The 144179-nt window shown below is 38.6% G+C and overlaps 1 protein-coding gene across 1 annotated transcript; it reads right to left on the reverse strand.

Annotated features, from left to right (window-relative positions):
- Positions 1-8678: 8678 nt before the first annotated feature.
- Positions 8679-114267, reverse strand: sobp.L (sine oculis binding protein homolog L homeolog). Its single transcript, XM_018263335.2, has 7 exons — positions 113802-114267; positions 91682-91820; positions 84191-84367; positions 76451-76602; positions 43182-43277; positions 20717-22650; positions 8679-9908 (listed from the first exon to the last, which is right to left on the reverse strand). The coding sequence occupies exons 1-6, from the start codon at positions 113895-113897 to the stop codon at positions 20719-20721; spliced, it is 2592 nt and encodes an 863-aa protein (XP_018118824.1). The 5' UTR covers positions 113898-114267; the 3' UTR covers positions 8679-9908; positions 20717-20718.
- Positions 114268-144179: the final 29912 nt, after the last annotated feature.

Here is a 144179-nt window from a genome sequence, read left to right on the forward strand (position 1 = left end):
TAGATGAACCTTGATAACATTCGTAAATGCAAAGGTTCTGGTGTGATATCCTAAGATTTGCAACTATTACCTTTTAGCAGTAAAAGATCTCCTAGTCTTTGTCTACTCGATATTTCCATTAACCTTTCTATCAAATGATATGCAAAACAACGTTCCTTGTAGCTGTCCTACTATGCTATAAAAAATATTATTAGGAATGGAAAATCAACTTTATCTCCACTATTAAACTTTAAAAAAGCCAATAACTGCCTTATTAGGCCAAAGGCTGCCCAGAGAGATTTGAGGTTGTGTGGGGAACATGGCTGTTCCTACAAGAAATGCATTGTCTGTTTTAATATAAATTTTCAAAGAAGGTAATGGGAGCTCTCCATGGCTAAAAGTAAAGTATAAATGAAGTGCAACTGACCTGTCTATATTTGCTTTAGATATGTTTGCCAAGTCATAGTAACATGTCAAGGTGATCCCCATATTATGGTTATGTTGTACAGGTATGGGATCCATTATCCTGAAACCCATTATCCACAAACCTACGAATTACGGGAAGGAAGTCTCCAATTGACTGTATTTTATCCAAATTATTCACATTTCTTTTAAAATGATCTCCTTTTTCTCTGTAATAAGAAAACAGTACCTTGTACTTGATTCAAAATAATTAATCCTCATTTGAAGCAAATCCAGCCTCTTGGGTTTATTTAACGTTTACATTATTTTTTTTTAGTAAAAGATGAATATCCAAACTGTGGAAAGATATGCTATCTGCAAAACGCCAGGTCCCATACCTGTACTACCTATTTAACTCCAATCAAGTTTTTCATGGGCTAGCACCTCCCTACAAGAATGCTAGGAGATGTGAAAGTGCACCCCTATAGTGCAGCACTCAAGTTGGTGCTCTGGCTGTGCTCTGCACCTCATACTGGTTGAAAAATTAGATGTGAGGTATAGAGTCCTCAGGTACAAGACAGTCCATCCAGTAAGTACAGGGCCCTGTTGCAGCCTGCAACCACCAGCGCGCCCTAACTTACATGTGTGAATGACAGACAGGGCTGTATTTATCCTACAGGCACTTAAGGCCTCTGCCTACAGTGGCAGCTATAGGAGGGTGTCCCTTTGCGAAATAGGGGGGTGTCCCTTTTGCAAAATATAGACTTTTGCAAAAAAAGGGATGTGGGTACCTGGCTAATCCATGCACATGTGTTGATTGAGTGCAGTGAGATGTGGTGTATTGGGCAAACAGTTAGAAGATGGAAGGGGGGGACACCTAAATGTCTTCCCCCTCCCACCCCTGGTGAATATAACAATGCAGAACACAGGTAGTGCTGTATGCATCAGGTGAACACAGATCTCATGCTCTGTTTCTGCAGACAGAGACCTGTGAGAAGTCTACTGTGCAGGACACAGCACCAGGTGATAAAAACATGGATTGGGCCTATTTGGTGTACATTGCACCTCACCTTGCACACAGTAAATAACCCCTAAAATGTATGATTAATTAACAATTCCTTTTGGAAAACTGCTTTAGTGTGATTTCTCAGATTATTTTATTTTGGAGACACAATTTGGCTTCTGCACTTGATGACACGACAAAGAATGATGCAAAGTTGTCTCATGAATACAAATTAATAATAGCCTTTTTGAGATGAGTTAATTCCTTTGTCATCATAGCCCCCATCTAATAACTATTTCATGCATAGGTTTCAAGGCTAAAGAGGTTGCAGCCCTAGAAACTGGGCTCAATTTTAGTACTCCCTTCTAAATAGTTAAAGGCTGATAAAGAAAAAGAAACCTTTGGACCCGCATATCCACTTTTTATAGCCTTCTCTGCATGCAGTGTCGACTGGACCACCGGGTTACCAGGAAAACTCCCGGTGGGCCCAGGTGTCAGTGGGCCCCCCTGCTTCTAAACATTTAGCCTATTTCATGCCCATTCCCTATTTCTAGGCTAAATTTTAAAGAAAAGGCTAAAAAGATGGAATAATAGATTATAGTATGTAAAGAAAAGAGACTAGGAGAATAGAGGCTGAGCGAAGAAAGGAAGAAAAATAGTTCTGAGAGTGGGCCCATGGTCTAAGGTTTTTGGGTGGGCCCCTGGTGTCCCAGTCCGACGCTGTCTGCATGATCTGTTTATAGTTTTCTTCACTCTGTCTTTCAATCAGATTGTAACCATGTAAATAAAGATCTCCCTTAATTTATAAAGAAACTTCTATGTGGCAACTTATCAAAGCTTTGCACAGTCTCCAAAAACCACACTGACCGCACTACTAATGTCTAAATTATAACTTGCATTTATAAACAGCGAGTAGATACGTTTGTCCTCCTCCAACTGAAACCACACGGATTCCTACTACTGCAAGTTGGCTTGCTTGATATCAGGAAAAATATTCTTTTTACAGTGGACTAGATTTGTTAAAGTATTACCTCTGAATAGAAGATGCTTGTAGATGGCATTTTTATCACATTAAAACACAAACATTCATAAAAATGTATTCAAATACTGCTTTCAGTTTCAAGTAAAGTATAGAAGCTGTATGTTGACATGAAAAAATACTGAAAATGTGAAAATACATATACGTATATATGATACATTAGATAGCTTTAAGAAGGGGTTAATGGCTTTTTAGCAGGTGAGGGAATACAGGGTTATGGGAGATAGCTCATAGTACAAGTTGATCCAGGGACTAGTCCAATTGTCATTTTGGAGTCCGAATGGAATTTTTCCCCTCTGAGGCAAATTGGAGAGACTTCAAATTGAGTTTTTTTGCCTTCCTCTGGATTAACTAGCAGTTAGGCAGGTTACAATAGAGCTAAAAAGGTAAATCTTGATGAACGTGTGTCTTTTTTTACTATGTAAGGACAGTGCTTTACTCATGCATATTTTGTACTTGCTGATTCAATAGACACTTGCCTGCAGTACCTTATATTGCAATGTTCTGCGCCTTGCTCATAAATGATCCCTATTATCTGTTTGTTTTCTTTGTAAGGTGTTTATTGGATCCCATGAAAATGAATTGCAACCTTTCTCTCTTAAAGAAAGTTTAAAGGTAAACTCACAGGTAACATCATGTAATAGTGTCTGTTTAATATAGTGAATAAAGTACCCCCTCTTGTAAAATATAAGGATATTATTAGTTACCGAGGAGTTTCATGACCATATAAAAACACGAGGCTGAAGGCCGAGTGTTTTTATACAGGTCATGGAACTCCGAGGTAACTTCTAATATCCTCATATTTTACAACTGGGGGTACTTTATTTATTATAATACACAAATTTTAGTGAGTCATGTGACAGAAATGACATCACTACTCACCGTTTATAACTGATGACATCACTACTCACCGTTTATAAGGATATAATTTACAGGATATTCATGGCTTTTGTGTATTATATGGTAATATATAAAGAATAAATATGTGTTACTTGCCTTCAGGTTCTATAAGGCCAAGAAACTTTAGTTTTCAGTCCCACCAGGGCTTGATGCAGCTGACCACAAACTCCTCCTAGACATTCTGTACTCAGCTGGCATTCGTAACACTGCTCTTTCATGGTTACAAGCATATCTTTCTGACTTGCTTTCTGTAACTCTACATCTACTATGTTCCATCTCTCTGTTGGAGTTCCTCAAGGCTCTGTCTTGGGACTTTTGCTGTTGTCACTCTATACTACTCTGCTAAGAAAACTTAATTCAGTCGTTTGGACTTCAGTACCACCTTTATGCTGATGACACCCAACTCTACTTATCTACTCTTGATCTCACTCCTTCTGCCCTTTCAGCTGCTCCCCTATGGATATCCCTTTACTTGCTTTCCAATCTCCTCTAGAATTTAATTCAAATTACTAACACTCACATTCAAGGCCCTGAACAATGAAGCCCCTCCCTATATTTAATATATTCTGTTCTCAAAATACACTCCTTCGCGTAACCTTCGCTCTGCTTCTGACCTTTGCCTCTCTTTTCCTCTCATCACTTCAGCTGATTCTCATCTACAAGACTTCTCTTGGACTTCTGCTTTTCTCTGTAACCCTTTGCCTCGAGCTGTCAGACTTTCATCTTCCTTCCAAACATTCAAACTCTCCCTAAAGACCAACCTGTTTAGGGAAGCTTATTAAACGTTTGTCAATTAATCAGTCATATTATAAATCACAAATTTGATTCTAAAATCCTTATGTCTCAGTTGTACCCTAACCCTTTAGTTTGTAAACTCTCACAAGTAGGGCTCTCTAATTCTATTGTACTCTGTAAACCCTTGTTTGTTATTTACTGTTTGCTCCCTGTTCATTATCTAATGTAAAGCACTGTGTAACTTGTTGGTGCTATATAAAAAAAAGAGTATGATGATGATGAATTCTTTTTTTAAAGTGTAATGCCATATGTCATGTTGCGTTATGTGAATTTGGGTCATTTCACCATTCCTGTTGCTGAAAGGCATGTGGTTACATCTGCCTCAAACCCGCAGTATAGTGTTACACTCATATTTAGCTATACTACTCTGCAATGTAATTCTGGACTAGACTGACAATCACTGATCGTGATACTGTCTTTTCATTTTGGGATTTTGCTGATCCATCTGTGGTGCACGTTTCATGCCTTTGGCCAAGACAGAAATCCACGTATTATGTCCCCATGAAGTTCTCAGGAGATATCCTACCATTCATCAGTTCAGGACATCCACATTTCTATCCCTCTTACAGATCCTTCCTATTGTATCCTGTGAGTACAGCTGAAGTATGCGAGCCCATGTAACGCTTGTATGTAAGTTATATATAAAAAAAACAAATGTAGGAGTCACAAATAACGTGATTTTCATGGGAGAACAAGAATGTTTAAACAACACTTTAAAATATTGTTTAAACAACACTTTTGTATTGTCGTGTAGGCACAAATAAAATATTTTAATTTGAGTGTAATGCCACTTTATACTGAAATCCAGCAGGATCAAGCAGTATTCCTTTCTTTAAAGCATCAAAATCAATTCCATGTCCGGTAACACTAATAGAACTTGATTTATGCTCAAATCTAGGATGCACTGAATCCAGAATTTGGTTTGGTATTTGGCCAGGATTTGGCCAAATCCTCGTGCCAGGCTGAACCGAATCTGAATCCTTAAAATCATGTGACTTTTTGTCACAAAACAAGGAAGTAAAAACATTTTCAACTGCACACTGCGCAATTGGTTCTCTTTTTCCCTCCCGTCCCTGATTTCCAGATTTGGTTTGGAATTTGCCAAACCTTCAGGGTTCGGCTGAATCCAAAATAGTGGATTTGGTGCATACCAGCTCAGCACAATGACATTCTATAATCTGGGGGCTCCTAACTGACTGTCCTTAGTCTTCATCTAAACTAAGAATGAGCGCTGGCCGCAAAGTCTTTGGGTGCCAGTGCAATTCTTGCTTTATAGTACAGGTATAGGAACAGTTTTCTGAAAACCAATTATCCAGAAAGCAATGAATTATGAATGAGTTCCCACCTGTTCGGTTTTGACCCGAACAGTTCGGTTTTTGTAAGGCCTGTTCGGTTCTGAACTTTCTGTTCGGTTTTTCTGTTCTTATGAAACCTGAACAATAATCTGACCTTTCTTATTATCACAGATACAAAAAAAAGCAAATGAATCAAAAATAATTGTTTTTTTCTAAATTAGCATTGCTGTATTTCAGAGCTTTCTGGATAACTGATGTCTGTATAATAGATCTCTTACCTGTAATTAAAGGATTGAGCTTAATCATCAAGCAGAATATCGCTAGAGATAGGGTTGCCACCTATGTAGTTTTGAACTGGGCTTCAACACTTTAAAACATTGGATAGAAATCCAGCCAGTTGCATCTAAGTGATGCAATGACCTTGCCCTGGTGTCATCATAACTCCATCAACATCATTGTGCCCTCCTCTGATGTCATCATGCCTGTTCCTACATCACTGCCCCACCCCCAATGTTATCTGCCCACCCCTGTGTTCGGGTTTAGCCATCAGCAAAGGTGGCAACCCTAGTCGTCTCCCATAGACATCATTATAATTAAATAATCCATTTTACTCTGTAAGAACAAAGCAGTACTTTGTACTTGATCGCAACTAACATATAATTAATCGTTATTGGTGGGAAAACAATTCTGTTGGGTTTATTTAATGTTTAAATGATTTTTAGCAGACTTAGGGACAGATTTATGTGAGTTTAGAATTTAAAAAATAAAAACTCACTCAAGTTCTATTCATTCCTCTGGGATTTTTAGAAATGTATTTATCAAATGGAGTTCTAACTTTTACCCATAGATAAATACAATTCCTAAAATCACATAGGAATAAATAGAACATGGGTGAGTTTTTTTTTATTAAGCTCTAAACTCAACTTTTGATAAATTTGATAAACTTAAGGTATGAAGTTTCAAATTACGAAAAGATCCATTCTGGGTAACAGGTCCCATACCTATACTTTATAGGGCTTATACAGTATATGATGATGCAGCAGTATTTTGCAGATTTCCAGGGTAATTGTAAATGATGTAACATGCATTCGATACACTAATGTGAATGGTTAATGGTGTGTTTGCATTGCATCATTGCGGGTGTAAATTATGTCAGTTATAGCTCAGCAACAAATGGTGTTATCATCAGGTTCATCAGTGCAAAACAGTTGTATATATACAGTAAGTTCAGCATCCAAGCAACCCTTGTAATACTGTATGTTTTCAAGGCAGGTGTCTATTTTAGGACTCCCTTTCATTTGTGTACTCTACCTTTCACTTCAGAGGAACAGTTACCTGTATTTTGGTGCAAGATTCAAATATCATATCTATATTCAAAATATAATATCAGACATGGGGCTAGACATATTGTCAATTTCCCAGCTGCCCCAAATCATGTGACTTATGCTCTGATAAACTTCAATCACTCTTTACTGCTGTACTGCAAGTTGGAGTGATATCAACCCCTCCCTTCCCCCCCCCCCAGCAGCCAAACAAAAGAACAATGGGAAGGTAACCAGATAACAGCTCCCTAACACAAGATAACAGCTGCAGGGGTGCTTCGCCAATGAGGCGAGTTGAGGCTGTCGCCTCAGGCTGCAGCGCCCCCACTAGGTACCAGGGGCAGCAAAAATGCTGCTCCTGGTATCTTAAGCTGCTGCCCCAGGCAGCGGAGGGGCCAGGATCGCCCCTGAACAGCTGCCTGGTAGATCTAAGAACAACACTCAATAGACACATTCAGTTACATTGAGAAAGAAAAACAGCAGCCTGCCAGAAAGCATTTCTCTCCTAAAGTGCAGGCACAAGTCACATGACCAGGGGCAGCTGGGAAATTGACAAAATGTCTAGCCCCATGTCAGATTTCAAAAATGAATATAAAAAAAATCTGTTTACTCTTTTGAGAAATGGATTTCAGTGCAGAATTCTGCTGGAGTAACACTTTTAACTGATGCGTTTTGAAAAAAACATGTTTTCCGAAGACAGGATCCCTTTAAGGAAATCTACCCCCTTTCCAAATTCATTCAAATATGTACAAGACAACAATATGGTTCTGGTGACTTTTAGGCTACGGACACACAGAGGCAGAAAACCGCTGGCCGATTTCTGCCCTACCACAGGCAGTCGCCGCCTCTCTCTTCAGCCAGGACCAGAAGATGGCGGATCACCGCTCCTCGTCTGTCTGCATCCAGAAGCATTGTTTATTGCTTATTTCAGCGCCAAAACATTACTTTTTGCATTTTGCACCGAAATCCGCCCTGAGCCTTCAGAACAAGGGGAGCAGCAGGGGCAGTGGATTCTCTGCCTGTGTAGAATCCGTATTCACAAAGTGTCATCTGGCCCTAGCCTTCCTCATTGAATCTGCTTGACGCAAACAAACTTTGGCAGATTTCAGCTCAAAATGCAGAGGTTTCGCGGCTCTTTGCCAAAAACCACAGAGTCTGTTTGCACCAAGCCGATTCAATGAGGAAGAGGGAAGAACAAGCTACTGTTCGCAGTAGGGCAGAAATCAGCTAGCGGGTTTCTGCTAGGGGTTTTCTGCCCCCGTGTGGCACTAGCCTTAACCTCCAAATGACCAGAGAAAACGGATTTTCCTAGCACTGGAAGCATCATGTGACCACACTAGCACTGAAGTGGTTAATCACTTTCCATGCACACCATGGCACCTTTCAGACTGTGGGCTTATTGTCAATAAATGCAATTCAGGATATTTTCTGCAGAATCATGGGTTATCTTTTAATTCTGGAAACATTTTGGATATATCTTCTGTTCCCAGCAGGATCAACATTACAACTTTGGAAACATGAAACATGAAAGAAAGATACTGTCATTTGATATAACAAGCCATGAAATCATAGTTGAAATCATGTTAATAAATAAAGAATAATTTCTAAACAGTAGCTTAAACTGTTAAGTGAATTTTTTTTTTTACAAAGGAAGCTATAGAAATACAGTATGTACAATAGTAATAACAGTACACATACACTAGAAAAGCTTTTATGCCCAAATTCTTCCTGCACAGAATGCCGTTACGTTGAATTCACGTCTTTTATAAAATACGTGTCTGCTTCAAACAGCAGACACTGTGCAGAATTATGTGAGCACATGCTTTATTAGAATTAGTAAACATTTACACTGGATCACAATGTGATTTTTTTTTTTTTTTTAATGAGACTTCTGAAAACCTGTATCTAAAAATAAAAAAGTACATTACATCAGCTCCGCTTGGTTTTTTTTTTTCATTTTCTTTATGTTTTTTTAATGTTCAGTGCCAGCATACATGCTCTAAACTAGTGTAATTTTGGACTCTTGGCTACATCTGTACAAGTGCACACAAGTTACTGTGAATTCTACCCTGTTATCCTTTGACCAGTGACTGAGGATTGAATTGCACATTTCTCTTAATCGAGACAGAAGTAAGCAAACACTGAAACAGAATACTCAGCAGGAAAAGCAAGTGGGTTGTACTACACACAGGGGTGTCTGGGGAAAAAAAATCCACTTTGTCCCCCATTCCGTCACTGGCATGCCCATACTATTCCAATTACTATGAAAAGGGCTCTGTATATGTGGAGAGATTGTATTGCTGGCTTCCTGGATCACTGAAAACTATCAGGGGTGAAATTTCATCCATATCTACTATGACGCTCTGCAAATATCTCCTCCCTTCCCCCTTGGATTATTTTACACCTTAAGGGAATTTTGGTCTTTAGCTTAATGCTTTTTCCTCTGTTCCTGATTGGGGTGCCATTTAGGGGGAGTTCACTTAAAGAAAGTGGAGGAGAATAAACATTTGCAGATCTCCTTTTGCCATCTAGCCTGTACAAAAAAACCACAATATAAACTATTCATTCTGCTCTGTACTCAGGATTCAAATACATACAGCCTAATACTGAAAATATGGCATTAGATTTAAAGGTGGCCTTTCTTTAAAAAAAAACAAAAAAACATTAGCCAATAAAATGGTTAAAATTCTTTGATTAAAAGTGCATTTTGGGTAAGAAAGAGATGACTTTGAAGTCTTGCTACTCCAGTACAAAACCTTTTACCCTTTTAAACAGTTCTATTAACTAACGCAAAGTACAATTTTCATTGTAGCAGCAAAACCATAACAGTCTTAAAAAAAAAGCTGAAGTTCACTTTACTTCCAGTCGTAGGTTTAGAAAACAATGGCATTGGGAGGGTGAGTACTGTGTTGGTCCATATGCTTGAGAAAACACACCGGGTAAAATAAAGGCAGGCTCACTTGCTGGGTAGTATAAAGTGAGGAATGATCATCATCCTATGAATCCAGATTGAAAGGTTTTTCTTGCAAAATCAGGTGATAGGCAAAAGCTGCAGAAAACTTTCTTAGCCTGGGCAGAAGGTAAGATGGTATGGACCAGCTGGTGACATTTGGTGGAGATATATAGTTACACTGCTCCCTTTCTGTATGCAAGATACTCTGTCATTCAGCATCCTAAAAGACACAGACAAGTACAGATTAGCAAAAAGCATTTCTTAAAATATATATATTATTATGTGAATGGGAAGTTTTACTTGTTATAATATCACTAAGACTAAGTATATACTTATACTGTAAGCACTAAAAGTGACTGTGTAGCCATATATTTAGGTTTTCCACCTTTGTTTCTTGGAAGGTCTGGACAGGGGACAGCAATGATGTTATTATTATTAACATGTATTTTTAGAGCGCCAACATATTGCGCAGAGCTGTGTAAGGGGGGGAGTTGATTACACCAGGGGCGGGGTGGCAATGATGTTAGGGGTGGAGCTGATTACACCAGGGGCGGGGCCAGGGGCAGCAGCCAGTGATTGGCTGAATCAGAGCAGAGCCTAAGTTTCAGATCTCTTGAAAAACAGACAAGCAAGCCTACATATATTGTACAGCTCACTCGACTGATTCAAATAATGGATGTGCCATGTAGTTGAACTGCTACTGAGAAAGGTCACAACAATTATTGGTACTGCTATTTTTCTCCTGCTCTGGGTTGCGAAGCACTTGCACACAATTCAACCAAAACACTGCTGTTTGAAATGCAAAATCAATTTAAGGAAATGATCATTATAATTGGCTTAAAAAATTATTGCTTGTGACCAGTGACATAATTATAGAGAAAGCAGACTCCTCAGTAATGGGGGGAGGGAGGCTGGGGAACAGGTGGGGCGCAACTCCTCTTTATTTACCAGTCAGCTTCCTTTATAGCTGTAGAAATCCCCCCTCCTCAGCCGCTCTACTAGCCGGATGGGTAGTGCAGAGGGTGGTCACTGTACTCCATAGATTTTTTGGCAGGGGGCCCCATGTGGGGTAGTTACACCACTGCTTGTGACCGATACCACAGCTTACATTTAACTAAAAACTACCACTGCAGTTAGAGTTAAGGCCTAAGGATTATTACCAACATAACAAGACAGGAATCATACACATTATTAATGCAATTCCAGGAAGGTTCATCATAATGTGATCAGACAGACACTGAACACAATCTTGATTGCCTATGCATTTTTATGGAGCAGCATGGATCCATGCACACTATGCAGTTTATCTTGGTGTTTTGGTGGATGAGTAAGCAGTTGTGTGCAAAACTTAATATAGTGCTGGCTAGTGCAATGCACTCAATCAATTTAACACTTTAGTGCATTATCCATATCTTACTGTGGTATTATTGGTATGTCTAGGGTTAAATCCAGTACATATGTCAATGTAAAAAATATATGGCTTGATTTAATGCAATGGGCAGAAAGTCCATTTCCTATATTGATATTACAAGTGTGACATTGTTCTTTATTTCTAACAGTATTGCTGGCATGTGTGGGGTTACACCATATTGCCAACGTGTCTGGGGTTTATATCATGCACAAAACACTTCTCCTGCCATTTAATCTTGATCTGTATGTGGTATCCTGAATACTTAAACTGTCTGTCCAGAGCCCGCATTCTAATTGTGGATAACAGTAGTTTTTTTTAAAAAAAATTCCCCCCCCCAGTGCTAGGCTTCCCGCAGCCACTTCCTGTCACTCTAATGAGCATAATGAAAAGCTGCCCCGACTGGACCGTGAGCTGCCGGGTAGCCTAGCGCTGGTAGGGGGGGCATTTTTTTTATCCGTGCTAGCCCACAAATTTGGTTGGGGATAACATTTTTACCCAACAGGTGCCATTTAAACTGCTAAAAATAGAAAATGAATGGAAAGTGCTCAGAGTAGTACACCAAGTAAGTTTACACTCATTTTTTTTGTTTAGATCCACTGTAAAGGGGGGAGTACACATATTAAGTTTAAGAATGATATAGTCAGTAATTTTTTTGAGTTGCAAAAAAATCTAATTAGTCCTAATATTTGTATCTAGGGTTGCCACTTTTTCTTTTGGCCAACACTGACCAATGCTATATGGGCTGGGTCTGTGAGAGCTGTAACATCACAGGGAGGAGTTGTGACACAGTAGGAACAGAGTCATGACATTACAGGAGCTGGGCTAAATTAGCAAGGGTTTGGGGGGGAATATAGGGGGAGGGAAGAGAGACAATTGGGGTGGTTTGAAGGTGGCCCATGGCCCAACAACTAGGGATTACAATTTACCTGCACTTGTTAAATTTGTAATACTGGCCTTGGCTGGCATTTTACTAACCCAATTGGTATCACTTTTTGCTTGGACCAACTCCTATGCATCTTCCTGTCTACCATTTAATCAACTACCTGGTTGTTAATGTAAGTGGGATCCTAGCAACTAAAACATTTTAAATTCCAAATTGGAAAGCTGCAGAACATACTGTAACATGCAATCAAATAAAAAGCACAAGGAACAAAAAAAAAGACCAAATAAAAATTGTCTTTGAATAACCTCCTTCATCATACTAAGTAAAAATGCCCTATAAATGAAATGCTAAACTTCAGGTCAGTTCATCAAAGTGAATGCATCTGCTATTCTGTGACATTATACTATAAAACAGATGTCCCCTAGAATGCATTTATTGACACTTTTCTGTGTTCACCTGTAATATTTACAAATCTTTCAAGACCATCATTTATAAACAGTCATAAGACCAATGTCTAGAAGTGAAATCAGTCAAGTCTGCTCAGTACAGGTTTGCAAACTGCATATACTATACTGTATTACATATATTAGTCTGAAAAATGTTGTATGTTTGGTACAGCAGTGCCAACAATAATATGGGACAGTCAAGCTCTGCAGGTTCTGGAAAACTCTTGGAATAGAAGGGCTACATAAATGTTATGTTTGAAAAATGAGGTATGTTTGAAATGATCTGCAAACGGTTTTAATAAGAGAGAAAAACTTCATAAAAATGTATAATTTAAAATGAAAAGAGAACTTAAATATGATAGGCAAGGGCAGTAATTTAAGTGCTTTAATACATCTCACCAACCTTTTAATGTACTTAATAATACTTTTAATACATGCAATGCTGTATATATCGCTAAGATTGCCAGCGTTAACGTTTTCAGTGACTTCGCTGATTTACTAACGGGCGTAGGCCTTACTTCCCTAGCAAAGGAGACAGACTTTGCACTCTATTGCCAGGCGAATTTTCGCTCTGGCAAATGGACGTTACTCTGCAAATTCCCTAAGATGCGGCTTTTACTGAACGTTACCTGATTCGCCAGACTTGCCTTCGCCAGCTCAGACCAGGCAAAGTACACTGGAGTGCATAGATCTTCCTCATTCTTCTGTTACTTACATCATATTTTTTAGTGGAAAAAGCTCCTAAATCCAAAAAACACTGGTGTCTTTTCCTTTTTTCAGAGTGATAGCCTGCAAAAGTCCTTAAATTTTCTTTTGGGTAACCGGGTTCCCCCATACATTTCTAACAAATGTAACATAAACTAGTGTGCTCATGTGTACAGGCCTGGATTTGTGGAAAGGCCCAGGCCTGGGGTGGCAGGATTTTAGGGGGGCGGCATGCTGTCCAACCACACCCACATTGGTTCAAAAACACTGGGGCTGTGCTGGAGATACAATCGTTTTTTAAATTTCCCGTGCGCAAATCCCAATTGCTCCTGTCCAGATGATGAAAATTTTCATGAATAAAGGGGAGGGTACAGGAACGACGAACGGCAGTGGGCCTAGGGGCGCTCACTATGTAAATCCGGCCCTGCATGTGTAGGGCATTATAACAACTCTATTTTCTTTATTAAGGTTCCCTGGACTTGTGTAATATAATGTATTTGCTGCAACATATACGTCCATTCAACTTTAAATTTCCCGCCGTATGCAAATTAACCTGAGTGAAGACCTCTTACGAAGTTGCACGAGGCATAAGTGAACATTAGTGCATCTTCAATTTGCTCGCATTGCCGAAGTAACGCTAGAGAAAATTTGCCAGTGTTCGGCACCTTGGATGCATTTCGCATTTTAGTAAATTAGCGTTGTCTGAGCGAATTTTTGCCTGGCGAAGTGTTTCGATGGCTGCGAAGCTGTTGCTGCGAATTTTCACCTCTTAGTAAATTTACCATGTTGATGGAATGCTACTAGTGTGACTTTACTCTTGAGTAAAACAATCAATTAAGTTTAGTTATTAAGACTCAAAATCTGATGGGTTAGGTTTAGGATACTTCTCTAGTCTAATATTTACACAAATGTTACAAATCTGCCCAGAGATGTAACCTTCGGGGCCCAGGACCCCCCGTATTGAAATTTCCCTAGCCCCCCACATGGGTTGAGGCAGAAGCAACCCCTGCGGTATGCATGTGCATAGAGCTAGCTTGTTCCATTATATTACTAATATTAAATTAGTTGACGTCTTTCCGTGAGGTAATAAAACTAAATAGAAAATCAGTAAAGGCAATTAAGCTTCTCTCTGCTTGTGTCAACTGGACATTAGCTCATCACAACCCTACTGTACATCCCTGAAATGTCATTCTAATCTGCTTCCTGGTCATAACAGGAAATGGATCCCCCCACTCACCTAGCAAAAAAAACCATTTTAAGATACATTTTCACAGACGTGATTTTGATTTAAAGCAGATTCTCTCTACTACAGAAAGTTAGTCAGTGGTATTTCAAAATGATTGTTATCCAGAAACAATGCTTTGCTGTTCGCCAGGCTGGCACAATGTCTTTAAATAGATGCTAATTAGCTTTAATTGCTTCATTATGTGTATAACTGGAAAGCAACATTGTATAATGCTGTAAACAACAGCAGTGTATAATTGCTGCTATTTTTTTAAATAAGTAGTGACAATGCATTGCCTATTATTACAGAGTGCTTTGTATAAATACATGCAAATGATAGACCAGATTATTGCTTCCAGTAGATTCACCCTACTCCAAAAATTATATATATGTTCTAAGGAACTTGGATGCAATAAACAAATGCTGATTTCCTTGTTTTCACCTTTAATCCAAGGATAATATTAACAGCAAACAAAAGTATTAAGTTATGTTAAACTATGACAAATTGACATAAGCAAATGCCATGTGTGATCCTATCTTTTAAAATGTACAAATACATTTTAGATTTTTAGATTTTGATTTTATAGACTAACTGCTCACTCTGCGGCGGCTAAAATGAAAAAACGCCAGCGCTAATCACATGCGGCGATTCATTTTCCGAAGTTTCCTCGTGAGGCAACTTCGGAAACGAACCGCAGCGTGTGATTGGCGCCAGAGTTTTTTTATTTTAGCTGGCGCAGAGTGAGGGAAGACGTTTGGGGAGATTGGTCGCCACAAAGACGATGCGATTAGTCGCCAGGCAACCAAATCTCCCCAAACGCCCAGTGTGGCCTTACCCTTAGGCCGTTGGTGGGGGAAATGGAGGGAGGGGTGATATCACTCCAACTTGTAAGCAGTAAAGAGTGACTGAAATTTATCAGAGCACAAGTCACATGACAGGGGGCAGCTGGGAAATTTACAGTGTATCTAGCGCCAATTCAGATTTCAAAATTAAATATAAAAAAATCTGTTTGCTCTTTTGCAAAAGTCTGCTGCAGCAGCTCTATTAACTGATGCATTTTGAAAAAAAAAAGTTCCTATGACAGTATCCCTTTAACTTCTATAAAAAATTAGCATAGTTATCTTAGCTTTTTCACGGCACTTGCACAGCTGACACTGATAAACAGTCGCCTATCTACAAAGCTCCAAACAAGGGCATTCTGCCAATAAAGTATCACAGACGGCACAAAGAAGTTGATTTATTTCTCCTTTGTAAAATGTCTGCAAAAGGAGAGCAATAGATTTGTCAAAGAGAAATGTCCCGTTGTTCTCAATCTGTGCAGTCGATTGCAATGGGATTGTAGCCAGTCGTCCTCACTGAAAATGAAATCATTTGCCATATTATTGAAAGAATGACATGCTTTCTGTGTTTTGGTACAAACAGAACTACATTTTAAGACCTTTGTGGGTTGTCTCATCAGGTAAACTAATGTTAAAGCCACTAAAAGAGTGGTTGGTAGAGCATGGTGACTGACACACCAACAGTGACTGACATACACCGCACATATTGCTTATAGCACTTTTGTCCCTTCTTGTAAAGTTACATTAATTGGATTATTACTGACCACCTATGCATAAAATGCTACTTAAGCTCCATTTTACCTATGAAAAGTAGAATGGTTTTGCAAGATCCACCTATTAAGGAGGATACTCAGTGGATTCTGCTGGTGTGTGTGTGTGCTGAGGGCCCAGGTTCTTTTTTTTTTTCTCTAATTCCTTATTTAACCTTATCCAGAATGCTTTAACTTACATGAAAATCATCTCCGGTAGAGTCCATTTCAATCAAATTAACATTTTAAAAAAGAGTTTATTTTTCTCTTTAATAATAAAACAGTACATTGCACTTGATCCTAACAAAGATATAATTCATCCTTATTGGAGGCAAAACAATCCTAGATGGTTTATTATCTATTTAAATGATTTTTTAGTAGACTTAAAGCCTGATGATCTAAATAATGGAAAGATCACTTATTGAGAAAACCCCAGATACTGAGCATTCTGGATAACAGGTCCCCTACCTGTACATTGTTTGTGATCTTGCATATTCCCCCCAGACTCTTAGACATAATATGATGTACTAGATGATACTGTTTGGTGTCTCTGTGCACTTATTGCACACACTGTGTTTTGTTCGTCACTGTACCTAAAATAAAAACAAACATATTCACAACATATTCCTTGTGGATATGTCTAATGGAGTGCCTGCATATTATTAAACTTTTCTTTTCCTTTTTGAAGGTTTTACTGGCTTGTAATGTCAGCCTTACCTAAGCTGCCATTGTTTTTCTAGCTGGCTGGCTACAAGCTTTCTTATCACAGGATGCCAGAAGGAAGAACAGCAAGCTCAAGTGCCTGCAGAACATCACAGGGAGCACGACTAGCCAGACCTGTTCTTCACAGCGTAAATAGAGTGCTACATCAGATATACTGTATGCCTACACACTGTAGGAAGGAAATTGTCAGTGAATAATAGCCTTATAAAGTGAAATGTTTGAAAAGTTAAAAAGACCGATTATAGACATGTTCCACTGAACAGCAACTGTTCTAATGTGAAAATCAACATTGTTACATTCCATGGAAGGAAGCCAAAAGAAGGTCCAATAAAGACTGTAACGTATTCAAAATTTTGTGGAAATTCCCTGTAAAATCAGGTGACTGAAGAAAACTGCAAGGCCAGACCATAACAAAAGTTAGATCATACTGGTGTACTTACAGTATATATACAGTATATAAGTAGGAAGCAGACTCCTGCAGTTGCAGGGGGACTGTTAAACAATTTTAGTGATGTCTTACTGTATATTTTGCTTGTGGCATGAAAATACACTACTTTATTGTGCTTGCACTCACTCACTTGCTCTGCTTAATACTTGTTTTGTGGCTGCAAGTGGGATAGGGGCAAACCATGGGCTAGATGAATACTATCAAATGATGGACTTCCTACCTTCTCTGGCTGGGCCCTCCCTCCTCCCCACTGCTGCGTTGCTGTATAGACTAATGATGCGTGTCCTTAGCAACAGGTGGTGGATAGTGATGGGCAGCGAAAATTTGTCTAAATGCACTGAAGTCTGGATGACAACATTTTATTGCATCGCAACAATTTTTTTCACCCATTGGAGTCATTTTCGTGGAAAAACTGGTTTCTTATTTAAGAAAAAACTTCAATGGACAAACTCGATTCTGCAAGTTCAGTGTTGAGTTTTCAGAGAAAAAACTTGAATCGCTAGAATTGTTACATTTTTCGGCCAAAACCCTCCGAAAAAAAAACTTCTACATGACCTTGACAGGTTTTAGATGGTGTATTTTTGGGTCCGAGCTATTTCCAGGGCCGGGGTATAATACATCTTGAAGATATGATTTTTGACCAAAAAATCACCTTAAAAACTTGAATTTTTGTGGAGAACACAACTCGATTCTTAATTAATTGGCCCCTGAATGTGGCAAATATATTCCTTCATGGGGCCCTCCCCTTCCAATTGTTAGGTGGTGTGGCTTCAGGAGTGAACTGGCATTTGAGTGCCCTATTGCTGGGGGGGGCATATATTTTTTTGCAGGGGGGCCCTGTGACTCGTTACGCCATTGACTATTCTACAAAGAGACCCAAAGCACCCCAGAAACTTTAAGAAACCTAGGGTGCAGAAAGTATGCTAGGATTCCAAGGAACTAGGGAGTGCTTTTTTTTGAATGTTTCAAGCCACTGGCAAGTAGAAACAGCTTGAGAACAGTGAAATGTGTGGGTTAACTGAGCACACAGTACTATATCTCAGTACTCCATGTACTCCATGTAATCAGGGTTGAATCCTTAATGCAATATTGCTTGATTAAACTGTTTTCCCAGCTCTCCCATTCAATACAAACTCCACCTGATCTGTGTTAATTGGGCTCCATGTTCCTTTGTTTCTATAACAGGATTTTTACCATTTCATAACAACTAAGCAACACTGGGAGTCAGCACTGAGCAAGTTTTCAGCCGAGCGGTAACTCAGCTGAAGATAGAACAATGAGTACAAACATTTGATAGGTTGCCATGTTTAACAGACCATGTGTAAATTTGCCCAGTGTTGATAAATGAGATCCATTATGTCCTCTCCATATTTGATTTTTGGACTATAACAAAGCCAAAATCACATAATAATCCGCATATGTAACAGCAAGATGACTGATATAGAGCAGGTAATCATTCTCACTGGTGAATTATAATGTATCTACAATTATATTTTATTATCACTGGTGAATTTTCATTGTATGTGTAATTAATTTTTGGTATTTTCTATAGAAAATTAGGCGACACAGTGGGACAGGTTTATTTGATGGGGTTTGATCCCCTTTAAGTTACTGGCTAGAGGGCACAGTGGGATGGGCTATGGTTTGGGTTCCCCTTTGTTGAAGCCTTCCAGCTGATGTTAAAAATACATATGAATATAAAAGTACCAGCAACTCAACCAGCCTAAGTAAGGAGAAGTAATCCTAATTCAGTATTGGATAATATTTGTCTCATACCATGGAATGCCACATTTTGGATATTGGGTATTTATTTTTAATAAGTCATGATGGACCCATGATTATATTGCATAAGCCACATTATTTGCATGAAGACGCATATTATTTTGCTAATTCAAATTAAATTCTAAAAAGGATACAGAGTTTATCACTGTGTTAATTTTGAGCAGTATAATGCCCTAACAGGTTTGTAGGTATCTACAGGTTTGCAAAAAAGAATACAGTTGATTAGTATTTGCATGTATGCATAGTTTCCCACACATATAGGGGTATATTTATCAAAGAGTGAAGTTAGAGATCTCCACAGTCCGCAGAGTGAAATACAGCCACTTTCCATTCATTTCTATGGGATTTTAAAGGCGTATTTATCAAAGGGTGATAGTGAAAGTTCACAATTTGATAAATATGCCTTTAAAAATCCCATAGAAATTAATGGAGAGAGGTGGTATTTCACTCTGCGGGCTGCGGAGATCTCTAACTTCACTCTTTGATAAATGCTGTATACCCCATAGCCTCTGGAAAAAAATATTTATTCCAGGTTATTGTGATCTGTTTGATTGCTATGTCACACTAAACACAATGGCACAAACAGGGCCAGATTTACATAGTGGGTGCCCCTATGCCTGCTGCTGTTTGTCACCCCCATCCCATCCCCTCCCCTTCATTCGCACAAATTTTCATAAATGGGACCAGAACAATGGGGATTGGTAAACAGGAAATTTTAAAAACTATTATATCTCCTGCAGATCCCCAGTGTTTGTGAACCAATGTGGGTGTGGTTGGGCCACATGTCGCCCCCTAAAACTCTGCCGCCCTAGGCCCGTCCTTGTTGGCCTTTACACAAATCTGGGCCTGGGCACAAACGCTTTTTGCTAATACCCGGTTCAGCCTGTGTTATAGTCTAGGACCCTGATAACATTATCAGTTAGATCTTCAGTACAAAACCTGTAGCATCAATACCTATCAATGCAGCCCTACTTCCTAACATAGGCAATGACTAAAGGGGCAAGGGAGAGCACTTAAAGGCAGTCTTAATTGCAAATAGCTGTTTATTTTAAGGTGCCATATGCAAAATATTTCAGGCTCTTCAAATGTTGTTTATCAAGTGATAAAGGTAAACTGAGGGGCCCAAAATACGACACTTTCAAGTATAAGTAAACCTTTAAAATAAGTGAATGTAAAATTGATAAGGGTGCTATTCTAAGAACATTTGCTATTTACATTTATTAATTTTCTTTTAATTCCAAGATATTAAGGGATACATGTGCTGTTATACATATACATCCACAACGCCTTCTTCTGGTCAGTTTCCCACCATTCTGAACACCAAATAGTCAAGGAAGTTTCAGGAGAAAAAATGAGGCTGCTCTGATGTTCTTCTGCTTAGGAATAAAATTAGAAACCTTTCTCAAATCTTTCCTAAGCATTAGAATATCAGAACAGCCTCTTTCTTTCTCCTGACAACTTCCTTGACTACTTGGTGGTCAGATTGGTGGGAAAATTACCAGCAGATGGTGCTGTTGTAACAAAATTCATTCATGTTCATAACAGTAAATATATCCTTTAATATCTTGGAATTAAAATAAAATAAATGATGACTGTAGATTGCAAAAATTCTTACAATAGCACCCTCGTCAATTTTACATTCACTTATTTTAAAGGTTTACTTTCAGCTATATGCAATTAAGACTACTTGCCTTGCTGATTTTCAGATGTGACATTGTTATCTGTGCAACACACTGGAAGCACCAATGCACAGCTCCTAAAAACTATTGAAGAACCATGAAAAATTAAGATAGGAATATATTATTATCTCCACAAACCTTTACTTATTTTGATTTCGAATACGGAGACACCTCCTTTTCAATGGCGGCTCCAAATCCTCTGTCCCTGTACTGAGAATTGGTGTAGAGACTACGCGTGGAGCCATTCCTGTCTTTTCGGCTGGTTTTGGCACAGGCTGGATAACACAACCTGTTTTAGGCAACATTCGCAAAGCATAAGCATGGTCCTCATCTGCAGGATTATTAAGGTTGGGGTCTTGCTTGTCCCCAGTTGTGAGGGACTCTTCCACAAGACTCTTCTTGCTGGCATCAATTTCTAAATGACAGTTTGAACTACAATTGTTTTCTTTAACAGATTCCAGCTCACTTACAGCTGGTTCCTTGTCTAGTAGTGTCTTTTTTTGCTCATGATTTTTTTCATAGTTCTTAGTACCTTCTGCGCTCTTTGTACCATTTACAATGACATTACAAACGTTTGCACTGGTTTCATGCCCAGGAGTGCTGGAGGCAACTGAAATAGGGCCACAAAAAGGATCACTAGACGGAAATGTTTTTGTTTCTCCTGGGCTACAACTGTCCCTGCAGTCACTACAGTTGTTTTTATCTACTTTTCCAAAGGCCAGGTTTACAACACTGCTAGGTTCACGTTCAAGTTTTAAGTGAGTATTAAGGGCTCTATGAATTACATTATGAAGTCTAGATCTGTGTGCCACGGTTAAGTCTATAACTCCATCCTGGGGTACCTGAAGTATATTAGGGATGCTAAGCTTGTTTTCTGGGCTTGCTGTCCTCGTTGTCAAATCCACTACTTCAGTTTTAGTGTGCTCTTGAAGCACAGGGGCCTGGTGAGAAGATTGCCCTGAACCACCAGGAGAGGAATCAGAACTCTTCAAAGACCTCTGCTTAGAATCCCTTGAAGGCAAAGATGTATCCTGTGGCTTTGCCCCAGGAGTGTCACAAGATGAACTTGGAATGATGCTTTCACCATTACTGGAGAAGTCGTTAGGGGGTTTGGAATCAACTACATGAGGAATGGGAATAGGAATAGGTATTGGAACAGGTAAAGGAACAATGACAGGGTATGGCACTAAAAGGGTTGGTGGTGGCACTAATGGAGCAAGTGATGGCAAACCAAAATTTACCATCTGTGGCATATGCATAGGGCCATTTGGCATCATGCCCATTGGGGGGAAAGGAAGACTGGGTAAATGACCTCCAGGTGGATGTGGTGGAAGCAACCCTGGGGGGTTTCCAGGAATTGTAGGTGTGGTAGCTGGATGGATATGAGGTGATAACATTGGTCTATGCATAGGACTAGAAGTGGGGCCCAAAACTCTGGGACCACCTGGTGGCGGCCCCATCCCAGGAATCATTGGATTGGGTAAAGGGCTGTTAGGATTTGAGCCATGGGGACCCCTAAGAAAAGGGGGGCGAATTTGCTGCATAATTTGCTGCTCCATGAAAATAGGCAAAGGAACCGGTCCTCGATTTGTCATTATCATCGGAGGACTTCTGGGTGGCAGGCCCATGGGAGGCACAATACTGGCAGGTGATGGAACAATAACTGGACTCTCGTTCATAGGAATGGATTTAGGAACTGGCGTAGGGATTTTAGTAACACAGTTATTGGCAGTTTCAGATGGGGAGGCAGTGGCAGACGCTGATGATCCAGGTCCTTGAATTTGGCCTGTTGCAGACACTGGGGAGGGAACAGTTCTGCGTACATCTGTCAGCGGTATATTCCAAGAATCTGGAGTCAGCAACTGTACCCCGGTGCCTTCTGCTTTATTATCAACTGAAGGATGTAATGAGTTACACAGTCCAACTGGAAGGTTAGCTTGTGTCTCTTTGTAAAAAATGTCCATTTTGTATTGATTTAGACACTTTGCACTGCAGAACTGAAGTCTTCTCTCGCCATCCCCAAAATCAAGATATTCTTTAGTATGCCTTATATGCTTACACCAATCACATACCTGAAACAATGATAAGAAAAAACATAATAACTACAAAAGTTACATAGCGCAGAAGATATTCAGTACAAACTGTTTGCAAATACATTGGGAAATATCTGTGCATAAAACCAATTCTTCCCTCCAAAAGCACATTATAAAGATAGTATATTTTAATTTCATAACTATAAAAGCACAGCAACTCTTAGCAAGCAATCAGCAATAAGAAAATAATTTATTGGTAATCGGTTTCAAAGCTAAGAAAATCGTTGGCCAACTTTCTGCATAAACCTTGCATAATCATCTACTAATGCAGCTTATTTTACGTTGGACTGGGCTGGAGGGACTCTGGGAAAAAACCTGGTGGGCACCTGGCTCTTGAGGGCCTCGAACACGTGCATGTTGGGCAGGGTGGAGGACTCAGCGGAGGAACTCGGCGGCAGGGGGGCCCTGGGATAGTAGCCCCGGTGGGCCCCGGGTAGTGTTGCCACCTGGCCAGTAAAAGTGATGGTTCATCCCAATGTTATTAAATAGGGAAAAAAAGATAAAAATATAGGAAGGTATTTTTTTCCAGAAAAGGTAGCAACCCTAGCCCCGGGCCCCCCAGTCCAACCCTGCATAAACAGGACTGGTTTACTAAAATGATTTGTTTTTTTAATGCACATTGTACTTCTAAAAAACTTCTTGTATTGAGTGCATTGATGCAAATTTAAATTAGTTCTGGTGTGCACTTAAACTTTAACACTAGTTTTCAGTTCAATTTGTTATTGACATACCTATTTCAAGTATAAGTGGCGAAAATCAAATATTTGAAAGGCTACACAATTTGCTGCTAAAAACACTGCAAGAATCTGCATAGCTGCATAATTGTTTCGGTGTTAAACTAACCAGGATTATACAATAATGTGCCTCCCACTGTAAAATTACAATAATATAAGAAGTAATATTATTTTATAATAGAAAAGTTTCAATAAGTCACTTGACACAAGTGATTCTACCAAGTACCGATTATAACTCTTAACCCTTTCTAAGTATATATATTACAAGTTTATTTTGTCTTCCCTGTATTATAATAGTATTTGTATTCTGACAATAGAGCATAGTGTTCCTCTGAAACATGTTTCATTCATAGCTATCAAATGAAATATTTGAGTACACACACACACACAAACACACACACACACACACACAATTTGCTGCTAGTTAACAAAATGATGGCAACGTTATCAAAAGTTTCAGTTTATTTTTTTCTGTTTGTATTTATGTATATATTCGACCTACTTCATTCCAACACCAAATATATTGATATACAGTTATCCTTCCTTTACTGCTAGTAAGCCTTTTTACTGGGACTCCGACTTAGCCTTATGCATTCAGACAAGAAGCAGTCAATCTAAATTGCATCAAACCACTTGTCAAGCACATGGCGAACCCCAGCACCAGGGAAACAGCAAACTGTTTGGTTGTAATAATGCAGATGACAGATTACCCAATCTGCTTTAACTGAATTTCTTTTCACCAGAATAGCCATATTGCAGTCTCTCATTCAAGCCACTGCCTGGTTACCCAGGTGCATTGGATCTTAGCAACCAGCTAGCTACTGAAATTCCAAACTGTAGAGCCGCTAAACATAAAGTGAAATCTAATACAAGTAATTCAAAAATAAACAAAGTGAAATCATTTAAAACCCACAAAACATAAAAAATGAAGACCAACTGCAAATTGTCTCACTGTCTATGTCATACTAAATGTTAAGTAAAACTTGAACAATCTTTTTAAGTTTGAGTGTTGTGATTTTGCCACAAGTAAAGATCTTGATCCCATTTTTTTAACCCATATATGCAGAAGTGGCAGATCGGCCTTAACCTAAGTATTTATGATAGGAATCCAATTAGCATTAGTTTGGAAGAGAACACCGTATTTTTTGTAACATTATTTGTCAAATATTTTTTGTAATATATATTATATTTTTTATAATATTATATTATATGATACAATCGTGACATCTAAAAAATAACCTGCCCATTGGTTGGTAAAATGTGGACAGCAACACCAACCTAAATGATCATTTTTTCTTTGCTGTGCAGTGTAGAGCTGTATAATTGGCTACAGTTTTAATTGCCATAAACAAGCTGGAGACCCTGGGTTAAATCCAATTCAATGACTGCCTTGACTATAGAATATTCTGTTCTGAACTGATAAACTGGCTAAATAAATCTAAAAGCTCTATTAAAAGGTTACCAAACACAAAATGCCATCTATCATTATGCCTATAACCTAAATGTTAAAGTTTCCATCACTGTCATATAAACTGCTATTTTATTTGAGTGAAATTATTATGATTTCATTAACACATTACTTTTGACACACCATCAGTTCCCACAGATGGCTAAAGCAAGATCTACAATTCAAATAACGCTCTTGTTTGCACTAAAGCTTTTCCCTCACATGGCATTTTGAACAAGAATTAATCTTGCCACTGCTATAAACAGATAAACAGATGTCAGCAGTTCTCTTGATACCTTCTATTTCGCTTAGGAAATCATTTCAAGAATAAGAATATTATTTCAAAACTATTTTCATATCACTTTCACAAGATATCTAAATATATGTACTTCCAGACTTAATTATGTGGATAAGTTCAATGTCTAAACTTTGTCAGCCCCCCCCCAGAGAGCCTTGTGAGACATTTATCCTGCTACATTCATTTGCATATTTGAATAAACTTAAATGCAAGTGCATAATTTATTACACACAATTTAATTTTCCCCTAACACATGGAAGCTTACTTGCATCACACCATATGTTTCTACACTTCAAACCCCAGCATATTCCCACAACCAAAGGCATTTAAAGAGGCAGGGAGTAACTATTAAACATCAGCTGGAAAGCCAAATTTGAATATTCTAAAATGTAGTTGCCAGTGTAGCTATACTTTTTTACTTTTCTTTTGTATTTGGCATTATGCAAAAATGTCATGAAAAGAAACATGGCTACATCCACAAATATTGTGTAACTGTTTTCTTCTATTCTTCCATTTTTTTCATTCTTCATTTACCTTTTTTGCAGGATTTGGTATCCTGCACACTAGCATATCAATTTCACAAAATGATTTTATTGGTTTAGATTATAAACAGGTCTAGTTTATATGGTGAAATGATAAAATGGTATGTCTGCTGGAACCCTTGAGCTATCGCATGGTCAGAAGGTGGTGGTAGCTCCAGGGTTCTCTGAGTGCCTTGTATCAATCACCGCAACACAGTTGTGCCTAAAGAATAGGGTGCAGACGTCACCATAAATGACACCAGACAGACTTAGAAAATAAGAAAATGGCGATTGCGCTCAAATTTGCACTTTGCACACTGTCAATATATATTTTACAGAAATAATAAAACACACAAATTTTTTGAGAAAAAATATGATTTGTGAAAAAAAGGAAATCCTTTATTAGTAAATAGGTCCCTTAGTTTTTCAAATTGCAGACCACTTAAGATTTCAATTTGGAAGCAGGTCCTAACTATAGCAAAACTTTAATTCTCTATATATGTAGTATACAGTATATAAAATACCTAAAATTTACAAGCACATAATTCTCTTATCCTACACAGTATCAAGTTTGTATACTAAAATGTGTAGCAATGAAAAAAGAGATGTATAAATGCTTCCAATTGTGGTTGAGGGTATTTATATTCTGTTGCTAGAGAGAATACTAATAATAAGCTAAATGAGTTTGATCTCATTCAGCTTCTTGCCTGGGAAAGACTGTACAATGTTATAACCACATGAAAGGATGGCATGAGAGAGAAGTAGAACTCCTTTTTGGTAGGAAAAATATAAATCCATGCCTGTTGGATGAGATATTTGTTCTTTTCATTTCTGTATGGCTGAAATAATCAGACCTTATGGTAATTAACTGTTTCATTCAGATGTCACTTAATGGTCTGACTGCCTACCAGAAAAGGAAAGCTTACCTGCTAAACACTTTAATTTTTTATACATTAAGCAGACTTTTCTTTGTTAGTGGACATTTCAAATTAAACATAAAAGTGAACCACGTTAGTGTCTACAATGTATAGAAATAGGCTGCAGGGTTATCTCACATCCATGAATAATATAAGGACCAAGCTAAAGTGCTGAAACAAGAGATCACCTTTCAGTGAGATTATCTATTAAAGAACTAAAGCTTAACTAAAGAAGTAGCTAGAAATGCTGTACATTATGTTTTGGCCTTCTGTATCAGCCCAAAGCAACCACAGCCCTTTAGCAGAGAAGATCTGTGTCTCCAAATATGCACCAGTAGCTCCCCATCTTCTTTTCTGCTGATTCACTGCACATGCTCTGTTCTGCTGTCACTTACTGAGTTTAGGGACCCACTCACAATATACAGTACACTGCTGATTAGGCTGATTAGTAATTAATACAGATAATTACTTCATGGCAGCACAGAAACCAGTGCAATTAGCATCAGAATTTAATTTAATTTAATTTAATAAATCAACCCTGTAGCATCAGGTTATATTACAGACCAACCTAATTTTCTGTTGATAATTTGCGATGACCCCTAAGCTTAGCTTCTCAACAGCTACTCAGAGAATACTGAGCATGTGAGTGTCACAGACACTTTCCTAGATGGTGACCCCCTGTGACAAGTTTGAAGTCCTGGATCATTGCTGCTATTGACAAGCTGAAACTTTAGGCTGGTGCAAAAAGTTCTGTATATTAAATATGGCATTTTTAACCAATTCATTTTTAGTACACAGTATTAGTATCAACTTAAAATCTTTTTATTGTTCTACGTTAAATCCGACACACATATAATTAATGACCAAGAAAATGTTGATGGCAATTTCTCATTTAAGATGAAGTGTACTTTTTGCCTTGGGCATAGCTTGGAGTTAATGCTACTCCAGCAGGCGCCAATTCCCACTAAAATACCCATGTTTCCTTTTAAATTCTTTAAAACTAAATGTACATTCCACATGGTCTGTAGTTAAGGAGTACATAAAACTACAGCTAAAAGGCAATTTAAAGTAAAAAAAATAACACAATGATACTTCTTACTAGTAACTGGACTAAAATAATCCAATATAACTTTTTATAATCCCTAGGGTAGAACACTGCAGAATATGCTGACACATTAAAAATGTATTGAAAGGGACACTAACAAGTTATACCTTATCTTGTCCACAGGATCTGATACCATTGGGATGATATATATATATATATTTTTTAATCCATTTTCTCAGGGGCACAGCTGTCTTACATTTATCTTCAGTGGGAAAAATTGTGTCCTGGGCATGACAGGATAATGACAAATCTAAACTTGTCATTATCTTTTATAAAGGGACAGAATACACTTCTATACACTTTTGATCACAACAATAATAACGACTAGTGTTGTAAAAGTATTCAGATTTTTCCTTTAATTTTAAATACATTTGTATTTTCCTCATGTATTTCTATTAAAAAAGCACAAAACGATTAATGTTTCCCTTTTAAGTCCTTTACCCCTTCCCGCTGCTTGAACATAAATAATGAGTTTAAACATCTGCATAAACAAACCCCTCCCATCTCCAAGCTGCAGCCTGTGTGTGTGGATTTTAGGTAAATTATTATAATGCTATAAAACAGAGGGCTTATCAGTGGACTGGTAATTTGATTAACTATATTCTCCTCCACCCACAGTTGCTTGGAAGAACCACAGGAAGCTGGAAAGTGAAACTGCTATTTGGCAATACCAACAAGAATACCCAGGCAGACATAACATTTGAGCAGGTGTTCATATAATCTCAAAGACTGGGGCATGATGTTTCTCTTATTTACAAAATTGTATTAGAACAAAACAAAAATCTTACTTTTTGCCTGTTTTTTAAAGGGCATGTAAAGGCAGAAAAATAAAATCCCATTTTTACATTCTTTAGTGAAAAGGAAAGCTATCTCCAATATACTATAATTAAGAAATGTGTACCATTTTTATAAGAAACCTGACTGTAGGCAGTGAAATTCTCCCTTCAGTTACTGCTGTGGATAGAAATTGTGAGACGGTCCCTAAATGCTCCGCAGGGAAACAATCATACTTATAAACCGAGGCCCATGCAGAACTCAAGCAGCTTTGTTTGTTTCCCTGTAGAGCAGTCGGCGAAGGTGTCGAGATTTGTATTGGATTTTATTTTTGCCTTTACATCCCTTTTACTGTTTCCAACTCCAGCTTTGTTCAGGGACAAAGATCATGAAGCCAGATTTAAACAGATAAACTGAGATTCTATTTGGAGGATTATTTTGCTGCAGCCACTGGTTTTGCAGAGCTGGGGAAAGTTTGTATTAAACGCTCCACTATTTTAGGATTTGGCCTTAATCTCGATTCCTTCGTGAAAGATTCAGCCGAATAATAATCCGAATCCACCCCTTAATTTGCATATACAAATTAGGGCAGAAAAGTCAGATGATTCTAAGGATTTGCATTTTGTTTGGCCAGGTGCTTGGATCTGGCCAAATCCTGCAGTAAAAGGCATACCTCCCAACTGTCCCTTTTTCGGAGGGACAGTCCCTCTTTTGACAGCTCAACCCGCAGTCCCTCATTTGTACTGGAACCTCTTTTCTCTGCACTGAACAGCCAGAAAAAGAAACAAAGTTTCTCACTTAATTGGCTTTTAGCCGAGAGCCCAGAACAACTAACAGGTGCAAATAAGATACTTTGTAACAATTTTGAGACACAAAAACACAGTTTAGATAAGGAGAAATATTTTCAAACTTTCATAACCTGCCAAATTTTGTAAAACAAACATGGTAATTAGGGGGTGTGGCCACAGAAAGGGGTGTGGTCAAAAATTGCTGCGCTACATGCAGAAAAAAATTTTTTGTCCCTCTTTTCACTTCCAAAATGTTGGGAGATATGAAAGGCAGAATCCTGTCTGAATCCCAAATCTAATTCTCTATTTGATGCATCCCTAATTCTCTTAACTAAAGATGACCTTCTGGATCTCTTCTTTATATTAACTAAAAGAAAGAAAATATGTGCCTGGTTTATAAACCAGCTCCCTACAGGTGCATATTGATGGGCCTCTGGAGACAGGCATGCTAAGGTTATTCAGCATGACTTAATTACATATGTTAAGCTATAATTGATTCATTAAGCACTAATGTAAACAGATGCTAGGCCGCGGCTTTTTATGCTCATTAAAAGGTAATAGTATGACTTCCATCTTACAAGTTAATGGCTTTTCTAACACTAAGGCACAGCTAAGGCAGATAAAGGGTAAGCAGTAGGTTTTTCATGTGAACAATTATAAGATTTAAGAACACAGACTTATATCATGATGAAGTACTGTAAACAAGATATCTTGTGCTTTCCCACTTTATTCCAAATTAATCTGACATTTTAAATGTTTCCTTTTTGTTTTAATGCTGATTAACAGCAATACATAAAAAAATTATCTAGTACTGTTCTCGTGTATGTAAGTTTTGCGGGGCCAACAATTTGTGCATGCAGAAATCTTATCAGGTAGTTTTACACAGTAGCCCAGATAAGAAAAAAACAAAACCACCTGCTAATTCATGTTTGGCACAAGTGCACACTGTACGTTTTGAGATTAATTCTCCACATTTTTCTCATTATGCAGATTTAATTGCAAGTGTCGTTAAGTTCCAATTGCTGTAACTTGTGCCGGGGTGCTGATAAAGTCGCCAAGTTTTTTGGCGAATTGAGTATGCAGGTTGTAGTATCTGTTTCATGCACACTAATGTTTATGCTTTTCTGTTGAATGGTAAATGTGCCCTATAATCTGTTTCATATAATCTGTATGGAAAACTTTCTATACACCATTAAAAAACAGCAAACGTTTATTTTAATAGCAGCTCCAAATTCACAGCTGAAATGGTTGAAAAGTAGCATATTTTAACAAAAGAATATAGTGTGCCACATGAAAAAGGGAGCAGTATCTGAATTTCAGACAGGGTAATGGCCAAAGGGGGGAGGGAACTGCACGCATATTTTTGAATCATAATGATGCAAGGCATGTTCAGTTGCTTAGCAGAACAATGTGCATCTAGAAAAACATTATTACCTTTTATGTTATGATTAACAAAATATGCTGAAAATGACTTTGCGAAAATTAAACCAAGATAGCAAAACAGGTTTACAGATATATTGATAAATTTGTAAATAAACACAATAGACAGATAACAACTATTTTTTACATATGCTACCCATAAATCACTGGTTGAAGAGGACATTTAGTATCTTTTTAGGTTCAGCAGATTTTCAGTCAAGCATTTCAACAACCACCAGGCACTGGTTAAAAAGACACATACCGGTAAAAAGAAAAAGAATGGAATATAGCCTGATGTAATGACAGGAGATAAAATAATATACTGGAAATTTAGCCCCACACTAACTTGAGCAGGGACAGATCAGTTGTACTTCCAGGCTGCAAAGATAATTACCAGAAAGACAAAAATGAACTTAAAAATGACCTCAATGACCTTAATAATTTGATAAAATTTGCAATTAGGTTTTTATTTTGAATGAATGTAGAAAGAGCAATTCTTATTTCTCACAACATGCTAATAATGGTATCTCAACCATCAGACAAAGAAAGCATCTTAATTATTCAATAATCCCCAAAGGACTGAAATCTTACATCTTGGAACATTATATAATAGAAATAAAAATGCAGTTATCTGTTTTGTATAAATGCTACTGATATGTGGGAGACATGTAAACAGCTATAATGAAAACAATGGTATTGGGTATTTGTATGCAACAAACTAACCAACCTACTGCTTGTTTGTGAGTTAAAGTATAATTTATATTTAAGTATAAGGGAAGTGATATTTTTCAATGCACTTCCCTGGTCCCCTGTTTCACAAATAATTCAGTATAAATCAGGCATGTCCAAAGTGCGGCCCCGGGGGCCAATTGTGGCCCTTTTTCAAATTTACACCGGCCATCATGAAATTAATAAAAATGAGGCCCCCCAAAACAGTGTGATCAGGAGTAGCAGTAATATTATGGCACATTAGTTAAATGATCTGCCAACTGGTCTATACTGCTGCCTGTGTGCTGAAGTGTTAGCAATAGACATGTACTGGCACATAGTGACGCGCCGCTCTCACATACTTCTTTAGGGCTGAAGGTGTCAATAGACATACTGACGTGCCAGTACAGTGAACTAAAGAAGTATGGCGTCATTACGTGCCAGTACCTGTCTATTGCTAACACCTCCAGCACACAGACCAAGTGGCAGATTATTTCACTAATGTGCCCAAAAAAATTCAAAAGCTACGATTACGCGATTCCTGTTATTTAAAGTTAATGGTTCAAAGAATGTCGGTCGGCCCCCACACATTTTCACCTCACCAAATCTGGCCCTCATTGCAAAAAGTACTGATACATATATACACTCTCCAAGTGTGCACCTATACATATAATTTTACTTTAATTCACACCTATATTCTTACCTACTTCTACCCATACCGACACATATATACACTTTCCAAGTTTGCACCTATACCTATAATTTTACTTTGCCTTCACTATTTTTACATATTTTTTTAAAAAAATGGGCGTTGGTTTGGGCAATTACTCTCTCTTAAAAGCTGCAAGTTAGCAGCGGGGGAGGATTTAGCCTTCAGATTGAAACCAAGGTTCAGCAGATTTTTAGTTCAATCAATTCTACTATGCAGAGAGGCACTAGATCCTTTATACTATGACCAGAGGTAACAAGTTAGGGACCGCCATATGGGGTTTACCTTGACGTGGTATGGTGGCTTATCAACTTTATGATCATAACTTTGTAACAAAAAAACCCTGTTTCGTAAACATATGCACTTGCATTTATACTGAATTATTTGTGAGGGACAGGGGACTAGGGAAGTGCATTGAAAAATAGCACTTCCCTTATACTTAAATATAAATGATACTTTAACTTAGCCTTTTGAGCACTCCCACTTTATGCTCCATTATGCACAATGTTTGCATGCCAAAAATTATACCACATATTTAGTGCATATGCATTTGATTCATAACGAAGTGCACACTTGACTGTATATATTTTAAACAATTGCTTCAGTAACCTCTCCTCCAGGCAACCTTAATTATGGAGAAAATGCTGCTATTCATCCCCTAATACAGGTATGGGACCAGTTATCCAGACTGCATAGGACCTGAAGTTTTCCTGATAACAGATCTTTCGTAATTTGGAGCTTTATACCTTATGTCTGCTAAAATCATTTAAACATCAAATAAATCGAACAGGTTGGATTTGCTTCCAATAAGGATTAAAGGAGAAGGAAACACTTATTTAATCGGGGGTGCCAAAAGTTAGGCACCCCAAGTGATTATACATACTTAACTCACACCCCAGGCCAGTGCTCCTATCAGAAGAAAACTGCACCAGTCCTGGGGGTTCTTCCTGCGAGCACTCGGAGTGATCAGCTTCCTTCTTCTTTCTTCAAATTTCCTGGGGCAGATTCATGCGCAGTAGAACGAAATAGGCAACATCTTCGTTAAAGATTGGCTTTTTGCGCTAGTGCATGAAGAAAAAGGAAGCCGGAAGCCGATCATTCCGTGGAAGAACCCCGGGCAGGTGCGGTTTTCTGGCAGTTAGAGTTGTAGTATTTCTGGTCAGGTGATCTCTGAGGCACACACAGACCTTTACAAAATGGGGGTTCAAGGCAAGAGATGTAAAAGGGCAATATTTACTTAAATATATATTCCAGTTTGGTAAGATTCTCTAATATGCCACTTAATATGATGTAAACTGTCTGTTGCTTAAGTGTTTATTTTGGGGTTATAGTTTTCCTTTTAATGGGAGAAGCATTACAGTGACCCAAATATTGTATTAGAATTAGGTATGCACCTTGTCTTAATGACTATTTTCTATTGGAGGAGGCACTTTTACTATATTCAGTTAGTCAATGGGAACCTACCTTAACCAGCATGGGCACCCATTTTGAGTCCCATTCTATAGGATTAGATTTCCAGGATTGATTGTCACAGTGGGTTTAGATGACATCTCTGCCATCTGTCTCTGCCACTTTTGGTGAAATCCACTCCTTGGGCCAAATGACTATTTTTCACTAGTCATAACAAACACTATCCCCCAGATTAGCTGGATGGTCTGAATATCAGAAAATTGTGTCTTGATATAATGGCAAAAACAGTTACTGTTAGATGAAAAATACTATATATATATCTATATATATATATATATATATATATATATATATATATATATATATATAAAATACTGTTACCTAAAATATCAGCATGAGTTCTGACACTTTAGGGAGTTCCCCAGACTACTGCTGTGGATCCCCTCTATCCAGCCTGGCAGCTGCCTCAGAGCACGTACATTCTGCGAGGTAGAGGCTGTTTTTCTTGCAATAAACAAGACTGCAAAATAAGCAGCCAAACCCTGAAGCTAAGAAAGCACTTTGTTTCCTCTTCGCTTGAAATCTTGCTTGACAGGCCATTAGTACAAGTTCTCTGAATTGTACCAGGGAGAGCCTCTATGGATTTAATAGACCTCCAAGGAAAAACTGAATCAAGTTTTGAGCCCTACTTATATTTCAAAACCATACTCCTTTAACTTGTGAAATTTAGGGAAGCAAAATATGCATTTGACATAGTCAGTTAACTATGGTTCAATACATAGGGGTCCTAATTAGGGGCAATTGCCCTAGGCTCGGCAAATACTGTTGTCCCGCACTGGAACCAGCTGTAGGTTCAAAAAATTGGTGATGTGTGAATATCTCATTTCGCTTCACTGCAATATGTGTAAAACTGTGAAAATTCTCATAAATCATTGAAGTAAACTGGTATTTTTTTAAAGGCAACTTTTTCCATCAAGCATATTTTTTTTTACAATATATGGCCATTTTTTGCCCATCACTAGTGAGGAGCAGAAGCTGTAGCAGGGCAAAGTAGTGACATCAGGAGAACCTGGCAGTAGTATCACATAACGTCAGTGTTTCAAACATGTAAAAGTACAAATCTCTGTACCCACCCAAGTTCAAAGTCTGTTGCCTTTCAACTCAAGGGCCATAGGCCATTATCAGTTTTGCAGCATTACTAAAAACTGCTTTTTTTTTTCTTCTGATGAGACAACATGCAGAAGCCTAGAGAGTTTTGTACAGGTATGAGAACTCATATTCTTTTACCTGACAAACTTCTAGAGAGTGATAGGGAGATATTACTCAGATATTGCTTGCAGTAAAAGGTTGCCCTATAATCCCCCAATATAATGAATTTCAAGCCCATAATTAGGGCTATTCTATCACATTTTTTTAACCTCATAAAATGGATATGGCATTCTGAGGGAGTTTTGGTGCATGCTTAATTCATCATTGTCCTATTAGTACGTGATCTTTGTTACTGATAAAAAGGAACACATTTCCAATAGGCCGAATGTTAACAATAATGTTGTTTGTGTGCCAAATAAATAAAATAACATCCTTAACAATAACATAATTGTGCTACTATAAAATACAATAGAGTAAAATGAAAATTTCATGCAGATTAGACATCAATGATTCAAACACAGTATATGAAGGAGAGTTACTTCACATAAACAGGAAAGAGATTGTAATAGTCTCAAGGTGACAGAGAACATTAGGCCAAAACAAAATAATCGAAAATGAATACATTAGCTCTTCACAACCACTGTTAATATTCTCTGACAAACCGAGCTCAAAATCCTACAAATCCTACAGATAAATGCCCAATTAGATCATCATTTCAGATGACATTCATTCCTTTTTCACATCCTCCTTGCAGTGTATATTAAGCAAGTGCAACATACTCTCCCATGCTCTCCAGTACTGATCACAAAAACATTTTTTAAAGAAGATAGATGACAGCCTTTATTTATAAGCTGTGAGTAGTAATGGGCAAACTTCTCCTGTATAGTTTTGCTGGGAAATTCTAAAATTTCCTGTGAAATTCGCGAAACGGTGGAAAATTCGCAAAACGTGAATTTTGATGCCGACGTTAATTTGCGGGCATCAAAATTGATGCCAGCAACAATTTCCGACGCCAGTGAAATTCAACGCTCATTAAAGTCAATAGGCGTGTTTAATTAAAAATTTGACGCAAACACGGAAATTCGCTGCAAGTTCGCGCCTGGCAAATTAATTTGCCCATCACTAGTTGGGAGTTGTGCATCAAACCCTATTAAGTGAAGGTATTTGGGTCAAAATGCTCTCATTGCATTTCTGTATAGATGCGTTTGGTGCTGCTCAGTCCATCCTTCCCTCCAGTTTGAATTAAGCACAGCTGCACCATTGACACAGGGGAACCCTGAAGCTACTGGCACCTCTAGCCCTAGGGTTCCTTTCTTACCTACTATAAATAGGCAGCGCACTTACTCTTAAAACATTTGGAAATGATGCCAGGTAGGCTTCAGTACAATTGGGTCCAATTTGCTACAAAATGTGCATGCAGTTGCGTTCATTTAGGCGTATTGGACGTAATTGTAACTATTGGTCTACCTATATTACTGCCTATCGCTCTCCTCCCAGTCCAGCTGGAGAAGAGTCTCATTCTTATAACAAGTTGAAAAAGAGGAGACTAAAAAATAAAATGAAAAGCAAATAAGCATGGTCCAGGCCAGTAAATAAGCATTTATGCTAAATATCACTTCAAGAGCCCTGTTATCTAATGGGTCCCCCTAGGGTAGCAGCATCAAAGCAAGTAGTATCCAACTTCTTCCATGTTGTATTTCCATAACCTAAATAGACAGGCATTGGGCTGTAAAAATATAGGTCCACATCCTTCCCATCAGCTTCCAGCAGGACAACCCTATTCTAGTCTTAAAATTCATTAAAAAATCTTTTTTACATTCTGAGCTATGACAAAAGTAACTGAGGTATATACAGAGCAAAGCATAGGAAATGCAGGCATCTTATAATTAAAGGGAAAACACACATCTGTGTTTATTATAATAAATAGGGCTTGTAATGGACATTTTTTTATTAATTAAATATTTTTTCTTGCACTTAACTGTACATAAAAGTGAACTGAAAGTGAAAACTTCTTTCAGTTTAAGCCCTGTCCTGCCTCCGTTATTCTTGAGGGCAATTCTGGGGTGGAAGAGATGGTAATTAAACAACTTACCCTTCCTAGTTGAACTCCTTGTAATTAAAATTAATGCTTCATTATCTGTAAGTCTGACACTGACAGGAACTGGAGAAGAGAGGGGTTTGTTAATACAAAGCTTATTATATTTATGTACACTAACTTCACTGCCTCCAGGGGGTGGAGGAGGAGATATTAAGGGTAAAAACAAAACAATGTTCCATCAAAGAGAATATCTTTTTTCCCTTAATAAACACAGACCACATACAAGCCCTATTTATTTGTCTTATATTGACTGTACAAACTAAAAATACTTTTTAGGCATCCATCCAAAAATCAATAGAGTGTTCTAGAAACACAAAATCTACTGGGGCAGTATATAGTGACCGGCAATATCAAAGAGTTTATATAGAGCCTTACACTGTTGAACACAAAGGTTAAACAAATTTTAGTCAAACCATCTTTATTGAAAAGAATTAAAATGTTCTTTAAGAGCACCAAAAAAAAGCCTAATGCATCTCATAACTTGTTGCCACTTAGCCATAGGCCCACAGATTCAGACTTTTTCCATCCTCGGGGTATAAATAATCTAGGATTTCCGAGATTATTTATACCCTGAGGATGGAAAAAGTCGGAATCTGAAAATACTCCAACTCAGACCTGCTGAGGTTGTATATAAGTCAATGGGAGAGGTCCCTATCCTATTTGGAAGTTTCTGTGGTCTGCGCTAGGGCCGAAAATCCAACTATCCAAGTTTTTACCCGATCTGATTAAATCATGCGTTTTTAATAATAAATAAGGTCCAATCGTGGACTTTTTTTTTATTGATACACTAAAAAAATTTGTATTTTTTTTTTTATAAATAAGGCCCTTAAGGTATCTCATAAAAACCTCTAGTACAGATATGAGATCCCTTATCAGGAAACAAGTCATCTTGAAAGTTCTGAATTACAGGAAGACCATTTCCATTTTATTCAATTCAAATCTTAAAAAAAAAAATTCCTTTTTCAGTGTAATAATAAAACTGTACCTTGTACTTAATCCTAACTGTGTTGTATGAATCCATGCCATTGAATGTTATAATGATTTCTAGCAATTTAAGGCATGAAAATCCAAATTTTCAGGATTTTTTTGGTCTCTTAAACCCATTTGGATGTTTTCTGCAAAATGTTTGGCCTTTACCATTTGTGTTTGGTAGCTTTGGGGTCTAAATCGTTTTTTTTTATTTCAGACCTGACTATATATTGTCCATTTAAGTTGTATTATTGGACCACTCCTGTACAAGCTGGCTTCCTGTTGGTCCATGCATGGGGCTGATATGATAGTCTTTAAGACTGTGAATGATTAGATCAGCTTGATTTGGGACACTACATTGGTGGTACAGGTATGAAACGTGTTATCCAGAATGCTCGGGACCTGGGGTTTTCCTGATAATGGATCTTTCCGTAATTTGGGTCTTCATGCCTTAAATCTACTAGAAATTCATTTAAACATTAAATAAACCCAAAAGGCTGGTTTTGCTTCCAATAAGGATTAATTATATCTTAGTTGGGATCAAGTACAAGCGACTGTTTTATTATTACAGAGAAAAAGGAAATCATTTTTAAAAATTTGGATTATTTGGATAAAATGGAGTCTATGGGAGACAGCCATTCCGTAATTCTGAGCTTTCTGGATATCGGGTTTCCGGATAAGGGATCCTATTCCTGTAGATCTGTATGGCCAGCACTAGGCAGTATGCAGCCAATACCATCCTGTAGCATTCTTTTCCACTTTTACTACTATGAAACTTCAGATATATAATCTTTTAGGCTGGTGAAATTTATAGTGGATGGCGTAGGAAGGATGTTAGACACAAACTGCTTTTCTCTAAAATATAAAGGTTATGTGCAACTCAGTTCTAAGGAATACCTACATTGTAAAAGCAATATTTGCAGTCTGGTTTTCCAATCCACTCATATTTCTTTTTACTCTGGCCTTTTTACTCTGAAATATTGCCTGAATAAGTCTGATTGTGCTCTTTTAAATGGAAAAATACATGCAAAAAGGTTATTTCAGCTATATTCATGTCACTGAGATCCATTCTATATTAATAGGTTAAGAAGCCTGGAAATCTTAAAGTAAAAATATAAAAAAAAAATGTACTATCGTTTTGTGTGCAAAACTAATTTCTTTAAAAAAATAGCATTCATAATGACTGTGCAGTCAAATTTTAAATCTACCCAGAGGAACAACAGTTTCCATTATGATAAAGTGGAAAAATATTGAAATATATAAACCCATAAAGAAATATATTTAAATGGACACTGTTATGAATATGAACATTTAATGAGCTTCATCTCATGGAAATGAGAACTTTCTAAATATAATCAATTAAAATTTCTGTCCTGAAATAATAAGAGTTAGATTCAGATTAGGACAGTTAGGTCTAATATATTATTGGGGTTGCTCTGTTTGCCTAGAAAATATATACTGTATATAGAGGGTTATTTATCAAAATGTGCATTTGTGTAATTTTATATTCTTAATTATTAAAAAATCTGAATATAAAAAAAGACGATTTAATAAATGAGTGAAAAAAAAATACCTTGAATTCGTATTTTATTTAAGATTTTTAGTGACTTTACAAGCTCCAAAAAATTAGAAAAGCTCAAAAAATCAAACAACTATTTTTCAACTTGCAAAGGACTGCTCCCATTGTCTTCTACATAACCTTGCCAGATTTATCAAAGTACAAAATTAGAGCTCACCACAGGAAAATTCCCTCACTAGAGTTCATTGTCTGATAAATACAATTCTAAAATAGGAATGATTATAAATGTTTCCATGATGAGCTCTAATCTGATAAATTTTGATAAATCTGCCCCATGCCAATGTTTTACATACGTTTTTGTGCATTTTTCCCAAAAATTTGGGTTCTTTTTAAATATTTATTTACTTTCATGATTTTTAGTGCAAAAAAATGTTGATTTGCAGAAAAAAAGTTTGACTCTTGATAAATAATCCCCCAACTGCTTCAAAATAACTCCGAAACAAATTCTGCAGCTCTGACAGAAAAATTTATTCCAGAGTTAGTTTTTTTGATACGGTTAGCTCTAATACACCTTTTAGGTGAGGAAAGGTCCCACCCAATAATCTATTAGTTCTAACTACCCATCAAAATAAGATTTTGACTCTTGCATGGAGACAAGTTACTGAAAGGGGGATACTGAGTTTGGTATAGCTGTATTCATGATGGACACCCCTTCCCGCCCTCTAACTTCATCATCATTCAGACATGAAATTATGATGCGCTGGTGGGTGCAAGCCACAATGGAACCTGTATGTCTAATGGTTTTTAAAATTAGTGGTAAGCACAACTTTCCCTTGTTTGTTATAGTTATACAGGAGCAGTGACCAGCTCCATGTTGTAGCTCCCACCCCTCCCAGCTATAGTCAGGTGATCCCACTGGTGTCTAATAAAAGGGCAGACAAGTTTGGGAGTTTTACTTTGAAAGCAGCAAGTAATTTGCAGGTAAAACTTAGTCCATTTGTAAAATGTATAATGAAGCAATAGAATTCTTAATGAATCAGATGAAAATTAAGCGTAAGACTGGCCAGATATGGGATGACTTTGACGTAGTTGGCCAGCTTAAATATATTGCAATATATGGACAAACAATCCCTGTTTTGTTTAAAGGGTAAGGCATTTTTTAGTAGCAGTATGCACAAAATGTCTTTGTCTTAAATATATTGATAATGGGTTGAGTGCAGAGGACTCTTGTATTTGTCTACCTGTACGTACTGCCTGCCCTATGACAGCCAATAAGGACTTTTATGCTACCGATGTTCTTATCCAAAACGAGATACAGAGGTTAGCCTGACCCATGGAAATAGTCTATGAATGAGCTATAAGTGGCATGTTCTTGTGCAGCTTAGTGCTTTTGCACTTTTGCCCGGGGTAAAGTAAATTAGTTTACTTAAAATTTACTTTAAATCAGTGTCGCTAATCTTTACCCCACTAATGCTTGCTACTGAGGCAAAGGTTAGGCCATTAAATCACAAGAGAGGAGGCCAAGCTTAATGCTGCACCCAAACTGTGTGGAAATGTGGCAATTTGCATAGCCAGTTTTCAGCCAAATTAGTTCATGGCTCTGTCTAGATCTATGTATTTGTGGCCACTCAATGTAAGTGCAAATAATATAGCTTATTTACTATTCTTGGTGTAGTGAGGGATGCTAATGGGTGCAGAATGGCGACCGTCAAAGTATCATACACAAATCACTTGCTTGCAAATATCTGTACTTGCACCTAGCAGGCAGACACAACACACAGTGAGCAAAGTTTTAGGGTATACGGGGACCCAATACCTAACACCTTTTTAATGCACTGTGGCCAGACACATTCTATTTTGTGTCATTAAAATAACACACAACACAATGGAATGTCCATTTTCACACCACCTCTCATGACACAACATGCATAAAATACATGTAAGTTACTAACCTTCACAAGTTTTTGTGCTTCCAGTATCTGGCATAAAAGTTTGTGCAGGATTGTAACACCTACACTTTAGTTGGAATTCTGGGCAAGAGTAGAAAATATGTCACACCAATATTATGCATACTACCATTAGTTTACTAAATCAACCCTGACTTCAACCGTAATTAATTATTTTCTTCTAAAATAGTCTGTTAGAATAAAAAGAAAGTCGGGGAGGCCCATTTATCAAAGGTCGGATTTCGAATTCATTTGAATTTTTTTTACTAATAAATTAGAATACACTCATAATTTGACTTGGAGGTTATTTAGGAAAAAATTAGAATGTCTAAAATTCGAATAGTTCCAACCCTCAAGAATTCAAAACGCATTCGAATTGTATTTGATTCATATTCGATTCGTACAAATCGAGTCTTTCTCAAGAAAAAAAAACTTGAATACACGCAAATGGCTGAACGTCCCTCTGCCATTGACTTGTACATGAACTTGGCAGGTTTTAGGTGGTGAATATTCGAATTAGGATTAAATCTCACATTCAAATTTACATTAGAATAGAGGGATTAAAATTCAATGTGTGAATTTTGAGACAAAGGAGCAGATTTATCAAGGGTCGAATTGAAGAATCTAATTTTTTAATTAGAATTTTAGTGTACTTCAACCATGGAATAGTCCAAATTCGATTTGAATTTGAAATAAATTAAAAAATTAGAATATCGAAATGTAATCATATACTGTCTCTATAAAAATTTTACTTCGACCATTCGCCTGCTGTTTTAGCCTATGGGGACCTCCGAGAACCAATTTGGAGTCATTTGGTGGACTTTGAAAAATATAAGTTTTTTTAAAAAACTACTTCGAGCTAATTCGATCTAAATTCGATTTGAACGATCAAATACAGCCTAATCACTTGAAGTTAAAAAATGTGATTTTTTTAATAAATTTCGGTTGGTCTTTTTTTATTCGAATTTCGAGTTGATGGGAGTTTAAAAAAAACACCTCGAAATTTGACCCTTGATAAATCTGGCTCCAAAAAAAAATGTGAAAATTCAAATTTACTATTCAACCCTTAATAAATCTGCCCCATAATGTGGTCAAACAGTCAGATAGAATGAATTCATTCACATTTCTGCATTGTCTCCCAGGGATGTGCCCTTCTTTTCCCTTTAATATATAAAAAAGTATTATATATGTTGCATGTGACAGGTGGATTGGAAGGGGTTAAGTGATTCTACTCTGTTTCAACCACCTTGATGAGTGAACAAATGGTCCGCAAAATGGGTCACTGTCATATTTTTGCCTTTAATAAAACCAAAACATTGTAATAAAAAATTCATGAAGGCATTTTCTATATTTCAAGCAAACAAAACATACATGGTGCAATATATATTTGTGCTAATAATAATAATAGCTTTTAAAGGGCCACAATACTTCATTTTTAAATTTTTGTTGCCAGTTCAAATATTGAAAAGTGCCTGTATACCGGTAATTATTTTCTACTTGATTTTTCTTGACTTTTGTCTGTGTTTCTGCCTCAGTTTGCATGGAATGCGCATGAGTGCTATAGTCCTTAGCCTTGGTTAAAACTGTTCTAGGCAGGTTTTGCACAACCTTCTATATAGACGCAAACAGCCCTCCAATTGTACTGTAATTCATTTACAAGATGGCCTCATAATCCATGGGGTGTGGTCTGATAATTGTGGGTCTGGTCTGCTGAGCAGGGACAGTACACTTGATTTTCTCATAACCTTTAATAACGTAAAATACTATAAAATTATGGCACCAAAGGTTTTCCCCCTATTGCAAAAGTATTTTTATGAGTATTGTGGCCCTTTTTTTAATTATAAGATGTTAAATATGTATAATAATAAATATTGTAAATATATAGTAAAAAAAACAATATTAGCATATACAATACGAGAATATGAATAAAAAAAATGTGCAAGCATTTACACTGTGCTAAAGTAACAATCTCGACTTGTTTAAATACTGTTATTCTTACAAGTAGTTCGCAGTTATTCTTGAAGGCAAGTCTCGGAGTTTCCTTAGCATAGTGCTGCTGGGGGAAATTTTCACCATGTCCATCTTCATCTCTAGCCTGAAGGGAAATATAATGGCCTATTAAGGACCTTGCAAATAATAGAGCCACAATCATAACAGTTTGCACACAGATTGAAAATGTAAGATACAAAAAAACTATATATATATATATATATATATATATATATATATATATATATATATATATATATATATATATATATATATATATAGATATATATACATACACATATATACTGCTACATGCATTTTGCATATAGATGTGCGTATACACCAATTTATTATCAAATCCATTCTTGCAATGATTTCTGTTTCTAAATGATTTTGTTTCAAAATACTTAAGTTAATGAATATCTTTGCCAGCACAAGACCTCTACACTGTCAAAAACTGTCAAAATAGTAAAAGTGGCAAAAGAATGAAACTCTCTGCTATTTAAAAAAGTTGATTTCAATGATTTTTTTTCCAACACAGATTTAATGCATTTCCTTTTCATTATTGTTTTCTTATTTCATCCTTAATTGGATGGCCTTTTTGATAAATAATTCTCTCCACTCCAGCCAAAAACAATTATTTAAAAAGCCAAATGGATTTTTTAAGAAAATCATGAAAATAATCCTGCTCATGTCAGATGTTATCAGATCGTTTTAATGCAAAGGCATTTCTATAAGTTTTTCTATTTTTTGTGCAATTCCTGTCTTCATATCAATGACTGCTTTATAAATCGGAAATTTTATTTTCCAAAATAGGGAGTGTCGTGTTTTAGCAGCAGCCATTTTAAGAACATGTTTATGCCTTGTTCATGTTAATTGCTATGCATCTATAGCAGGCCAGAGAGTATCCTAGAGTATCCTAGGCACTATGATCTGGACACAGCCATGTGGAGCAGAGTTTGCAGTTCTGCAGCCTGTTGAATAAATTCTACAACCAAAGCCTTCGTTGTGTGTAGGTCAAGACTTTACAGGGTGGGAGGAATCATACATATGGAACTTAATATAAAGTCTTGTTAACTAGTGGCCAAGGGAAAACAATGAAATTGGTTTGTCTCTTTCTGGAAAAAAATAAATGTTAGCCTTAAATGATTAGCATTTAATTAGCATTAAATAACAAAATAGCAGCACAAATGTAACTTACTGTTAAATATACTCAAAAGAAAGATAAAACAGTAATTATAATGCTACAGTTTGGTATTTCTGACATCAGGAAAATAATTGTGGAGAAAACACCAATAAATTGCCCAAAAATACAAACCTGAGCACAGAGAGAGCGTCATATATGAAACAGCCTTAAAATTGCCAATTCAGATTCTACTTTTCTCGCTTGCCTTTTTGTCTATGTTGGCAACACTTGGCGCTGGTAGATTTTCCAATAATATTTCCTATAAACTCTATCACATACCCTTATTTTCACTTGCAGTGTTCCCTTTTGTACATGAATAGTAGGGATGCGCTGAATCCAGGATTCTGCCTTTTTCAGCAGGATTTGGATTCGGCCAAATCCTTCTGCTTGGCCGAACTGAATCCTAATTTTCATATACAAATTAGGAGCAGAGAGGGAAATCGCATGACTTTTTGTCACAAAACAAGGAAGTAAAAAATGTTTCCCCTTCCCACCCTTAATTTGCATATGCAAATTAGGATTCGGATTTGGTTGGGTATTCGGCTGAATCTTTTATGAAGGGTTCGGGGGTTAGGCCAAATCCAAAATAGTGGATTCGGAGCATCACTAATGAAAATACGTGCAAAACCGGGGAAAGATTGATTTTACACTGAAAATAAATTTTTATGCTTTTTTGTAAAATGATTTGTGCTATATAGAGAATCTTGTCTCCAATTTACTTTTTTATAACTGCTGCTTTTATCTAGGAATACACTTCCTGTTTACAAAATATTTTTGTGCAACTGCACATATAGAAATTACTGTTGATTCTGTACAAAAAATATATTTTCTATTTGCAGTAACATTTCAAGACACTAATTGCAAAGCTAAATGGCAGGTATTTTTATTATTGGGCTTCTCAGTAAATTTGGGTGACTCTCTTGCAGAGTACCTTACAAATCTAAGATTATGAATAAAGCAAAAAGAAATACATCTTAGATGTGTGCACGCAACTCTTTTTTTATTGGAAGGATGCATTTCCCATGCATGTTATTTTGATCTACAATGCTAATTAAAAAAGCTGCAATTGAAATAGTGGCATTAAGTAGGCCCATTAGCAGTGTGGCTTGAATGGAATATGTTCTCCCCTAATCTGCATTACTTTGTGCTTCAGAATGAGAGAGTAAAAAGAAATAGGTGAGAGGAGTGTTGGTAGCTTGCTCATTAAAACGTTAATTTCCTTGACATTTGCACTCTCTTCTGCTCTCTACTCATCTCTCTCTCTGAGTTTCTTTCTGTGCCTCCTAATAGTCACAGCTGAGCTGTCTGAAGCCCATATGGCATGCATATAATTATATAGCTTCCTTTTTACACTGCCTTAAAACGATGACTTTCTGAAATGTAGCCAACTAATTTTAAATAAGCAAGAAGAGACCTTCGGAAAGGGAAAATAGGAATAAAAAGTAGAAAACTGCTGCTTCTATGCAAGTATGTGTGACAGATGAACCAATATTATATGCACTTTATTGCATAACTTTTGTTACAAACAGATAACTCTTGTAGCACCAGTGTCCTTTAAATACTTTAATCCTTTCTACTCCCTCAGCACTATGGGGCAAATTCAGTAACCGGCAAAAATTTGGCAGCGCAGGCTTTGCGCACATCGCAACACTTTGCGCACATCGCAACACTTTGCGCACATCGCAACACTTTGCGCACATCGCAACACTTTGCGAGGCGTAAATTCGCCTGGACAAGGCTAATTCACAAATATCCGAAGGGCCGCACAGGGTACCGAACGCTGGCGAAATTACGCTCAGCGTTGGCTAATTAGCATACGGCATGCAGTTAAAGTACAATGGCCGTATATGCTGCAGCAAATACATTACACTACACAAGGCCAGGGAACCTTAATAAAACTATATAAAGTTGTTATAATGCCCTATACATGTGCCCACAGTATAGTTTAGGTGCCATATGTTAGCAAATGTAGGGGGGAAGAGGGTACCCCAAAACAAATGTACAATCTTTTTCAGTCTATCACCCTTTAAATAGGAAAAAACGCCAGCGTTTTTTGGGACTTAGAAACATTTTCAGCTTTTTTATGAGGAACTCCTATCTACTCTATTGCACTTCGCCTGGTCTGAGGTGGAGAAGGCAAGTCTGGCGATAGAGGTAACGGTCAGTAAAATCAAAAACTTAGTGAATGTGCGTAGTAACGCTCTTTCGCCAGATCGAAAATTCGCCTGGCGTTAGAGTGCGAAGTTGCGCCAGAGTCTATCTCCTTTGCGAAATCATGCCAGCGAATTTACGCCAGCTTCCGTTAGTAAATTTTCACCAGCGTTAGCCACTTCGCCCTTTAGTAAATTTCCCCCTATGAGCACTAGTATAAATTAAATATATGACATATGACTCGGTATTGCATTCAAGTAAAAAGACACAACCTGTGAAAAGACACAACCTCGATATTAAATAATATATAGTCAAAGCAGAATAATGTGAGTTTTCCCACAACAAAAAAGTAGTTAAAAAGACAAAAAAAGCCTGACACGTTCTGTGCCTGTCGGGGCTGATTGGTAATATATTGACTGTCTTTCAGGATATCTGATCTTTCTGCCCACTTATCCATTATCAAATGTGTAATTCAACTTTACATAAACATGGTAGATGATAAATGTGGGATCTTTTATTTCTAGGTTAGTCAGTGTATGGTAACCCTACAGAAAATTCCTGACTGATTTTTATTTTTCTTAATTCTGCAGTGCTAAATGTATACTTCATTTGATCCAAAATTCTTTTTCACTAAATCTGTTTTGGATATACATATTCCTGTACTGTATGTATTTATATAAACAAAGTTAAGTGTGCACTTGAGAAAGGGTAAATTACTGTATTGTTTTGGTATATTCACACAAAATAACATCTTCTAGGATTAAACAGCATGAAATTATATTTTTTCATATACTGTATGTAGACTTGTGCCTTACTAGTCAGCCTTGGGGGCTCTACGGAGAGTTCTATAAATGGGATCCATTAAACCCTAAGTGCTATTTCATCTTAGAGCTCAGTAGATTGCCAGGAGAGGACTGATTAAGCTGGGCTTAATGTATGGTGGTAGAATGGTAGGTATTGCTGCCTTGCAGTCCTGGGGTCATAGGCTCGATCTGTAAGAACCTTGCGTGTTCACCCATGTTTGTGGGGGTTTTCTACAGGTACCCCAGTTTCTTCTCACGCTACAAAAACATACAGGCAAATTAATCGTTTTTTATAAAATGTGTAAATGTGATAGGGCCTTAGACTGTTCCATTGGGGCAGGGACTAATATAAATGATGTATATAATCTCTATAAAGCAGTCCGAAATATGCATAAAGAAGAATAATTAACATTCACAAAAAATGTATGATAAATACAGTATATATATTATATTTTTATGTATATATGTATAAATTCATAATCACCTCTACGATTTTACATTTTCATTTTGCACAGATGCAGGGATGAGCTAATGTTTATAAATATTTAATTGTTCAAACAAATAATTACGTTTGATACTTGTCAGTTGTCACATATGTATGATAGGCAGCATTTAAATTTTTCTTCTCGTGACTATATTATTTGAGTCTTCAGCGTGCTTTATACTAAACCAGCCAGATGCCTACTACTAAGCACAAGTGAAACCCAGTCTAAGCACATAGACTACACTGCAGCATTTGTATCAGACATCATTAAAGGAGTATGAAAGTGTAAAATACTGGGGGGTGCCAAATGTTAAGCACCACCCAGGCTCCAGTTAGCAGAAAACTGCACCCGGGTTCTTCTTAGCCACCACCATGGAGCGATCCTTTTCTTATATTTTCAATGCCAGAGCCACTATGTACACAGTAGTTTGAAAAAGTTCAGCTTTTCACATTACTGCAGGAAGAAGATTGCTCTATGGTGTTCCTGCGAAGAACCCCCCAGACGGTGCAAGATTCTGCTAATTGGAGCACCAGCCCTGGGTATCAGTTAAGTGATTATAATCACTAGGGGTGCCTAACATTTGGCACCCCCACTGATTTATACTTTCCTTTTAATTATAAATATATTTCATAATGTAACATCAAGACATTCAGGCTATTGTCCAATGTATAGGCCAAAAACTCTATACTTCCAAGTCATTATATGATTGGGCCTGGAAAATCCTGTTAACTGAAGATACATTCAGCAGTCAATTGGCCTTCTCACATTCTTTATGCAAACTGGTCTATTCAGGAGTCACAAATGAAGAACAATAATTGCCTTTTAATTGATATGTATTAAACATAACTAAAATATCATGGATTTGGGTACCATTTTAGATATACAAAACTTTAAAAAGTACATGTAACGCTATTCTGGGCTATCCAGAACACAAATGGTTAAAGTGTCCAGCTATTGGTATGAGCATGGGTTACACTGCGACTTACACAACAGGGTCAGGGCCTTCGCATAGTGGAAGCTCCCTTTAAGGGGTAGTAGAACTACACCACACAGGATTTTATATGCAAAAGATTTATTTACAAGAGCAACAATATTGACCACATGTTTACTCACGTATGAGGCAATACAGGTGTAACAAGTCACAGAGGAGGGTAGATAGAGGAGGATGATACAGCAATCACAGATGTCACTCCTATAAGTGAAATAGTCAAGCGTACATCAATTCCCTCAAGCAATATACCTTTAAGTTGTCCGAATCCCATCCAGTAGAGTGGTTAGGGAGAAGAATTCTAGCCTAACACCCTATCCGCTGTGGTCCCTTCACTAAAGGCATATAAGGAAGCCTTGTGGGAAGCTGCTCCCTGCTATTATCCTTGATGGAGCACACAACTGTTCTTTCTATATAATCTGTCTATCTTACTCTCCTAGAGAGTCTATTAAAAGTATAACCTGTGCTTGCTAACCTCGCTCACGGGATTTCCTGGTTCCTGACTTAGTTGATAAAGGTACAGGTCCCTTTAGGGCAGTGCCTTTACTGGGCCATGGTGTACCCAGGCTCAATGAGCACAACCAGTTGGATAGGACACCAGCAGCCAAAGAGGAAGAGGCCACTCCCTACACACACAATATAGCAGTGTGGCAGGAAATGGTATTACACCCTTTCACCAATAACTAATGGTGTACTAAATGACGAGTTACAAGGCTTATGCCCAATAACAAAGGAGTAAAAAAATGGTAGGGATTTAACTATATAGGAGCCTAACAGATCCTATAGGTCCCTACATACAAATTACCGCTGAAGTAGCTATATTATTAAAGGGAAACTCCGGCTTCCACACCAAAATTTGATAAAAAGGCCCCTATAACACAGAAACCTGCTTCTTCAAAAAGTATGAATAAATGCAATTTTATTTGCTGAAACACAGCTGTTTAACATAATTTGAAATCCTAGCAGAGAAGGAGGGACTAAACACTGATGTTACAAATTGTAACAACTACTCCACAGCTTACAGACAGCATGCAGGAACTACATAACCCACAATGCATTGCACTGTGATGTTCTGTTCCTTATTGAAATCATGTGTGCAGAGAATTGTGGGGTTTGGAGGATGCAGGCTAATGACAGCTGACTGTTGATACTAAGTAACAGTAGTCAGACAGCTCAGCAAAGTAGTCAGACAGATCAGCAGGAGAGCAGGGGGCTAGGCTAAGGGAACTGGTCCAAACCATTAAAAATCATGTAAAGTCTGCATATTTTTTAATTGATGTACATTGCAAAGTTCCAAAAGCTAAAGTTATGTTTTTGTGGAGTTCCTCCTTTATTTACCTATTAATTAGATATTAAGTAGATTATTTCTTCTTTTTTTTTAATTAAGCACAACCTCTGCTGCTTCACGCTATCTTTACTTTGAAACAGGAGATCACTCAGTGCTACCTGCCTATTGCTTGGTTTAACAGAATATCGAGAAAACTCTGAACCTGTTATTACTTTACAGCTGCCCCCCTAAAAAATCTGATCTGAAAAAAGATTTATTTTTTTTTGGTTAATATCCCATAAAATAATTTAGTTATAACGCTACAGCTTGAGTTTTTCATACCACCCATTATATTAGACCTGTTAATCAGAACTGTCCAACGTAAGTAGACGTGAGGCATTTACTTACTCCGGATCTGTAGAAAGACAAAGAGCAAAGCTTCACTCCAGCAGCTGACAAGTATCCCACATCTGGGGATACAGTGAGCAGAAAAATGGCAGCTGAGAAGAAAGTTTGTGAGAAGCATTACAAACTAAATGAAAGACTGGAGGCCTGTAACTGGTGGAAACAGGACCTTAGACAGAATTACATGGATTTTCAGTATTGAAGCCATTGTGTTTCTCATTTTCTGTAACACATCTAGTTTTACACAGGCAGGAACATTAAAATAGCCATGTACACATAAGCAGACTATTTGTTTAGTGTTCATAGTCAGCCTAGTGCCTGTCCCACTGGGTCATTATAGAGGAACATTACCAAGAAAAATATATGCGAACTGTGAATTACTTTACTGGGCCTGGAAAAACATAATCAGACTCCAACACTAGTTGGATGGATACGTCTTTTAAACCATGCACTTTCATAGAGAGAAATCATCTACATAAACAGTGGATACCTAGACAAATATGATTAGTTGTGGAACCATCTTGCAAATAACCAGCGCTCCTCTCTAAGTTATCATCTAAAACTCAAAGTTCTCCTCTAAATGGATATATTGCCCTGCATTACCACCCTAGAGATATCTGGGTGAATACACTGAGTATCTAAACTATGAATTTTCTTAAATTAAACTGAGTTCTGACATACCTGTAAGCTAACTCTGGGCACTGAGCCATTGTAAGCAACTAAACAAAATGGATCATCTTACCATTTAAATACAAGCTGTATCCCTTTTGTGACCAAATAAAGATCTGACCTTCAAGCTGGGGGTCATCCACACAGTTTAGAAACCACTTTTTATTTTAGGTGAGAGGTAACCCTTACATCAGGGCTGTCCAATTGGTGACCTTCCCTTGTGTGGCCCTCCACATGAAAGTCTGCTGTGTCTGCTTACCATGGAAAGCTTTAAAAGGTATCAATACTGATATTAAGTGCCCCCTGCATTGTTTAAACCTCAAATTCAGACTGTAATCCCCCGTATTGTTCGTTCATCTAATCCCCCCTGCATTGTTCACACCTATGACACTTCTATTGTTCACACCCTAAAGATCTGTACTGTTCACACCTGAGACCCAGACTGAAACTGTCTACATTGTTCTCCTTTTCACACCTTATTCAAGATGCTAATGGGGCACTAGGACTGCTTCACTGTATGTAGTACATATTAGAGTGGTCCGGATAGGTTTCCCTGTCTCCTGCTCTGTTCTGCCTTCCCTATGCTCCCTGTGTGTGCCATACTCTGCCTGCCTTAAGCTGTGTGTGTCATACTTTGCGCACTCTTTGCACCCTGTGTGTGCCATACTCTGTCTGCTCTATGCTCCCTGGGTATGCAAACTCTGCCTGTGGAACATAAGCCTGGTATTTGTTCTGGGGGTTTGTTAGCATTTGAAAATTATTGTTAGGGGCCCCTAAGGTGCTTAATCATATGCTGGGGGTACTGTGTTATCCACAGGCGAGGAGGAGGCATATGAATTTAAGGGTGTGTTTTAATATGATTTAACTTCACATATGAGTGACATCCCTGCAGTGAGCACAAACCATTTGGTTTTTTGGTGTGCTATTAATTGGACATGGTCTTGTGGTAACATGGATATGGTTTAAAGTGGGTGTGGTCTAAAAACAGGGAGTGGCAAACACTGGCTTCCATTATCTGCCCTCCACCATGTAGACCAGAAAAATTTCGGCCCTCGGTACCATAGAAGTTGGACAGCATTGCCTTACATTTTAAGTATGCGCCTATTCTAGGATTTGTTTTAGGATTAAGCTAAATGACAGCATTTCCTGAGGTATTCATATATGGCTGCATCCTTGGTATACAGTCACATGTCATCTAAACACAAAACCAAAAATAAATCACCCAATTTTAGGGGTTTTGAATAAATATCAATATATATATATATATATATATAATTTATAAACTGGGTATTCAGCCCAGTCTTTTGTAGGGGAAGTGGGGTAAAATAGTTTTTGTTCAAATCTAAATAGACTATGACCAACAAGCAGCTATAATCAGAAATTATTCCTTCTGGTCTCATTTCAGAAACAGTTAACAGTCTAATGAACTCCTTATATCCCTGAAACTAGTAACTTATCAGACAAATAAATCTTTTTGTGCCTGCAGCCACTGCAGTGTCTTCTCTCATCTACCTTGCAACAGTCAATATCCAATTAAAAAGTAAAAATATGTAAAATGTGATAGAGGGGATAACTAGACGCTGCAAACGATGAATTGCATTAATAGCTATCCATGCTGTGCATGCACTTAATCAGTCTGTCACCAAGACAGAATGGATTGTTAACTCTTCTTAAACCAGAAAATACTGTATAACATTTTCTGTAAAATATGCGCACTGCAAATCAACAGATTTTGGCAGTTTCCCCTTATGCTTTCTACTTATAATCTATTAGTTTGCTCTTGGCAGTTCTGGCAAGTGATTCCTGAGTGTGGTAAAAAGCAAAGGCTTCCCATCACCGAGCTCTGTATACACATTCTGTGTTATCACCAAGCACAGCTGTCCTCTGCAGACACACACAATGATAAAAGCTGCTCTACAGCAGCAAACCATGAAGCAGAGGAATAAAATGATTTCCCAAAATGAATTAAGGTGAGAAAATGAGTGCTGGTAGAAACAATGTGCTGGGGCTTCTTTGTTTTCTGTTAAATGTATGTATTGTTTTAATGTGCTTTATTTTCCTTTGGTACTTCTTTTCCTATCACCTAGTGGAATACAGTATTTGTGAAAAGTATATTTTAAATTGCTTTAACAACAAAACTGTTCACCATGCCATTGTAATTAAACATGCTTAAACAGAGCAAACATGCAGGAATATGTATACGGCAACAGGAAAATGTTTATATTCATTCCAAATTCCTCTGTGTCTTGTCCTTCCTTTCATACTTTTGTCCGACCGAGCTACTGTATAAATGTTGTTCATTGTGTCTGAAAAAAATGGTTCAATGCAAAAAAAAAAAATTGTGCACTAGAAGCTTTTGCAGAGTAATTGTTGCTGGCACAGAGGATCTAGTTCAATCAATAAGAATCCTTTGGAGGTGTCAGTACAAGTCACAAGCACAATAACAATCCTCTGTTCAGCATTAATAGGGTTTGAAGGGTTTGAATTATGCTCTAAAGCCCAGGTTTTCAAGGCTGCATCTAACTGATCCTCTTAAAAGAGTCACACACTATTTTGACTTTGTATTTGCCAAATTTAAATACATTTAATATATTTCACAATTGTTTTTGTCTTGCCCTAGTTTCTATGAAGGTTGTTCTTTTTACAGTTTTAGCCTTGTCTTCCTTTTTCACTCAGGATGGCCACAAACTTTCTTATCACCTCCATCTCCCCTCCTATAATGTTACTATCCCCTCAATAGTGACCAGAAGGCACTCTTGAACAAGTTAAATTAAATATATAAATTATATTGTGAACCAATCAATTAATAAATGTAATTTATTTGTGTGATTGGTTCACGATATAATTTTAAATGTGATTGGTTCACAATATAATGCAGTTTCATTAATGGCTTGGACAACCGCCTAAGCTTTTTTCATAGCTTTTACAAAGAGGTACTGTAAAATTTTACCAACACAGATATTTTCTAGTACAGATATGGAATCGGTTATCTGGAAAACCATTATCCACAAAGCTCAGAGGTATGGAATGGCCGTCCCCCATAGACTTCATTTTATCCAAATAATCAAAATCTTTAAAAAAAATTAAAATTTTCTCTATAATAATAAAACTAGTGGCACCAAGCCCCCTGTGTGGCAGAAGTGCATTGCTAGAACAGAAAGCGCAATTGCTTAATCTAGCACTAGAAAAGAAAAGTTCTGGCTTAAAAAATGAAAATTCTGCTCTTAAAGGTACCAGGAGCAGCTTTTTTGCTGCCGGTGGTAACTTTCTTAGCGCTGCTGCCTGAGGCAAGTTTTAAACTCGCCTCATTGTCACAGCTCCCCTGAATAAAACAGTATCTTGTACTTAATCTAAACTAAGATTTAATCAATCCTTATTGGAAACAAAACCAGTCTGTGTATTTAATGTTTAAATAATTATCTAGTAGACTTAAGGTATGAAGATCCAAATGATGGAAAGATCCATTATCCGGAAAATCCCAGGTCCCGAGTATTCTGGATAACTGGTCCCACACCTGTACTGAAATAATTCTGCAGAAAGAACAGGTTATAGTAGCCCTTTAAATTACAAGGATATATATATTTAGTTACAAGGAACAAGGACAGCACTCCTAGGATTTAGCAATTCCCCAAAAAAATGTACAAGGAAAAGGTATACATACAGTATATACTATACAGACAGTACAGAAAATGCAAAAGAAAAATATTGAAAATAACACAATACATATATATGTGTTATTAGCTAGCGGTGGGGCAGTGGTAAAGGGGCTCAGCAAAACAGGAAATGGGGTTTAAACTAAAGAAAATTAAGATGTTAGCCCTGCACCACTTTGTTTTTGTTAATTTCTTTTGTCTTTTTACAACCTTATGCTTACCTAACTACAGCAGAATCTCTCTGTATGTGTGTACACGCCAACACACCTATGTATTTTAGAACCAACCCACTGCATTGCTTCACTTTCTCTTATGGTAAGAAAATCCTGCAAAAATGTAAAAGCTTCAAACAATCCTTTTCCCTCATGCTGCTGCTACCAATGAGTTAACAGCCTACTGGAAGATTAATTTCCTTAATTTCATGTAAATTGTTTCCGAGCCATGGTGCATGGGTAGTATACACATCTGTGTAGCCAATGGATTTTGCAGTAGTTCCAAAAGCAGAATGGCAGACTATCAGTCCATGTTTGCCTCTAGCATGTAATTCATTTTGTTATGATACCAGATTTTTGTTCTTATTGAAGCATCTGTGCTTCTGTGTTGCCAGGTGTATGTGTCCATTTTGATGACTAGCCAGGCCTAGTTAAGCCTAGCGGCCAACGTCTGGGGTGTTGCTTTAGAGCAGCAGAACATATTACAGCCTGCTATACAATTGTTGGCCTCTGTAGATAACACCGATTTATATGGCACTGTGCAGCTACAATCAGATGTTTAACAATGCTGCTGTGACAATACCTTGCCAACTACAGTTCATTACTCAGTGGAAATGTTTAGAAACAAAATACAAAGCTATAAGGCAGTACAGAGGGAAGTAAAACCAAGCTCTGTAAATGTTTTATAGGCAATGGGTATCATACTGTCTTATGACAAAAAGATATCTAGCTCTTAAAGTACGTAGGGCAGTTCACTTCCAAATAATAAGTTGCTTGATCATATACATCCATTTATATGGCATTGTTCAAAATAGTCTGGGAGTTTAGTACAGTTTCTGAAATAGGGGTTCATTACCAAATGCAAGTGCAATTGCAAAGCATGAAAATGTATACAAAATTGAGTAAAAAATTTCACTATTCACTAAGGTATTTGCATCCACACATGCTCTTAGCAACTTGCAGTGGACACCAATGCATCCAGTATGCTGATCAATTGCACACCATCAAGCACATGGATGCTAGGTAATCACATTTATGTATCCAAGTTAATGCTGGTAAAGACACCGAATTTAGAAACATAGTTAAAACCAATTACACATTGGTTTGATCAGTTAAAATCTGAATATTTAAGCATCAGAAGCTCAATGCCTACTGCTGTGCAGCTATTTGGGTTAAGTAATAATAGCAGAGAAATTAGCCCTGCTCCAGTAAACCAGAACAACCAATCGGCAGTTAGTTTTAACTTGTGTAATGCAGTCATGTAATAAAACAAGCACCTGATTAGTTGATATTGGACACCGGCCCACAGAAAATATCTATTGCACATTTACGTTCGTCAAAGAACAATTTTATGTCACTTGTTGGTTTTTTAAGTAACTTTTAAAATCTAATTTTAGTTTGCTTGTACATTCTGTAAAAGTTGAATGACGACTAGACTAGAATATGAAGTTTCAACAACAACAAGCATTCTACAGCAACTTATAACATTGTTGCTTTCATTATTTTAACTCCACTGGACCAATGCAAGGTAACTGCTGATTGGTTTCCAAAAGTTACAGAAATAATCAAAATAAGGCTCTGGAAACAGCTGTCATTAATATAACCTTTCTGTGCAACCTTCCATGCTTTATAACATAGCCACATATTCTTCTTGTGTATTTTCACAGTAATAATACACTGACGGTGAACTTAATCAAAAATGTGCAGCCCTTTCCAAGATATAAAACCTTATTATTATTGATATTGCTGTTAATATAACTGTTGGACCTACTCTTTAATTTGTCAATACATGTAATAACATAAAAGTTATTTTTTGTTTTGTCCCAAGAATCAAACCCAAACTGTTAAAAACCAAATTATAGCACCTTAACCAGCAGTGAACTTAAATAGCTAAAAACTAGTACAGGTATGGGATCTGTTATCCGAAACCCCATTATCCAGAAAGCTCAGAATTATGGAAAGGCTGCCTTCTCATAGACTTCATTGTAATCAAATAATCTAAATTTTTAAAAATGATTTCCTTTTTCTTTGTAGTACTAAACCAGTACCTTGTCCTTGTAATTGATCCCAACTAAGATATAATTTATCGTTATTGGAAGAGGAACCAGCCTATTGGGTTTAGTTAATGTTTACATGATTTTCTGGTAGACTTAAGGTATGCAGATCCAAATTATGGAAATCCATTATCCGGAAAACCCCAGGTCCTGAGCATTCTGGATAACAGGTCCCATACCTGTATGGAAATTCTAGGGGGTCAGTATACCCCTTTGTTCAACATAAGTTCAATAAAAAGGGCTTATGCTGAACCTATTTTGTGTATATTGTTTTAATCACAAAAATATGTTTTTTATTATTTCTTATAAACAGAGTTTACAAGGAAACTGAAGCAACGCCATGTTTGGTTCTTGCAAGGCAGATAATTAGATCACCAGTATACAATTCCCTCCATTCATTCATGACTGTCTTGTTAAAAGAATGAGCTTCCAGTTCCCTGTTTAGACTAAAAATAATTTTTGTGATTAAAACAATATGCAAAAATGATGTTCAGCACATGCCCTGTTCGATGAACTCATGTTAAATAAAGGGCATACTGCCCATTTAAGTGTTCAGATCCCCACTTAATAGTAGTGCCTCTTCCCTCAAAGAAGTAAGCAAAAGTCAAAACCAGATCTATATGTCTGGAAACATACAACCTTTACAGCACTGTAGGCTTTTTGTTCTCTGAAGAAATAGAAATTGCAGTAAGAGTACCTTACTTAAAGTATAAAATATCATCAAATGTGCACAGGGTGACTCTAAATCTACTGAATATTATACCGAGCATATTAGCATTTATATTATCAGCAGTCACTCAAGATCACTGTTGATTATGTATTTGAGGATTGGATAAATTATGAATGCATAAAGTCAACAAATCATGTTACACAGGACCTCTGGTTTACTGTTTACTCTTCCCAAGTCAATCTTTCGCAATCTGTTTTGTCCCACTCTGCCAACATCAAAATGAAGTAAAATGGCAGATGCCACGATTTTTTTTCAAATTAATTTAATCATGTGACTAATTGGCCTCTGTTGGGTTTCTGTGGTAACTGCTTTCTCAGAGCTGCAAGGCAATTGTGTTAAATGTAGCTTGGAAACTGCATGTAGTGAGCTATGGCTTCCTTAGAGAAAACTTGATAGTGCAGCTGTGCCCAGTAATAGTGACCCGCTGAGAAGCTTTGATTATCTAACAAACAAAACCTTTATAGCTGTACAGCACTCTCTCCAGCAATGTAAACAGGATCAGGCCCGTTAACATGGCTCAGATGGTAACCAGCCTTTTTCCATTCTCTACTTTCATTCTGCATGTCCGTGTATATGATACACTCTACAACTTCCTACTAATGCTGAAAGATCTTTCAGAAACAAAAGATATAGCCACATTTTTTTTACAACCAGAAAGAAGAATAATTTTTATGCTGCAAAGAAATGTTGTAGTTGCCTTCGCATAACAATCAATGGTAACCACCAGCAATTATCATATATGGGCGTGATTACCATAAGTGCCCTACAGCAATTTGTATTATTGTGTGATTCAGATTGATTCAGAAAGTCATCATAACTTTCATTTGCTGTTTTTATAGCATCACATTTTATCTGTTTCCTACCATTTTAAATATTTGAAGCTTTTCAATAAAAGTGAACTTGATAACAAACATAACGGAAATCAACAGCATTTAGTGATTTTGTGTAAAGACACAGAGATTATAATAATAATTATTCTTATAATGCCGTACTGACTGCATTAACAGGAATGACGCCTTTAAAGGAGAACCTGACCCCCCTAAGGCAAAAGTCCCCACTGGCTCCCCTCCGCTGGCCCCCCTCACTGCCTCACTGTGCAGAGGGGAAGCGGGGAGGGGGGTCAGCAAAGGGGGCCAGTGGGGACTTTTGCCTAAAGGGGGGGTTAGTTCTCCTTTAAAGGACATGTAAACATTCCCCACAAAAATGTAATCAGTGAACAGCCTCTTTGAAATCTTGATACCTGAAATTCTGGTTGTTAAAAGGTTAACAATAAGGCTGCAGCATCCATTTAATCACTTAGAAATCCTTCTCCTTCTCTAACCCACTCTGCCCCGCCCTCAGGAATTTACTTTGGCTGTTGGCGTATGAGCATGTTCATTTCTTCTCAGCTCAGATTACTAAACACACCCATTGTTGGTTCCCATAGAAACTCTAGCTGCCTGATCCTACTTTTTTCTCCTAACCACCTCTCCTGAGCTCAGCTTAACCATTACAATGCTCAACCCCAGCAGAACTTTTTATCAAAGTATGTTGTGCCTGTGTAAAACTGCATTCTGCATTGCATGAACTTTACAGCATACATGTCCTGTTTGCACATGTCAATGTTACTGATGATGTGTCAGAGGGAAAATGGCCGACAGGTGAAAGTAGCTATTTGTTTTAGGAAAATGTGATGGTGCTGGCAAATGTATATACTGTACAAATGATGTGGCTTAGGTGGGGAAGATATGCCCAACTTATATACATGGTAAGAAAATGTAGGCTTTACATGTCCTTTAAGAGCCAAAAAGATCTACATGCATATGCAATGCATGAGAAAATTAATTACAAACTATGTGGCGAGAGATTTTGTAATAAATCAAAGCTTTTTCTTAGATATTTGCATATATGTAATTTCTAAAACAGGAGTATGCATTGGCTACACATAAACCATTTACTGTGAATGTGTGTTCTTTTCTGTCCAAATAACATGAAGAATTCCCTTAAACGCCTGCCAGAATTCTCTTATAATAGCCGTCTCATTTGGTTATTGTCAGTGTGTGGGTGCGTGGGCGAGCAAGTGGGTGGTCAGCCAGTTTTAGAGAGAAGACTACTGCAAACAGATGGAAGCACAAAGCATTCCAAATCCCCTGTGCTAAATCGTATCTGCTAGTGTTTAATGTGTGTCACCTGTGCAAGGATGGATATTGCAGCTTCTTTTGATAGCAAAACATCTCGCAGCTACTGGTATAAATTCATGGGGGGTTATAAAAACACAGATACATGTTTGAATTTGAAAGTAATGGTGACATAATCCTATATTAACATGCCTTCATTTACCCCACAGGAATGTTTAATAAGTTTGGGGTTTTGTTCATAATTATATGATTTTCCTGTAGTCTTTGGAATGTGCATTAGCTTATTAGGTATTGTAGTATTATTTTATAAAGTACAATATACACTTGCATTTAGATTGGGGTTGTTTTTCTCTGTTTACTCTTTACAAATACATTAGAGGGCATTACAGGAAGATAGTGGGGGATCTTTTTTCCCATAAAGAGGATCACTGCACCAGAGGCCACCCCTTTAGACTAGAGGAAAATAACTTTCATTTGAGGCAGCTTAGGTGGTTCTTCACAGTGAGGATAGTGAGGCTGTGAAATGCCCTGCAGGGTGTTGTTGTGATGGCTACTTCTATTAGGGTGGTGGCTACTGCATAAGCATCGCTTCAAAGTCACACAAAGTTGCCTCACACGGAAAATATATTTAACATTTTGAACAAAGTTTAAAAGCATGTGCACCTGTGCAGAGGGGTTGGAAATAAACAGAATTTTGAGAGTTTTAAAAGTAAACACCATGTTGAGGTACTGTATATTCAATAGGAAAGCAGTGTTGACAAAGCACACTCACAAGCCATTTATAACTGAAACACTTAAAACATTACAATATATTTGTGAAAAGCAATAACCAAATATACACTACAGTTTGACTGCACATTGATTGACGAAAGTTCCCCTTTATTAATTCATTCTCATATTAGTGAAGATGACAAGAAAACAATGCAACTTAAAGAAACGATCTTTCACCATTGGCATAGGAAGGGATTCTTTACTGTGAGACTGTGAGACAGTCAGCCTTTCTAAAAATGGGGCAGTTTCACCCCTCTACCCAAATTTTATAACTATCTACCTTTAGAGTTAATAATGATGTAGATATATCTGTAAAGGGTGAAACAACTTCTGAGCGAATGTTGATTTAATTAAAGCAGTACTTATCTTAAATACAACTGTCTTAATCTTACTTTTAACTGAAATGTGTTCCAACCAATGTAATACATTGGTTGTAGTATTTACTTAGGAACATAAACAAGGGGGTGAAAGTAATTCGTGACTCTTCTCTATAGGACTACATAAAAAAAAAAAAAACTGGATATTTTGCCAAGAAAAAGTTTATTTGTAAGTACAGGGTCAACAGATTGTAAAATGAACAGGTTGCTTTCATAATGGCAACTGAATTGACATGTAGACTAATTAGTGATGGGCGAATTTGCGCCGATTCGCTTCGCCAAAAATTCCCGAAATTCGCGAAACGGCGAAAAATTTGCGAAACTGCACTGGCATCTCATTTTTGACGCCGGCGTCCGTTTTTTCTACGCCGACGGCCGTTTTTCGTCAGAGAATTTTCACGCCCGTTTCGCAAATTTATTCGCGCAAATTTTCACTAAGACTAATTTTAGCCTTTATTATCGCTGCATGTAGAAACTGAAGATATTTCAGCTCAAATGCAGGGAACGTTATTTACCAAAGCAGATGCAAAATTGCAATTATATCATAAATCATGTTGTGGTTTAGCATAAAATGTAATAATTTACCCTGTAACTTAGATGTAAGGAGCACAAAAGATTGTTCAAAAGCGGCAAATGATCTTAAACTCTCACTGTTAAGCCCTAAAAGGTTGAGGTTGTCTGCCTGAAAGAGATGCCTCTCCTTTCTCCTTTACAGAATGATTTACTAATTGTCTATCAGAACATGTCTGAAGAAGAAATATCTTGCAATGATTTTTTCTACAATATTGCATAGTCAATGCATCAGTAAGTAATTAGTGGTGCTTGCGAAGCAAAGCATCACTACTGTTATTTTGCAAACTTATTTTTATTCTTCTTCCGTATGAAAGTTTGGCGCGTAACTAGTCCCGCACCGTTTGTCCTAGACCCATGAATGAGGTGTCAAATCGTGCGGCTTAATCGGGAATGGGGTGGTATGACTTTTCTAAGGGGTGGGTGGTTAATTGCCCCTTGCGGGGGCAATTAACCACCCCGAAAAGTCCCATCGATTAACATTGAGGCCAACTTTTGACGGATTCTAGCGCAGAGAGGGAATCTTGTAGAAACGTTAAATTTACCACATTTGAAGAGGTTTGCGACCTGTGTCAGATGATACCCCACACGAGGGTATACGTTTTACCCCCGGGGCAGGAGAGGTCCCCAAATTTGCCCCATTGACTTATAATGGGGAATTTATCGAATAATTAGTTTGTCGCAGACCCATGAATGAGGTGTCAAACCGTTCAGCTTATTCGGGAATGGGGTGTTGTGACTTTTCTGTCCTATTTTGGGGACCCAAAAAAGTGAGCGGAGCCGCAAACAACCAATCAGATTTTCCCTATTGACTTCAATGAGAAAATGTAAACAGCTGTAATTCTCACAGTAATAAAGCCAGAGCTCCCAAACTTGGCACCGTGGGTCACTGGGTGACTGCGGCCAAAATTTACAAAAAGTGGGCGGAGTCTACAACAGCCAATCAAATTTCAGCCATTCAATTAAATAGGAAAATTTTAAACTGCTGCCGCTCTTAGACGGTTAATGGCAGCCTCCTCAAAGTTGGCACAGTTGGTCACTGGGGGACTGGGATTAAAATTAAGAAAAGTGGGTGGAGCCAAAACCAACCAATCAGATTTCTTTGATTGGTTTTAATGGGAAAAATTAAGAAGGCTGCCATTCTCTCAGTATTGATGTCAGGGACCTTGAATATCACAAATGTGGTCGCTGGGGGTTTCCACTTCAAGTTTAGAAAAAGTGGGCGGAGCCACCAACAACCAATCAAATTTCATTCATTGATTTTCAATAGAAAAAAATAGAAATGCTGCCATTTTTACACATTAAATGACAGCATTCCCAAACTTTGGTATGTTAGTCACTGAGTGACTGTGGTTCACAATTAGGAAAAAAAGGGGCGGGGCAACAACAGCCAATCAGATTTCAGCCTTTGACCTTAATGAAAAATGATAAACTGCTGCTATTATCACGGTTTAAATGCTAGGTGTACCAAACTTGGCTCAATTACTCACTGGGTGACTGCGGTCAAAATTTAGGAAAAGTGGGTGGAGCCATAAACAGCCAATCCGTTTTCACCTATTGACTTCAATGTAAAATTTTTGATTACCGCCGTTCTCACAGTTTTAAAACCGGAGGCCCCAAACTTGGCACTGACCATGACTAGGTAACTGGGGTTAAAATTCAGAAAAATGGGCGGAGCTTAAGACAGCCAATCAAATTTTACCTAACGCTATTCAATGGGAATATTTAAATTCCTGTCATTCTTACACTGTTAATGTAAGAGTGCTCAAACTTGGTCCATTTGGTGACTGGGTTGCAAATTTTTAAAAGTGGGCGGAGCCAAAAATAGCCAGTTTGTTTGGATTGATTTCAATGGTAAAATTTGGTTGGCTTTAAATTTCACCGGTTTAATCCGGATTCTACCGACTTTGTGTACTCTCTAGGCACCAGGGGCGACTGGGCAAGACACCCAACATATATGGGGGGCCTGAGTTTTGCCACGGCAAGCACCACTCACATTTTCTTCAGGAAATGTACCTCTCTAGTTATTATTATTATCCCATAGTTACATAAAGCAAACATATTCAGCAGAGCTGTTCGTCGAATAAATTACATTACTTGTATTGCAGCCAATATGTTACTGCATATTGCAAGATGTATTGATAGCAATAGAGGTAAAGATTTTGAGACCTGTATATAATTATAACACCTCTTGTGGATCCACATCTATACACACCTGCTAGTTATATAATTTGGGGGGCAATATATTCCCCTGTTCTAATGCTCTTATCAAAGATATTACTGCCTAGAAGTCTGAAGTATTGCCAGGTAATTTGGATTATATTTTTGAATTAGTAAAATGGGTATTATATAGTATGTAAATACACAGAAGAAATCTCAGGATAGTTATCCATATTGCAAACGTTTCCAACTACATTAATAAAGGGAAAACAATGAACTTCATCGTCAACCCCATATTTCCTGAAAACATTTTCATAAGAAAAAAAACTCTCTCAAATAACTCACATAACTCACAAGAGCTTAGTACAATATCATTAAAGAAAAAAACAGATACATGCCAAAAGGAGGCAAAAAAAGCAATAGTCCATATACATAAACAGCTTTTCAATAGATAATCTTTTAATATTCATGCACCAGCCGAATGTTTGCTTCTAAAGGATTTGCTCTGCTCTGTATGTTCAAGGCTCATTTGTCAGTTTCCCGTATATGCTGGAAATCTAATGCTCTATAACTAAAAATAAGCACACAATTTTTCATTATGTGTTTTGATTCCAACGCCTTTGTGAAAAATATGATTTCACATAAAATTATTTTATCAACAGTGTTGATAACATACATCTTTTTCACCTAAACTGATCTGTTCTATTTATTGTTTCCATTTTTTTTCTTCTCTAAGCAGCATTATTCAGACTGGAGGGGGCACAGTGGGCTAATAAACTGAATCAAATGAGTAATGTCTACTAGTAAAAAGGTTTGGATAACATCTTTTACTATTATACAACAACAGCTGTAGTATAAGACCTTATATTTAGGATACAGTAATGATATTCATTCAATTTGGTTTTACCCAGTTATATCCTACACATTCCTCCTAGCTGCATGCTATCATTAAATTTCATATTCCATCCTTCCTGTTCCCAGTATGTGGTGCCCTCTGACTTTTGGCTTTCAGGTGGGAGATGTTTTCTGTGAAGCTCATTACCACCAATGCACAGCTATGGCTCCATAATTTATCTGTCTGTATTATACAGTAAGAAGAAGGGGCACATTTTTTTTTTTTTAAAGTTTTATTTGTTACTAGCACAAGATCCAATACACAGAATGATACACTTGATGCAGAGTAAAAAAAAAACAAAAGTAAAGGACAGATTGCGCCAGTGATTTAGAAGGGGCACATTTACTTAGCTCGAGTGAATGAATAGAAGAAAAAATACTTTGAATTTCAAAAGTTTTTTTTTGGCTACTTCGACCATCGAATTGACTACTTCGACTATGACTTTGAATCGAACGATTCGAACTAAAAATCGTTCGACTGTTTGACCATTCGACAGTAGAAGTACCGTCTCTTTAAAAAAACTTCGACCCCCTACTTCGCCAAGTAAAACCTACCAAACATCAATGGTAGCCTATGGGGAAGGTCCCCATAGCTTTCTAACAAATTTCTGGTCGACGGAAAATCGTCCGTTCGATGGATTAAAATCCTTTGAATCATTCCATTTAATCATTTAGTCAATCGAACAAATTGGGGTAAGTCGAAGGATTTAACTTCAACAGTCGAATATCAAGGGTTAATTAAACCTCGATATTGGACCCTAAGTAAATGTGCCCCCAAGTAAATGTGCCCAGAAGTGTTTTAGAGATGGTAGCTACTGTGTAGTAAAGACAAAGGAAATGTATTAATAGTGTGGATGTTTCGGTATACATACATTAAATTGTTAAGTTGCTTAGTTGCTGAGAAAAAAATCTCACATATTGAACAAATAACCCACTTGGGCACTGTAAAGTGATGGATTGCATGCTTAATTGTGGCCTTATGTTTCATATGCAGTCACAAAAACAAGATTATAAATCAAACAACTGATGCTTTGAGGTAAAAGGAAAACCATGTGTGTTCTTACACACCCCAGAGGCTTAAGGATTATCAGCAGACCCATTAGGTAATTTATGCATGCACTGTTAAACATATTAAGGAGTTAAGCAATATACAAGTCAATTTCCTAGGCATTTGTACTATAACTGCAAAATGTAATTTATTGCACGAGTTGTATTAAGTAAGAAAGTTTATGAACTTAAAGCATTAGATATGGCTTGATTTCAGCTGTGCAGAAATAAATTGCATCCCAGCAATAACTTATGTAAATATGACTGCATGTAGGCAGGTGTTGTTCCATAAATAAGGAAATATTATTTATACTGTACCTTATTCCTTTTTCAGGGATTACATTTCTGGAATAGGAAAATATAGATTGTCCTTTTTGGAGTAAATTATGAATGACCTGGTAGAGCCATGAAATGTACAAAAACAGGCACATTACATTTGCAAGAAGCATTTATTTTTCTTTAAAGCAATCTATTGCAGAATTCTATGGCACTTCAGGGGTAAATGCAATGTTACTTGCTCCTCTCCTGATCCAATACCTTTTTCCTCTCCTAATCCAATACTATGTCCAATCACGTCACGTAATATTAGTGCCCAAGCCATGGTATTTAGCAAAGACAATAAAATAAGCCTGTGATGGTAGAATCTAACTTGTACTGACATTCTACAGGTAATTCTCCTAGAGATATGGAGCAGTTATGTTTTTGATACCCACTCAAATATAGATACTGAGTTCACTGAGTATATTTTGGATCTACAACATCTAATATAATATAATATAATACATCTAATATAATATAATTTAAATTGCTTCTGTGCTGAATTAATACAGCAGGTTTTAATTTTGATCAATTTATAAAATTATTTTGAAGATAATGGCAATAGTTAGTTAGTTTCAGGATAATCTCCATTACTTAAGATTTTGCATTACATGGTCTTTCCTCTTCTTTTCATCCTCAATACTGTGCTAAGATTTTGAGACCATTGTGGTATGAATGCTTAGTTCAAAGATTAGTTCAGTTCACACTCATAAAGCACTATAGATTTGCTGCTTCATGAAAGAAGGAAAATACTCTATTATATATATTGCTATGCAAGCACAGAAGTGACTACCCTACTTTACTAAATGGTATACACTGATTTCAGGCACAACCACAATCATCATATTTTGACAATAGTGTCCCTTTAAGCATTTAGGAATAGGGACAATAAACTTCAGGGAAGAAGCTCAAAACAACTGGTCAGAGTCATAACTAAGTTTCAGCAGAATATTATTTGCAAGCCAGAGCACTTTTTTGTACTGATCTATCACAATACAGAAGGCAGATGTAGTGTGGCACTACATTTAAAAATATCTTCAATGAGAGTTTTGTCTTACCTCATTGTTAAAGGTTGCCTAACACCCTTAAAACATAATGCAACATGTCACCTAACAATTCTAATTTTCAGGGATACCATATAATAAAATTAGTAACTTGAAATTTATCTTCTGTAAAGTGCCACTGAAAAAGCAGTGATTTAAATTTGCAGCAGGCATAAATGTATACCTGTATAAGGTTATACAGTTTCTTAAAGGAGAAGGAAAGCTCCAAGAGATTAGCCACAATAGTGCAAGCTAGAACCCTATATTTGTTCTGCAGAATGCTTTACCATACCTGAGTAAACAGCTCTAGACACTGTCTCTGTTTGATTAGTATAGAAGCTGCCATAGAAGCTTGGTGTGACATCACTTCCTGCCTGAGTCTCTCCCTGCTCAGTTACAGCTCTGAGCTCAGATTACAGCAGGGATGGGAGTAGGGAGGGGGAGAGGAGCAAACTGAGCATGCTCAAGCCCTGCCCTGCAGGTTTATGCTGAAAATAGGAAGTCTGATACAGAAGCCCATGTGTACACAATAAAAGGAAAGAAATGCTGTGTTTCTTTTGACAGAGGACTCAGAGCAGCATTGCTTTGAGAGTTTACCGGCATATTTATATAGACCTTTCAGATAAAGCTCACTTAATTTTAGCCTTTCCTTCTCCTTTAAAGCAGTCAGCAATACAGACACCATCTGATGGAAAATAAAATCTTATTACTTTCCCCAGTGTGTTAGCTCTCTTCTATCTAAAATACTTTAGACATCACTGATGCATGAAATATAATGTTTAATGAAATATAATGCTAAAAATTGCATGAATTCCAGGCGATAATGACAAGTCGTTTGCAAAGAAATTATTTAATTTGTCCAAGGATCAAACTATTGAAATGGTATCCAGTACAGTCATAATTAGAGTCAAATGAGTTACAGGCAATTTTGGAGTAAGGGTAATACGAGTTTAACTGTAGGTTAAAGTGGGCCCTAAGATATAAACTTACACTAGGGCTGCCATGGTCTACTGTTCTACTAACAAAGCCACTTTAGGAACTTCACAAGTGTTTGAGTAATAATATACACCAACCTGTTCATTATAATAATGTCCCTAATCTTGTAATATCTATTTGAGTCAAATAGGGCATTCACAGAAAATGTCCTGTTTTATACTGTAAGTTAGTGGGACTGGGGGCACATGATAAAATGTAGCACTGAAGGCCTCTATGTTGCAGGATAATATTTTCTGTCTCTAAGATAACATAAATACTGCAGTGCTAAACACAATGAATAGATACAGGAGCAAAGGAGTACAGGCAATCAGAAGGGTACTGTGTGGCTAAACTTTAGTCTGGGCATGGTTTTGGCCTTGCTACATTTAATATTTATGGTGAATGTGAAAAAAATTTCCAAAGCAAAATCACAAGGTTAAATGGCATTTTGCTTTTAATGGGCAATCAACAGGAGAATAGATGGGAAAATAAAGCTAAATGCACAGTATAAATCTGCATAATAAACAGCTGTAAACAAAGGCCTGTATAATTTTATTACTGTCACTACCTTCAGAAAAAGAATCTTCAGCTTGCAACATGGCTTTTTTTCAGTGATCATTTTAAATGCAAACAGTAAAGGTAAAAAAAGCCTCTTGCTCTTTTAGTTTGCCTAGATTTCTGTCTCCTGTAAACCTGTCAGTTTTATGGTCTCCAGTGGCCATAAAAAGCAAAGTAAATCAACCAAAGTGCTCCACAGGAAGTGATCATCTCAAACTAATATTCTAAGGGTCAGTGAATAAAACACAAGGAAGATGCCACTATTGTCCACAGAGACATGAAATCAAGTTTATAATCTAATGCTGCTGGGAAAAAGATTTCAAAAAAGATTTCTGCTACACCGGAGAGAGACATACAGTAAACATACAACTGTGACACATCCCACTCTCTGTATTACTATTAATAGCGCACATAAATAAAAATAAAGCTCTTAACTGAAGCAGAATTTTGCAAATGATCTATTAAAGCTATAGCCTATTTAGCGCTCGAAAACTATAAAAAAATGTCTCAGACAGACAAAAAGGGGATCAAATATAGCTATAGGGTTATTGCTTCCATAAGAAGAGGACAAGGAGCTGAATGTCTATTAAATATGTTCCATTTTATTGCACACAGGATTGTGTTTAATCATGTTAATATAACTGAAATGTTGTGTGTTAAGAAAAAATGTACAGTGGTAATATGTAGTAATACATTGAAAAGGAATACTATTAAAGGATTCATGCAACTTTTTGTAAGATTTTAAACAAGAGTTTTGAAATAGATGACATGCAAAAATGATTAATGCAGAACTTGCAAAACTATTTTAGAGGTAGGTCACCTTTAAATTATAGGGGAAGTATTTTGCAAAAATGAAAAATTAATATAAGCTTAATCACAGGTAAATAAGCAACTTTCTAATAAACATCAATTAAAAATTCTGTAACGTTTCTGAGATAATCAAGTTTATCTTCCCTATCCCTCTCAGCATCTGTTTCTCTTCATTCTGTCTTCATGCAGGACTTGGGTGTCAGATATTCATTGACAGTTAAATAATATATATCTTATAGGGGGGACTCCTTTTCCTAGTATATGTATTAGAGCTCACTCAAATAACTGATTCCAGTACAAACAAAATCTTACTAAATAACTGCCTTTGGCAACAATCCTGCATGTAGAGAGACAGGATTTCTGGTGATTTTAAAGTGGACCTGTCACCCAGACACAAAAATCTGTACAATAAAAGTCCTTTTCAAATTAAACATGAAATCCAATTTCTATTTTTTATTAAAGCATTCATAGCTGTTCATAGCTCATTTAAAAATCTCAACTGTCAATCAAATATTGTCTGCCCCTCCTCTATGCCATGGGCATAGAGGTGGGGCAGACAATTACTTTCACTTTCCATTCAGCACTTTCTTGATGTCACTGCTCTCCACATATTTCCCCGTACTCTTTACCATTTAATTGTGCAGCCAGGGCATGGGGATGGACATCAGGTCCCCCATTCTGGTGCACAAACAAGATTCTGAGATGATGCAAGTCTTGCCTTAATAACAGTGTCCACAAAATGGCTGCTGCCTGCTTGCTATAATTATGAGTTCCCAGACTGATGGAAACAAGATTCAAATAATGTATACTGTGTAATTAAAGTTTATTTTCCTTGACTAATGTGATAAAATATTATTTAGAATAATTTTTTTGGGTGACAGGTCCCCTTTAATAGAGTGAGCTCGAATACATCTTCTAGGCAAAAGTAGCCCCCCATAAGATATATTGGATCTAACTATCTTATAAAGTCCACCTCCTAATTCCTGTCTGAAGAGAGAATGGTGCTGAGAGAGGAAGAGTGAAGATAAACTTGATTGTTTCAAAAACAACTCAGATTTTTTTAATTGATTATATTTAAAAAATGTCTTATTTCAGTATGATGAATATCATTTTCATGATAGTTCCTTTTAGTATCTTATAGACTGGTCTTTCCTTAGCAGCTTTTCAAATGGTCTTCATTTTTCATAGTTTTCGAAAGATGTGCAATACTCTTCTGACACGTGTCAGGTTGCAATTTAAAATTCTGTTGGGATCAATGATGCCAGCAATCAAAATACTGTTGTTCTGCGATGCAACAATTTTACTGATACTGTTACCTTCCATTACTTCCAGTCTGCCATTCAAGCTACTGCCTAGTTGCTAACTTGGACCCTAGCAACAAGTTACTAAAATTACAAACTGGAAAGCTGGTCAAAAAAGTTAAATAATTAAAAACAACTACAAATAAAAATGTAATAAAAATTAAATTGCCTCAGAATATCAATATCTTACATCATGCTTAGGAGCCTATTTATGAAACCTCGACAAAATCAAAATAATTAAAAAATTTTTTTTTTGAGATTTATTATGCTCCAAAGCTACTAAAAATCTGAAGTTACTCCAGCTAAAACCTGCCAGTCATGTAAAAGTCAATGGCAGATGTGTCTTTTAAAATTTGAAGATGTTTTTTGCCTTCATGATTTTCTAGGGTTTCGGACTGTTTGACACTGGTTTTAGCCTGAAAACCCTTAAAATTCATGTTTTTCAGGTCTTAATTCTAGAAAATGTACAGTTTGGTGATAACTTTTATGGTGATAATTCTAAAAAGTCGCACAATTCGGGTTGTTGTACATTTTTATCACAACTTTCTCGATCTGATTTTTAAATTAAGGCAATTTGTGGTTTGGAGTTAGATTGCATTTGTTTTGAGAAATAGTTTTAGTAAATAGGCCCCTAAAAGTTCATTCAATAAACTATACTGAAAAGTGATCACTGGTCATTAAATGAACTTAGCTCCAACTAACTATTAAGTGCCCATACATCAGTTCTTTATCATTTTAATAATTTGCCAAACTCAATCAGACCAAAATAATTAATAAGCCCCTAATACAGGTGATTAGGTCTGTAAATGGTAGATAAGGGAGACTCATTATGAATAGAAGGATATACAGAGGAGATTTTGATAGTAGCTATATGTGCAGACATGGGAAGAAAATAAGGTTGGGGATGTGAATTGTAGAGGGGTTAAATAATAGTCAGCAACACTGCGAGGAAAGGGTGCTATTCATAATATGCCAATTTGTATATAATTCAATTTTTTCTTATTGTTGCATTACTATTTGATTTGCATTTAAAAAGCATGAAACGGCATGGCAATCAAGCTGATGCAAACAACAGCCATTACTAGTGCTGTACAAGCAAGCACCACAGGGTCCTGTCATAAGCATGATTGCTGTTCTCTCAGAAGGAAGCTGGGTTACACAAAATGTATTCCTCCATGCAAAAATTAAAATTACCGGCGCTCAAAGTTTATTATGGCTGCCTTTGGGGCACTGAGTATTTTAGGACTGCAAACTGTTTACCTTTAATACTAAAGGCATTAAATAATGATAATTTTTAACTTGCACTTGATTTATAATGTAGCTCTACAACTTAAACCTTGCAGATTTTAGTAGATGAAAACAATTGGCCCATAGTACTAAGTGCAGTCCACAAAATAAACAAATGCAGGAATCCGAAGTAGCTTAAAAATGCAGAGATTGAATGGAGTAGCCATGAATTCTGTTTTCAGATAATAAAAACCTAAAACTGGACAAAATCCTTAAAACCAATAAAACCCTCATCTATGTAGAAATAACAGTAGCTAACAGTAAAGGAATATGGTGTCTTAGGGGCAAATTTACTAAAGGGTGAAGTGGCTAACGCTATCGAAAATTCGCCAGAGTGACGTCATTTTGTGACTTTGCTGATTTACTAACGGGTGTTGGTGTAAATTCGCTTGCGAAATGGACCTACTCGCTACTTCGCACCCTTACGCAGGGCGAAGTTGCGCTATGGCGAAGGGACGTAACTACGCTAATTCACTAACTTGCGGATTTTCGTGAATGTTACTTCTTGCGCCAGACTTGACTTCACCATCTCAGACCAGGCGAAGTGCAGAAGAGTAGATAGGGATGTTTCAAAAAAAGTTTACATTTTTTCCAAGTCCCAAAAAAAACGCTGGTGTCTTACTTTTTATAGGGTGATAGGCTGAAAAAGATCGACATTTTTTGTAGGGTACCCTCCTTCCCCCCTACATTTGATAACATATGGCGTCTAAACTATACTGTGGGCACATATGTAGGGCATTAGAATACATTTATCAAGGTTCCCTGGCCTTGTGTAGTGTAATGTGTTTTCTGCTGCATTGAACTTAAACTGCACGCCGTATGCAAATTTACGATCGCTATCGTAACTTCGAACTGCTGATTGTAACATCGGTAGCGCAACTTCGCAAATGATCAGTAACTTGTGCTCAAATTCGAATCTTCCTGAATTTGCGCAGCCCTGGCAAATCTACGCCTGGCGAAGTGCGGCGAAGTCAACGCTGGCGCAACTTCGGAGGTAAGTAAATTTGCACCTTAGTGTGTAGCACTGCTGCTTTGAGCTGGGGTCTTGAGTTTAATTCCAATCAGGAATGTATCTCCAAAGAGTTTGTATGTTCGCCTCATATCTGCATGGGTTTCCTCCCAAACTCCAAAAATATACAGGCAGGTTAATTGGGTCATGATAAAATTGGCCCTACTGTGTTTGAATGGGAAAGGGATGTTAATTTATAACCTCCACTGGTACTGATGCGGATGATGTATAATATGTGTAAAGTGCTTCGGAAATATAGTGCTTCACTATATAATTACCATATATAAATTAATAAGCACCAAGGACCAGTCACACATATCATCATATCTGCAGGTAAGCCTCATATTATACTGGGCATGCTTCCTCAAATAAATGGAATAGGCACTTGGCAAAGAAGTGAGCCTTTTTGTTACCCAGCAGCCCACTCTCTGCCAACTATCTCGAATATAACATTTGTTTAGGGCACCTAATAAGCTAATCACTGCCTCTGCTTAAAGGAGAACTAACCCCTAAAAACGAATATGAATAAAAATGCTTTGTATTTTGAACTTATTGCACCAGCCTAAAGTTTCAGCCTAAAGTTTCAGCTTCTCAATAGCAGCAATGATCCAGGACTTCAAACTTGTCACAGGGGGTCACCATCTTGGAAAGTGTCTGTGACACTCACATGCTCAGTGGGCTCTGAACAGCTCTTGAGAAGCTAAGCTTAGGGGTTGTCGCAAATCATCAAGAAGAAAATGAGGTTGGCCTGTAATATAAAATGATTATTAGATTATCATGCTAGTTGTACTGGTGTCTGTGCTACCATGTAATAATTATCTGTATTAATTACTAATCAGCCTTATATTGTGACATTTCTATTCTATGTGTACTGTATATTGTGAATGGGTCCCTAAGTTCAGTAAGTGACAGCAGCACAGAGTATGTGCAGTGAATCAGCAGAAAAGAAGATGGGGAGCTACTGGGGCATCTTTGGAGACACAGATCTTTACTGCTAAAGGACTGTTGTTGCCTTGGGCTGGTACACAAGCTCAAAACATAATGTACAACATTTCTAGCCTACTTCTTTAGTTAAGCCTTAGTCCTCCTTTAAAATGAATCAGAGAACAGTTTTACAAAAAGAGGATGACTTCAAGCATAAAGACCCAAGGGGTATTTTCTCTGCCGGCTGATTTTTTTGCACCTCACAATGGGGAACAGCTCTTTTACCATCAGGGCATTTAGGAGTAGATTTCAGGGACAATAGGGCTTTGGATATCAAACTGCTATAGGCAAACCCTGAGATAGGGCTTCATCTGAATACTCCTTGATAAAATTGCCATTGCACGGGTAAACTCTCCTGCAAAAAGCTACCACATTTCAATCATAAATTTTGTTTTCATTCTCATTATGATATAGAAACAATGATATGATCTAGACAAGAAATACAAGCCTATTCAGTAAGTGACCACAAAGTCCTATCTGTTAGCCTGATTACAGCAGTCCTAGATGTGCCTTGTAACTCAATCCTAAATTGTTGCTGGGGCTCCAAGCCGGGAACATGCATGAGCAGGTGAAATGTGACAATTTTACCCTTGTTTGAAAAATGAGAACGTGTTGAGTGGCATAACTGAGATATAAATAAACACAAAAAAATCTTGATAAAACAGGTACCATACTGGTCTATCACTGCTGTCTTAAAAGTTTGTGGTTTAAATATGGCATGATGTTACAGAGACAAGCGGCACACTTGCAATCCCCGTGAAATAAAGCTTAGCACAAAGTATGACGGTGTAGAAGAAAACAAGCGTCAATATTATTACTACCATATGTTCAATTCGGCCATATATAGAGTGATACTGACACATTATAAACTGTAATTCAAAGGAATTGGCACTACTAATGTAGAACTGCACGATTTGTGCATAAGTTAATTGTTGAGTCACTTGAGCTTAATGGGTACAGGGTGATCTTAAATAAGCTGTAAGAGTACTGTTTATGTCTATACTTCAACCTGGAAGGGTTGCCTTGCCCCCAGCAACAGGCTGTGAGGCAATAAGTGCATTTGGACTGGTGTGCAGGTTAGGAGGCAATTTAAAAAAACATTCTGTGATTCTGCATTAAAACTTCATATGAATTATAGGAACGTGTCAGTAACAATTTAATACCACTAATAGTGAACTAAGCTGAAGTTACTCGGCCCACAGGAAAATATTTGTATGCCTCATCCTTCTCATAAAATTTGGGAAATATGATAAATTGTACAATCATATACTCACACATAATCACACTACATAACTATCATCGGCCCTCTTTAATCACTCTACGGAACTATCATATTACCTCTTTAATCACGAGCTTCCCCAACAGCTGCAGGGTTTGCTGTCTCTATTGTTACCCTTTTGACCAACAGAAACAAAAGCATCCCCTACAGAGCAATACAGTAATCATTATTTCACCAGGACTAACATTAAACACATGGATGGGCCAAGTTGCTGGCAGAGTAATGCATGCCATCAGACCCACGCAAATATTAATACAATGTGGGCTCCAAGTGTCTTCAGATTTTGGAAACACTTATTTAATGATTCAGAACGAAATAACATCAAAATTTGGGGAATACTGAAAATGCACGAAAACAGTGCCAGCGTTACTGTAGGAGGCATTGCACACAATGGTTTTTACTTAACATCTGTTCAGTACATTTTGTCAAAAAGGGACAAAATGACATTCAAACTTCAGAAATAAATAGACTGAAATTTAGATTTTCAGCTTTCTTTTCAGTGTCCTGTGGACATCTATATATACATGCCATTTAAGATAACTTACAGATATTAATTAGTCAGGCTATATTTTATCAGCCTTTTCTGCATATTTTATGGTACACAAACACAATCAGTAAGAAAGCTGGGAATAAAATATGCCTATATATTTTTTTAAAATTAAAACAAGGATTATAGTTAAACTTCAAAGGTAAGATAATATGAAGAACTGCATAGGCAACACTATGCTGAGGACATAAGTACTTACAGTTAGGCATACATTTAAAAAATGGATATAAAGTCATGTACAATTATACAATTACTACCTCCATCTTTGAAGCCAGTTTTTATCTCATCAGGCAAGTGGTACTTAAATTGCATTAAATGCAGTGTATTGCATTTTAAAGTTGTTGGGTAAGAGAGCTGATTAAAATGGGGTTGTGCTACACTACACTAGTGAACAAAAATAGCCCCATACATCAAAAGCTTAACAGAAACTATAAAGACTTTGGATTTGGAGATACATACGCACAAATCATTTACAAAAATACCTGATCTGTTTCTTCTAATCAGCTGGAGAAGCTTTCTTTTTGATTCATAAATTAATACAAAACCAAGTTTGTTTTCCATTCAGACATAACTACACAAAGGTTACATTTATGGTAGTTGCAGTACACTTGCTGTTCGTCATTTCTTACCTTGTTCCTTTTGAAATATGCTCGTCGGCAAGCAGCAAAGCACTTTTCACTGCAAAAGCTTTTCACTTCACTTCCCATGCTTAAGGAGTAGCGTTTCACTCCAACTTTCTGGCACCAAGCACACATGATTTGCACATTTGAAACATCATCCTCTGAAACATGAATAGTAGAAAATTGGTTTATTACCATAAATTGGTTAATTATTTATTGCTATCAATATATATATAAAAGAATCTGTTATTGTTAAAAGCCCTGCAAATCATTGCATTAGTCTAAATAAATGAACATATCTGTATATTTGTCTAATGTATATCTATTTGTCTGGAGCCTACCGGAGCTTTATTATCTGGTCATGGTTCTGATCTTATCTGGTTATATAGAGTTCCTAAAAACTGTAAGAAAAAAGGAAACAAAAAGTTTGTCAATGTTTGGGTCTTATAGCCAAACTACATTCCACACCATAGAGCTTCCCAGTTTCTCTTCTGTTCTCTTCTTAACCACAAGTGCTTAATTGTAATATTGTCATAGATAATTTATTTTACATTCAGTAGAATGAGAAGTCAGTTGATGCAGTTGATCACAATGTTTCGGCTCCTCACTCAATGACGGCTTGAGTGTGGAGCCTAAACGTTATAATGAACTACATTTGTTTGCACTAAATTAAGTTCTGAGACTGCTGTTCTTTGTTGAAGTTCTGTATCATATGTTTAACCAGCACCCAGGCAGTAACTACTTTTTTTTTGAGCGCACCAGCATATAGTTGAATATATATATATATATATATATATATATATATATATATATATATATATATCAATCAAAAAAGTCCAGACAACTTGCTTTGTGATCAAGAAAAAACTTTTATCAAGCAAGTATTAAGTACAACGTTTCGAAGCTCCCGCTTCTTTATCAAGCAATGTATATATTTATATATTATTTATATATATATATATATATATATTTGTACCTGTCTTATAATTTAGGATCTTTTTCTGTTTGCTACTAAGAACTGGTTAACACTAAGGGGCAAATTTACTAAAGGGTGAAGTGGCTAACGTTGGCGAAAATTCGCCCGCGTTACATCATTTTGGCACTTCGCCGATTTACTAATGGTAGCTGGCGTAATTGCGCCAAGGAGATAGACTCTGGCTCAACTTCGCACTCGCACAGACGAATTTTCGGTCTGGCGAAAGAGTGTTACTACGCAAGTTTTTGGTTTTTACGGACCGTTACCTCTATCGCCAGACTTGCCTTCGCCACCTCAGACCAGACGAAGTGCAATAGAGTATATAGGAGTTCCTCAAATTTCTAAGGAATTCCTCATTTTTCTAAGTCCCAAAAAACGCTGGCGTTTTTTCATATTTAAAGGGTGATAGACTGAAAAAGATAGTAATTTTTTTTTGGGGTACCCTCCTTCCCCCCTACATTTGCTAACATATGGCACCTAAACTATACTGTGGGCACATGTGTAGGGCATTATAACAACTTTATATAATTTTATTAAGGTTCCCTGGCCTTGTGTAGTGTAATGTATTTGCTGCAGCATATACGGCCATTGTACTTTAACTGCATGCCGTATGCTAATTAGCCAACGCTAGCGTAACTTCGAACTAGCGTTGTCCAGGTGAATTTACGCCTGGCGAAGTGTTGTGATGTGCGTGAAGCCATCACTGGCGAATTTTTGCCGGTTAGTGAATTTGCCCCTAAGAGAGAAGGTATTTAAATTAGAATAAAGCTATGAGGGAATGCCAGTGAGCTGTTTCATTACAATGACTTGACTGTATGAATAGTTTATCTCAGAAAAATTAGATGAGAAAGGGGTATCACCCAGAAGAGAAAGAATGGCACATATGAGACTGATAGTGTGCCTCAGAAGAGAGAATCCAGTCACCATAAGTCTGCTGATCGCAGTGTATAAAATGAAACCATTTTTAAGCCCTGGCAAAGAGCCTGCAAGGAGATGAAATGCGCAAACATTGATAAAATACAAAGGATATCCTATCACACATAACATTATGATACACTATACAACAGTTTATTTAAGAAATCCCAGGCTTTTTACATTAATATCTAACAGAATTAGTGATTATGTTGCTATATACACAGTGCTACGCAATATGTTGGCGCTATATAAATACATGTTAATAATGTTAATAATAAATGGCCTGTGAATACAACTGTCCAGAATTAAGAGGTCCATCGTGTACAGGGCAGATTCATGGCACTTTCAATATTTTCAAATAAATGGAAACAAGCCATCTTTGAACATGTTCCTTTTGAATAGTCAAAATTAGTATTACTAAGCCCAGTGGGCATATAAGCGACTTTAGATCGGATATCTGTTCACATAGGCAGACAGACATATATTCCCACAATTGTCAGCTGTCAAGAGACGATCCATCTGCTCAGTGGCCTGTGGTCATTGCGATTTGGCTCAAAATGATCAATTGCATCTGGTGTTGCTGGGGACAGCAGCTGTGACATCCCAGAGGTTATGTTCTCCTGATTGCCCTTTCTCTTTCAGTTTTAACTCTGATAGGATACCAACACAATTAGAAATGCTTTAGGTTTTCTATCATTTTTACCTTAAAAATTAACAAAATTTATTTATTTGTTTCGAATTTTGCAACATCGTAACAATGACAACATATACCTGTCAAAAACTATCCAGCTTGTATAACCAAGAGATATTTTATAAAAAAGAGGGGCATATTTTCAGTGCATTTTACCAAATGATAACGATTCGTTCCAACATGGAAAACAATTGTCCAAATCCTTTCTACCCATATGCAATTTGCCCAGGTACTGCATATATTCACCACTGTGTATTATCATATTTAAACAGTAGCAAAGAGCTATATCTTCACTTACTCTTACTAATAAGCTTTGATGAACCACATTTATTCCATGTAATACATTAGAAGGCTCATTACACAGGTTCTAAAGTATAGTTAACCAATAGCAATCAGTCAGCAGTTCGTTTTAATTAGCCTGCAAGTACAAACCTCACTTGTATCCACTGCAACATATGAGCTTCATCAACAGCAAACAAACCCACATGAATAACTTTATATGTTTTCATATTATGTTATCCTTAATTTCTAAATCTAATGTCACCAAATGTTAAAGTGGACCTGTCACTCAGACACAAAAATCTGTATAATAAAAGTCCTTTTCAAATTAAACATGAAACAAACCCATATGAATAACTTTATATGTTTTCATATTATCTTATCCTTAATTTCTAAACAAACCCACATGAATAACTTTATATGTTTTCATATTATCTTATCCTTAATTTCTAAACAAACCCACATGAATAACTTTATATGTTTTCATATTATCTTATCCTTAATTTCTAAATCTAATGTCACCAAATGTTAAAGTGGACCTGTCACTCAGACACAAAAATCTGTATAATAAAAGTCCTTTTCAAATTAAACATGAAATCCAATTTAAATTTTTTATTAAAGCATTCATAGCTGTAATCTTATTTAAAAAGCATAGCTGTCAATCAAATATTGTCTGCCCCTCCTCTATGCCTTAGGCATAGAAGCGGGGCAGACAATTACTTTCACTTTCCATTCAGCAATTCCTAGATGTCTTTGATCGCCACACATTCCCCTCGTTCTCTTCAGTGTTTAATTGTGTAGCCAGGGCATGGGGATGGACATTGGGTCCCCGTTCTGGTGCACAAACAAGATTTTGAGATGATACAAGGCTTGCCTTAATAACAGTGTCCACAAATGGCTCCTGTCTGCTTGCTATAATTATGCATTCCTAAACTGAAGGAAACAAGATTCAAATAATTTATATTGTGTAATTAAAGTTAATTTTGCTTGACTGATGTGATAAAATAGGATTTTGAACAATTTTTTTGTGTGACAGAATACATAATGGGCACCCAATAAGTCACCTCACCTTCAAGCAAGTTTTCCTTCACCTTACATCTTGAAACAGGTCCACACTATGGACTGACTCAGATCCCCCTACAGCCACCATCAGATGGGTACAGGGGTAGGCTGTAGTCAGGGTCCTCATGGCAGATACTTAAAGGTTTAATTCGACCATGACCATGCACACAAGGGGTATTTATTGTACTTGTACTTGCTGACAAGGCTTACCATCCAAGTGACTAGCAGACTACTAACTGGCATCCCCTGAGGGGAGGGCCCTGTTAACTTAGTAGAATGGGGCCCCGTGATTACTAATGGTGGCTTTGTGCCCACGCAATTTAAGGCCGAATTTACTAATTGTGGGCAAACTTGCATCTGGCCAATAAACCCTGGCAGCCAATCAAATTATTCTTCCTGCAGCTAACTACACATAGCTAATAACTGACTTGTCACTATGGATTACTGCCCAAATTTTTATAATGTTCATAAGAGCCTGACTGTTTCCTGCTAGATTTCTAGAAAGCACATTGCACCAACATCAATAACCTCTGTCTGTAGTCTGAAGAGCTGACAGCGGGAGCACTTCACATTAACATTGAACTCCACTTTTCTTGCCTCCGTAATGAACAGCAGTCAAATTGTGAGCTTTTTAAATTTCAGTTTTCACATTTTGAGCACCAAACCTGGGGCAGAACTATTACTGTCATTATCCACTTTGCCCCAGTCTCATTTTCTATGGAAAGATGCTGTACAGCTGCTATCCAATTAATTTCACAACATCAACACAGAGTGCCGTTAGTGCTTTCCTCACACTGTTGTAATATTTGCATTGCATACTTATTGATACACATTTTCTAAAAATGTTGACTTTGTGAAAGTCACAAATGGCTAATAGGTAGGATGGATTTCATACTTTGTTGATGCCTGTATCACAAAAACCCTAAATAATGTTTCATCAATTGAGAAAGGAACTGCAAGCTATTTGTCAGATCTGGATGTGGGATAATGTGTGTGTGTGTGTATATATATATATATATACTTAATCCCTTTGTAAAATGTATAATGAAGCAATAGAATTCTTAATGAATCAGATGAAAATTAAGCGTATGACTGGCCAGATATGGGATGACTTTGACGTAGTTGGCCATCTTAAATATATTGCAATATATGGACAAACAATCCCTGTTTTGTTTAAAGGGTAAGGCATTTTTTAGTAGCAGTATGCACAAAATGTCGCTGTCTTAAATATATTGATAATGGGTTGAGTGCAGGGGACTCTTGTATTTGACTATATATATATATATATATATATATATTTATATATATATATATTTATAACGCTATATTTCACTATGTCAGAAAGCCAGAATCTGGAAGCCAGATTGTAAAGTCACATATTATATATTTAGACAAATCAACAATTTGTATCCCTATTATTAACATTTAAAGGGATCCTGTCATGGGAAAACATGTTTTTTTCAAAACGCATCAGTTAATAGGGATGTAGCGAACGTCGGAAAAAAAGTTCGCGAACATATTCGCGAACTTGCGCAAAAATGCGAGCGGTTCGCGAACGGTTCGCGAACCCCATAGACTTCAATGGGAAGGCGAACTTTAACATCTAGAAAAGACATTTCTGGCCAGAAAAATTATTTTAAAGTTGTTTAAAGGGTGCAACGACCTGGACAGTGGCATGCCAGAGGGGGATCAAGGGCAAAAATGTATCTGAAAAATCTGCCTGTGTGTGCTTGGAAGAGATAGTGTAGGGGGAGAGCTGTTAGTGATTTCAGGGACAGATGATAGTAAGCTTGCTGGCTAGTAATCTGCTTGATACTGCTCTGTATTGGAGGGACAGAAGTCTGCAGGGATTTGAGGGACATTTTAGCTTAGGTAGCTTTGCTGGCTAGTAATCTACTGTTCTCTTTAAACAACTGCCATACGTTGACCTTGTAGGCATTGTTTGCCCAGTTTTTTTGGACGCAGCCACTGAAGCACAGTTGCCAGAAAAAATATGCCATATAAATGCTGAAAATAGTCATTTTTTGCCATATGTTGACCTTGTAGGCATTGTTTGCCCAGTTTTTTTGGTCGCAGCCACTGAAGCACAGTTGCCAGAAAAAATATGCCATATAAATGCTGAAAATAGTAATTTTTTGCCATATACGTTGAGTCAACGTATGGCAAAAAATGACTATTTTCAGCATTTATATGGCATATTTTTTCTGGCCTCTGTGCTTCAGTGGCTGCGGCCAAAAAAACTGGGCAAAAAATGCCTACAGGGCAAATAATGCCTAAAAGGTCAACTTATACACTACTACAGCGATGGATACGGATTACGTAAAATATATTATGGCTGCTTGAAAAAAGTCACTCCGGTGTTTTTCTGGAGACGGTAATATTATGGATATTTAGACAGAATGTGAACAAGGTCACACAGCTAGATGGCAGTTGGTTGAATAACACACTGGGCAAAAAATGCCTACAGGGCAAATAATGCCTAAAAGGTCAACTTATACACTACTACAGCGGTAGTAAAATAAAAAAAAGTAAAATAAAAAAAAATGAATATTAAAAAAAAAAAATTAAAGTTGGTGCTGCTGAACTACTAGGAGCAGCAGATTAGCACACCAGTCCCACTCCCCAACACTGCTAGACTAATAGCACTGGGCTCTTATAGTAGTAGTAGTAGTAGTAGTAAAACAACAAAAAAATAAATAAAAGCAGTCCTTACAAGGACTACTGTTATTGCAGCAGTCAGCAGATGAGATCAGAAGCAGGACAGCTGCCCACTGCAGCTACATACAGAGCACTGCAGTAGAAGGTAGATTACTAGCCAGCAAAGCTACCTAAGCTTAAATGTCCCTCAAACCCCTGCAGACTTCTGTCCCTCCAATAACAGAGCAGTATCAAAACGATTACTAGCCAGCAAACTTTCAACTGTCCCTGAAATCACTAACAGGCAGCAGCTCTCTCCCTACACTATCTCTTCAGCACACACAGGCAGAGTGAAAAAACGCTGCAGGGCTTCGGTTTTTATAGGGAAGGGGAGTGGTCCAGGGGAGAGCTTCCTGATTGGCTGCCATGTACCTGCTGGTCTGGGGTGAGAGGGCAAAAAAAAGCGCCAACAATGGCGAACCCAAAATGGCGAACGTCGCGCGACGTTCGCGAACTTCCGGCGAGCGCGAACACCCGATGTTCGCGCGAACAAGTTCGCCGGCGAACAGTTCGCGACATCTCTATCAGTTAATAGTGCTACTCCAGCAGAATTCTGCACTGAAATCCATTTCTCAAAAGAGCAAACAGATTTTTTTATATTCAATTTTGAAATCTGACATGGGGCTAGACATTTTGTCAATTTCCCAGCTGCCCCTGGTCTTGTGACTTGTGCCTGCACTTTAGGAGAGAAATGCTTTCTGGCAGGCTGCTGTTTTTCCTTCTCAATGTAATTGAAGGAGTCTCAGTGGGACATGAGTTTTTACTATTGAGTGTTGTTCTTAGATCTACCAGGCAGCTGTTATCTTGTGTTAGGGAGCTGTTATCTAGTTACCTTCCCATTGTTCTTTTGTTTGGCGGCTGGGGTAGGGGGGGTGGTTTTGGGGGGTGATATCACTCCAACTTGCAGTACAGCAGTAAAGAGTGATTGAAGTTTATCAGAACACAAGTCACATGACTTGGGGCAGCTGGGAAATTGACAATATGCTGGAGCAGCACTATTAATTGATCCATTTTGAAAAAAGAAAATTTTTTCCATGACAGTATCCCTTTAAGTACAGGGCCAAAATGCAGCCTGCACCCACCAGTGCTCTAACTTGCGAGTAGGAAGTAAAGTAAAATGTATATTTACCTGCTGGTGGTTTCATGAACGGTGGAGGTACCACAATGGGCATATTTCCATGATCCTTTGACCCCGCTGGTAATTCTGCCAGCCCATTTCCTGTAGCAAGCCCTGAATAGTTTATATTTGTATTGAATGGTGATATAACACTGTCCTCGGGTAATTTTGGTTTTGGCAAAGAATTTTCTGAAATGAAAAAAAAGGAAAACATTTCTTAAGGTTTTTATATAATTTTCAGTGCTCATTTTTATCCCCTCCCCCTTCGTACAGCAAAAAGTGCAAGGAAAGATCTTCAGACTAAATCAAGGCTACGTGAGCAGCCTTCTAATCTGCAGTAAATGAAAGCTTTGTAGCAAAAAATATGCTCATTATAACGAAGAGATCAGGAAAGTCATGTTGCAAGCTAGACATCTTCAGTTTATCATGTTAACAATATTTTCAGCCTTTCATTTTATACTCAAATATTGTTGCTGATATAAATATGCCATTACATGTAAAGTCCAATATTGATTTTAGATAGAAAGACACATAACCCCTTGACTGCAAATGTGAAGAAGGACTAATCATTTTCCTACTGATTTATTTTAAAAGGACAACCAATGATGATTCATTTGCTGAATGTTATATGTGTTTAGTAGTTATTTTTTCAAAGCTATAATTCTAAATGCGGTGTTAGCCTTCCAGAGGTGATTTCTGAGAGGGAGGGTTTGGTTTACATCCCTGGTGCACCCTAACCATAACTAGTTACCTTCAGATATACAAGATGTTTTTAATAATACTGAGAGAATACCCAGAGAATTCAGTGGCATTATTATTATTATTATTATTATTATTATTATTATAGTAGAACCACAATTTTCCATTTTCCAGGGGACATTCTGGGTAAACATAAAATCCAGGGGAAAACAGACCTGTATGGGGCTGTCAAAAAGAAGGTCTGTATGAAACAACAAAAAAACAGCATCAATTTCAGGAAAATGTAAAAACTAAGATTGTAAAATCAGTATTCTGGTGTATTACTATTTATAAAATGCCAACATATTATGCAGCAATGTACACTAAATGGATGAATACATTGAACATACAAGAACAACCAATTACCAAAAGTGTTTCAGTGTTCCAGTGTTTCTTTTCAGAATTCTAATTACACCATTTTAGCAAAAGCTAACAACTGATTTTTTTTCTATGGTTTACTGGCCATTGAAACACTTCGGACAAGGACAGCTATTATAGTTATTAAACATTTTCACATACAAAGGTAGCAATTCATCTACTGGCACAGACTGATTCAGTACTTTTTTTTAATGTGTGTATTATAACATTTCTTAGTGGAAAAGTCTCTTTTAGGCAGGTCATTAAGAGGGACACAAGTGCAGAAGCAATGGGGCGCAAAATCATTCTCTGTTTTGCTTATTTACTCAGCACTTGCGTCCAGGCATATCTGTGCACTATGCACGAGATGCATAGTGCAGTGCTGTTGGTTGCTAGGCATCCTTGTTCAAATGACGTGAAAACTAGAAGGCAGGATGGGTTATGCCTATGCTCTTCCCCAGTCCTCTCCCTGATGAATACAAAATTGCTGAAGGCCAGCAGTGCTGTATTCATGAAGAAGCACAGGTCTTTATGCTCCTTTCTGGTTTGTATGTGTTTTTTGCACAATATACTCTGCCCTTTGTAAATGCCCCCCTAAGCTTTAAAGGGGACCCGTCACCCAAAAAAAGTTATTCAAAATCTTATTTTATCAGATTAGTCAAGGAAAATGACCTTTAATTACACTATATAAGTTATTTGAATCTTGTTTCCTTCAGTCTGGGATTTCAAAATTATAGCAAGCATGCAGGCAGCAGCCATTTTGTGGACACTGTTATTAAGACAAGTCTTGTATCATCTCAGAATTTTGTTTGTGCACCAGAATGGGGGACCTGATGTCCAACCCCATGCCCTGGCCACACAGTTGTATGGTAAAGAGAACTGGGGGAATGTGTGGGGAGCAGTGACATCTATGAAGTGCTGAATTGAAAGTGAAAGTAATTGTCTGGGCAGACAATATTTGATTGACAGCTGAGATGTTTAAATGAGCTTACAACAGCTATGAATGCTTTAATAAAAAATAGAAATTGGATTTCATGTTTAATTTGAAAAGGACTTTTATTATACAGATTTTTGTGTCTGGATGACAGGTCCACTTTAAGCTACACATAACAGAGCCAGCACACAGTAGCACTTCTCCTGTGGTATATTAGGCAAAAGATGAAACACAATGCTTTGAGGACATGTTTCTTCAACAATAGGAATGCCCCCAAAACATTTTTCCAGTACAAAAGTACTGTGTAGCCGTGACAGGGTGTGCCTGTGGACATTCCATATTAAGGTACAGGTGACTCATAACCCTGAATATTGGTTGTAAAACATGTATTACCGTAAGTAATATTTTTGCATACAAAGCCCAAAATAATAAGAGAAAAAAATTGTAAAATTGTAAATTTATAAAAATGTTAACTGCCATATTTGCAAAATGTATCTAGTACAGCACGATAAAATGTTAGAAAACATGATTTTTTTTGTTGAGCCCCCCCAAAACCTCACACAGTCCCATATGAATGACCCAGAATGGACAACTTGCAGGCATAAAGTTACGCTTTTGGCAAGTGATGCATATTTCTGCAGGTGCATTTACAGTGTTGGTGTGTTGGTATGAAATATAGGGAATATTTGCAGCAGCTAAATCTGTTATGCATAGTACAACACTTGTACTGGTACCTGGAATCCTGCATTTAATAAGTAAAATATAGACTGTCTAAATTATTTAGTGGAATGCAGGGCTGTGTGATTTGCAGACTTTCCAAAAGGACTAAAAAAGAACATGAATATTTGGTAAAATGTAACATTGGCAATCTCTTTGATAATCTCATACTAACAACATTATGCTTATATTGAACCGCTTGCATATGTACACTGGGCAACTTCATTGCCTACTGATACGCTTCAGGCAGGACAAACAGCATGAGGCCAAGGTGGTCATATCATATACTGCATAGGAACAATGAATGTGAACAGCAGCTCCATATTGTGTTCAACACAAGCATTAATTTATTCAGGACTAAAAAAATAAAAAAGGAAAACAAAAGGCCGGGTCAAAGACTAGAGGACTGGATAATACATCTCTGTAGCAGCAAAAAGAACACACACGTATGAATAAATCAGCCAGTGATTTATTTTCATGTGCCCGGCTTTGGACTTTGTATCGCTATTGGTTAGATGTGAGCAAGAGGACTACAAAGGAAACATTTGCATTAACTTTATAAGGAAGGACTGGGGAAAAAGATATGCAAAGCAGCTTGTAGAAGTCACTGGAACAGCCGCTTCATACCAGGCTGGGCTCTGTAAATTAAGCTTAATGCTTAAGCACACTTTTCATGTACGTGAAAGGGTACTCTGTAACATTCATACATATTTATATTTTAGTCTGTGTTCCTTTGTGGAATGTAAGTTAAAATCCAAGTGCCGGGATGTCATTAATTAATATGGTGAATCCCAAAAAACAGTACAGGTACTGATGCTGATTTATTTAAATATACAGTGAATGTTTTTTCCTGGCATCATTTATTTTGCATTCAGTATTATCACAACACGTGTTCTGTGAATACTATGGAGTGCAAGCACAGCATGCACTATGACTACTTGCCTTGCGATGGGATCTTTGGTTTGTATTCTGAAGACCAAAAGGTTGTGTACAAGGCAAATATGCCACTCTTACAAAACAGTAATTACACACTCATAAATATTAACTCCGGGGACCCCATGGCCTGAATAGGGGCAACAGGGTCTTGACGGGACCTTAGGAGTGCAGCTATCCCCGCCCCTCCCCCTTTTTTCTGTTTCAGGTGCGCTGATTGGCTGGTGAGTCCTGGGCGAAGGAGCAGAGGAATGAACAGCGGTAATACTTACCATTTGGCGCCGGGACGTGGAGGAAGTAGGACGCAGCATCCCACCCTCCCTCCCTGTAAAATGTGTGTTAGTCGCAGTTGTGGAGGGTATCTTTGCAAGTTAAAAGGGGGTATTTCATAGTCAGTGGAAGTAGCCTGGTAGGCCTGGGTCCTCATAGTATGGTATGCAGCCCGGTTTAGGGTTAGGAGAATGGAACAGGAACCTATCTTGGCAGTTTGGGTACAGACACCCCACCCCCATTCCCTCCTCCCTGGGTGGGGGAATAATATGTTAAAGGTTTAAAAGTTTGTTATACAAACGGTTGTTAAAAGGTTAAAAATGTTATACATGACTATTACTTTATTAACTGCGGCCATCTCTTTCCAAACCAGTGGTGTGTCTGTATTATTTGGGGTAGGAGAATTGTGGTGTGGGGGGAGGTAGAGGGATAGGTGTGGAATCGACGCTGCACCCGTCATGTTAATTTATAGATGATAGTTTTGGTGTATTTCTGTTTGCCACAAATTAATTTGTATGGTATTTAAGGGCTCTGAAATTCATATATGAGTTAGCTACACCTGATGTCATCGTCATAAACAAGGGAAGAATAGGATTAGAGGGTCCTACTTGCAAGAGCATACAATCTAACATGTTTAGGTACAATTTAAACATAAGGCTTATGTAAACAGGTGGGTCTTTAGGAAGCATTTGAAAGTTTGTAAGGAAGGGGTGAATCTGATGAGGCAGAGAGTTCCAGAGACAGACAGAAGCCTGAGAGTTGCAGTTGGGAATGGGCTAAAGTGATGAGAGGAGAAGAGAGGCAAAAGTCAGGAGCAGAGTGTAGGTTGGGTGAATGAGTGTATTTTGAGATCAGAGGGACAGGGGAAGATGTTGGATGAAAATAAAATGATTTTTATTTTAGCAAGATTTGTCAGTCTGTAACTTGAGAAAGGATAGAAGGAGAGTGCTCAGGAGTAGACAGTTAGAGTTGGGTATATTTATCAAAGAGTGAAGTTAGAGATCACCTCAGCCCGCTAGAGTGATATACCGCCTCTCTCCATTCATTTCTATGGGATTTTTAAAGTCGTATTTATCAAAGGGTGAAAGTGAAAGTTTACGCTTTGATAAATACGCCTTTAAAAATCCCATAGAAATGAATGAAGAGAGGCGGTATTTCACTCTAGCGGACTGTGGTGATCTCTAAGTTCACTTTTTGATAAACATACCCCAAAGGTGGTACTGAAGTCAAATGACTGAATACATTTTCCCAGAGAAGTAGTGTAAAGTGAACTACAGTAAGGAACTACATCAGAGGAACTACATCAGAGAGAGGGGATGCAGCAGAGTGCAGGGGGTTGAGAATGAGATGCTGGACTAGGCTGTTGTAAACAAGCCTTTCTAGTAATTTGGATGCAAATGGAGGAAGGGAAACTAGATAATAATTGGTTTTATTAATAAAAATACTGAACTCACCTACTTCTAACAACATTCTATTTTCTATGTGCAAATCTGTGTATGCAAGTTACTAAACCTCCCCTGAGAAGTACCAGCAATGCAGAGGTTTTGCACACTGTACCCCTTTGAATCAATTGCCCCCTTTCCCGTCTTTAGTATGCATGGCATTAAATAATATTTTTCATTGAGCTACAATGCATGTGTCTGTCTGTGGGTATATATAGACACAGAAAAGTGCCAGTATGAAAAACTGCACACCGAAGGGCTCATTTACACTGCCCAACGGACTTTGCCCACTGCGTGGGGCATTGTGTAAATAACCATTTTAGATTGCAGAGACCTACTGACTGAGCCTAGAATCTAATGCGGCCTGCACTTGTGCTCCCCTGTGGTTGTAAATAACCACTATAGTCTCATCCATGTGAACAGAATCTTTCCATAGAATACTTTTTATATGATAAACTCAACTAACAATTTACAGTTTGAAATAAAATTAAAGCATTATAGAAATCAACATGATTAATTTGTATGAAATCTTCCATTTTCTGGTACTCAAGATGATTAACTGACAAAACCATTTTCAGAATTCAAGGCAATGAAAACATTCATATTAATTAATGTGAAACATATTTTCTAGATGTTCTGCACTATTAGTACTAGGAAGACAGTCTTATTGCTTTTCAGATCCGAATCAATCTTCTGATGCACACTGTACTGTGCTAAATAAGATACAGCAAAGCTGGCTTATAATAGATACAGCTAAAAAAAATTGTTTAATTCTGATACTGTTCTATTAATTTACTTATCTATAAACACATTAACAAAAAAATTGGGACTCTCAGTTGCAGGCAAACTCTCTGAGTTTTCTTATAGCCAGTAAGGGTAAGGCCACACTGGGTGTTTTGGGGAGATTTGGTCGCCTGGCGACTAATCGCCCTCGTCTTTGCGGCGACCAATCTCCCCAAACGCCTTCCCTCACTCTGTGCCGGCTAAAATGAAAAATCGCTGGCACTAATCACATGCGGCAGTTCATTTTCCAAAGTCTTCAGAAAACTACTTAGAATTATAAAGCTAAAACTGCATTAGTGCATTATTAAATATCCTGTATACATGGTTTTTAAATGTTATATCTTCATCCCATTTTAAACTCTTTATATAGAAACAAACATCTGTATCACCGAAAAGGACAAACATACATAAAGTTCCTCTGTGGATGTTTGCATTTTTTTTATACATCAAAGACAAGACAACCCATGGTTATTGTCAGGTAGGCAATACATGCAAATATATTATCATTATCCAAATTGTCTGATTGACTTAACAACCAATTGCCATGGTATGAAAGTGTCAGGGAAATAATTAGGAACCCTCACATGGTCTGAAAATCGTACAGTACTAAACTTTATTTCATACAATTATATCTTATATATCTTATATACCAGTGTTAAAGTAAACGAGCATCAGAATAGTGTTAACGCGCGGTGATTTTGACACAACTTATTGGACGTGCATCCAAATTTTTTTGACGCAGGATTTTCACGGGAATTTCACAAATGTATTGCCGGAGAAGTTTCACAGAAATTCACTGCGAATTTGCGCCAGCCGATTTTTTTGTGAATTTTAGTTTTAAACCTAAAAAACTTGATTGAATAAAACCATGAAAAAAAATTCAACTGCATAAAATTTGTATTTCACTCATAATTTTCAGTGGATCTACAAAGTTTTTAAAAACTTAAAAACATCAAATTGTAAAAAAATTGCTTAAATATTGCCTAGGACAAATCCAATTGACTTCTACAAGAAGCAGCTTTTAGATGCCAAATTTTTAATATCACTTCTATCAAGTTTTTTTGTGATTAATTTATGTATAAAATTTAAATTTTTGAAACTCTGAAAAAATTGCAGTAAAAGTTTCAATTCAAACATTGATAAATCAGCCCCACAGAATACCATTATGTGAACTTCTTTCCAAGTTAGTAGCCATGCTTAGTGCACAACAATTTATAATATAAATAATACAAAATATTAACTATTATTTAATATATATATATATATATATATATATATGCATATCATGATTTATACTAAAACTTTTAACACTGATGTACAGATCATTACCTTTGAGAACAGAAATGTGCTGCCGATTTTCCCCATCTGCATGATAGTTCCTGAATTCAATGTCTTCTCCATCCTTCAGTTCTACTTTATCATAGCCGTACCATCCAAGAAGTTCATTCATGGTGTTTTCAGCAAAGTTCTTAAAAAAAGAGAAAGAAATTTTTCAAAGATATGATCAATATAAACCTGGGGAAAATGCAACATACACATCTTGAGGGAGTATGGGTTCATCATGCCAATCATTGCACAACAATTAGGGATGCACCGAATCCAAATCTGCCTTTTTCAGCAGGATTCAGATTCGGCCAAATCCATCTGCCCGGTTGAACGTAATCCTAATTTGCATATGCGAATTAGGAGTGGCAAATTTAGCGACTTTTTGTCACAAAACAAGGAAATAAAAAATGGTTTCCACTTCCCACCCCTAATTTGCATATGCAATCGGTTCGGTATTCGGATGAATCTTTCGCGAAGGATTCGGGGGTTCGGCCGAATCCAAAATAGTGGATTCGGTGCATCCCTAACAACAATAGATCTTTATTTTATTTGTACAGTGTAAAATGGTATTGTATTTTCAAGATCCTGAATAAAAAATATAAAATTAGAATGAATATCATACCTCCCAACTTTCCCATTTTAGGCAGTACAGTCCAGAATTGTTGAGCCAAAAATAGTGGGACCTTTTAGATAGGGGGCTGGATTTCAGTATTAAGCATTTCATTGGTAGTGTATGTTGTGGTCTGAAATGTCCAGGTTTTTAAATTGGCAACATATGGAACTGCCATGAATGCAACTTCCATTATGGGGGATAATTTGCTCCTTAGACTGTGATACAGGATGAGATGATACACTTTTCCTTAATTAGGACCAGCCATGGTCTTCAGCTTTTAGAACATCTCAACATAATTATCATTTGGATTGAATTGGATGCTATGGATTACTGTAATTGGTGCACAATCTCTGACTTTAATTAACTCACAAAGTTACTAACTTCATGTTCCAGTGGGCCTGCCATGTTATCTGGGGTAGTTGCTGACTTGCAGAACAGAATGTTGTCATACTAATTTGAAATTTGCTTTATGGTGGGTATGCCTTACTAAGTTGAAACGTTGCTATTAACCAAGTTCTGCCACGCATATCCAATAAAGGCATTTTAACTAATAACTATTTGGTGCCGTACGAAGAATCTTGTTCTAATTGTGTGCAAGTGGATGGTGGACCACTGATAGTTTGTGCACCAATATCTCTGATAATTGGGTGATTAGAGCTGACTCAACCGTATCTGCATATGCTTTGCTATCCCCCATTTTAGAGTAGATTCCCTGTGATGCACTAGCACAGGATTCCTGAAAACAAGTTTCAGTAGTTGACACCTATTTATACTCTATAAAACATGCAAGTGGTCTCGTGGCATTCTTCTTTGTTGTAAATGCTCTAAAAAAAATGGCATTTTCAGTACAGGCATCTCAACTATTAACTAGAAATGCCTGTGACTTGATCTTTCCTGATATGGGGTCTAAAATGATTTGGTGAACCATTCCTTAAGGCTACTAAAAATATTAACATTGAAAAATCAAAAAAATTTTTGCATCAACATGGACTTATGCAGCTTAGTTACCATCAAGTTAAATGTACGGTTTTATAATTATACAGAATAAGAAAATCCATAAAAAAGAAAATTGTTTACTTAAACATTTTCTATGGAATATATAAACATGCTCTATTCCAATATTTTAGAGCTTTATATATAATGGGTTTCCAGATAATAGATCCCTCACTTGTAATACTTTTCCTTTAAATCTTTGTTAACTAGAGAAAGGCTCCAGTTTTTATCAACAATAAATTAGACATTGAAAACTAATTCGTTTATGACTAAAATGTTTTCATTTAGCTTAAAATTAAATTGGTAGAATTAATGAATGAAGGAAAAACATTTAATTCCACTTGAGTGTAGGAAAGACTGTAATATGGAAACTGGGAAACATGCACTTAATTTTTCTCCAAGCAGCAATTTCAATAAACAAGATATAACTTTTATTAGAGTTTTATTGATATTAAATCACACAAATGACTAGGAAAATAAAATAAAACACTTTGATTCTTCCTGCTGCAGAAATGCACTTCTTAATAAAAAACTCACTGAAATATTGTCACAGAATTTTGCCAAGTGCTGTTGTTGTTGAATGTGCCATAATGATATGTGCTGCTGCCGAGAATACATTTCCACTGATTGACATATAATTTCATTGATGTACCATAAAGCAAGCAAGTATATCGCAAAACAAAAATCCAAGAATATCTGAGAAGTATTGGCAGAGATCACATATTGTGGGACAAAACATGCCAAAGCCTGGCACTGTGGTTGAAGGAAGTAAAAAGGGGGGTCAGGGTGGGGTCAGGGTGGCAGAAATGTCTTCTCTCACACACCCGGGGCTTGCCTAGGGAGCCCGGCCGTGAAATAAGCAATAGTGTGACTGGGGGATTAGTGGTGCTGCTGACAATGTGACAGAAAACTGCCAACTTGAAACAGGCTTAAAAACCTGAAATACCATCCAACACTTCCTAAACTGCTGGAGGTAGTTGTGGCTATACCTATACCCCGTGGTTCAACCCCGTGTGTGAGCTCACCTTAATTCATAACAACGTTTTGTACATATGTCATAAAAGACATGATGCTAGATCTGAAAAAGTATCACTATAACAGCCATAGAGTCAAACTGCTCTATTGGGGTTAGACCCACAGTTTGGGAACCTCTGCTCTACACACTTCAATCACTTCCCTTCTATAATAATTGCTCCTACATACAGTATAAGATTGTCACCAAATTGCCAATATTCAGAAGTGCACTAATATGACTTTGTTATACTCATCCATGTGAACTGTGTGTAGAAAGCCTAGGGGCAGATTTACAGTGGCGGAACTACCAGGGGAGCAGGGGGTGTGAGCGTACCAGGGCCCACACCCCCTCAGGGCCCCCCCGGCAGCCCGTGCGCCACAGAAAGTCACGCACCAGGGCCTGTCCCCCTCTTGTTACGCTACTGCAGATTTACTAAAGGGCAAAGTGGCAAATGCTGGCTACAATTCGCCAGTGTTACTGCCCACAGGGACATCGTCGATTTACTAATGGGAGCAGGTGCCAATTCGCTAGCGAAAGAGATAGGCGCTAACACTCATTCGCACGTTATTCACTCCGGCGAATGGACATTACTCTGCAAATTCACTAAAATGTGGATTTTATTGAACGTTACCTCTTTTGCCAGACTGCAGTGCATAGACCTTCCTCAATCTTCTGTTACTTACATCATATTCTTAGTGGAAAAATCAATAAAGTTCAGAAAACACTGACGTCTTTTCCTTTTTTCAGAGTGATAGTCCTTTTTTGGGAAACCAGGTTCCCCCATACATTTTCTATCATAAGGAACATTTTAACTATACAGTCGGTTAATTTTTAGGGCATCATAACAACTCTATTTGTCTTTATTAAGGTTCCCTCGACATGTGTATGGTGTATTTGCTGCAACATATAACATAAAGTTGTCCATTCAACTTTAAATTTCCCATCATATGCAAATGAACCTAAGCACAAAACCTCTAGTGAATTTGCGATAGGCAGAAATTAACGCTAGCGCATCTTCAATTTGAATTGCTTGCACGGACGAAGTAATGCTTGGGAAAAGTTGACAACATTCGGCACCCACGGCGAAACTCTGAATTTAGTGAATTAGCTTTATCTGAGCGAATTTTCGCATGGCGGAGTGTAGCGATGGGTGTGAAGCGGTCGCTGGCAACTTTTCGCCAGTTGGTGAATCTGCCCCCTAATATCACCTCCCTCAAAATGCAAACTAGAGTGGGACATTAATTCCCACCACCAGTGAATTGGTGACTGTAGAGATGAGTGAATCTGACCAGTTTTGCTTTGGCGAAAATTCACAAAATGGCAAAAATTCACCAATTTTTTTTTTTGCGCGACAAATTGATTGAGTTATACTACTATACTCCAAATTAAACATCAGCACGATTAAACACACAAAAAAACATAAGTGGGTTAAATTTATCATTCAGTAATCAGCCACATGATAGGTACAATACGATGATAAATAAAACAGGAGACAGTAATTTATTTCCCAGCAGAACCACTTAAATAAAACTGTTACAAATGTACTATACCAAGTAACATTCTTATTTTAATTGCATTAATATATTAGTGTGAGTTCTAACATATTACAAATGTGTAAAAATAACTTGTTACAGATGCTGCTTTAATTACATTTTCCCTTCTTTCTCAGCTTGCTTGAATAAAATGCTTCATTAAGTCTTTTGTGATTAAAAAGATGATGTTGTTCCCAAGCAATTAGCTCTGAAAGAGGTTACAAGGTAATTCCTATAAGTTAATTATCCTTATTAATAAAAAAGCCTGTGCTTAAAATCTCTCAGATTTAATGTGTGCTCCTTTACACAGTTTTTTTTTTTTATTCTTAACAGGTAGATTCTCCTTTTGCTTTATAGAAATCAATGGTGGAATTTTTAAAAAAGCAGCTTTTAAGAGAATGAAAAGAAAAACGGCTTAAGCTTTTTTATTTGGAATGTTACAACACTATAAACTATAGGTTTATTATGATTCCTATATCAGGCCTTGTACAATGATATTCAAAGCTACAATGATATAAAGTAGGATAAATAAAGGTTGTTGTTGGAATCCAAACACATAAAATAAATCTGTATTGTTTCTGAAATTCTGTCCTTTAGACATTTGTGTTCAAGATACCCTTTATAATCCATATTGGCTGAGGACCCACTAATGTTAAAAAACCAAGTTGAGGCAACACAATATGTGTGTTGCAAGAGTATGGGTAGGACTAGACGAACGATTCCGGCTCAATCCAACACGCTGCGACAAAACCCATTCGAAAAAATAAGGTAAGAGATAGCAGCAGCGTCTGAATCCGTCAGTCGTGTCGCGTCGGAATAAAATCTGGGACACCATGCCCCAATTCTATCTCTTACCTTATTTTTGTCGAATGCGACAAGTTGCATGCGTTTTGTTGCAGCGCGTCGGATCGCGCTGCAACAAAATCGTTCATGTAGTCCTACCCTAATGCTGCAAGGATTTTAAGAATTCCAATAATTTTCCCCTGCAGCCAACTTAGAAAACATGAATAATTTGTTTAACCCTTTAACCGCCAAGCACGTACGGCGTACGTGCTGGCGGTTCAGGGCTCAGGCTGCCAAGAACGTACCTCGTACGTTCTATTGCAGCTGAGCCCTTCTCTCTGCATCGGCGGCTTTTGCCGCCTCTGCAGAGAGTCAGGAGGGTAGACAGCCCCCTGAGCAACGTGGCTGGGGGGCTGTCAAGTCGGATCTGCGACGCGATTGTCGCAGATCCGACTTCAAAGTAGCAGAAGCGCAATGTAAGCGCTGCTGCTGCTGGCTTACCTCCTCCTCGTCGCACCACGCGCCCACTCACTTCCTGCTGCGCAGTAACTCTGCAGACACGCTGCCAGGAGTCATCCTTCGGTTCCAGCGATCCTCCTGCTACAAAAACGGTAAGTGCATGTTTTTTTACCCACTTACCTGCACTTACACATACCTACAGTACATTTATACACTTACATACACATTTTAGTAAAAATTTGTATTTTTTTATTTTTTATTTTAGCACACTTGGTCGATTTTGTACACTTATTTACACTTAATTACATGTATTTGCACACTCAGACAACTTTTATTAGTGCACAAATATGTATACACAAAAACTCACAAACAGGTGTTTTTTTTTTTTTTTACTTATTCATTGTACTGTTTGTTTTGCCTAAAAGCATGTTATTTTGACAGCGTGACTATTGGATAATCGATTTCGGCCACTAATTATACTGCCGGATCAATTATTTTGTTATTTCATTGATTTACGCTATTTTTGTGGTTTTATTGCAATTTTATCCATGCATTATTGTTCCTTATGTATCTTTAGTATAGTTTTGCTGTTTGGTGCTTTGGTATAGAAAGATTTATTTTACTTAGTTTGATTCGCCAGAATATATGCTTTCCAAAAATATATGGGTTTCTGGGGGTCTTTTTACAGTTTTGGGGTCTTATGGCACATAACGCACAGTTGGGGCTCTCTTTTCTGCAGCTTAGTTGGCTAGCGTGAAAATTCATAGGCATGTTTTTCATTTGGGGTCCGTACACGCCACATACTTTGGTAAATCTATGCATATTGGGCATCAAACTATTTAGTAGACCTCTGACGTCCATATTTAGGGTGATTTTTCTTTATACGTAAAACATTGTGTGCGATAAATGCGGCAAACTGCAACAATTTTAGGCGATTTTCAGAAATGTAAAAACCTCTGCGTTTAGAAAAGCTTTGCAGTTTGGTGTAGAAAGACGTCTTTATCTTTTTTGGATTCGTCAGAATGTGTACTTTCCAAAAATATATGGTTTTGGGGGGTCTTTGCTGTTAGGAGGGTCTTGAGGCACATAATATGAAGTCAAGGGTCTATGTTCACAGAAGGCGAATCGGCAGCGGAGAAAAATCATATGCACTATTTTCATTTTGGGTCCGCACATGCCAGCTGCCTTGGTATATCAATGCATATTGGGCATCAAACGGTTCAGTTGACCCTTGGCATCAGTATTTATGGTGTTTTAGAATTGTATGTAAGAAATTGGGTGAGATAAATGCGGCCAATTGCAATATTTTTAGGCAATTTTCAAAAATGTAAAAACTGTTGCTTTTATCGCCATATTTAGGAAAGGCTTGCGGCTTGGTACTTTGGAGTACAAGGACATGCATACCCAATTTGGATTCGTGGGAATGTGTACTTTCCGAAAATATATGGTTTTCTGGGGTGAATGTACTTTTTTCTACCTTTGCTCCCCCCAAAACTATGTATATGTGTTGATTTTGCAGTACCTGAAATGACAGACCATATGGGGGTCTTCCTTTTGGGGCCCCTATATGCCACGTGCTTGGGTACACCTATACATATTGGGCATCAAACTGTTCAGAGGACCCTAGGCTTTCATATTTGGGGTGATTTCTCTTGATACCTAAAAGTATGTGGGTAATACGATGCTGCAGGGTAGAAATTTTGAAGTCATTTTTGGAAATGTCCCCAAAATCACCAAATTTAGGAATGATTTGCGGCTTGGTACTTTGTAGTACAAAGACATGCATACCCAATTTAGATTCGTGGGAATGTGTACTTTCCGAAAATATATGGTTTTCTGGGGTGAACTTACTTTTTTCTACCTTTGCCCCCCCCAAAAACAATGTAAATGTGTTGATTTTGCAGTACCTGAAATGACAGACCATATGGGGGTCTTCCTTTTGGGGCCCCTGTATGCCACGTGCTTGGGTACACCTATACATATTGGGCATCAAACTGTTCAGAGGACCCTAGGCTTTCATATTTGGGGTGATTTCTCTTGATACCTAAAAGTATGTGGGTAATATGATGCTGCAGGGTAGATATTTTGAAGTCATTTTTGGAAATGTCCCCAAAATCACCAAATTTAGGAATGGTTTGCGGCTTGGTACTTTGGAGTACAAAGACATGCATACCCAATTTAGATCCGTGGGAATGTGTACTTTCCGAAAATATATGGTTTTCTGGGGTGAACTTACTTTTTTTCTACATTTGCCCCCCTCAAAACAATGTAAATGTGTTGATTTTGCAGTACCTGAAATGACAGACCATATGGGGGTCTTTGTTTTGGGGCCCCTATACGCCACGTGCTTGGGTACACCTATACATATTGGGCATCAAACTGTTCAGAAGACCCCAGGCTTTCATATTTGGGGTGATTTGTCTTGATACCTAAAAGTATGTGGGTAATACGATGCTGCAGGGTCGAAATTTTGAAGTCATTTTTGGAAATGTCCCCAAAATCACCAAATTTAGGAATGGTTTGCAGCTTGGTACTTTAGAGTACAAAGACATGCATACCCAATTTAGATCCGTGGGAATGTGTACTTTCCGAAAATATATGGTTTTCTGGGGTGAACTTACTTTTTTCTACATTTGCCCCCCTCAAAACAATGTAAATGTGTTGATTTTGCAGTACCTGAAATGACAGACCATATGGGGGTCTTGGTTTTGGGGCCCCTGTACGCCACGTGCTTGGGTACACCTATACATATTGGGCATCAAACTGTTCAGAGGACCCCAGGCTTTCATATTTGGGGTGATTTGTCTTGATACCTAAAAGTATGTGGGTAATACGATGCTGCAGGGTCGAAATTTTGAAGTCATTTTTGGAAATGTCCCCAAAATCACCAAATTTAGGAATGGTTTGCGGCTTGGTACTTTGTAGTAGAAAGACATGCATACCCAATTTAGATTCGTGGGAATGTGTACTTTCCGAAAATATATGGTTTTCTGGGGTGAACTTACTTTTTTCTACCTTTGCCCCCCCAAAACGATGTAAATGTGTTGATTTTGCAGTACCTGAAATGACAGACTATATGGGGGTCTTCCTTTTGGGGCCCCTGTATGCCACGTGCTTGGGTACACCTATACATATCGGGCATCAAACTGTTCAGAGGACCCTAGGCTTTCATATTTGGGGTGATTTCTCTTGATACCTAAAAGTATGTGGGTAATACGATGCTGCAGGGTAGATATTTTGAGGTGATTTTTGGAAATGTCACCAAAATCACCAAATTTAGGAATGATTTGCGGCTTGGTACTTTGGCGTAGAAAGACATGCATACCCAATTTGGATTCGTTGGAATGTGTACTTTCCGAAAATATATGGTTTTCTGGGGTGACCTTACTGTTTTCTACTTTTGCCCCCCCAAAACAATGTAAATGTGTTGATTTTGCAGTACCTGAAATGTCAGACTATATGGGGGTCTTCCTTTTAGGGCCCCTATATGCCACATGCTTGGGTACACCTATACATATTGGGCATCAAACTGTTCAGAGGACCCTAGGCTTTCATATTTAGGGTGATTTGTCTTGATACCTAAAAGTATGTGGGTAATACGATGCTGCAGGGTAGATATTTTGAGGTGATTTTTGGAAATGTCACCTAAATCACCAAATTTAGGAATGATTTGCGGCTTGGTACTTTGGCGTAGAAAGACATGCATACCCAATTTGGATTCGTTGGAATGTGTACTTTCCGAAAATATATGGTTTTCTGGGGTGAACTTACTGTTTTCTACTTTTGCCCCCCCCCCAAAACGATGTAAATGTGTTGATTTTGCAGTACCTGAAATGACAGACTATATGGGGGTCTTCCTTTTGGGGCCCCTGTATGCCACGTGCTTGGGTACACCTATACATATCGGTCATCAAACTGTTCAGAGGACCCTAGGCTTTCATATTTGGGGTGATTTCTCTTGATACCTAAAAGTATGTGGGTAATACGATGCTGCAGGGTAGATATTTTGAGGTGATTTTTGGAAATGTCCCCAAAATCACCAAATTTAGGAATGATTTGCGGCTTGGTACTTTGGCGTAGAAAGACATGCATACCCAATTTGAATTCGTGGGAATGTGTACTTTCCGAAAATATATGGTTTTCTGGGGTGAACTTAGTGTTTTCTACTTTTGCCCCCCCAAAACAATGTAAATGTGTTGATTTTGCAGTACCTGAAATGTCAGACTATATGGGGGTCTTCGTTTTAGAGCCCCTATATGCCACATGCTTGGGTACACCTATACATATTGGGCATCAAACTGTTCAGAGGACCCTAGGCTTTCATATTTGGGGTGATTTGTCTTGATACCTAAAAGTATGTGGGTAATACGATGCTGCAGGGTAGAAATTTTTAGGTGATTTTTGGAAATGTCGCCAAAATCACCAAATTTAGGAATGGTTTGCCGCTTGGTACTTTGGTGTAGAAAGACATGCATACCCAATTTGGATTCAGGGGAATGTGTACTTTCTGAAAATATATGGTTTTCTGGGGTGAACGTACTTTTTTCTACCTTTGCCGCCCCCCAAAACGATGTAAATGTGTTGATTTTGCAGTATCTGAAATGACAGAACAAACGGGGGGTCTTCCTTTTGGGGCCTCCTATGCCACGTGCTTGGGTACATCTATTCATATTGGGCATCAAACTGTTTAGTGGACCCAGGATTTTATATTTGGGGTGTTTTACATTGATACCTAATGATGTGTGGGAGATATGTTGCTGTAGAGTGGAAGCTTTGAGGTCATTTTTCAAAAAATTCACCAATTTCTATAAAACATTATAACTTTAGGAAACAATTGCAACTTGGTGGTTTGGAGTACAAAGATATTTCTACCCATTTTTGATTCACCAGAATCTGTTCTTTCTAGTAATGGGTAGTTTTCTAGGGTAAACTTCTGTTAGCGGAATGTTTGGCCTTGAAATCAAAAGTATGCCGTTTGGGGAGTGTTGCTTTGGAAATTTGGTTGTGTACTGCTTGGAGATTTTGAGCTATACAAGTGAGAAATCTCCATAAAACTATATATATTTGGTATTGTCGCGTTCAAGAGACATAGACCTTTCTAAATCGCCTGTGTTCTCGTACATAAAATGAATGATGTTTCTGATATATGTGATTGTTCTTCGTGCAACATGATTTTTTTCATTTTATTTGACACTTAGAATCCAATATTTTTTTACAGAAGTAGAATTACACCAAAATTCTTGCATATTGTGAAAGTTCAGGTTGTCCTGAAAAAAACAATATATTGTTTTCCTGGGTTAACTAAAAGACCACCCCAGGAAAGGCCCTTAAAGTGAAAGAGTGCAAAATATCTAAAAACTGCTTGGCAGTAGATGTTCGCATCTAGGACAAAACGGCTGGCAGGGAAAGGGTTAATTAGGCTTCTGGTGCAGTAAGTTCATGTTTATGTTTAGTATACAAAATACCCCATTTCTAGCATTATTCTATTTTAGACTTTAGTTCCCCTTTAATAAGCAACAGCTGTGATCTAACTGGACCCTTCTGAACCCACTTTGCATATTACTGTAAATCTTGTTCATTGTTATATATAGTGAATAATGTACCTCCTACTGTAATTTATAAAGATATTATCAGTCACCGAGGAGTTATGTGACCATATAAAGCTTTTATACAGGTCACATAACTCATATACAGGTGCTAATAATATCTTTATAAATTTTAAGTAGGGGGGTACATTATTGATTATAATCTACAGTTTCTGAGTTTAGTTTATAGTTCCTGTCTTTGCGTTTTACAATACTTTTTTTTACTGTTGTCCCTCCTTGTTGATTTTTTTTGCAGCCCTTTTAGTACCTGTATTACTTTTGTGTTCTTCAGATTCTTTTGCAGGAGTCTGTTCTGTGTCACGTCATTCAGCTGCATCAGAGCTGGGCGGGCGGAGGCAAGGGAAGGAGGGGGAGTGAAACTTGAGATGGTGGATGGGAGGGGGCAACGAGATTTGAAATGGTGGATGGGAGGGGGAGCAAGCGGAGAGGAATCCTGTGAGGATGGAGCGACACCAGGGAGGCAGCTGCAGGAGAAGTGAGAGTGAGATGTGAGGGAAAGACAAGCCGATACATGGGAGGGACTGGAACAGGCGGAGCGTGTTTCGTGTGTGGGAAGTAAGGAAATGTGGCTCTTGAAAGCTAAACTGGCAGGAAGCATGGGTAGAGGATAGAGAAGCAGTTGCAAGTGCTGTCTCTTTAAGCTTATAAATGGCACATTCTGGTGTCAGAACGCGCCTTTATATAGTGAATAAAGTACCCATTCTTGTAAAATATAAGGATATAAGTTACAGAGGAGTTTCATGACCATATAAAAACACGAGGCCGAAGGAACTCCGAGGTAACTTCTAATATCCTCATATTTTGCAACTGGGGGTACTTTATTTATTATAATACACAAGTTTCAGTGACTCATGTGACCGAAATGACATCAGAACTCACCATTTATAACTGATGACATCAGAACTCACTGTTTATAAGGATATAATTTACAAGATATTCATGGCTTTTGTGTATTATATAGTGAATAAAGTACCCTCTCTTGTAAAATATAAGTATATAAGTTACAGAGGAGTTTCATGACCACAAAGTGTTTTTATACAGGTCATGGAACTCCGAAGTAACTTCTAATATCATCATATTTTGCAACTGGGGGTACTATTTATTATAATACACACATTTCAGTGAGTCACGTGACAGAAATGACATCAGAACTCACCGTTTATAACTGATGACATCAGAACTCACCGTTTATAAGGATATAATTTACAAGATATTCATGGCTTTTGTGTATTATATATAGTGAATAAAGTACCACCTCTTGTAAAATATAAGGATATTATAAGTTACCGAGGCGTTTCATGACCATATAACACACCGTTTATAAGGATATAATTTACAAGGTATTCACGGCTTTTGTGTATTATAAGGATATCATTTACAGTCTGGCCCCATACGGAAATGACCACACTGTAGATTATATGATTATAAACTAAAAGTTTTCATTTTAATAACTATAATATATACTAAATATACACTAGAATACTTTGGGAAAGTAAAATAAATGGCGAGTAAAAATTATTTTTAGAGTGATTTCATAAATGTTTTAATGATATGTAAAGGCAAGTCTATTCTTTTAATGAGAACTGACAGATGGTAGTTCAGAGACAAGCCTTTGAGAGCAATTCATGACCTGAGGTTGAGTACTGCTACAATATCAGTCGTCAGTCCCAATAAAAAAAAGTCTTATCTGCATTTAAAGCTTTCATTCTTCAAGGACTTTTTTCTCTCCTTTGCTGACAGTTTTGAGATTCTTTATGCCTATACAAAGTGGTTTCACAAAATGCTCTGCCTCATGCCTTCACAGAGTTTTAGGCAGTAGATCTATTATTTGCTTTTCTGTACAGTGCACCTGTCACAGAGAAATTATTAGAGACAGGTAGCTGGAGGGAGGAAAACTTCATTATATAAGTAAATGTTTAAGCAGACAGACTTGTGGCATGCACTTCTTGGTTATGTTCTTTATAGCTTTGGTATATAATAGTCTTTTTTTTTCTTAGCAAATTATTCATAGAAACAAGTGTATGTATGGGACAAGGTTTATAATCCACTCTGCTGCAGATGTAAATGTCACCCTGTATTATTCTGCCACTAATAAGTCGCACCTGCAAAGCTACTCTAAAAAATGGGTTCATTAACAATCTGCACCTGCAATTTGGGTTATACTGATTAAGGGGTAGTTAAATAGTAAATGGCTGTTTCTTGGAGCTGCTGTATATGCTTTAAATCAGGCCACACACACATACAGAAAATCCCCCCACCAAACACATATTGTCCCTTTCCAGTGCTTCTGTTTTTGAACATGCGTTGAGTGCATTGGGTATGGTCTCAGCTTGGTGAAGAACAAGATTGCAGTACAACAGCAGTCTTCAACGAAACGTTAAAGCGGAGCTAATTAACATTATAAAATGCAATTTTCAAGATGCAGTCTACACAATATATATAGTGCACATACCCACATGTCATAAGTCATGCTTTACATTTTTAGTAATCTGCAAGAGCACACGCAAGATGTACAAAGTCACATGACAGATGCCGCTTTCCAGTGATATGGGCCTCGGGTGTAAATATAGTAGGAGCAACAGCTGTTCTATGAATAGAGATCCAGACCACATCATGTTCTCCAACACACATTTATGGGACCTTCAGCCTTCAGCTTGATTTTATGTGCACCCAGGTATGACATTTCTTGGATGATTTTGTCTCTGATTTGCAAATATATCCTTTGTAGGGAATGGAGGATATAAAAATAAAATACACAAAATGCAGTACATCACCCTAAATAAGAGAGTTTTGAACTTTATGGGTGCATGTTCCCAATTGCAAAGCCAGAACTGTTTACAACTCTGCTTTAGCACTTAAGAAGGTTAAGTATACATAAACTATTGTCCTAAGGGTACTGGTAGACGAGGAGATTAGTCACCATGTTTGATATTGTGAGTGACTAATCTCGCACAAAAGCTTTCCCACAAGCAATAATGTAAATCGCCAGTGGACAACCATATGCAGCACTTCATTTTTCCAAAGTCGCCTTGCAAGGAAACTTCAGGTGACTTCAGAAAAATGAAGCGCCACATATGTTTTCCCATATACAGAAATGGTCTATAAATGTAAGTGTGAATTTGGAATTACCTGATTATGCTGCTTCAGTTAGTGCCACCAGCACAAGTTCTGAAAGATATTTTCTTATAGCATGCATTTTAATGGTCAAAGAGCATAAACCACCATATTCATTTTTTTCTATTACAAAAGATTTCATTGCTAGGATGCAAAAATAAATTACTTATTAAATAGCTGTTTTATCATACTGCTGAGAGTTTTCATAACTGTGCCCGACAGAAAACACATTTCTTGACTTACATAGCTATTCAGGTCACTTGTCCCCTGTTGGTAACCCTAACCCTAACTCAATAAAATCTAATATTTTTCCTCCTCCCCTGTGGATTGCACAGTGACCCCAAACACATAATTAAACACCTTAGGGACCCTCTAACAGATATTTCCAATTGTTACCCTGAGGACAAACCTTCCACCGGGTTCACCTCCCACAGGGGAAGCAGGGCAAGGCATGGCATACACAGGCAGCTTAGGACAGGTAGAGTATGGCATACACAGGGAGCATAGGGCAGGCAGAGTATGTCACACACAGGGAGCATAGGACAGGCAGAGTATGTCACACACAGGGGGCATAGGGCAGGCAGAGCATGGCACACAGGGACCATATGGCAGGCAGAGTATGGCACACACAAGGAGCATAGAGCAAACAGTGTATGGCACACACACAGAGCATAAGACAGGCAGAGAATGGCACACACACAAGGAGCATAGGGAAGACAGAGTATGGCACACACAGGCAGTGTAGGGCAGGAAGAGTATGACACACACAGGGAACATAGGGCAGGCAGAGTATGGCACACAGGGAGCATAGGGCAAGCAGAGTATGGCACACACATGGAGCATAGGACATGCAGAGTATGGCACAGTATGGCACACACAGGCAGTGTAGGGCAGGAAGAGTATGACACACACAGGGAACATAGGGCAGGCAGAGTATGGCACATAGGGAGCATAGGGCAAGCAGAGTATGGCACACACAAGGAGCATAGGGCAGGCAGAGTATGGCACACACAGGCAGTGTAGGGCAGGAAGAGTATGGAACACACGGACAGCGTAGGGCAGGCAGAGTATGGCACAAGGGCAGTGTACAGCAGGCAGAGTATGGCACACATAGGCAGGCTAGTGCAGGCAGAGTATGGCACACAGAGGGGGCCTAGTGCAGGCAGAGTATGCCACACGCAGGCTGAGTATAAGGTAGAGGCTCCCAAATTAATGGGCTAGCCCCCATAGGGGTATATGGAAGGACCAGCCTGAAGGTCAGAGTTTAAATCTGAATGACAGTTAGGATGAGAATTTAGGTGAATATTCTTTTTTCTCTCAGATATTATACAATTAAAAGTCACTCAAATAGGTATTTAATTAAATATGATTAGTAATATACAGGCCGGATTTCAGAGGCGGGCGCCCTAGTGCCAGCCACCCCGCACCGCTCTAGCAAGAGCCGACCACCGGAGCACTGGGGAGCTGCGAGTCCCCAGTGCTTCTCAACAAACAGCTGGGCGTCATGCCGCCCCTACCAACTTGCCGCTCTAGGTCCGGGCCTTTGTGGCCTCACCACAAATCCGGGCCTGTCCATTTGCCAGTACTAAAGGGATCATTAGCTCTTTTTATTTTAGCATTTTGAATAAAATATCCAGTGTGGCTCTTTGTAACATATCTGTTGCCTATGTTCTAGATGTAAATATTTGATTATATTTAAGTTTAAGCTGTTCTAGTATTGAAACTTCCAGTATCCTTGGAGCTTCAAACAGACAGAGTGTTAAAATGTAACTTATCATGAATTATATCACAAATACAGTAATTACAAGAAGGACTTCTGCAGCTTACACTATTAAAAGAATAGGCCAACCTACTATTAAGCTTTTTAGTACTATACACTGCCCTGCAAATGTATTCACCCCCTTGGCTTTTTACCTATTCTATTACATTCCAACCTGTAATTTAAATGTTCTTAATCCTATTTTATGTGATAGATCTGCACAAAATAGTCTAAGTTGGTGAAGTGAAATGAGAAAAATATATATAAAAAAGAATTTTAAAAAAATAAACTGAAAATTGGCATGTGCATATGTATTCATCCTCTTTGCCATGAAGCCCCTAAAAATCCTGGTGCAACCAATTACCTTCAAAAGTCACATAATTAGTGAAATGAAGTCCACCTCTGAGGGCATTAATCAGAGAGGCAGCACAGAGACCAAAGGTAACCCTGAAGGAGTTGCAGAGTTCCACAGCAGAGACTGGAGTATCTGTCCATAGGACCACAATAAGCCGTATACTCCATAGAGGTGGGCTTTACAGAAGAGTGTCCAAAAAAAATCCATTACGTAAAGTTAAAAATAAGCAGGAACGTTTTGAGTTTGCCAAAAGGCATGTGGGGACTCCCCAAATGTACGGAGGAAGGTGCACAGGTCAGATGATACTAAAATTTTACTTTTCGGCCAGCAAGGAAAATGCTATGTCTGGCGCAAACCCAACACATCCCATCACCCCAAGAACACCATTGCCACAGTGAAACATGGTGGTGGCAGCATCATGCTGTGGGGATGTTTTTCAGCAGCAGGGACTGGGAAACTGGTCCGAGTCAAGGGAAGATGGATGGTGCTAAATACAGGGATATTCTTGAGCAAAACCTGTGTCAGTCTGCCTGTGATTTGAGACTGGGACGGAGGTTCACCTTCCAGCAGGACAATGACCTGAAGTATACTGCTAAAGCAACACTCTAGTGGTTTAAGAGGAAACATTTAAATGTGTTGGAATGGCCTACTCAAAGTCCAGACCTCAATCCAATTGAGAATCTGTGGTCAGACTTGAAGATTGCTGTTCACAAACAAAAACCATCCAACATGAAGGAGCTGGAGCAGTTTTGCCTTGAGGAATGGGCAAAAATCCCAGTGGCAAGATGTGGCTAGTTCATAGTGAATTATCCAAAGCGACTTGCAGCTGTAATTGCTGCAAAAGGTGGCTCTACAAAGTACTGACTTTAGGGGGATGACCAGTTATGCACACTGAAGATTTATGTTATTTTGTCCTATTTGTTGTTTGCTTCACAATAAATAAAAAAACATCTTCAAAGTTGGAGGCATGTTCTGTAAATGAAATGGTGCAAACTCTCAAACAATCTATTTTAATTCCAGGTTGTGAGGCAACAAAACATGAAAAATGCCAAGGGGGTGAAGACTTTTGCAAGGCACTGTATCTGCCATATCCCTCCATAGCCTCTTTGAGCTAGAACTCCCAGAACGACACCAACCAATAAGAAGGGCATTATGCCCAAGATGTGTTTACTTTAGGCACTGATCATTGTATTCACTATGCTCAACATATGCTGCTAATTTCTTTATTATCCCCATAAAAATGACACATTAATTAAAAACATTCAAACAGCAAGAAAGTTTAACTTAATTGATATGTGCCTTTTTTCAACCTCAACTATTATATAAATATGTAGGTATGTAATTTGAAATCTGATTTGTTCTTTGGTTTAAAAGGCCACAGATTTATCAAAGTTGTTGATGCAGAGAAGGGTGTATTTTCTTATCAGGCTGGCATTCTGCAGAAAATGAATGCATTGTGGGTGAATAAATAACGGAAACAGCCATGTTAGAGAACTGCTATACAACTGTATTGATTTCTCCTACTGTCTGGTTCAGTATTTGCTAAGAGACAAAAATAGGTGACAATACAGAGCAGGAGGGATGGCTAAGAGAAAGAAATGTGATAAAGGTCAAGGCAAGGCAAACAGGCCTTTTTCATGTTTCTGCATGGAAATATAATATCGAGAAACTATGCAGAGTCGTGTACTTTTTATACACAAGTCTTGTAGTGTATCAAATTTAAATTTGCTACAACTGTCATGTACATTATACCAATGATAACAAAAATGAAATATGATATCTGGCATCATGAAAGAGCAACAAGTGTCAGCTTCCAGCCATGCAGCTTTGGAACTGAAATGTATTATTACAGATGTAGAACTTGGGGGGGGCATAATCTCTCAGACAGTGGGGATCTTTACATTAGTACAATCAACGTCATGCAGAGACTGTATCATAGGATAAAATCTGTTTGGGAAACAACATTTAGTTGTCATAATGTCCCTAGGCTGAGATCATCGGCTGTCTCCCACACAGTGCCACATGCATTTCAGAACAGCCCCGCTGGAGGGCAAGCAGTGGGGCTTTTGCTGAAGATTAGCAGCTGTATGTTAGCTGGAAATGAGCAGCTCTATGCTTATGGAGAGTAGAGAAACTCCAGTTCAAATCCAGATTTATCTCTGGAAACAAATATCAAATAATGGTTAATGTTTACAGTACAAAAGGATGGTGTCAGTAATAAGGATGCACCACATGCTACTATAGTTGTCACTACAAGTACCTGCACCCACCAACAGCCAAAGGGGAAGCTGACAGTTGCAATTCAATAACAAGAGAAGATCTGCACTTTGTATTATAAATAATCCGGCTCCACAGAGGTTATTTTGTCCTTAGTCTGATCATCACTAAGGACAGCCTTGCCAAAAGAATAGTAGAGATAAAAGGTTTTCCTCTGGTGCAGTAAACCATAGCAACCAGTCTAACATTTAAGACCAAGAGCAATCTTTGTATTTAATTCTTAATGAAATAAGGAAGAATAGAATACAGCAGCAGTGGGGCCAGGAAGTTGTGGAAGTCTTAGACTGATGGGAACTGTAATATAACAACTGTAGAAGCAATGCTAGCTTATCATTATGTACAGCACCGACAGCCTTGTTTTAATTCTGTGCATTCCTGTCTGAAAGTGTCATTACGGCTACACCCCTGCTTGTCACTTTGAATACTACTGGCCTGTCAGTCTTTCCGCAGGAGGCTCACTCGATCACCACAAGGCAGTCACTCTGTTCTTCCCATCATTAATGCCACCGCGTTTAGTACAGTAAAAGCATCCCTCTTTCTGTGAATCCTGGAACTGACTCACTTTACAATTGATTATTTTAAGAGCAATCAAGTACCAGACACAGCAGGGTGGTAATATAGTTCCACAGGGACCACCAATTAAACAGCAGATATTCTGCACATTACCAGTTAAATGTGTACTCTGGACATTGTTCCTTAACGCTTTCACTACCAAACCCACATTGCAGTGGATTAAACAGCCCTTGATATTAAATGCATATCTTTTTAACTGCTGTGTGGAGATTGAGGGGGGGGGGGGGTTGCCTGCACACCAGTTCTTTTTCTTCAGTTAGCAGAGAGAGGCAACTCAATCCAATGTGGTTTGAAACTTGAGTAGGTCACTGTACACCATGATAAAATTCCCTAATCCCTGGGCCAAATTTCCCTCAGGGGGGCCTCCTCCTACCCCTTTACTTTCCAAGCTGGCTTTTCCATTCCCACTCTCGTGTTTCCCTCTTCTTCATTTCTTTCATTTCCCCTACCTTAAAGCCTTGATACCCAATCCTTTGCCAATGCTCAAGTTACAGTTTTTACAGCTTAGACCGTCTATTGCTGTATACATTCCTTTCTTTCTGCTCTGCAGTGATTACTTACCAGGGCTTATTTTACACTAGCCCAGATGAAAGCTGTTCAGATGAAGGGAAACATATCCAGGCTGTTTGAACATTACAGATATGAAACTACACAAGAGCACATTGTGTCCCTCTTGACATTTTGTCTCAAACTCATTTTACACTGTTTCCACTTTGCTGTTACTGTATTCCGAGCCCCATATAGAGCCTTCTTGCATTACTTGATTGGTCAGACAAAAATAATCCCCTAGGTGGAAAGTTAACTGTTTTCTTGGAATTGTGACTATGAACGATGAAACTGAAACGTCGCAATTCCAGGGCAGGGGATAGAAAAGTAGTGAGGGTAATAGTTAATTGCTAGACATAATCTAGCAATATTTCTGCTAGGGTCATTTTTGGTAGTAGTGGGGTCCCAGTAAATATATAAAACAGGAATGCCAACCTATACCCCCTTAGATGTCGTTCAACTATAACTCTCAGTGCTCACCACTTACACCTGGAAGTTGTGTCTTTAATAAAAACCGAAGGTCTGCAAGTTGGGCAGTTCTAATCCTGGTTCCATCTTGTTCTACTGCTGCCATATTGCTCTGCTATACCTATTCTCCTACATTCTTCCTACCTTTAAGTGCTGCGTCTTGGGACCAAAACAGTCTCCCTCTATTAGGACCCCCCTTAAAAACAGCTCTGATTTCTATAACATGCAAATATATCTCATGCAAAAACATTGTTGCCTTTTCTACTGTATATTTTAGCAGTCCAAATGACTGCTACCAGAACACTGTGAAAAGGAAATTCTCTGAGACACTGGTAAGTTTAGTCCTTAATACCAAAAGCATCAGCTCAAAATTGTGTAATTTTCCCCTCACACAATGTTGTTTTTGTTTCTACCCCACCAGTTCAGACAAACATCTGCTATGAAGAACAGCTATCTCCCAAACCACCGAGTGCGCCTGCAGCCAAAATAAACAAAACAAACCCAGAGGATCCAGCACAGTCAGCCTTTATATCCAGCCAGGATAACATTTCACATGTTTTGATTAAAATTAGCTAATTTGTAATTCTAGAACCTATGTTAAAAGCTGCAATCCATATAGATCATATTAAGCGATGGCTCAAAGCTGCCAATGACAGTGTGATAGATTGGGCAACTTGGCGGTGACGAAGTTGAGGGGTACCAACATCTATAATTAACCATTTAATATGCACTCATATGAATAGAATTATGTTATACGGAAGTGATTTAAAAAAACAGACCATAGTATACCAGCAGTGTGTTCATTCATCACCATACAGCTGACCATGTCTGCATGGAAACTGGCAACATGAATTAATAGATTGAAAAGTAAGCTCTTTCCTTTTCATTACTATGTAGCAATCCATTCTCCTAATAAGAAATGGCCAGTATGATATAGAGAAACACGGTCAGGGTATAATATAGACATATACAATCAAAGTCTGTTATACTTAAGCACGCTAACTTTCCTTTTCATTACTATGTAGCAAATCATTCTCCTAATAAGAACTGGCCAGTATAACAGAGAAACACCGTTAGGGTATAATATAGACATATACAATCAGGGTCTGTTATACTTAAGCACGCCAACTGTCCTCATGGAAGTCTCTTGCCAACTTACATTCCAGTATCTTATATAAGCAGCAGGGTGAAATCAAATTACTTTGTCAGGCCTCAATGGGTTAAAAGCCTTTACCATTAGCCAGAACAACATAATAAAGGCAACTAGAAAGCCCTGCACTTTCAGATTTTATTTCAAGGGATACTGCTTACTGAGCTGGATCAATACACATTTCTGATTGCACCATGGCAATCTTCTGATATTTAGCAGCACAGTGGGGTCAGAAGAACCTGGTGGGATGCAGCTGCCTATACCAACATCTGGAAGACCAGTCTTTTACAACAGGATCTCAAAAGAAACCTCTGTTGGGTGTCCAAAAATAGATGATCCAGTCCATAACAGGTATCTGACTAAGGATAGAAAGGATCACACAAGTACAGCATTCATTTAGAACACACGGACACTTATGACAGTAATCACTATAAAGGCACCACAAAGGCACAGACCTGTTGATGAACTGCAACTCTCAACTTCCAACCACAGCCGACACAGGGATACATCAACTGGACAAAAACAACTGGAACCTCCAGCTGACAGATTTATGCTCTAGACAATTTGATAGGAGGGTGAGAGGGACCAGGGTTTCTTAAAATGCCGGGACAACCTGCCTGTCAAAAAGTCTTTGAATAAAATGACAGGCTGGTGATACAAACGTGTTCCTGTGGAGCAAAATCAGCTCTTCAGACTGTGAATCTGTCTCTGTTTTCAGCCCAGGAGGCGGGGCTGTGCCACTGAGCACATCTTACAGAAAATGACAAATACTACCATTATATATCTTCCATTCCCCCCCTTTATTGCCCCACTTTATTGCAACAAAGTAATAAAGAAATAGAAGGAGCCCCTATTCCAGTCCTGCAGTGCCATCTCTTACCTTCATCTCCTCGTTGATCTCTCTTTTCACAGGGTGGGCAGGTTTCCTGCTTCTCTTATTTTCTGGGGGTCTCCCCTCTTTTTCCATTTCTGCCATTTTTTCAGTGTGTGTGTGTTTCTGTCTTCTACTGCTGAAATGGCTGCTAGATTATAAAGTGTTTGGGGGATTGGGGGGAGCAGTAATGGGAAGTGGCGATTCCCCCCCACCCACCCAATGTGTTCAGAGGTGAAAGGCGTCAGGAACTGTGTGAGGAGGGAGCTGTACAGGGAGGGCTGGTGATGCCAGGCTGAGGGGCTGTGAGTGCCCTGCTGTCAGCTCAGCCATCTTCCGCCTATAGCTCAATGTGCATGAGTGTCAGGCTTGTTGCTTTGTGTCTATGGCAGTGTGTGTATGTTTGTGTGACTGTAGCAGGGAGAGAGGGAGGAGAGACAGAGAGAGAGCTCCTTGTGTAGAACAGTAGAGGGGGTTTAACCCTCCCAGGCTGAGAGAGAGGAGGAGGAGCGCCTGCCAAAATGTGCCTCCTCCTACTCACACACACTGATGGAGAGGATATGCCAGGAGCGCTGCTGGACACATCTGGGAGAGGTGGGAGTCAGGTTGGGATAGTGCCACGAGTAGCCTCGTTGCTCTGTTCCTTCTCACCAATCCCATTTGATGGATTCCCTCATTAATCTCTGGCAATATAGCAATATAAGTCCATCCATGGGTCAGGCTGTCAGTCTGCCTCTGCAGTGATAAGGTTCAAAGAGACTGTAAGCTTTTGTGAGCATTACTCTCAAAGCCTTATTTTTATTCATACCATGGTAAATGTAAAGATTTTGTTTCCTGCCCCCTCTGGGGAGGAATGCCCCATTATAAACAGTTACACTTTCTGAGCACAATTGTACATGGAGGACCTTTATGATAATATAATGTCTTTAAATCTGCCTTGTTCAGATACTTAGGGATAGATTCACTAAAGGGCGACCGCTTCGACATAGCTCGCACCACTTCGCCAGGTGCAAATTGGCTACGTCTACCTCAATTCACTAATATGCAAAATTTAGTCCTGGCTGCCAAACGCTGGCGACTTTTCGCTAGCGTTACTTCGGCAGTGCGGGCATTTCATAGCGAAGATGCACTAGCTAAAATTCACTGGTGATCTTGCGATTAGCTCAATTTGCATAGGGCAGGTAATTTAAAGTTGTATGGAGGTCTTTATTATAAATGTTGGTGCAAATGCTTGAAGTTCCATATGATATGAAATGTCTGCAGAAAACCAGTTACTCAAAAAAAGCTTAAGGTAGGTGTTTTGCAGGCAATTCCGCTTAAAAAAGGAAAAGTAGCCAATGTTTTTTGAACTTTTTGAACTTGAACTGATGCATTTTCAGCACACAGGATATGATGTAAGTGACAGAAGATTGAGGAAGATCTAGCTTCTTTTTAGCACTTCGCCTGGTCTGAGGTGGCAAAGTCAACTCTGGCGAAAGAGGTAACATTCAGTAAAATACGCAAATTAATTTGCAGAGTAACAACCTTTCACCAGAGCGAAAAGTCGCCTGGCGATAGAGTGTGAACGAACGCAAGCAATGGTCTCTTTAGCTAGCGAATTGGCACCTGCGCCTGTTAGTGAATAGGCGATGTCCCTGTGGATGGCAACACTGGCGAATGTCGCTAGCTTTAGCCACTTCGTCCTTTAGTGAATCTACCCCATAATGTTTTATCTTAATGCAGACTTGCATAAATGCAAGTGATGCTTTGTGGACAGGAGTGCTATTCACACCAGGGGTGGGGGCTTTCCACTACAAAAAGCAGACCCTATGAATGCTGAGAGGCGCAGGAGATATTTGGCCCAGTGGGACACTGACTAGTATGCAGTTTTAGTAAATGCTTAGCAATAATTTATCTTATTCCCAGTGTTAAGTGTGTCCCTGAAATAATAACATTTGAGAAATGGCATTGCTCAACAGAGAGCTATTGTTTACCTCTCCACCTGAGTGTACAAAAGCAAAAAAAAAAAAAATGTTTTTGAGAGGTACTATTATTATATTGTGTGAGCTGCTAGCGTTTCAATGAGTCACTTGCACTCTGCAACCAGCCCTGGCTGTGGGATCAGATAAGGGCAAGTTAGAGAGCGGCATTCTCCTGCCTGACAGCTGGATGGAGAGGAGGGGGAGTACAGAGACGTGCTGAGCATACCAAGTGCCGCTGGTCATACACAAAGGTGTCAGAGTGATGATGCTGATGATCAAGATGATGAAGAAGAAGCACTGTCCTGAGGGATGTGCTTGTCAGAAGCACGACCATTTGGAAGGAAATGGCAAGAGACTTAAATGTGTTCAGTGGGTGATCCTTTTCCAGAATATATAAAGGATAGTCTGCTATACACTGTGCTGTGCTCTGCCATAGTCTTCAATATTGTATTGTATATTTCATGCAGAAGCTTTATATAGTAGAACCCCTGTTTTCCATCCCCTGATTTTAAGTTTTCACTCATTTTACTGTTTTACTCATTTTGTTGTTTTGTGGTCCCACCTATATATTATGCATAATACATGCATAATACATAATACATTTCTCCCCTGAAAAACGTAAAAACGTAAAATGGGGGTTCTACTTTACTTGCATTGTGCCCAAGGCAGTACTGGTGACCTTATGTGGTTATATATATATATATATATATATATATATATATATATATATATATATATATATATATATATATATATATATATATATATATATATATATATATATATATATATATATATATATATATATATATACACACATATGTATATATATAAAAACATAAAAACACCAGCAATTTAGACACATTCCATCCAATAATATCATAACAAATAAGATAAACAACTCATTTACAACAACTGAATGAAAACGGGAGAATTACAAGGCTCTGCTCCCAAGATCTTTCAATCTAAATCTGTAGGGGAATTTCTTAAGCCCTCCCAGTCAATGGTGCAACCCACTTGCTGTTGTTTAAATGCATCTTTTGAAAAACTATTCACAATGCAAAACATTATGCCTTTGCGCAAACAAAATTTCCTTTCCCAAATTCAATAAAGCTTTTATTGAACCTGGAAAATGTTTAGCAACCACTTCCGACAGTGGAAGAAAGTTTTGTATAGTTTGTGCCAATGCGCAGTGAATGTAATAAAACTTCTTACTAAAAGTTATGTTTGCTCCAAAAGATTACGACACCTTCAAGCACTTCTTAAAAGTTCACAATTAAAATTCACACTGCAATAACAGTTTAAGGAAGAATATTATATTGTTGAATGCTAAATTTTATTCTTATTTATGCAAATTGTTTTTCTCTTTGAGACTTTTATTGCATTCCCCCAGAAGTCTGTTACAGTGTTCATAGAATTGTAGTTCCACCATAAATGTTGTAGTGATTTACAATAGGTTGTACTGCCCACGATCTGTTGTAACCAGAATTATATAAAAAATTATATATTGAGGCACTTTGACAGCTTGTTGCATATTTAAAGATAAGAATGACTGTTTTTTTAATGGGTTTGATATTGTCTTTCTAAGCATCTCCTCTGGAATATATTTATGTGATTTATGTTAACCCTTCCCTAGAGAAAAACTGTCAGTTCATCTCTTTTCTCTTCTGTGCATTTCACATGATTTTTCTCCATGCAAACTGGCAGTGTGTTTTCATTACAAATGTTGAAATATTATCTGAAGAGATAACAGAATAAAATATGTTAATGTTATCTAGAGATGTGCTCGGGTAACACAGAACTAAAGAGAAAAGATGGTACGCAAATGTATCTACCCTGGATTAACATGCCCTGTGTACGTTTTTACATTTGGTTGGTTAAGGTCTGTAGTGTGTAATCTGCCTCCTTTGACCCAAAGCTAAAACCCACATGACCAAATTTTGGCATAAGACAGTAATCAAAATAACCACTCAGACAACATAATTAGTTTTGGAAAATAAAGGGGAGGTCATATTTATTAAAAAATCTTAGTGAATAATTTTCGCTAAGAAATAGATTGGCATTCCCATTTAAGGCATAGCACACTTTGCACCATTGCAAATAGCCAGGCCCACCACCAGTTACCATAGTAGACACTTAATGGGCTCCTCCTGTAGGAGTACTCTGTGACCCAAAAGCAAAACTAGTGCCAGTGAGCACCTCAGTGGTTGCCATTAGAATGGGCTTTGCCTGGTTAACCTACAAGGCCGGAAAGCAGGATCAGTGCCTGGTGGATTCCCAGTAGTTGCCCCCACAAAGTTCCAGGGCCTGCCAACCACCACATAGGACCAGCATTACCTCCACTCTCCACAGATTCTCAGTTTTAATACTTGTACTGGCTTGTCAATCCTAGAAAAAACTTAGGGAAGGAGGGTGAGAGAAAATCACATTTTAGTAATGATGTACCCTTGCTATCCCAGTACCACCCACAGATTTTCCCTCCTCTCTAGCAGCCTATTGTTTTCCAACAGAAAGCCCCCCCAGACTGGTCTCACCACCTCCCCCAGCAGCCAGCCCATTGCTTACAAACAAGAAACCCCCAAACTGATTTCATTGACTTTTCCAGCAGCCCATTGTTTCCACAAAACTACTCAGACTGGTGTTGTCTGGCATGTTACTACACACAGCCCTTATTGGGCTTCGCTTGTAGTCACTACACTCGTATTTTCACTAAATTGGCAGTCCCTCATTTATTTAAATAAAAGTGTATCTCTCTCTAAAAGTATCTATATGTACAATATATCTATCAATATATCTATATATTTATTTGTTTGTGGTTGGGGATTGTCGATTGGTGAGTGGGGGTGGTTCATGAGGTACAGGGAATGGTTCCAGTTTTACTCAGATTATACAATATTATCATATTTGCATCAATATTACAGTCTGTTACCATAATTACAACTTGTTAGGACATACAGATACAATTTTATTTAGTGTCATGGTTCAACAATACGACTTTATAGTCATATGTGCTCCCTGGCAAATTAAGATCTAGGGTGATAATTTGAATTACCTGGGCCCAACACCAAAAATGAACCCTTGGGCTCCCTCCACCAAGAGCAGGAACTGCTACCTTTCTGCCCCTATAAATCTAGTGATGTAGGTGAAGTCCTGGGGTTTGGGTTCACTAGGAAGTAGTCCTTTCAAAGCTCCATAAAATAAATGTGAAATGCAGCATAGTTACTAGAGATGTCGCGAACTGTTCGCCGGCGAACTCGGGTGTTCGCGCTCGCCGGAAGTTCGCGAACGTCGCGCGACGTTCGCCATTTTGGGTTCGCCATTGTTGGCGCTTTTTTTTGCCCTCTCACCCCAGACCAGCAGGTACATGGCAGCCAATCAGGAAGCTCTCCCCTGGACCACTCCCCTTCCCTATAAAAACCGAAGCCCTGCAGCGTTTTTTCACTCTGCCTGTGTGTGCTGAAGAGATAGTGTAGGGAGAGAGCTGCTGCCTGTTAGTGATTTCAGGGACAGTTGAAAGTTTGCTGGCTAGTAATCGTTTTGATACTGCTCTGTTATTGGAGGGACAGAAGTCTGCAGGGGTTTGAGGGACATTTAAGCTTAGGTAGCTTTGCTGGCTAGTAATCTACCTTCTACTGCAGTGCTCTGTATGTAGCTGCAGTGGGCAGCTGTCCTGCTTCTGATCTCATCTGCTGACTGCTGCAATAACAGTAGTCCTTGTAAGGACTGCTTTTATTTATTTTTTGTTGTTTTACTACTACTACTACTACTACTATAAGAGCCCAGTGCTATTAGTCTAGCAGTGTTGGGGAGTGGGACTGGTGTGCTAATCTGCTGCTCCTAGTAGTTCAGCAGCACCAACTTTAATTTTTTTTTTTAATATTCATTTTTTTTTTATTTTACTTTTTTTTATTTTACTACCGCTGTAGTAGTGTATAAGTTGACCTTTTAGGCATTATTTGCCCTGTAGGCATTATTTGCACACTGTTTTCTTCAACCCGCCATCTAGCTGTGTGACCTTGTTCACATTCTGTCTAAATATCCATAATATTACCGTCTCCAGAAAAAACACCGGAGTGACTTTTTTCAAGCAGCCATAATATATTTTACGTAATCCGTATCCACCGCTGTAGTAGTGTATACGTTGACCTTGTAGGCATTGTTTGCCCAGTTTTTTTGGCCGCAGCCACTGAAGCACAGAGGCCAGAAAAAATATGCCATATAAATGCTGAAAATAGTCATTTTTTGCCATACGTTGACTCAACGTATATGGCAAAAAATTACTATTTTCAGCATTTATATGGCATATTTTTTCTGGCAACTGTGCTTCAGTGGCTGCGACCAAAAAAACTGGGCAAACAATGCCTACAAGGTCAACGTATGGCAAAAAATGACTATTTTCAGCATTTATATGGCATATTTTTTCTGGCAACTGTGCTTCAGTGGCTGCAACCAAAAAACTGGGCAAACAATGTCTACAAGGTCAACGTATGGCGAAAAATTACTATTTTCAGCATTTATATGGCATATTTTTTATGGCAACTGTGCTTCAGTGGCTGCGTCCAAAAAAACTGGGCAAACAATGCCTACAAGGTCAACGTATGGCAGTTGTTTAAAGAGAACAGTAGATTACTAGCCAGCAAAGCTACCTAAGCTAAAATGTCCCTCAAATCCCTGCAGACTTCTGTCCCTCCAATACAGAGCAGTATCAAGCAGATTACTAGCCAGCAAACTTACTATCATCTGTCCCTGAAATCACTAACAGCTCTCCCCCTACACTATCTCTTCCAAGCACACACAGGCAGATTTTTCAGATACATTTTTGCCCTTGATCCCCCTCTGGCATGCCACTGTCCAGGTCGTTGCACCCTTTAAACAACTTTAAAATCATTTTTCTGGCCAGAAATGTCTTTTCTAGATGTTAAAGTTCGCCTTCCCATTAAAGTCTATGGGGTTCGCGAACCGTTCGCGAACCGCTCGCATTTTTGCGCAAGTTCGCGAATATGTTCGCGAACTTTTTTTCCGACGTTCGCTACATCCCTAATAGTTACAGATAAAAAAATACTGGTGAAGTTGGAGCTCTCTGCTTGTTAAGGTGGCTGAACAGTTAGGAAAAATTGGCCTTGGTGCATCCATGGACAGAGCAATAGTCAGTTTGAAAATACTTTCCTTGCAATCCCATTGATTTTCTGCTCTTCTCTTTTCAAAGGACAAAGGGGAAAACACAGCCTTCTCTACAACAACATTTGTATGTAGGCATATATTTATTTATATAGTGCTACTAAGATATGCAGCACTGTACAATTTTAATTTGAATGAAACCTGTCCAAAAATGGCACTTCTGAGTATAAACGTTTCCTAACCTTCACCCCATTGCCAATGGGATGGGCAGAAGCATTGTGTGTGGGGTCACCTGTGCCCCCCAACTTTTACCCCTTGAGCAGGGTCCATAGAGTTCTTATATAGCTCTGCTGCGATTTGTTTAAAGTACATGAGAATTGCATTAAGCCTACATGACTGACATCTTGCAGTTGCCTGGAAGCTCTTCTGTGCAAATAGCTTTATTTCTAAATTGAATGCAGTCAGTCACTGGGGACATATGAAACGCCTCTCTCAGGCATGCAGGCATGGTACAAGCTACCATTCATACATACAGTATATAAATGAATCATGTCAAGTCAAAGTAAACTTTATTGTCATCTCAGCAGTATACAAATACACAGTGAGACGAGACGACGTGGCTCCAGCTAGTACATATCACAAAAAGGCACTTAAAAATACACAATAAATATGTAAACATGAATTGTGCAATATATTGGCAGAAATTGGATATATACATGTGTAAACCTTTAGAATTGTGCAAATAAATTAACAGTTCACAAAGTTAAGTTCACAGTTCAGGTGTGTCTGGAATGTAGTGGGAGGACAGGCAGTGAGTTGAGGAGTCTGATAGCTTGCGGAAAAAAGCTTTCGCGCGGCCTGGTTGTTCGGGATTTAATACTGCGAAAGCGTCTGCTGAATGGGAGCAGAGTGAACAGTCCGTGTGAGGGGTGTGTGGAGTCCAGTGCAATGCAGGAGGCCTTTCTTACACAGCGCTTGTGGAAGATGTCTTGCAGTGATGGAAGAGCCGCTCCAATGATGTTGCCAGCTGCTCTGACATTCCGCTGTAGACTTTTCCGGTCAGCAGAGCTGGCACTACTGTACCAGATGGAGATGCAGCTCGTCAGGACGCTCTCTATGGTGCCCCTGTAGAACACTGTGAGGGCGGGAGGCGGAAGGCTGGCCCGTTTCAGTCGTCTTAGGAAGTGAAGACGCTGCTGAGCCTTTTTGGTGATGGAGGCGGTGTTGGTGGTCCAGGTGAGGTCATCAGAGATGTGGACTCCCAGGAATTTGGTGTTCATTACTGCCTCTACCGTGGAGCCGTTGATGTTGAGTGGTGTGTGAGCAGGGAGAGTTCTCCTGAAGTCGACGATCATCTCTTTAGTTTTATCCACATTCAGTGACAGGTTGTTCTCACTGCACCAGACTGTTGCTGAACCTCATCTCTGTACGCTGACTCTTCGTTGTGGTTGATGAGCCCCACCACAGTTGTGTCATCGGCGAACTTGATGATGTGGTTTGAGCTGTGTCTAGCTATGCAGTCATGTGTCAGCAATGTGTACAACAACGGGCTGAGAACACATCCTTGAGGAGCTCCTGTGCTCAATCTGATGGTGCTGGAAACGTTGTCGCCGATACGAACAGACTGAGGCCTCTCTGACAGAAAGTCCAAGATCCAATTGCACAAAGAGGTACTGAATCCCAGCTCTCTTAGTTTCCCACTCAGCTTTTGAGGGATGATGGTATTGAATGCTGAGCTAAAGTCTATAAACAGCATTCTCACATAACTGTTTTTCTTGTCCAGATGAGTTAGTGGGGGAGGGTGCTCTTGATGTGTGCCATCACAAGTCTCTCGAAGCATTTCATGATGACCGGGGTTAGTGCAACAGGCCGGTAGTCATTCAAGCAGGTTACTGAAGATTTCTTTGGCACTGGAATGATGGTGGTGGACTTGAAGCATGTGGGGATGATAATCTGGTTTAGCGATGTGTTGAAAATGTCAGTGAAGACATCAGCCAGCTGATCAGCACAGCCTCTGAGCACACGAACAGGAATGTTGTCTGGTCCGGCAGACTTTCGTGGATTGACCGTGGTTATGGTTCGCCTCACGTCAGCCGTGGGTAGACAGATGACTTGGTCGGTGAGAAGAGGCGTGGCTTTCCTCACAGGCTCTTTGTTTAGCGCGTCAAACCGTGCATAGAACTTGTTCAGTTCCTCTGGGAGTGTGGCGTCTTCATCGCTGCTGCTTCGCACAGGCTTATACTGTGTAACAGCCTGAATGCCTTGCCATAAGTTGCGTGAGTCTTTTGAGTTGTCTAAATGATTTTCAGTGTGTACTCCTGCTTTGCTTGGATGATGGTTCGAGAGAGGTTGGCCCTGGCTATTTTAAGAGCAACTCTGTCCCCTGATCGGAAAGCGGCATCTCTCTCTCTTAGCCGTGCACGAACCTTTGTAAACCAGGGTTATTTGTTGGCTCTCGTGGTGACAGTTTTGGAGACGGTAACATCCTCTATGCAATTGTTGATGTAGCAGGTCACAGAGTCTGTGTACTCCTCCAAGTTGATGGAGCCGTTGTGGGTAGCAGCCTCCCTAAACATGTTCCAATCTGTGCACTCGCTGTGCACATATTTGATGTGGAGTACATGTATACTTATATTTAAAATATTTTTTACATTGTTCATATTATATGTGTTTTTATAGATGGTTAAAGTGATTTATATGGATAAAGTACTCCCCTTCTGTAAGTTATAAAGAAGCAGAAGTCACCAAGGAGCAAAGTAACCATATATACAGGCCACGTAACATCAAGGTGACTTCTAATAAACTTTCTAAAGTTTAGAAGGGGGTGCATTTCCCACTAAATAAATCACAATAATTATCTATTAAAACATGTAATATAAACAACAGTATTCAAAGTGTTACCAATGGTACAGGTACAGTACCAGGCAATTACATACTGAAAGGGATAGGAAAGGAAGACGGGAAGGAGGAAAATAGAAAAATAATGGGAGTGAGGGAATGTACAGTATAAACAGAAAGAAAAGAGATTGTAGTATGCTTGAGCAAGAAATACCAGGTGGTAAGGCTGAATAACTTCTATCAAATAAAAAAATGCAGGTGTCTGATTCCTTGAAAATAGACTAATGCCATCAAATAGCATAATAGTTAATATTAGTTACTACTCATCAAGTGTGCTATGATGTATGTATCATCAAATGTATGTATTTCATTTATATTGTGAAATATTCCTTCACTGAGGCACCAAATGTTTAGTTGCATTGAGTAAGTGTGGTACTACAGTATAAAGACAGTAGGACGGTGGTTTATCTCCACAAGTAACAGGATATATGAAGGGTCATCTGGAATATCAAAATCCAAAATGATATAGGCTCAGGCCCGGATTTGTGGAAAGGCCACCTAGGCCCGGGCCTAGGGTGGCAGGATTTTAGGGGGGCGGCATGCTGCTCAACCACACCCACATTGGTTCAAAAACACGGGGGATGCACTGGAGATACAATTATTTTTTAAATTTCCTGTGTGCCAATCCCTATTGCTCCTGTCCCGCTTAAGGGGACAGGGGCGACGAACGGTAGTGGGCCTAGGGGCGCCCACTATGTAAATCTGGCCCTGTATAGGCTATTCTCCAAAACTCACACCAAGAGGACAGTCCCATAAAATATGAATCAATGTATAGGTGTTATCCAGAATGCAGGGGGCTTTTCGTAATATTAATTAAACCCAATAGGATTGTTTTGTCTGGAAAAAGGATACATTATATATTTATTAAACTCAAGTACAATGTACTGTTTTAATACCATAGTGAAAAAGGACATCATTTTTTAATAATTCAATTATTTGATTCAAATGGAGTCACTGGGAGAAAGCCTTCCCATAATTCAGAGCTTTCTACAGGTTTTTGGAAAAGAATCCCATGCCTGTATGGGATTCTTGGAGGATACTCCCTTTACAAAGTATGTAATCAGGCCCGGACTGGCAGTCTGTCCGTTCGGGCAAATGCCCGAGAGGCCACTTTATATTTTGTTCAAGTGGGCCTGTGCTCCCTCTTCAATATGAAAAACTTGCAAGTGTGTATGCACTCGTGTACGCGTGCATGCGGAGGGGATACAGGAGGTACTCATTAGTACTCAATAGTTTGAGCCTGGACCCACTCCTGCACTCCCTCTTCCGAAAACTCACCAGCGTGCATGTGCGCATATGCATGAACATGCAGAGGGGGTACAGAAGATATCGGCGGCTCTCTGTTTACGTCTGGGGACCCTGGACCCGCTCTTGCACTGTCTCCCTCTTCTACTTACCAGCGCGCGTCCGCGTGCACACGGAGGGGGTGGAGGAGGTATCGTTTCTTGCTGGGGGGGGGCCCGGGGCACAGTGTGGAGGGCCCCTGGCCCCCCAGTCCGACACTGCCAGTGAGGCGCTGCTGCTTGGGTAATTAGCGGTAAGTGCCAGTGTGTAACTGTCAGCTGATGACATGTCTCCTCTGTGTTTGGATTGTGCCCATCAGTGCAGGACTTCCTATGGGAGAGAGAGGGGATTCTGCCCCCTGATCTGAGGGACAATATTGCCAACATTGCCAACAACTGCCCCTCACCTACAGGTACCAAATATATGTGCCAATCTCTGCCCATAGCACTGCCAGTCTCTCTACCCTCCCTAGACTCTCTACCCTCCCTAGTCTCTCTACCCTCCCTAGACTCTCTACCCTCCCTAGTCTCTCTACCCCCCTACACTCTCTACCCTCCCTAGTCTCTCTACCCACCCTAGTCTCTCTACCCTCCCTAGACTCTCTACCCACCCTAGTCTCTCTACCCACCCTAGTCTCTCTACCCTCCAGGCCTCGCAATCTGTCAGTTCAGGCAAATGCCAGAGGGGCCCCTTTATATTTAGTTCAAGTGGGCCGCTCGCAACAAAATTAAGAAGGTGAACACCCTCAAGTACCTAGGTTTAATGGCTGCCAAAACTTAGTGTCATTGAACTTCCTGAAAAGAAGTCAACGAGGGTTGTTCTGTGACCATATAAAGGCACAAGGCTGCAGGCTGAGTTATACAGGGAAGTATCACTCATGTATTATAAGGTATAATGTACCCCCTACTGTAAATGATAAGGATGTTAGAAGTCACTGAGGGTTTCTGTGATCACATAAAGGTTCAGGCTGCAGAATCTTTAACATATTTTACATTAATTACACTTAAGTGAGAAAGGCAGCTCTTTATGCACATACTTTTTTGCAGTTTTAGCCCAATATGAGTTGATGAGTACAAGATCATTGCGTGTTTACATGTGGACTGCTTTGATTTTTTTGCCCGGGCTGCTTTTTACTCCCAGTCCGGCCCTGTATATAATGTACAATGTAACAGCTCCTCTAAGGCTATTAAAGTAGTGTTTGATATGGGAAAATTTCCAGAGATCAGAGGTTTTTAACTCAATGTAGTTTTTGCATCTACAAAATAATCTGTAGATTATTGTCATTAATGGCCTAATTAGTAAAATAACATATTGTTTTAAACAGTAAAATAATTCCCTGGTTTGTTATATAAAAGGCTGCCTCAGTCAGTTGGGGTGCCGAATTGCACCCAAGTGCAGAGAATCGTCTTCAAAAAGATGTGCTTTGGTGATATAAATCAGGACCTGCCATTAGGAACAGGGCTGGAACGCGATATTCACTGAAACAGGTACAAGAAAAAAAATGTATTGGCGCAAAGTGTAATATATTGGCTCAAAACTATGCAATTAAAGGTAAAGTTTCAGGGCCTTCTGAACCCATTATCATGTTGGGTTTGAGTTTTATTGCAAAATCACCTGAAACTACAACAGGTTATTAGCCTGGTTACAGCACTCCATTGCAATACAATGACCACACTCTTTATTTTTATTTATTTTTTTAAATCCTAATTCTTAGACTCTAATAAGCCCTACTGATCCCTTGCATCACTGATCCAGTATAAGCATAAACAGTATCCCCAACGGAAAGTATCAGGTTGTGACACTATAACATGTAAACAGCATTAACTCAAGGGATGAAAACATAATTATGCCTCTTTATAGGTCCCTGGTAAGGCCTCATCTGGAGTATGCAGTTCAGTTATGGACTCCAGTCCTTAAGAGGGATATAAATGAGCTGGAGAGAGTGCAGAGACATACAACTAAATTGGTTAGAGGGATGGAAGACTTAAATTATGAGGGTAGACTGTCAAGGTTGGGGTTGTTTTCTCTGGAAAAAAGGTGTTTGCGAGGGGACATGATTACACTTTACAAGTACATTAGAGGACATTATAGACAAATAGCAGCGGACCTTTTTACCCATAAAGTGGATCACCGTACCAGAGGCCACCCCTTTAGACTAGAAGAAAAGAACTTTCATTTGAAGCAACGTAGGGGGTTCTTCACAGTCAGGACAGTGAGGTTGTGGAATGCACTGCCGGGTGATGTTGTGATGGCTGATTCAGTTAATGCCTGAAAGAATGGCTTGGATGATTTTTTGGTAGTTCAACTATGGCTCTCCCACACCCTTAGTAAATTAAAGTAACGACACCTGGTGCACGAAGGTAGAGGATCGGCAGGAAAGTCTAGCAGAAAGAATCCCAAGGCACACAGGATAATTTCAAGCAAGCTGCCTTGCGTGTTTATTGCGCAATGTTTCGGGGTCACGCCCCATGCTTGAGAAAGGGGCGTGACCACGAACTGTTGCACTTCGCAATAAACACGCAAGGCAGCTTGCTTGCAATTATCCTGTGTGCCTTGGGATTCTTTCTGCTTGGATGATTTTTTGGACAGACATAATATCAAAGGCTATTGTGATACTAAGCTCTATACCTAGTATAGGTATGGGTATATAGAATTTAATTAAAAGTTGGGAGGGGTGTGTGTATGGATGCTGGGTTTTCATTTGGAGGGGTTGAACTTGATGGACTTTGTCTTTTTTCAACCCAATTTAACTATGTAACTAACTAACTATGTAACTATGTAACATACTGTGGTGCTATGGTGGCTCCTGGCTGTGGTTCAGTTTCTGTGTTTTTGTCTCTTTTTCTTTGCATGCCTTTTAAAGAACACGTATAATAATTGAGGCGTTTTTGCAAAGAATGCAGTGTGCAAAGTGAATAAAAATGCCACATTTTATTCACTTACATTCTGCTGTTTACAGATTGACACAGGCCTCTGCCCTCCGTTTAGAGAACAGAAGTCTGCAGTTAACCCCCTGCATATAGTGTTGTTTTGTTAGGCAACACTTTATCCAAGAGGGTGGGCTGGGGGATACATGTTGGAATCTCCCTGCCACCCTCTTACATTTCTCCACACTTGTGCATAATGCAGTATATATTGCTTAAATTGACAAAAAAAGGGGATCTAAGCATTCCTTACAATAAGTTTTTCCTTGCTACTATTTACTCTAATGCAACACCTATAACAAAACATTAATTTGGATAATATAACCACTTTAAATGTATATCTCTAAGTATTCTGACTTTAACACATATTCTAATATAAAATAAAAATAAGGGGATTATACTTTTCCTCTGAGAAAGGTATTTCGAAAAAAATATTTAAATCTTTCCCCTTCACTTCCTTTTCATGATCTTTGTTATTTGTAAGAACTCTTTGCTAATTAGCCAAAGGAGTTGTGTGCTGACAGTCGAAACAATATTTGGGTTATAAAGCTGACAGTTATATTGGTTGGTGTAGATCTTATAAACTGAATATTCTTGCATGTCACATATCTGACACAGTGCATTATGTGACTGGAATGATAATCCACAACTGTTTAATATTCTGTTTAATATTTAACATTACCGTTCACAGAAGTGTTCATTAACATCAGCAACACACCAAACTTAACATTGATAATGGGTGTAACTCGTAGTGTTTTTTCGGTTGGTATAAGACTACCTAATGGCACATATTGGGAGTTATGAACAAAGGGGGAAAGCATATGTTCCTTTTCTTCTAAGGGTAAAGTTTTTTTTTTAAATAATCTGGAATCATTTGGGAATGACCAGTTTTAAGAAATACAAACTAAATTGCTATAAAACAAACAATAAAATTCAGGTAGCCTTGAAATGCAGTCAGTTTCAACGCATGTGCACCGTACTCATGTGCATAATATTGTATTTTATATATACTGTATGTAGGATGGGGATGTCAACTTTTCTGCTACTGCGGGATGAGTTTGTAAATCAGTTTTATTGTTATTTTTTATTTGCAAAAACGTCTGTCTTGCTTTTTTGGTCTTTTCCTACTGTTCTTTTACCTGACATCTAAACTGTCATCTGGTAACTACAGTAATGCAAATTGTAATAACAAAAAATACCAAAATAAAAATGAAGAGTGGGTGCAGATTTTCATGGCTTATAGCTGTCATCATACAAAATCTTACAAAATATTTTTTTTTTAAATATGTTTTTATTTGAAGTCCGTCATATCCATAAAGAAGTTCACTTCAGTAATAGTACAGTCATATGTTATATATATACAAAGAAAAATATATAATAAAGACATTCTGATTAATTCAAACTTGGATGTGCATTTTTATAACATATCTAATGTGTAAGCAAATGTAATACGGTACAAGATGAATGAAGTCTGAAATCATATAAGAAATAGTAGCGGCGCTCACACTTTCAAATTCGCTGCTACGTCTAAGCAAGATAGTTACGAGGGACTTTTTTTTCTTTAACAATAACAAAATAGTAAAATAAAATAAATATAGTCAAATAGGCCCTATGTGTGGATATTTGTGATATCCATTGCTACCCACATATTGTTGTAATCTGGGAGGCAGGCAGTTGCGTCATCAAGTTAGGGTTCGTTGTGGTTAGGATCAAGGGCAGGCCCGGACTGGCAATCTGTGGGCTCTGGCAAATGCCAGAGGGGCTGCTGTAAGGTGCCCCAGAAAGTCAGTATTTAGTGGGCTGGTGGGGGCTGTTTGGGCCTCTGTGTACCTGAAATGCCAGGGCCTATTCTAATTCTCAGTCCGGACCTGATTAAGGGGTTAGTGCCTTGTAAGCTTTTTAAGTCATACCATGAAGTGTAGGGATGTCGCGGACTGTTCGCCGGCGAACTTGTTCGCGCGAACATCGGCTGTTCGCGCTCGCCGAATGTTCGCGAACGTCGCGCGACGTTCGCCATTTTGGGTTCGCCTTACCTGGCGCTTTTTTTTGACCTCTCACCCCAGACCAGCAGATACATGGCAGCCAATCAGGAAGCTCTCCCTCCTGGACCACCCCCACACCCTCTGGACCACTCCCCTTCCATATATAAACTGAAGCCCTGCAGCGTTTTTTCATTCTGCCTGTGTGTGCTTGCAAGAGCTAGTGTAGGGAGAGAGCTGTTACTGATTTCACTGATTTCTTTGAGGGACAGTTGATAGTAAGTTTGCTGGCTAGTAATCTACTTGATACTGCTCTGTATTGGAGGGACAGAAGTCTGCAGGGATTTGAGGGACATTTTAGGGTAGCTTTGCTGGCTAGTAATCTACCTTCTACTGCAGTGCTCTGTATGTAGCTGCCTGCTGTGGGCACTGATCTCTTCTGATCTCATCTGCTGACTGCTGTAATAACCCAATAGTCCTTGTAAGGACTGCTTTTATTTTCTTTTTTGTTGTTTTACTTTGCTACTTTAACAGCCAAGTGCTATTAGTCTAGCAGTGTTGGGGAGTGGGACTGGTGTGCTACTGTGCTGCTCCTAGTAGTTCAGCAGCACCAACCCGAGAATATTTTTTTTTTTTAATATACATATAATTTTTTTTTTATTTTACTTATCTTACTGTTCTTTAAGGTGTCCAGTGCTGTTTGCTGTTCTTCATAGTAGTGCACCAATAGTAGTGCACTTGCAGGCATTATTTGCCCAGTGGCCATCTAGCTGTGTGAGCTTTTTCACATTCTGTCTAAATATCAATAATAATACCGTCTCCAGAAACACCACCTGAGTGACGTTTTTCAAGCAGCAATAATATATTCCGTATCGACCACTGCTGTAGTGTATACGTTGACCTTGCAGGCATTATTTGCCCAGTGTGTTCTTCATTTTCAAACCACTGCCACTTAGCTGTGTGAGCTTTTTCACATTCTGTCTAAATATCAATAATAATACCGTCTCCAGAAACACCACCTGAGTGACGTTTTTCAAGCAGCAATAATATATTCCGTATCCACCACTGCTGTAGTGTATACGTTGACCTTGCAGGCATTATTTGCCCAGTGTGTTCTTCATTTTCAAACCACTGCCACTTAGCTGTGTGAGCTTTTTCACATTCTGTCTAAATATCAATAATAATACCGTCTCCAGAAACACCACCTGAGTGACGTTTTTCAAGCAGCAATAATATATTCCGTATCCACCACTGCTGTAGTGTATACGTTGACCTTGTAGGCATTATTTGCCCAGTGTGTTCTTCATTTTCAAACCACTGCCATCTAGCTGTGTGAGCTTGTTCACATTCTGTCTAAATATCAATAATAATACCGTCTCCAGAAACACCACCCGAGTGACGTTTTTCAAGCAGCAATAATATATTCCGTATCCACCACTGCTGTAGTGTATACGTTGACCTTGCAGGCATTATTTGCCCAGTGTGTTCTTCATTTTCAAACCACTGCCACTTAGCTGTGTGAGCTTTTTCACATTCTGTCTAAATATCAATAATAATACCGTCTCCAGAAACACCACCTGAGTGACGTTTTTCAAGCAGCAATAATATATTCCGTATCCACCACTGCTGTAGTGTATACGTTGACCTTGTAGGCATTATTTGCCCAGTGTGTTCTTCATTTTCAAACCACTGCCATCTAGCTGTGTGAGCTTGTTCACATTCTGTCTAAATATCAATAATAATACCGTCTCCAGAAACACCACCTGAGTGACGTTTTTCAAGCAGCAATAATATATTCCGTATCCACCACTGCTGTAGTGTATACGTTGACCTTGCAGGCATTATTTGCCCAGTGTGTTCTTCATTTTCAAACCACTGCCACTTAGCTGTGTGAGCTTTTTCACATTCTGTCTAAATATCAATAATAATACCGTCTCCAGAAACACCACCTGAGTTGTTGTTGTTTTTGTTTTAAAAATAATGCCAGGCAAAGGCAGGCCGCCACGCAGAGGCACTAGGGGCCGTGCTGCTATGCTATCCTGTGGCCCTAGGAAATTGCCCAGTTTTAAAAAGGCAATGACCCTGAACTCCCAAAATGCTGAAGAGGTAGTTGACTGGCTTACACAGCACACCCCATCCTCTACCGTTTCTAACTTTACCACAACATCCTCATCCTCCACTGCTATGGGCACCCCACGTAACACTTCCTCCACCACCGGCGCCCCTTCTTCACTGGAGTCAGAGGAGTTATTTTCACATGAGTTTCTTGAACTGAGTGATGCGCAACCATTATTGGCAGAAGAAGATGAAGGAGATGAGGACGTTACACCAGATTTAATTCTGGCAGAGAACACAACAGAGATGGACATAATGAGTGATGACGAGGAGGTCCCCGCTGCTGCTTCCTTCTGTGAGCTGTTAGAAGAAATTGATGCATCTGAGGAGAATGATGATGAGGAGATTGATGTTTTGTGGGTGCCCAGTAGAAGAGAGCAAGAGGAGGATAGTTCAGATGGAGAGACGGAGAGTCAGAGAGGCAGGAGGAGAATAAGACTTAGAAGAAGCAGGGAGGACAGCTCGCAGGGAACAGTAGGGCAACAACATGTATCGGCACCTGTGGTCAGCCGGCCAACGCACCCGCCATTGGCGCCAACGCCGCCAACTTCTACTGTTACCGCCAGATTGCCAGCTTCAAAAAGGTCAGCAGTGTGGGATTTTTTAATATGTGTGCCTCTGACAAAAGCGTTGTAATTTGCAATGAGTGCAGTCAGAAACTGAGTCTTGGGAAGCCCAACAGCCACATAGGTACAACTTCTATGCGAAGGCACATGAACGGCAAGCACAAAGCACTTTGGGAGCAACACCTCAAAGGCAACAGGCAAACTAAAAGCCACCCTCCTTCTGGTCCAGCATCTTACTGCTCTACCTCTGCTGTCCTTGACCCGTCTGAACCACCCTCCACTCCGCCTTCCACCTTGACCACCAGTTCCCATTCCCAGTCATCTGCCCCCAGCCAAGTTTCTGTGAGGGCCATGTTTGAGCGTAAGAAGCCAATGTCTGCGAGTCACCCCCTTGCCCGGCGTCTGACAGCTGGCTTGTCTGCACTCTTAGCCCGCCAGCTTTTACCATACCAGCTGGTGGACTCTGAGGCCTTCCGCAAATTTGTAGCAATTGGGACACCGCAGTGGAAGGTACCCAGCCGCAATTTTTTTTCAAAAAAGGGAATACCACACCTGTACCACCATGTGCAGAGCCAAGTCACCGCATCTCTGTCACTTAGTGTTGGGCCAAAGGTCCATATGACTACTGACGCATGGTCCTCCAAGCATGGTCAGGGCAGGTATGTCACCTACACTGCCCACTGGGTGAACTTGGTCATGGCTGGGAAGCAGGAAATGTGTGGCTCAACAACGACAGTGGAGTTGGTGTCACCGCCACGGATTGCACGCGGTTCTGCCACCACCTCTACTCCTCCTTCGCTCTCTACCTCGTCTTCTTCCTCTTCTTCGTCCTCTGCTGCTGGGTCCTCCTCCTCCACACCTGTGCACCCCCAGCTCCCCCTAGGCTATTCGACGTGCCAGGTACGCCGTTGTCATGCTGTCTTGGGGATGACGTGCCTGGAAAGCAAAAACCATACCGGATCTGTACTCCTGTCATCTCTGCAGTCACAGGCCGATCGGTGGCTGACCCCACACCAACTGAAGATCGGAAAAGTGGTGTGTGACAATGGAAGCAATCTGTTGGCAGCACTGAGACTGGGCAATTTAACACATGTGCCCTGCATGGCACATGTTCTGAATTTAATAGTACAACGTTTTGTCTCAAAGTACCCAGGATTCCAGGACGTTCTCAGGCAGTCCAGGAAGGTGTCGGCCCATTTCAGACGTTCCTATACAGCCATGGCACGCCTTGCTGACATTCAGCAGCGGTACAACATGCCAGTCAGGCGTTTGATTTGCGACAGCCAGACTCGCTGGAATTCAACGCTCCTCATGTTGGAACGTCTGCTGCAACAACAAAGAGCCGTCAACGAATACCTGTTTGAACTGGGTGGTAGGACTGGATCTGCAGAGCTGGGGATTTTTTTCCCCCGTTACTGGGTGCTTATGCGCGATGCCTGCAGGCTCATGCGACCTTTTGAAGAGGTGACAAATATGGTCAGTCGCACCGAAGGCACCATCAGCGACCTAATACCCTTTGCTTTCTTCCTGGAGCGTGCTGTGCGACGAGTGACAGATGAGGCTGTAGACCAGCGTGACGAGGAGCAGGAAGCGCACGATTTCTGGTCGGAATCACCAGAACGAACCCAGGCACCTGCTGCAACGCAGGGAGAGGTGTCAGAAGTGGAGTCAGAGGAGGAAGGTGGCTTTGTGGAGGAGGAGGACCAACAGGAGCAGGCTTCCCAGGGGGCTAGTGGTGACCTTTTGGGGACCCCTGGTCTTGTACGTGGCTGGGGGGAGGAGACCGTGGATGATGCAGTCCTTGATAACGAGGAAGCGGAGATGGATACCTCTGCATCCAACCTTGTGAGAATGGGGTCTTTCATGCTGTCATGCCTGTTGAAGGACCCCCGTATCAAGAGGCTTAAGGAGAAGGACCTGTACTGGGTCGCGACTCTACTAGACCCTCGGTACAAGCATAAAGTGGCAGAAATGTTACCAACATACCACAAGTCTGAAAGGATGCTGCATTTACAAACCAGCCTGCAAAACATGTTGTACAATGCTTTTAAGGGTGATGTCACTTCAGGAACTCATCAACATTCCAGGGGCAGAGGTGCCAGTAATCCTGCCACGAGCGCACCTGCAAGGACAAAGCACTTTGGCCACTCTGTAACGTCAGACATGCAAATGTTTTTTTGTCCAAGGCAGCGGCAGAACCCTTCTGGATCCACCCTCAAAGAACGCCTCGACCGGCAGGTAGCGGACTACCTGGCATTAACTGCAGATATCGACACTCTGAGGAGCGATGAACCCCTGGACTACTGGGTGCGCAGGCTTGATCTGTGGCCAGAGCTGTCACAATTTGCCATGAACCTCTTGTCTTGCCCCGCCTCAAGTGTCCTCTCAGAAAGGACCTTCAGTGCAGCAGGAGGGATTGTAACTGAGAAGAGAACTCGCCTAGGTCACAAAAGTGTGGATTACCTGACCTTTATTAAAATGAATGAGGGGTGGATCTCGGAGGGTTACTGCACGCCGGAAGACTTGTTCTGAGTTTCTGATTCTGACTCCCCATGCAGCTGTCCTTCTCTGCACGCCTCATGACTCCACATACAGCTGTCCTTTAGCGTCCTCCTCCCTCCACCACCGTTACAAACTAGGGTGCAAACCCTACTGGTTTAATTTGAATCCAGGTAAATCCTGAGTTTTTCTGCGACCAAAAAAAACAGAATATTTTTAGCATTTATATGGCATATTTTTTCTGGCCTCTGTGCTTCAGTGGCTGTGACAAAAAAAATGAATATTTTCAGCATTTATATGGCATATTTTTTCTGGCCTCTGTGCTGCAGTGGCTGCGACCAAAAAAAACAGAATATTTTCAGCATTTATATGGCATATTTTTTCTGGCCTCTGTGCTTCAGTGGCTGTGACAAAAAAATGAATATTTTCTGCATTTATATGGCATATTTTTTCTGGCCTCTGTGCTTCAGTGGCTGCGACCAAAAAAAACTGAATATTTTCAGCATTTATATGGCATATTTTTTCTGGCCTCTGTGCTTCAGTGGCTGCGACCAAAAAAAACAGAATATTTTCAGCATTTATATGGCATATTTTTTCTGGCCTCTGTGCTTCAGTGGCTGCGACCAAAAAAATTGAATATTTTCAGCATTTATATGGCATATTTTTTCTGGCCTCTGTGCTTCAGTGTCTGCGACAAAAAAAATTTATATTGTTAGCATTTATATGGCATATTTTTCCTGGCCTCTGTGCTGCAGTGGCTGCGACAAAAAAAAATTAATATTGTTTGCATTTATATGGCATATTTTTTCTGGCCTCTGTGCTGCAGTGGCTGCGACAAAAAAAATTAATATTGTTTGCATTTATATGGCATATTTTTTCTGGCCTCTGTGCTGTAGTGGCTGCCACAAAAAAAAATTAATATTTTCAGCATTTATATGGCATATTGTTTCTGGACTTCTGGTTCAGTGGCTGCGACAAAAAAAACATAATTTTTCAGGAAAGTACACATGCCTAATTTTTCAGGGTTCTGCAACAGTGGCAAAATCGCATCTTTTATGGTCACCGCAGGTGATCAATAAAGTAGACCAAAACTGGGCCCACACTGCAGAATCAGTGTTTTTTGGTTCACTTCACTGTACATTGAATTACCTCTGCCTGACCGTGCACGTGCGCACAAGCACGGTGACTGCTAAACACACCACTACAGAAATATTGCCACCAACAGGACGAACATCCTGGAGGTGACAAGCAACTAGTAATTAAAAACTATTATTTGCTCACTTGACGGTATCATTCATTAAAGCTCTTTGCGTCTTTTTGCGTTGCAGTAAGCACCGCGTTTCGTCTTTGCGTGTGAACAGGCTGTAACCTTTACACGACTTGATTGGCATGTAGACGCCGGACGTTTTAAAGCATTTTATTACACAGGTTTAGAAATGTAGTGTGATTTCTGCCCTTTACAGCACAAAACGCAGCGCTGTGTCAACAATGGATTTTTTAGAAACATTTTTGCCCTTGATCCCCCTCTGGCATGGCACTGTCCAGGTCGTTGCACCCTTTAAACAACTTTAAAATCATTTTTCTGGCCAGAAATGTCTTTTCTAGCTTTTAAAATTCGCCTTCCCATTGAAGTCTATGGGGTTCGCGACGTTCGCGAACCGTTCGCATTTTTGACGCAAGTTCGCGAATATGTTCGCGAACTTTTTTTCCGACGTTCGCTACATCCCTAATGAAGTGTAGCGAAATGTAGAAACTGTAAGATGTCTGATGTCAGGGGAGAGACTTAATATGTACTGTAAGTGGTCTGTGTGTCAAAGAATTTACTAGTTTGGGCAGCTTTGTTTTAGGGTGCCTCTAGCCAGTGTGGAATAAAAAGGTGAACTATCACTTTAATATGCAGGTTAGGATTCTGCCCAACATTTTGTGAAGAATTCAGTATCGAACTTAAAGGGATCCTGTCATCGGAAAACATGTTTTTTTCAAAACGCATCAGTTTATAGTGCTACTCCAGCAGAATTCTGCACTGAAATCCATTTCTCAAAAGAGCAAACAGATTTTTTATATTCAATTTTGAAATCTGACATGGGGCTAGACATTTTGTCAATTTCCCAGCTGCCCCTGGTCATGTGACTTGTAGCTGCACTTTAGGAGAGAAATGCTTTCTGGCAGGCTGCTGTTTTTCCTTTTCAATGTAACTGAATGTGTCTCAGTGGGACATGGGTTTTTACTTTTGAGTGTTGTTCTTAGATCTACCAGGCGGCTGTTATCTTGTGTTAGGGAGCTGCTATCTGGTTACCTTCCCATTGTTCTTTTGTTTGGCTGCTGGGGGGAAAAACGGAGGGGGGTGATATCATTCTAAATTGCAGTACAGCAGTAAAGAGTGATTGAAGTTTACCAGAGCACAAGTCACATGACTTGGGGCAGCTGGGAAATTGACAATATGTCTAGCCCCATGTCAGATTTCAAAACTGAATATAAAAAAATCTCTTTGCTCTTTTGAGAAATGGATTTCAGTGCAGAATTCTGCTGGAGCAGCACTATTAACTGATTCATTTTGAAAAAAAAAAAAAATTTCCCATGACAGTATCCCTTTAATGAAACAAATTATGGATTTGGTGATGTTACAGTAACGACATCAGGGCTTGGTAACCAGTGAATCACTAAGCAATGCACGTAATGGGCAAGTAACCACTAAGCGTGGCATGCTGCAATGATAATGCATTGTCAGCTGCTGACACATCTGGTATACAAGTATTGCCTAAACAGAACCCTTTGGTTATCTGGCCTGTGGTTTATTCCTTTCTTCTCCTCTTTGTCCACACCAGGAACGCTGGAGTGTTGTGCGCTTGTTTAGTAAGTGGCCTACTGAAGGCAAAGTAAGCACAGCTGTGAAGCACTTATGCACACATACTGCTCTGTGTCCCTATTTATGGGAGATACCCCCACCAGTGAGGAATACTTATAACATAAAAGTGATATAACACAACATGATCTGGTATTATCCAGTTACAGAAAGATTACAAAAAAAGGTTGTTTACAAAGTGACCTGCATTGCAGTATCATATGTATTCTATCATCCTCATGCTCCAACACTCAGCACATTCTAAAAACTGTGACTTATTTAGCTTGTAATTAGACAAGTGTTTTAGTTGCAAAGGGCAATTAGATTGCCATGACATTATCAATTGTCCCTATTAATAATACTGCAGAGAGCGAACACCTAGTTTTTAGCAATTCTTTCACAGTTAATGTTGTGATATTTATATCGAAGACAGTTAAAATGGAATGGGGGAGGGGTGGCACCGTAAGGTGTAAATAGGGAACATCTGTGTTTCTGAAAATTTGGAAGCAAACGATGAATCAACACAGTAAAATGTGTTTCAACTAAAAGGTGAGAATGAGAAAAACAATTTAAAAAAATTAATTTACTCCTAAATCTAATTAACATTACAAAATGTACTGCCACATGGTTGTTTAAACCCAAACCACAGAGTTTAAAGAGTTTAAAGGGGTTATTGCTATCATAGCTGAATCAAGTAGACGTGAAAGAGACCAAAAAATACTTCCAGACAGAATGTAGCGCATATTGATTTTATACAAAATGCATTCTTTTGTGATTTAATTAATAATCAGAACTTAGAGGTGCCACTTGTGTCACACAACTCAACTGAAACTTGAGCAATATACATAATGTACCTTTTTGCTTTACCCTATAAGGACATATTTACCTGAGATAGGGTTGCCACTGTTCTGTAAAACTTTTTCTGGCCTTCGGGGGGAGGTGTTGATCAATGATATCATGGGGGTGGGGGGAATGGATGGGTCTGTGATGTCACTGGATGGGGAATGGGTGGGTTGATGATGTTGGGGTGGGGAAAGGGGCATGATGGGGAAACTGAAGCCTTCAGAGAAGAGAGGAAGGGTTTAAAAGTGACATTTAGCAGTGAAAAGCTTTAGGGAAGGGAGGAGAAGATTTTACTGGCCATTACATTGCCAGTAAATTAGTAATACCATACCCGGCTCTAGCTGATTATTTACCGGCTAGGCCAGTTGGCAACCCTAACCTCAGAGTTTCAAGCACTCAGCACTCTGGCTACTGCCAGACAGGGCTGATTCTCAGCCTGCATATAAACTCAGGTCAACAATCATCCTGTTCACTGGATTCAGCTCTCTCCTGTACCTGCACTGAGAGGTGATGCATTGTAATATGTAGTGGCTGAGCAAATATCATGCTTGACTATGTGTTGACTAAGAAAATATATTTCGGGGTAACTATAGATGAAGCAATTGCTTTGGCTGCAGGGGGTCCTTGGAGTTTAGCAGGCTTCATGGGGTCTTAATTAGTTAGCAGGTCACCTTGTGGATGTTTGGGGGGGCCCTAATTCATCTGCTGTGAAATATATTATATATAATACACAAAAGCCATGAATATCTTGTAAATTATATCCTTATAAACGGTGAGTTCTGATGTCATCAGTTATAAACGGTGAGTTCTGATGTCATTTCTGTCACATGACTCACTGAAACTTGTGTATTATAATAAATAAAGTACCCCCAGTTGCAAAATATGAGGATATTAGAAGTTACCTCTGAGTTCCATGACCTGTATAAAAACACTCGGCCTTCGGCCTCGTGTTTTTATATGGTCATGAAACTCCTCGGTAACTTATAATATCCTTATATTTTACAAGAGGGGGTACTTTATTCACTATATAATGATGGGTGATCTGCTGGTACTGGTTGGGAAATTAAAATACTGTCCTTTATGGTGTATGGAAATCATTTTGCCCTACACACTGTTGAGAGGTTCCACCTTTAAAAGAGAACATAAAGAATTTAATGTTTAATGCTCCTCCGTTTTTAAGGTTTGCTCAGTTATGTATTTATTTATTGGTGGCTTGGTAAAGGAATGCTGACCCTACCATCCTGTAATTCTGAGTATTTTTGTGAATTGCAATAATTGTGCTTTGTGTGTTGAGCATCTAAGATGTAGACAAAGCTGAAATAGGGGTGTAAGGAGGCTCAGCAGCTAGTGCTGCTACCAATTCCACCATAAGCACTATGTGCAGTGAGTCTGTATGGGGTTTGTATGTTCTCTCCAGGTATGCTTCAGGGACCCTGTCTTCCTTTCATCGGGAGCCAAAACCTGCCTAAATGTTTTTGAACTTAGAGTGTGTGAATAATAGAAAAGTTAGACTGTAAGCTCCACTGAAAAAGTAGTTGATGCCAATTATATAAATATTTTATGCTGTTTTGTTGATTGCAGATTTAGTAGAGATTCCAGATCACATTTTTAAGATATATATAAGATATATTAACATATATATAAGATATATTAACATATATACATTTAAGGCCTCCACATCAAAGTTTCAATGTCCCCAGTTTGTCCCTGTAGAAGTAATAAATACATTTTTTTATTATTAAAACAGTAGGCAAGCCATATTTACTGAATGTTGAACAAGTGGGTATACTGCCCTTTTAATTTCTCAAAAGGAATAATGTGAAATACCTTGTGGTAATTACCGTAAGAGTAGAATTATTTGAAAAATGAAATCAGATTCCAATATGTTTTCTTCTTGTTAAATACAGTATATTGTAGTAAACTATTAACTTGCTTTTTATTTTAATTTCCATAATATTTTGTTTTGTGTTTGGAAATCCCCATGGAGCTGTCACTTACAGCTCCATGTAATGAGATGTATTATGTACATATGTGTAGTACGATGGTACAATAATAAATAAAAAAAAAACAAAGGATACACACTCACAAAAAATATTGTCCACCATCACTGCAGTCATTGTTAGGATTAAAACAGAAATGTTTAAAAAATACAGACCAATCTGTAATGTGCAGGGCCATGGAAAAATGGGAATTAAATAAAGAACAAGCAGACTCCCTACTATCAAGTCCATATGGGCATAAGGAATATATATGTACCATCTCCATTGCTTCATTAAAATGTTTATTGCGTCATAAAATGTTCTGCCAATATAAAGTCTTTCAAGAATGCGCTGCAAACATAGCTTTTTCAGTTATGCTAGGTTGCTGCACCACACATCACTGTCTAAACAAATTGGGTAGACAAATATTAATTCCATAATTCATTAGCCACCTCATAGCACTTACTTATGCCCCATATATTTAACACTATCCGCATTATTCTCTTCTCATCTCAAACTCCAATTATATCACTGGGGGTACCATTTCCATTATTTCAGCTTTTCATAAGCCTTTACAAATCTCCCATTGCACATAGATATACAAAAGTACAATATCTACATTACTCATGATATAGCCTTGTTTGCATCTCTGATCAGTGTTCAACAGAGCCACAAACCATTACTAATGGCGAAACCCAGGACTCATTTATACTAATGCCACTCTGGTGATATATCCATATATGTATGGCAGTAATAAAAGTCGTTATTTGAATATTTTAAATATATTAAATATTTGAATACCAAAATGTATGTCTCTGCACCAAAAACTTCCCTCTGTGCAAATATAATATTGCTCAAATAAAGTTCGAATCTGAGGAAACTTAGGTCACTCCCAAAGTCCAGCGTTAACTCAGGTTCTCCTCCACCTGCTAAAAAATTCTTCCAAGTATAAAGTCGCTGTATTCCTCAAAATAAAATTTGGGGAGGGAGAATAACAGAAAAAGTTTATATAGTGTAGTAGTTTTTTAACACTTTATCACTGACACCTTTAGTGATTTCAAAACAACCGTGCTTTGCAATTCGCACTTTATTGTGTTACCTAATATCCACCTTGTGTCAAAACATAAATTAGAACAAAAGTAGAAAAAAAAATTAAAAATAAAAAAGTTAAAAGTGAGAAAATTACATTAAAGGGTGACTTGGTGACCACGCAGTTATTTCATGCAGCCCTTACTGCTAACTTGCCACCCTGTGCATACAAATTGGTTACGGTAAGTTATGAACAGAGCTAGATGTGACAGCTCTAACCACAGTTCTAAGACGAATTCTACCAGTAGCACAAACCACTCACCAGACGTAAGTCTGATAAATCAAAGACCAATGCCACCGACTCCAGCCTCCGCTGGTTACAACGACTTTGCTGAGAGATAAAGGGAGATCATGTGCAGATTCTTTATACTTTATACTTGAAATATAATATTGCTGTTGCAAACCTGGAGACTGTTTAGCAACCAGTTGCACCAGTTGAAGAAAGGTTGCAAATGTTAAAGTTTGAATCAGTGCAGTGCATGTAGTAAAATATCTTACTAAAAGAAATTTATTTTTTTGCTCCAAAAAAATACACCGCTATGAAACATGCTTTAAAATGCACAATTAAAATTCACAATACAATAACAAAAGAACATTACATTGCGAAATGCACATTTTTATTCGTTTATGCAAATTTCTTTTCCATTCAGCATTCCCCTCCCTTGTGTACTGTTCTCTATAATATAAAATAGTTTATCCATATCCAATGATTGTAACATGGTTCTAATATTGAATATGGCTCGATATATAGATACAAATATTTACATACAGACTGATAAGCTGATACGTCTAATGGTCCATCTTTCTTTATTCAGTAGAACTGTAGCACAGCTCAGGATGGGAAAAATACAAAAAAAACCTCCAGTAACACATCAGATAAAGAGTACTTATAAGAAACAATGAATTATAAGATTTCGTAAAGAAACAGTAACACTAAAAAACAAGTGTTTGAAAATAATATAAGTACTGTTGTCTTACACTGGAAAAGAGTGTATGCTTGATTCAGAAAGCATATAATAGTTTATAGAAACAAGCTGCTGTTTAGTCACTGGGGCAGCCATTCAAAAGAGAAAAAAAGGAGAAAATGCAGAGGGTTATGTAGCAGATACCATTTTATTATATTATAGAGTTAATATGTTATCTACTGTGTAAACCTGTGCCTTTTCCCCATTTACATCTTAAATGGCTGCCCCCACAGCTGCACAGCTAAGTTGAGAACAGTCCCAATGGGGACCAAAAAGTTGTACATACAATGTTTTAGTACATTTTTTTAAACACTGTCCCCCAGTGCTGGTCTTTTCTTCTTGTTTTGTATTATTTAATTTACTTTGCACACAATTTTGGCCTATTTAGGCCAACGGTGTTAACAACCAGCTAGTATACTAGAGCATGGGTTATATTTGACTCTTAAGGCTCAGCCTTCGCAAAGTGGAAGAAACGGAAAATGTGGTATAGTGCAACTACTACTCCCACAGACTACTTTGCGTACTGTGCGCCAGGAGGTTCTTGCAAATCAAACAGAACAGAATATTTTATTTGTCATGAGACAAATGATCCACCTGATTACTTACAGTGCACAAAAACAGTGCAGAATAGATATGCACAAAGCTAGGACAATACATCAAAGATAATAGCATGCTGATCCCCTGAGGATGTAGTCAAGGCAGTACAGCATACCTCCAGGCAGAAATACCTCACATGTGGTCTGAATCCCACCCAGTGGAGTGGTCAGGGAGAACCTAGAGCCTGACACCCTATCCACTGTGGTCACTTGACTATAGGCAACCTTACAGCTTAGGCAAGCTACTCCCTGCTACAATCTTTGATGGAGCACAAAGCTGCTCCTTCTCTCTTCCTTTACTATGAAAACCCCACCCTATTGAACTGGATACCTCTACAGGGGCTGTTAATGACAGTAGAGTGTCCGTGGGAGAGAAAACGGGACCGCCCGTTTCAGGTGTTATTGTAAGTGGTACTGAGGATGGGTCGGAAGATAGTGAGTTGTTCCCCTTAGCTGTATTAGCTGGTTCATCTGAAGTAACTGTGGAGACTATTGAGGAGCCTAGCATACCTGAGCTAAAGGTCTCCCTCGATAACTTCGGAACCACTCAGCTAAAGGACCCGACCCTCACTAAAGCTTGGGAAAATGTCACTATTAATAATGGGAACCCAGGAAGTCCCAGGTTTGATTGTATATTTCCCCACCTTGCTGTACAAAATGAATTGCTTTACCATGCGAATAAGGTTCGAGGAGAGATTGTGGAACAGCTAGTGGTTCCATGGACATATA

Source organism: Xenopus laevis, chromosome 5L (assembly GCF_017654675.1).
Source record: "Xenopus laevis strain J_2021 chromosome 5L, Xenopus_laevis_v10.1, whole genome shotgun sequence".
In the NCBI taxonomy this organism is placed as follows: Eukaryota; Metazoa; Chordata; class Amphibia; order Anura; family Pipidae; genus Xenopus; species Xenopus laevis.

What these genes read in the sequence shown, in the direction of transcription:
- sobp.L (XM_018263335.2), bottom strand. Translation starts at nt 113,897, where the DNA reads ATGGCAGAAATGGAAAAAGAGGGGAGACCCCCAGAAAATAAGAGAAGC. An exon ending in AGATCAACGAGGAGATGAAG is followed by an intron (nt 91,821 to 113,801) that starts GTAAGAGATGGC and finishes TCTTTTTTTAAG; the next exon opens with AACTTTGCTGAAAACACCAT. An exon ending in CATATTTCAAAAGGAACAAG is followed by an intron (nt 43,278 to 76,450) that starts GTAAGAAATGAC and finishes ATTTCCCTTCAG; the next exon opens with GCTAGAGATGAAGATGGACA.